This window comes from Primulina tabacum, chromosome 18 (genome assembly GCF_025594145.1).
Source record: "Primulina tabacum isolate GXHZ01 chromosome 18, ASM2559414v2, whole genome shotgun sequence".
Classification (NCBI taxonomy): Eukaryota; Viridiplantae; Streptophyta; class Magnoliopsida; order Lamiales; family Gesneriaceae; genus Primulina; species Primulina tabacum.
This window is the reverse complement of record NC_134567.1, coordinates 25,069,543-25,209,303: the sequence shown is the minus strand read 5'-3', so window position 1 is coordinate 25,209,303 and position 139,761 is coordinate 25,069,543. Positions and strand designations below refer to the sequence as shown.

The window sequence follows — 139,761 nt, the reverse complement described above, 5'->3', positions numbered from 1 at the left end:
CCTGTTAGCTATAGGCTTCCCGTTTTTAAATGCTGCACAAAATAATAAATATTCCAGAAATATTTTAGAATATGAAACAGAATAGATATCACTATATATTGCTAATAATTTGAGTAGGTAACAAAGATCATACGTAAAGAAGAGGAGCCGGAATCTGCGAGGGAGTCGTTGAGCAAGACACCGACGATGTTTGTATTGTTAACGTTTGCGTACCATGTGGTGTAGTGATTTATGCCTATGAAATCAAAGGAACCCTTCAATTGTTTGGACTCGGCCTCGGTGAATCTTGGCAACCGGCTCGCCACTCTTGTTCTCATCGAGCTTGGGTAGTCACCAGATATGAGAGGCTCCACAAACCTATAAAATAAATATTGTCGAGGCCTAATAAATATATATTGGTGAATCGAACCAGTTGGGATAAGATCAAGTGGTGCTTGGAATAGTGTACTTACCAACCCAAGCTGAAATCTAAGGTCCTTTGTGTTGCTTCGATGTCGGCAGAAGAGTTTGATGCCGGCTCGTACCAAAAGGAATCCAGGCTTATTCCGATTGAACCATGTTGATGTGGCTAAAAACACAGATAACATGGGATGACGTTATTATTCATCATATTTTTGTTGTTTGGTTGAAAAATGCTTTTCCTTCCATGTCAAGCCTCGGGGCCAGGCCCGCGCAAGCATGACTGCATATTAGACTCGTGTAGCAACTATTTTGATTTCGTCGTAAATAATTAACTCAATTTGTTATAAGAATCATGCGACTAATATTATAACATTAGGTGGAGGATATAGAAGTTAACATTAAAGCCATCCCAAGTAGAATCAAGTGCGACTATTTCATATCCGATCTTATCATCAAAGTATAATTTATCATTTGGAAGTCTCGTTGCCATCACTTTAACACTAAAAGTTCAAGCTAAGAACGAGACTTGGAAGTTGGATGACACTCGATCGATGTTCAATTACCTGATATTTTTGCTTGTAAACATGTACCACAGAAGCATGCGAAAGAAGCACATTGTGGGCAACGACATAAGGTTCAGTAGCCGAGTTCCCAGCCTTGCAAAAGGCATGAAGAATGATGGAACATCGGCTCGGGGCCTGAAGCCCGACGTCGTATCCTTGTACAGCAAAGGTGTGTGGCTCATTGAAAGTGATCCAGTTCTTCACCCTATCACCAAACTCCTTGAAACATGTCTCCGCATACATTGTAAAGTCTTTTCTGTCAAAAATTTAGTACCATTTCAGACAACTTTTGAGAGAAATTAAATATTAATGCATCATTTTCATTGGATCGGAGTAGTATTATTACATGCTTTGAGGATCCAACCAGCCAGCGTATTTGTCTTCGAGACTTTGGGGAAGATCCCAATGGTATAGTGTCACATATGGTTCGATTCCTACGTATAAAAATATGGTAAATAAATTTCATTTTTGAAGTGAGAAAAATACATTGGCCGAATATTTCATTAGAACAGAAATGCAGTATTCTAACATAAAATTTGTATATATTAAGGTTAATAAATAATTTAATAACCAAACCACAAAATTTAAAAAAAAAAAAGATTACCGTTGGCTAATAAAGCGTTGATGAATTTATTGTAATGATCGACTCCAGCTTGGTTGATTTTCCCAGTTCCATCTGAGACCACAAATACTCAAATTTAAGTACAAGTTCACAAGCTAATTCAATTTCATAAAATTTTATAATATTTGTCAAATATTTGAATCAACAATTCGGATGAAAAAGAATAAAAAATACTCAAACAAAAAAAAAAACCTGAAATTTAAGAACACAGATGACTAAAATCACGAGAAAACACACATGTAAAATCAAAATTATATAAAAGAATGAATTTTACTGGGGTAAATCCTGGACCAGGCAATGGAAAACCTGTAGGCATCCATGCCCATATCTTTCATAAGTTGTATGTCTCCCTGTATCAAATGAATCAATAAAATTAAATCTAGCTTTATATTACTATTATATTTTAATATGAAGCATTATTTTTCAACCGGAAAAGATTGCACAAGGGGACAAAAATAAATCGAAAAAAAAATGTAATAGAAAAATATTTTTTTCCCTGTTGAAAATTAAGATGTCATCCCTCGAAGATTGAAGATTTGATGTAGAGTAGTAAAACTGACAGAATAGAGGTGATATTGATTGGTGGCTACATCCGCATTGCTAAAATCAAGAACTTTTCCTGTGACATAGAATCAAAATTATAATTATGATAATATTAGATGTTTTAAAAACGTGATTATAAATTTTTTTATAATCTAAATTATATTAATCATGTAAAAATCGATGATATATTTTTTACCGTTACGAAGACAGTTTATGAATCGAATGAAAAAAAAAAAAGCGTTATTTTACCAAAAGTATGAGCAAATGTGTCCCATATAGTTGGACCTCTTCCATCCTCTTTCACAGCTCCTTCAAACTGATCGACAGCAGAATCAAAATAACATGATTAGCTTCATCCTTGTCGAAGAGAAGAAGGACGTCGTAAAAGGGCTAAAAATAAAATTAGGTCCAATATTTGAAAAATTGGTATAAAAATTTAAAAAAAACCCATCAATGAACAGATAGCTATAGGATAGGGCCGAAGTGATTGGATTCAAGTGAAATAACAATTTGCAAGGGATTGAGACAAAATAACAATTGTTCAAATTGAAAGATGAACAAAAAACAACTCAAACAAACTCTGCAACAACTACTCTGCAAAATTACAAGATTTTCTTCGTTCAAATTTCCTTAATGTTTATTAGTATGTCTTCTTTAGGTTTTTCAGCCATTTCTCACACTTTTCATCGAACTTTGTAATAATTTTTATGTTTATTAGAATTTCTCTTGATTTTGTATCTACATAAAACATGTTTAAAGATTTCCCAGAAATTTCCAGTGTCGTTTACATTTTTCTCTGTTGTTTTTGTATGCATATTAACTTAAGAGACCGTAATAAACGGTCAAATTTAGTATTCACTTCATTTTATTCGTGAGGAGTTATATTTTATACCATTGCATGCCTTCCAACTACTCATTATACTTATTTACAAACAACCCCACATCTTTCAATATTTTGCAGTTTCACCCGATAACTAAATAAACTTTCAACTTTGCTAAATTATTTTCCAGTGTTGAACAAGTTATTTTATTAACTGTTCCTCAGTTATTTTGTTGATCTTTTACTATGTAAATAGATAATTTGTAACTTGTTGTAAACTAGACTTCAAGAAACCTATATCAAGAAATGGAGCTCATATCAAAATTAAGCCCAAGGAATAAACATATCCAACGATTATTATTGACCTAAATATTTGGAGTTCGCTGACAACCCTGAATATTTTTTGGCAAAACAGTGGTCGTTAGATCAAGGTTGAACATCACCCTCGATTGCATTTGTTTCTTTTTACAAATCCAATGGCTATCGCATACGTGATTCTCCTACTTTTTCACATACCTCCCCCGACTATTTTTGGTTTTCCTCAACAACTTGAATCGTGAAAAAAAAAAAAAGAAACATTAATTAATTTCCAAAATTAGCCTACCAATAAATCCATTTGTCGCATTGTATATTGCTCATGGACAGCTCCCCGTTAATGAAAAGTCCTTATATGTGGCTAGAGTACATTTATTTGAAAAATTATGGTGCGGATACACACTGAGTCAGTCTATTTTACACCAGTTATATCACAACTAATATCCAAAAAAAAAAAAAAAACACGTTTTTGTGGACCCCACAATAGTTTTTGTTTGATTTCATAACTTCTGTATAAAAACATAATGGTAAAAACTTGAGTCGGTTTCACATATCATATTTTGTGAGATAGATCTCTTATTTGAGTCATCCATTAAAAAATATTACCTTTAATTGTAAATATCAGTGTGATTGACTCGTCTCGCAGATAAAAATTCGTGAGATCGTATCAAAAGAGGCCTACTCAAACATAATCGATATAACATAGAGTAAAGTACCATACACACTCGTCTCATATTCAATCTTGATTCAAAAAATTTAATGTAAAGGGATTTTGAATTTCAAATCGCAAGTTAAATATTTTCCCAAAAATTGAAAATTAAATTTGGATATTTTTTTTTTGCAATAAAAAATTTAATAAATAAATCCTTTTAGTTTACGTTTTGTTCCCTTTATAAAAGCATTAATTGCCGTAGCAATTCAAATGAAAGGCACTCTCTAATAGAGATGTGTTGGTCTTTTAGCAAAGTTTGATTAGTACTTAAGAGGTGTCTTCCAAGCAAAACAAATAAGGATTATACAAGATTAAATATTTTTCTTTGTCGAACAAGAATGCGACTTCAAATTTCTTCCAAGTGAAGACTGGACAAAATCGAACGGAGTCTCGTTCGAATTTTGTTTTTACTCTTGAGATCGCTCGATTATAAACTTTTATATGAACTATTTTCAAAACACCTAATGGAATCCATCAATTTAAACACTAAAGCTACGAAACTATCGAGCAAAATAAAATTTACTCAGGATTTTATTCAAAATAATTTTTCAACATATTCGAGCTCAACTACGGATAAAATTCTCTATGAAACAAATAAATGTATGATCAAGATTTTTTTTTTTTTAAAAAAAAACCTAAATTAAAAAAAGAAGAAGAAAAACCAACCTGATAAGCAGAAGACGCGGTCCCAAAAACAAAACCTTCGGGAAAGCTTCGTCTACTAATATTCTGGCCACAGCATTCTTGGATTTCAAGCGCCACGATAAATACAAATATTAAAAAAAAAACCTTTTTTGAGCCACATTGTGAAAATTATATATATTTCTTTATTTTTTTTTGCAGTATTTACTGTTGTATTAAATTTACGTATATTTATATATGAAAAATGGATTAATAGGAAGAAATATCATGTAGAAGAAAAATGGGATGGCTACAGAATCTGTACTATTCCGTAACAATGGTGGAGTGTGTGTTCTTGTGTGAGAAATTAAGGAAGAGAGAAAGAGAGAGGAAGGTGACTCTGTGTTATGTGTAGAGGATTAAGTATATATAACCACAAAAACTTTATATTATTTTTTATTTAAATTTTTTTTCAAATAAATAAATGTATTTATATTTATTAATTTTTTTATATGCATAAAATACAACATGGAATTATGGAGGGACATGCGCGCTCATATATATATATATATATATACTAGTAAAAGATGCATATACATTGCATGTGTTATTATTATTTTTAATTTGATTAAATAATACTAAATAATTAACTCGAAATTATTTTTGATTTAGAAAAGTTGTTCGATTTAAAAGGGAAGTTTTGTTTTGATTTTTTTATATTTAAAATATGGAGTGACTTGAAAAGGTTTTTAATAGAGTAAGAAGGGTAATTATGGAATTAAGTATTTTGGTGTCCTCAAAGGTAGTTATTCTAATGCCCTCACACTTAATATAATAGTATATATATATATATATATATATATATATATATATTATTGTCATCCGGACGAAAATTTTGATGAATTGAAGACTTAATTATTGATTAAAAATTATTTTGTAATTGGAATTTGGACAGATCATATTTTACTTGTAAAAATTCCCATTATACATGCATGAAATATAAAGATTTATTTATCATTTGTGGCTGCATTTACGTATATTGGTTGTATCCAAATTGTATATGATTTATGGGTTTTTTTTATTAAATGCTTACACGATTATTACTTGTCATTTTCCCAAAAAAAAATTAAAAAATTACGGTGGATATTCATATCTTTATCTTGAAAAGGTGTATTATTTATTGTGTTTAATTTAATTATATATAAATGCATAAGTATAGTACAAATTGGAGATCCCACTTAGCGCCTCTTTTATCTCCTGTGAGTTTCATCAATGGAGGGATAATTTGACTCGGTTATCTTTCGTGCCATTATATATATATATATATATATATATTAGGTTTTTTGTGAGAGCAGATCTCTTGTGAGACGGTCTCACGAATCTTTATCTGTGAGACGGGTTACATATTCAAAATAAAAAGTAATAATCTTATGATAAAAATTAATATTTTTCATTTATGACCCAAATAAAGATCTGTCTCACAAAATACGACCTGTGAGTCCGTCTTACACAAGTTTTTGTCTCTTTGTGATACGAGTCAATTATGCTCGTATTTACAATAATAAATAATATTTTTCGCATAAAAAGTAATAGTTTTTCATAGATGACAAAAATAAGAAATATGCATCACAAAGTAGATTCGTGAGACTGTCTTACAAAAGTTTTGTATATATATAATATCCATATGTATGTGTTGCATGTCTATACAAACTATTTTTATATACACATATATAATTACTCTTTTTGTAAGAATAAATTAGAAATTAAATTTGAAAATTTTAAAAATCAAAAAAAAAAATTTATTTTCATCACAAATATACCAAATGCTTGGTATTTAACATTATGATAATATGATTTTACGTGAATGAGTTGTAACTCATGTGATACTGTGGTCCCAATTTACTCAATTATAACAAAAACCTTTACCTGACTAAAAAAAATTTGTAAAGAGACAAAACGATTAATCCTACAATAAACTGTTACTTTCTGTTTATGTAGAAACCCAAATCATTTCTAACCTTCCGGATACATTCTAGTCTTCCCATCTTTTTATTAGAGTCAAATTAGTGGATTTACCAAGAAGAGTCCTGGTGTCCCCAAACCATTGAGGAGTTGACACATGTAGATAGGGTCGAACAAACCCGTATTTGTTTGTGTTTTACACTCAGTGTAGTATCACTAACAAGTAAAAAAAAATTTAATAATAATAATAATAGTAATAATAATGGAAACTTTAAACTTATTGCAATTTAAAATTAAGATAAATTCGGGGAATCTAATTGAAATTTTTGACTCCATCCTTCCACTATAGATAATATTGTCGCGTATTTCATAGTCAAATAATTTTTCAATTATTTTCTACTGCAGTCCAAATTAAATTTCCATGTCTATCAATTATTCCTTTTCCATAATTTGTTTTCACCTCTATGATTTGAACCAAGCCCATAATGATTAGAAATTAGAATATGTCTTCTGTGATACGGTCTCACGGATTTATTTATATGATACGGGTCAACTCGATCAATAATTATCATAAAAAGTAATTGTTTTGAAATAATAATAAATCTTTTTCATGAGATGGGTTGGTTTGAAGATCTGTATTATAAAATTGACTCGAAACGAATTATTGTGAGAAAAATAAATCAGATACAACAAAACTAAAAAAAAGAAAAAGAAATTTCAGCCTTTACACATACCGTCAGTATCAAAATTCTACGTGTATCAAACCTCATGCATGTGTTCCCATTCATATCATAAAAAGGGAAATACGGAGAAATACAATTACATAAGTTGATTTATTTTGGTTTCTAACTTCGTGAGTAATCGACATTTGATTTTAGTCAAATAAATTTTTTTCCCTACTTTTCATTCGTTTTTACTAGAGCGTTCACGTGACATCAGATACATTGACTATTCAAATTTCGAGCAAAGAATTTTTTTTTTTTGGATGTCACTTTATGAATCTGATCAAAAGGGTTAGAAAAGTTAGACTAAGACTAAATTTAGACTAATTACAGAATTAATTTAATACCAGAATAGGTCAAGTTGAAAACCTAATTTTTCCATTTTCGTTTGTAAATTTAAATTCATTTTTCAATAAGTTCTCTATTATACAGAATATCGGCATTCAGACATTATTCTTTCTGCATTAAATAGTTTGGCCAGTGATGTGAAGTAGATGCAGAAAAGCTGGACAAAATTATATTTGAAATTAAAAGAGCAGCGTGCTCACTGTCGGAGAATTCATACTGGTTTTCCTTCCATTATTCATCATTAATCGTTTGTCAACCACCAGTCCAAAGTAATGTTATCTTTTAAATTAATTGATTCATACTATTTATCGTGTGAATATGGTTTAACAAGAAAATACTTCGATAAATCCAAATAATAAAAAATCGGTTTTTATCTGTTTGATTCAAAGTTTTGCTTTTTCCTATGCTGAGGAAATTTTCCTTATGATGTTTTGCCAAAATTTTTTTTTTTTTAAAAAAACATCAGTTATTACAAGTGCAACTGCAAGAAGTCTTAGAAATCGAGAGCGGAAATAATTATTATTAATATATTTTTCTCAGATGAGAAAGTCATCTGAATTTGAGACTTTGATAGTTTCAAGACCAAAAGCCATCTAATAATTAGAGCATCTCCCATGGATGCTTTATCTTTGCTTTTTACTTTATTTTGGCGTTGATAGCAACTCCAATGCAGAGCATAATCTTGCGCCAACTTAGTGAGATACTACAGTGATGCGTCAATTTTGGCGCATCACTGTAGCTGCGTCATCTCTCTTTTTATTTTTTTTTTCCTTTTTTTTTTCTTTGTTAATTAAATTTTATTGTATGATTTAAGAACTTAAATAATAATTAAAGTTAACTACTTATTTATTTTAAAATAATCATATTAAGATTTTTTTAATAAATTAAATATATTTATCGTTTTGAAAAAAAATCTTATAAAAAGGCAAGGCTTGGTATGTAATTCAAACTTAATATTTAAGTATAATAAATAAGAAAATATTTGGTTTGTAAAATTAACTTAATTATTTAAATAAACTAAATTATTAATTACAAAATTTAATAAATATAATTTCACAATAACAAAAAAATAATTGAAAAAATGGTAGAATAAATTATTTAAATATATTAGTATATTTATTTTATATTTTATATTTAAATTAATTTAATTAATAGTCAAATAATTTAACATAATATTAAATATTGAATTATATTTTTATTTTTGTTAAAATTAAATATAATAGATAAATTAAAAAATTGAGAATATTATAGGAATATTATTTTTAAAGTAAAATTTGAAGTAGATGGATTGGAGATGTGTTTTGGATTTGATGCAAAAATTGTACTATTTTGAAGTAAAATCAGCGCTAAAATAGTGCAATGAGTTGGAGATGGCCTTAGGAGGTTAAAATATAACTCTTTTTTCCGATGTCGAACTTGTTACAACATGTTTTTGGTTTCTTTTTTTTTTTTCCTTTTTATAGTATATCTCCTTTAAGATGAGTAGACTCGATCCATACTTACAGTGAAATGTAACGTTTTTCCCATAAGATTAAAACTTTTGATGAGCCAGGTCGAAAATTCGTCTAACAAAATTTATCTGTGAAACAGTCTCATATGAGTTTTTTTAAGCTTCCTAGTTAATATATTGATTATGTTGGGATTAAAATGGAATTTAGAGATGGAGTGAATAAATTTTTTTTAAATATTTTGCAAAACTTAAGCTGACTTTAATATTTTTTATCTGTTAAAACCATTTCTTGAACGACTGGACTTGACTGGACCATTTAAAAGATTTTAAATACGGCAACAATCCGACTAGACTAGTGATATAATATATATTTAATGCAATCTAGGGGTGTCAATTTGGGTAAGTTCAGGTCGAGTTGACGCATGATTGTATTAAAATACTGTTCAACCCTGACCTGACCAGAACCCGAAAAATCCCAATCCGAACATATACCGACTAACTCGACTCAACCTGATTTTTATTTATTTATTTTAAAATAATTAAATAAGATTCAAAAAAATTAATTTAAACACATAATAGCAAAAATTCCATTATATATGATTTAAATTTGAAAGTCTAATCGTAAAAAATTAAAAATATATTTATTAAATCAAAAAACAATTGTTTTTAAAATTAAAAATATATAAAATAAATATTAAATTATGAAAAATTATTATATAAATATACAATAACTTTTATTAAAATATACATATATAAAAATGTAGAAAATATTTATTAATTATATCGGTTCCAACCCGATTTGACCCTAACCGAAAATTCTCAACTCAAACCTGATTTTTTTGGGTCGAACCAAGTCGGGTTGACGGGTTAGGTCCTATTTCGACACCCTTAATGCAATCAATCTATCAATCAACACAACAGATAGATAAATAAATATTGAAGTAAGTGCGTAATTTAAATGGACAAGATTTTATGGATGTTTGGAAATAACAACTCATATGTCATTACTTCTTCCAATTATGAAGAAATTCACTAAACGACTTTGATTGATACAATTCTTGTAAAAACTCTCTTCAAGTAGGACTTATCACTGTCTAAATCAAAACTCTTAGTGATAAATCAACACAAAAAATTCTGGTTGTTTAATAATTATCGATTCACGAGCAACAACAAACTTTCCAACAGGTAACTTGGAACAACTAGAATTGGTTAAGTAGCACAAATTGATGTTTGGTAATCTGATATGAACAAGTAGACGCGTGCATGGTGATCGGCTTGATATTTAAAAAGAATAAATATGCTCGAGATCTCATATATTACAGATTGTGAATTCTTGAATGCTGTATTCGTTTTTTTATTGTTATTGCTATGTGTTTAAAGGTTTGAATATGTATATTTATACCTTAAGTTTTCCAATGGTCGAAAAAAAATTCAACAATCATATATGTACTATTCCTCGACATATTGGTATCGTCAACTTCTCTTCATCGTACACTACATTAGATGTTGATTTTTGTTTGTTTTTTACGGGTTCGACTCTTTTATCTTCTGAAAAGTTGATAGACTTTTAACATTTTAAGAAACATTTATGTCAACCAAGAGTTAGTAGGATATTGTGCATGTTATTTTATCTGATAACATTGAATAGTTTAAGTTGTTGTATCTATTTTGATTTGTTAATATATGACCGGTTCGATTGTAGTTAGAGTTGAACGGTCAGACTCTGAACTATTCTTCGATAGAACTGTCTGGATAGAAAAGATTCAAGTGATGATCTTCAGATCATCTCTGCAACTTGAGCTTCTGATGGAACGATAAGTGCTTGACTTGTCCATAAATTAGAGTCCAGTAAATATATAAGAATAATAGTTGGACCTGAAACAATTTGATGTTGTTTTTGTCATTACCAAAACTTATGGTATCTATCAAACTAACAATTTTTCAATTTTTGGCGATGACAAAATCAAATATGCAAAATGAGGTATAATTGTTACATATAAACACAGTTAAGTATAAGAGATAATTAAATATATATATTTAATTGAATAAATGAAATGACATTGTTATAATTGTAAATATTAAAGAATAACCTGTTACACCTAAAAATAAACAAATTTATCCATGAAATCTTGAGACACGACTGCCACAAACACCACCTCTCTTCCTTTTGGCTTCTTCATATTACCTTTTCTTATGTTCAACTTTCTTGACCTCTTCATATCTAGCCCTTTCTGCCCTTTCCTTTTCTTCTTCCAGCTTTTTACAATCAGCTCCTCCATTTTTGGCATCAATGTGATTTTTCACCCGTGCTATTTGCACTGACATGTCAGCATTCATGTTGGCGGCTTGAATCTTCGTCTTAAGCTGGTCCGAACTAATATTGTGGCATTGTTTCCCATTAATGAAGCTGATGTATTTGAGAATCTGTGATTTGAAATTGTCAAATGTCACTGTATGAGCAAAATGCTTGATATCCAAGTTGCTGATGGACAAAGAAAACATCTTGCAATTAATTCAGTAATTGTTATGTCATTTGATCTTAATCACTGTCTTCATCATGAGGCGCAAACAGTTGATTGCCACGAGATGTTGAATGGCCGAATTTGAACATGTTGATAGGATTAGGATGAGGTTTATAGGATGCATGAATGATAATTTTTCCACCGCGGATTAGACTTGCCGAAAGAACATCATCATGGATTCCTTGTGTTGTATCGGCCTATGGGATTGTGGGGGTGAATTTTGAGATTGTGCAGCATGAAAAAGTTTGGAGTTTGACCTTTGCACCTCATAGTTCTTCCCATTGTTTAGAACCATGTCCAAGACTATCAATAAGGTTCACATAGACATAGGATATCGCTCTTCTACCCAAGGCTTTAATAAAAAAAAGTCTTATCAAATGTAGCCCGGCTGCTCAATGTTGGGTTAATGGCCCAAATGAGAGCTTGACCCAGAAATGATAACGTGCTAAATGATGATAATGAGTCGTGTCTAAACTAAGCCTATTATTAAACATAACCGGCAAGACAGATTTAGACCCGATAAAAGGCGTACCAAGCGGATCCAGATGGGTCTTGGGTTTAGCATATGCATGTCAAAACGGTCTGACGGGGCGGGCCAGCCCGCCAGCCCGCCATTAGGCGGGGTGAGGCTCTAAATGGCCAACCCAGCCCAACCCACCTTGGGCCGCGGGTTAGGTCGGCCAACCCGCTTATTATTTTTTAAAAAAAAATACTAAAAATTATTAAAATAAACATAGAAGAAAAATATATTTTAGTCAAATAGTTTCATAAAAAACTTAAAAACATTGAAATAAGACATTGAAAGCATACAACAATCAACATAATCCATAAAAAAATAAAGTGCTTATTCTAATTCACACAAGATTTCATCGTACACATGTACTAAAAATTAACTCATGTAATATCACCAACTGTAAATACAATGAAACCTTTAAATGTGAATTCCAAATCTTTTTTAGTATACACTTTCTCCAGTTTCTTAAGGGTTTGTCCTCACAAGAAAACAAAAATTAACGATCTTAAGGGTTTGTTCGCACAAGGCACCTAGCTCTTACCATCCACATTTTCTTAAAAAGTGAGAAACATTGGAAGATAACAGAAAGTCGAGGAAACAGCCGGTTGTAAATTTCAGAAAATATTATGTGTTCAACAATACACATAATTACTTTATTTATTATATTATTTCGATAATTTTGGATTAGTTCGAGTTAAACATTAAAAAAGGGAGGAGACTGGAGAGTATAACATCTTCAAAAAAATAGAAGCATAGAGATTTTACCAGAGTGATTGAAGTTAAGCACATGAGAAAAAATAAGGAAGAAATAAGAATTTTTATATAAAACTTAAAAATATAAAATTCTACCCTAATTTGGCGGGCCAGCCCGCAACCCAAACGGGCTCAACCCGTTTGGCCCGCCTCCAAACGGGCTGCTATTTTATCAACCCAACCCGCTCAATTTTTATGGCGGGACGGGCCGACCCGACGAACATGACCCAATTTGACAAGCCTAGTGTAGCCTCACCCATCCAAACCCGCCCGTAATTATAATTATATATATAACTTATCCATAATTTTGTTTTATAATATTATAATATTGTTATGATATATTTAATATGTGTATATATAGTAATACATATTTTTTTATTAATTACTAATCGAGTAAACTTTGTTGTTTTTTAATTTATAATATTTTTTAAAAATATTGTTAATATAAATTGAAAAATAATTTTAATAATTAATTAAATTTAAAATATTTTTATTTTGTATTTAAAAAAAAAAGAGCAAGTTGACATACCCTGAATCCGTAAATTCACGAGGTGAGGTGAGAGTAGTCCAATATGAAGTGGGATGGGTCTCGGGTTTGGCCAACCCGCATTGCTCTCCTATCTGTGGCCCAACCCAGAAACATTTTCCGCTGTCTTGTTTCCCAATTTTAGTGGAAATACCGAACATGGAACACGAGGCCGACGAGGAGCCGCCACCTCTCGCCGTTTCTATAAGCGATGCCGTTGATGAATATGTTCCATCGCAGGCTTCCGATCAGATCCTTCGGATGGATGTCCCCGAAGCTCCGGCGGTCGGCGTCACCGTCATCACAGGCTATCTCGGCGCCGGAAAATCTACGGTAGAGAATGAAAGTAGGAAGAGATTAGTGTTATTTAACCTAAGGTTGCTGATATGTCCGTATAAAACTTAGCATGAATGCATTAATGCGAGTTCAAGGAAATGATCAATTCTTGCTTGTTAATTGATTAAGTGCAGATGCTAACTAGATTTGAGCTAACCTTGAGTCTTCAATTTCTCTTGAATTGTCTATTTTGTTGCTGTTTCATAAGAATTTGTAGATGTTATATAATATGTGTAAGTTTAACTTGTACTATTTGAAGTTATTTTTGCCTGTTATGAGGAATTCTGAGAGTATATTGAATCGTGCAATTCATTTCTATACATTTATTAGTAAAAAAATTTCTGTTACGGTTTGTAAGAAAATCGCAAAATTATATGATGTCATTGCTCACTGTTATGTGCACTTTATATTTTAAACTTGTGTGTGATTGAACTGGCGCTCGTGTTTTCCTTTCCTTGTAGTTGGTGAACCATATATTGAATGGGAAGCATGGGAAGAGAATTGCAGTTATATTAAATGAGTTTGGGGAAGAGATTGGAGTGGAGAGAGCAATGATTAATGAAGGAGAAGGTGGGGCACTTGTGGAGGAGTGGGTTGAGCTTGCAAATGGGTGCATTTGCTGCACTGTAAAGCATAGCTTGGTTCAGGCTCTAGAGCAACTCGTGCAGAGAAAAGAAAGGTTTAATTTTCTTTACTATGTTTCGGTTTCTAATTGATTATTTGCAAACTAGTGGGTTTTTAGATGGTAATTGATGACAAAATGCATTATCATGTGTAATGTTTCTTTTTCGATGATATTCTTCTCAAAGAAAATTTTATTCTTCAATCTTCAGAGCAAATGTGGCATTTTTTTAATTACTAATATTATTCTTTCCCAATTGCATCTCTATATGTTTTTATATTTTATGTGACTTCTGAAGTGAAATCAAGAAATGAGTTGGTCATGTGTTCCATTGGCATGCTTTAATTTGTGGTTTTAACGGTAATTGCAACAATAACTAATATATACGTGCAGGCAGCATACCATAGACTACAGTTTGTTTAAGAAAGTTAATGTGAGGACATGCTTGTGCACATATATGCTTCAATGAAAATCTTTTTTCTTAGTTTCTCGCACCATGTGACTTATGCCTTTGATGTTTTATTACAACTTACAAGCTTGAGTAAAGGGAGCTCAATATCAATGCATCTGCCTCGTTGAGATGAATATTAGTAATTGATATGATGCGCGCATATAGTGACTGACCTTTGTTGCTACGAACCAAGTTCTTGGAAAAATTTCTCGAGGAAACATCTCTCAGAAAACGAAATAGAGTCTTAGTAGAAGATATCAGTGGCGGCAGATCACCCAGGAAAGTCCATAAGTTACTTTTGTTTTTTTGTTCTGTATAGGCTTGACCATATATTACTAGAGACCACTGGGTTGGCAAATCCTGCTCCTCTAGCATCTGTACTTTGGTTGGATGACCAATTGGAATCAGCTGTCAGGCTTGACTCTATTGTCACTGTGAGTCTCTTGTCATGGCCATCAAATAGAACTCTTGGTAACTCCTATCTCATTTTGATTCTAATGAAGCTTCTGTCATTGGATTTTTCTTTTCTTATAGGTAGTGGATGCCAAAAACCTACGTTATCAGCTCAAATTAAATAAGGAATCTTCTTCATTTCCAGAAGCATACCATCAAATAGCATTTGCGGTAATTCGTCATTCTTTGTGATTGTTTCCTCTTCCAAAGATCCACAGTCCTCATGGTTTTTGCTGGGTTATATTAAGGACAGTTCAGATGCTTCTTTATTTTTCTTTCAGGATGTAGTGATTCTTAATAAGGTCGATCTAGTGTCTTCAGATGATTCTAAAGCAGTTCTGAAAGATTTGGAAAAGGATATATTTAGTATCAATTCTCTTGCCAACATCATTCATTCAGTGCAGTGTCAAGTCGACTTGTCCATGATACTAAATCGTCAAGCATATGGTGCTACAGTTAGTCACCTTTTAGAATTATCTTTATGCACATGTTCTCTTGTTTTCTATTTAACAGTTGAGGAAGTGAGCAACATCAAAGTTTCCTTTCATTTCAGCGTACTGCTCATTTGGAAGCTCTGTTGGAAGAAAATAGAACTCTATCTACCACATATATTCATGATAGTGGTGTGAGAACCTTGTGCATTTGTGAGCCAAAGAAACTTGATCTTGAGAAGGTACTTGTTGAAACGGCTGCTAGATGAGGATGTTGTCAGGATATATGTAACATTCAAAGCATCTTTGTTTAGCTTTCCAGGGAACCTATTTTCGAAATTTGCTTTCCATGTGATGATAGTAAAATATCTATGATTTTTTTGGTATATGAGTATTCATAATATATTTATTTATTTGAATGTGCCTTTAATGGAGTAGTAGTGCAATCTTGCATCAGAGTCTGCTTATCAGAGGGCCTTTTATTTTGCCTAGTACCGATGTTGCAATTATACTCAGGAATGCTGTCTTTATCTAGGTTAGAATGTGGATTGAGGAGATTCTTTGGGATAAGAAGTATGGCATGGATGTTTATCGATGCAAAGGGGTTCTAAATGTCAGGAATTCAAATCAACTTCACACACTGCAGGTACTGTGATAAACTAAATTTTGTGAAAGTTAAACTTGAGGATACTTTTATAATGTTTATTGTTCGAGGACCAACTTGCAAATGATTGATCTCAAGTCCTGTTATATAATTGATCACGGTTTTCATTTTGTGCAATGAAAAGAACCTTTTAGTCTCTCGATTATTATAGCAGCACATGCTTTCATCTTATGTAACTTACATTTTCTATTGTTTCTCATTTCTTAATAGGTTTACACTGTTTTGCAGGCAGTGAGAGAAATATATGAGATTGTTCCAAGTCGCCAGTGGAGAGATGGGGAGAACAAAACCAACAAAATTGTTTTCATAGGTATATTTTTCATAAATTTCGAGATACATAACCGACTGGCAGATTTAAAACAACGATTACTCATGTGTAGGTCGTTCACTAAATGAGGAGATTCTTGTGAATACAATGGGAGCTTGCACCTTGTAAGACTGCCAAATGTTTTAAAGGTGCGTAGTTATAGTTTGATTTTTTACTTTATGTTTTACTCTTTTTTGGATTCTATCTTGTAAATTATATAATCCTTTTATCACTTTCCGAACTTTTTTTAATAATGAGTTTAATCCTATCATGCAATTATTATCTTAGTATATAATTTTACGTCCAAGCATGATCTCAAATCATCCCGATGCTTGTCATTGTCAAAATATAGATTCTTTAATCTAGTTTAATATAATATATAGTTTCTTTAATAGTTTAACATATCAAAATTTCGACAAATTACAGAAAAATAACACACAAAATATAATTTATTCTAATCTACTCCAAATTTAGTAGTGATGAAATTACAGAGTAATTAATTTTTCATTGCGATTCAGTAATTTTAATCTAGAACAGATACTCAACTAGGAATATGCTAGAGTTAAATTACCTTACATTTTGTTTTGGAGGCACACCTTTTTTGGCAATAGAAGGTCCCCTACCAGTGGTCCTGCATTAAACTCTTTAGTTGCCGACAGCCAACACCTCTAAGATTTCTTGCATGGAGAATTGAGAACTTACTTTTTGACCGATATTAGTTTTTTGGCTTGATTTTGAGAATTGAAGAAACCAAAGGGGTTTCTTTTAGTAACAGCCGAACTTCTACCATATATCAACTGCCAACCATATTTTGAGTAGTTTGTCCTCAGAACACAAAGTAGAAATGGGCTTTATATCATTTTCTAATCCAATAATCAACAGTTTTTAAAATCTTAAATTGGTTTTTTCACAATAATTTATCATATTTTCCCTTCTGCAGATAGAGGGACACGATGTCGTATTTTACTGGCAAACTCGAAATTGTGATGGTTCAACTATCGCGCACTATGTTAGATGTTGCAGAATTTTATAGGTGTTGGATGCATTTTTAAGTTATTTTTACATCACGGTATCTTTTGCCCTATCCTATGTCATTGGGACCACAGTTATCGCATCTCTCCTATTTTTCAACTCTTCTTCATACGAAGAATTGCATCATTATAGGTATTTTTAAGACTATTTCAAAAGATTTAATAGATCTGTGATATTCGCGAACATTTCTAAGTACATGGAGCAAAAGTTCGATGTCCGATATAAAATAGTTTAGTGTTCATCAACATTATAAGTTTCAAGACAAAAACTTGTGTGAGACGGTCTCACGGGTCGTATTTTATGAGACAGATCTCTTATTTGGGTCATCCATGAAAAAATATTACTTTTTATGTTAAGAGTATTACTTTTTATTGTGAATATCGGTAGAGTTGATCTGTCTCATAGATAAAGATTCGTGAGACTGTCTCACAAGAGACCTACTCAAGTTTCAGATAAAATCTCAGGTTCAAGACTCAATTATAATAAAAAAATTTTACCAATTTAAAAGTGTGCATGCATAAAACCTCACGAGAGATCTACTCAAGTTTCAAATAAAATCTCTGGTTCAAGACTCAATTATAATAATTTTTTTACCAATTCAAAAGTGTGCATGCATGAAACATCAGATCTATGTGTATAAAAAATTGTCAAACTTAGAACTTGTACGTCATGGCACACGCCAAGTCTTCACAACTCATTTTCCTGCGGCAATATTCTACATTTTTTTTTATTTTAACCAACTGAGAATTGGTCGTATTATCTCAAAATTCTACGGTTTTCAAATCGTATCTTATTATTTTATGACGACCTTGGAGACTTCGAGTTTTGGAGACTCGGTTGTTTATCTCTTCCCCTCGTATTTGACTGGGTCGCCCTAATCCGGCAGAAGTCGAATTAAGATCATTAATGGGAGATACGAGAATTAGAGCTTCCAATATAGGAAATTGTGGCGGGGTTAAAACTTGTTAGAATAGGTCTATTATGAAACGATCTTACGAATCTTTATCTGTGAGACGGGTTAATCCTACCGATATTCACAATAATACTTTTAGCATAAAAAGTAATATTTTTTCGTGGATGATCCAAATAAGAGATCTGTCTCACAAAATACGATCGCAAGGTTTTTGTCAACTTGTTATGGCTCGGATTAAAGAAGTTGATCGTCCTTGAACCATAAAAAATATGAATTTTCATAAATTTAAATTTATGAAAATTCATATTTTGCTTTCAAGATATATTTTAACGGATGAGGTTCATTCCAAATTTTATTTTCAATAATTTAAATAATTGTATGCATTTTATTTATATTGGGAAACGATATGTATAAAATTGAATTAATTTTTAGAAGTTGTTTATTTATATTATTTGAGAAGATTTAAACCGTCATCAAAGGCAATTTACGAGCCAAGTTACCTAGCCGACGCATATTAGATAATGTGACGAGCCTATTTTACACCAACTATGCACTAATTTTATATTCATGAAATAAAACATACACGACAATATGATTAAAGAGTGCAATTGTTATACTAACGTGCACTAGATGTTTCTTAATTATTTTATATATTTTCGTCGACTTCACGAAATAATTCTTAAATTATTGCACATACTTTTAAATTTAGCAAATTTGTATTGAATTGGAGTCCCCTTTTTGCAATTTACCCATCTAATTATTGTCTTTACTTATGGGGGAGAATTTCTATCTCATTTTTTTGTTTGAATCCCATGGTTTGGTTCTTGAGATGTCATTCACTATATCTATGTGCTCCAACTATCGCATTTTTTTTTCATTTTTTTTATCCAAATAAAAATAACCAGTCGCTTCAAATATCTGAACCTTAGATTTATTGTTAATTTTTGCACATACAACACGTATACTTCAGCCAGAAAATATAAATAAATGAAATTTTTTTAAGGCAAAAACTTGTGTGAGAAGGTCTTACATGTCGTATTTTGTGTGACAGATCTCTTATTTGGGTCATCCATGAAAAAATATTACTTTTTATGCTAAGAGTATTACTTTTTATTGTGAATATTGGTAGGATTGACCCGTCTCACAGATAAAGATTCGTGAGACCGTCTCACAAGAGATATATTCTTTTTTTTTAATGTGAACTACATATATATGAAGAATAAAAAAAATCGTAGTACACATTAAATGATCAAGAAGCTCCCCTTGATGATTGGTAGCTATACAACAATAGGAAAATCTAAATTATTTATAAAAACATTTGGGGTCACCTATACCTTAACGTCCTAGTCGTATTAGTGAAGATGGGGACATCATGAGCTTCATTCATAATCCCTTTGGTATCACTTATATTTTGCTAATATCCCTCATCATTCGTCTATAGGTGTAAACAAAAAGTCAAGCTTATCATTGAAGATTTGGCCTTTGGAAATTTTTTTATTTGAAAGATTTCAATTTGTGAAGTTAAGCTCACGAAAACTTAAAAAATTGAAGTTGTACGACGATTATATATCGTACATATATAATATTATAAATGTCTCGTTTTAACGACAATTATCTATGTTCATACTTAAAACGAACTTATATTTTAAAAAAAAATTATTTCGATTCGCAAGACATAAATAATAACCTAATTTACTATGAATTAACATTTGAATGATCTTGGTCAAAAGAAGTATTAAAATCAACACTCCCCGAGATTTTTACCGGAACAGTGCCCCAACTTTTAACAAAGATGGCAACTTTAGAAAAAGCAAATCAATCAAATTACTATAAATAGTTTAAAATTTCAAAAGGACTAAAAGTGTAAATACCAACAACTATGGGGTGGTCAAATAATTATTCCATTTTCATCAGTTATTAAGCATCGTCCCCCTCCTCATATCTCAATGTGCGAGCTTACCGGATTGGATCTTGAAATTTATATATAAATCCAACGCTCTCTGAAAGTAAATCTTCTTTCTCGAAGATAGAGAATTTACGCTGTAAAAATCTGCAACTCTCTCTCTACATGTCAATGGCGGATCGAACTGTGCTTAATCTATATGTACTCTCGTAAACTTCCCATGTTATAGATAATTCACGGGTCAGAAAGCTGCAACTTCCTCTCTTTCCTCTCTAAATGTCAATGAAGAATTGAGCTCTGCTTGATATTTGTGTACTCTCTTCAGTATCTGCGCACTTGAGCTACAGGTGAGCGAAACCCCGGATGATCGCTTTTTAAGGTTTATTTGGTTATTTTATCTTTTTATTGCTTTATGTTTTGTGATAATGCTGAATTATTGCGTTGTTGTAACGTGTGGTGGATCTGATCCGAGTGAAGGATCTACGTGAGTTTCTGGGGAAAGGTTTTTGGGATTAGATTGTGTCGTGTAGTGGTTCTGTTGATTTTTCTTTGCTCTGACGACGCAGTCATGCAGGTTTGATTTGATCTGGATTTTTGTTTGTTTTACTTTCAGAGTTGTTGATTGCAGAAAAAGAAAGGCTTTCTGATATCTTGGATTCAGCATTGTTTTCAGACGGAATTGCGGAGGTTATTTGATTTCGTGTGGCAGTTCATGTGTGCAAGTATAAGTTTGAGTGGGAGGTTTTTGTGTTCTGAGTTTGGTTGTCATAGCCAAGGAGTGAATCATTGTGCCGCCGTTTGTTGATATTTGGTGAATGCTTGACTACGGAAAGTGACCGAGAAATTGGCTATTTTAGGATTGTGGATGCTTGTTCGGGATTTTTGCCGATGCTGGCTGAGATAGTTTGGAGTCTTGATCATTTTATGCATGAAAGATTGTGTCGGATGATACTCGCGGTTTTTGGAATTCTTTGACATTGACGTTGGAGTACTGAGGGGGAATTTTGCATGTGTTTGAAGATTATTGCAGAGTTTGGACATGAGAAGCTCTTGGTACAATAAACTATCTTTGATTTTCGGCTCTAGACCACCGCTCAACTGGTTGATTTTGTGTCTAGTTAGTGTCTTTGTTTTGATTGCACTTTTTGGATCTTCTTCCACTACATTTGATGCTGTGACTGCTTCTGCAAGACCTGAAATTTATTTGAACTATAGAAGATTGAAAGAGAGAGCACTGAGTGATTATTTCGATTTAAAAAATCTAGGGTCTGTTAATGTAAAGGATTTCGATCTTTGTGGGAAGGAAAGAGAGAATCATGTGCCATGCTACAATGTGTCTGCTAGTTTACTAGCTGGTTTTAAAGATGGGGATGAGTTTGATCGTCACTGTGAAGTATTACACGACCATCAACGTTGCTTGATCCGACCCCCTAAAGATTATAAGATTCCTTTGAATTGGCCCAGTAGTAGGGATGTTGTATGGACTGGGAATGTTAAACTAAGTAAAGACCAATTCCTTTCATCTGGAAGCATGACAAAAAGGTAGTTATTCTTAACTTAGTTTGAAATTTTTGGATTCAACCTTTTCAGTTCCATGGGATTAATGGCCATATGCAACTTCTGTAATTTAAATCTTATATTTGTCATCTGTTCCATTATTGTTGTACCTTTGAATTTTTGCAGGTTAATGTTGCTGGAAGAGAATCAAATTTCCTTTCACTCGGATGATGGTACGATTGTTGATGGTGTCAAGGGTTATTCTCACCAGATTGCTGAGATGATAGGATTGGGAAGTGATGCTGAATTCCGTGAAGCTGGTGTAAGTTATCTCTACCAAGCCTATCATCTCTTCTTAATTCACAGTTTTGCCGACTGCGCCAGGTTTTCTTTTGCAAACGCAAGTTGTGTTGGTCAGGAAAATCCCGAAAAGTTTAAAAATTTGTTTTTTTATTTATTTTATGAATTTGTTATGCATTTTATCTTTCGTCATAGGCAGATAAATTTGGTAGTTGATGAATTTGCCTCTGCTAAATTACAGGTGCGCAATGTATTAGACATTGGCTGTGGATTTGGTAGCTTTGACGCTCACTTGCTCACGCTCAAGTTGATGGCCGTTTGTATAGCAGCTTATGAGTCAACTGGTAGCCAAGTTCAGCTAGCCCTTGAGAGAGGTCTACCAGCTATCATTGGAAGCTTCATTTCAAGACAGCTACCATTTCCATCGCTATCATATGACATGGTTCACTGCACTCAGTGTGGCATTTTCTGGGATGACAAAGGTATTTTCTTTGTTTGGCATTGGGGTGATGATCTTTCCTCTTCATGTCAAGCAATTTTAAGGCAATGCTTTTGCCCCTCTTGGGTTCGTAGAGAATTTTCTTATTTCTCTAAGAACGAGTCCTTAAACTAAGCAACTGTGGACAATGGACTTTATCGTAACTTTTTACATTGTAGGAAAATAAAATTGATATTTGGGTTCAGCACATATGTCAAGCTATCGTCATTCTGATTTCCTGTTGCAGCTACCATTATTTGATTTGATGTCGGCCTACTACAACACAGAAATTTTGTATGAAATATGTATGTTTTGGATTTCTCTCCGTGTTAATGAAAGTAAAATATTTTGCTGTGTAACTTTTTTATGCTTTCTTGAATATGTGACAATTTGGAAATGCATTAGATCTAAGTTCGTACTAAAAAAACTATGTTAAATAGAAAAGATAGGTAATCCATTTAATATCCGACGACTCTCTTTCTATTTGTAAAAAAAGAAGAAGTTGTATAATAGCGTTTCTCATACATTAGTTGATACTTCAAGGGGGGCTTTACCTGGAATGAAAGAACAAAATGAATTCATGAAGGCTTAATTACTCAAACACTTCAAGCTGATGAGCAGAAATTAAACTTTATAATCAAGATTTTGCCTATGTCTGGAATAAGCAGCTGAGAGGTGTATCATCAGAGAAAAATAATGACTTTGTCTGTACATGCATTTTAACACCTAATTGACATAAAGATACCCATTTAATTTATTTGATCTGGTGGATTTGTTTTTTATGCTTATGCTAAACTACAAGGCAAGTTAGTAATTAGTTATTTTATGCTTTCTAGGCACCGTGAAAGAGGATAATTGGGTTGGTGTTGCCGAAGTTTTTTGACATAATGTGATGGATTTAAATTTTTTTTATGATTTCTTGAACTTATTATGAGTTTGTCTATCAGATGGAATCTTTCTAATCGAAGTTGACAGAGTACTCAGGCCTGGAGGATACTTTGTTTTAACATCACCCACAAGCAGACATCAAGGAAGTTCTGTAGGCACAAAGAAAGGCAGCATCGCAACTCCTTTTGAAGAATTCACTCAAAAACTATGTTGGAATCTTTTGGCAGAGCAAGAGGAGACATTCATCTGGCAGAAAACTGCAGATACTCGATGCTATATTTCTAGGTGAGGCTAGTTTGTTACTCTTATCTTATGCCTGATGTTTCCTTTATTTCGTTCACTTCCCAACCACTGCTCACTTTTATTTTTTCAGCTTACTTTGCATCCTCTCTACCTCCCCACTTTCGCCATCATGCATCTTTCATTTATCCATGATTCCTTGTGGTTCAATTTTAGGAAGCAGGGCAGCACCCCGCTTTGTAATGCAGAGGATGTCCAGTCATATTATAGACCCCTTGCACGGTGTATAAGTGGGACGAGAACCAAGCATTGGGTCCCAATTCAGAAGAGACCATCTGGTTCATTAACCTCTGATCAGCTGGATGTCTATGGTAAGTAATGCTAGTTCGATGACATACAGGTCTTGAGCTGCTATATTGGTATTTCTTTTGTGCACTGTCAACATTCTAAACCCTGTTCTTTTTAGTTTGAAAACAAAGTCAATTTGTCATATCATTCAATTTTGACAGGAATTAATCCTGAAGATTTCTTTGAAGACTTTGAGTTCTGGAGATCATCATTAAGAAATTATTGGTCATTGCTTTCTCCCTTGATTTTCTCTGACCACCCAAAGAGACCGGGTGATGAAGACCCAATGCCTCCTTATAATATGGTTCGGAATGTGATGGACATGCATACACATTATGGAGGCTTTAATGCTGCTCTGTTGGAGGCTAGAAAGTCTGTGTGGGTAATGAATGTTGTGCCCGTAGGTGAACCTAATACGCTTCCTATTATTTTTGACCAAGGTTTTGCAGGTGTCTTGCATAACTGGTAAGATGTTTGTTCTAGAGGTGCCCTACACTAGTTCACCGCTGTGTTTCTTAAGTAAAAGTTAACTGATAAGCTGCTGCTTATTCTGGAATCCCTTTTCAGGCTTAAGTTTCTTTTGACATCATGTTTCTAAGTATAGGATAATATAAGTTATATTCGTACAGCAGTGTTTTACTAGTATTTTACTTGGGATGGCTTATTGTTGAACTCCCTCCCCAAGTTTGGTTGAGATATTGGGATATAAGAACATTAGCCATCAGTCATTAAGGTTCGTTTGGAGGTGGAGTGGGAATTTCATAGTAGCACATCAAGCTTCTTTGAAATAGTTCGAGACATATTCTGATTTGGATAACACCCTCTTAATTCCAATTTCACGATCAAGAAGTGTATCCTCTATAACCAATATGCAAACCATGACTAAAAGGAATTAAATATTTTCTCTACTCAGTTACTTTTCCATGTGATTTATCTTGTTGCACTATCTCTTGAATTTTCTAAACCTTTCCATGGAGTGTTGAGAAAACAGTTCTTTCAATGCAGGTGTGAACCTTTCCCTACCTACCCTCGGACATATGACTTGCTTCACGCCAAGGGACTACTTTCAAACCTTGCTACAGAACAGTGCAGTATGGTTGATTTAATTTTTGAGATGGATCGCATTCTCCGGCCTGAGGTAATAGTTAATGACCCATAGTTCAGATGCTCTAAAGTTCTTGATCATTCAATGATTTTCTTCATCTTATCCTGTTGAACGTACAGATCTTATGAGCATATTTTTGTATCTGCTCTTGATACTAGCATTCTCAAATGACAAGCATAACTGTATGCAGGGATGGGTTATCATATCTGATAAGGTTGGTCCTATTGAGAGTGCACGTACCATTGTTACACAGCTCCGCTGGGAAGCTCGGGTTATTGATGTTCAGAATGGAAGTGACCAGCGGCTGCTAGTATGCCAAAAACCATTTGTGAGAAAATGATCCCTTATGAAAGCTCTCACCATCCCTGAGACAATCCAATCCTCCCTAAATCTGGTACTTCTTACATGTCTTTGATTATGGAATAGATTGAATAATTCAAAAAAGCTGTGGTGGCCTGGCAGGGCTTATTGGGCAAGTATGGCTAGTTGTTTTTCTCGAAATGAAAAAAAAATTCTAATTCCATCCCAAGGTTTTCTAAAAGCATTAAATTTTTCCCGTGTCTATCTGCCCACTCCTCCCGGGGAAAAAAAACTAACATTCAGGTCCACCACTGGTTCTGTGTATAAGTTTTGATGCAATGCTATCACCCAAATGACATTCTATAAATACATCAATCAGGACAAACATGCCTGCTGGTTAAGGTTTCCACACAGCCATGATGATTTTCCACGAGCTAAATGTCCTCGCGGAGATGGTATCTAAAATTTTGAACGTTGTAGATTAGTGGTTTGGTGCAGAGGATATCCAGTTCGAAGAAAAGAGGATTTCTCCAATTAGTTCACAGCAATTCATCGATCCATTTCTAAGTCCTCTTTTGTTTTTTTAAAGTTCTATTTGATTATTTATGTGATCGAATCGTGTTTGCTGTTAAACAACTGAACCAATCTGCTGTAATTGCTACAAAAGCCACAAAATGTAAGAACTGAATATATGACAACTACTCACAAGTGTATGAACTCTGATCCCGAGTTTTGTTGCTCCGATGATTCTCTTCTGTTAATAGTGTTTCATCGCATAGGTAATACCATTATTACAAGTACACTGAGTGCTCTACCAACCGTTGCACTGCGTCTATCCGGCTTTGCCTCGTACATTTACAAATACACTTGATTTCTGAATTTCAATTCGTGAGACGGTCTCTCTGAGAATTTTTGTGTAGGATAACGAATTAATTTTATGATAGGTATCTCTAACTCAACCAAAATAATAAAAAATATTATTTTTTTATACCAAATTATTATTTTTTATTGTAAATATGGATCGGGTTACCCTTACGATGAATATAACTCTATATTCCAAATAACAATATCATTTCTTAAAATATCAATTTTCTTTTAAAAACTAAGCATGTGTGTCCCCTGCCAGTTTCCAATTTCACTCCCAATCTTTTAAAAACTAAGCATGTGTGTCCCCTGCCAGTTTCCAATTTCACTCCCAATCTTTTAAAAACTAAGCATGTGTGTCCCCTGCCAGTTTCCATAATTTCACTCCCCATCTTTCCTGAAATTACGCAAGCGCCCCAATCCAACCGTCTACAGCTCTTCACCTTCCATTTCCCCCCGTTTTTCGTTATTCTCCACAGAAATACAATATATTATCTAGAACTTGTGTAAAAAGAACAAAAGAAACTCTCACTTTTCTCTAAATCGTTGATTTTATTTGTCGGGGAAAATGTCGACGGAAAATGGGCGAGAGGCTCTGGTGTACATAGCTAAGCTCGCGGAGCAGGCCGAACGTTATGATGGTATAAATGTTTCTGTATAATGTACATTGCTATGTGTATTTACGTTGTTTTGTGACGTATGATTTCCATTTCCGTGTGCGTTTTTTGTGATCTCTGAGGATGTGGGATTGAATTGCCTCGTGTAGATCGTTGTTTCTGCACGTGTGTGTGGAGAGGACGTGATTTTCTGATGGATCCGCGTGTCTGTAAAAATTCACCGCATTTTTTTTAGATTTGATGTGTGCATGCATGCAATTGTTGCAAGCACGCGAGATGTGTGTTTGCTGGTCGGAATATATTGGACAGTCGGGCACACGAGAAAATTGGTGATGTTGGTCATTTTTTGCTGTAAAACTCCATGAAGATGTGCTTGAGGTAATATAGACTGAATTTTTTGTATAACAAATGACGAGGATGAAATTTAATGTTTTTTGAAGGTGCAAAAACTAGAGCTTCCAAAACAAACGTGTATAAATTTCATCTTTGAGCCTTTAGGCCCACGCCTATCTTTGAGTTATCATATTCATTCAAGGAGCATGGTGTTGTTTGTCTAATATTTAAATTAAGTTTTGATACCAGAATTATGTGTTCTTGATGTTTTTAGTTTGCTAGAAATTAAATCTCCCAAAAGGTTTACACTGTTTCTTTTTCGAATTTGGTTATTCATTCATTTGAAAATTGCTAGGATATTGAATTTCTTTGACATATTTTGCTTTGGTATCTTAAGCAGGCCTTTCTCCCCTCCCACTTTTTTGCCTCTTACAACTGAACTAGTATACAGGAGATGAAAAGTTGTAACTATGTTTCTATGTTAGTTTCGCAAAGTTAAGCCTTGTCGTTTACTTAATTGAGCTATGCAATTGGTAATGGTCAAACAAATTCATCCACTTTGCTGGTCATGCTGAATGCTACTGCTACATATTTTTCTTCTTCTCAGAAATGGTTGAAAGTATGAAAAAGGTTGCAAAACTTGATGTTGAGTTATCAGTCGATGAGAGGAACCTACTTTCCGTGGGATATAAGAATGTAATCGGTGCACGCAGAGCTTCATGGCGTATCATGTCATCGATTGAGCAGAAGGAAGAGGCCAAAGGAAATGAAAACAATGTGAAACTGATTAAAGATTACCGACAGAAGGTGGAGGATGAGCTATCCAAAATCTGCTATGATATTCTTTCAGTCATCGACAAGCATCTAATTCCCTCTTCTGGTTCAGCAGAAGCTACTGTATTCTTTTACAAGATGTAAGTCAAATGGTTCTATTGTTTAAATGAACGTATTCTTTCGGTATTCTTGGAATAACTTTTTATCTTCTTCTTGCTAAGAAAATCTATTCTCTAGGAGCCGTGAAAACCATATCTTTAGCAGTTCATTTTCTCTAGCTCGTGAGTTTGTAGGAAAAAAAATTGCTTCACTGTTCTTTCCTAATTTAGACAGGTCAAAGCCATACTTTTGGGTGCGCGTGTTAAGTTAGTTACTCCTCATTAGAGTTCAACAAAGCTAATATGTATTTTCATGAATTATTCACTATGTTGGATTTGCTGCCTTCTGGAACATCAGTCAATCAGCCGCGACTGACTCATTTCTGGCATATTCTAATTCAGGACAGGCGATTATTTCCGCTACCTTGCTGAGTTCAAGACCGATCAGGAAAGGAAAGAGGCAGCTGAACAGTCACTCAAGGGCTATGAGGTGTGTGCATTTCTCTGTGCATGAAAAACCAATATAGAGAAATAATCAACCAATCAAGTCAATATGGCTTAACTGTGTTCCTTAGCTATATCTTCTTTCCAATGATCTGTAGGCTGCTTCAGCCACGGCAAATACAGATCTCCCATCCACCCACCCTATTCGTCTTGGTCTAGCTTTGAATTTCTCGGTGTTCTACTACGAGATCATGAATTCTCCTGAGAGGTAATTTCATAGTAGTCTTTCATGTTCACTTGAGCTCGACTCTTTAAAGCGTTCTCGGAATCAGATTGTTTTAACTAAAATGTCAGGGCATGCCATTTGGCTAAACAAGCATTTGATGAGGCAATTGCTGAGTTGGATACATTGAGTGAAGAGTCTTACAAAGACAGTACCTTAATTATGCAGCTGTTGAGAGACAATCTCACTCTTTGGACCTCGGATTTGCCTGAAGATGGAGGTAAGTGGTGGTGTATCGTTAGTTATTTCATATCTTTAGTTCAGGTATTTTCATTCAAAAGTTTTGAAGATTTCTCGCCTGGTCCTTTTTCTAAAATCAAGTGGAAACTGTTGTTCATCATCTAAAATTCTCAAAATGTCTTTTAATTTTGCAATCCTAGGGAAAATACTTCAGCTTCAATAACTTCAGTTGAAGGTGTTTTAATGATGTTTGATTGTGCTTTTTTTTTTTTTTTAAAAAAAAAAGATGATTCCGCTTTATTTTACCTCATTTCAAAAAGTTTTAAAAGGTATCATTTTTTAGTATAATTTTTAATTTGTATACATGGATATAAATTTCTTCAAAACTCATTTGGAAAGAAATAAACATGTCAATTCATTTATCAGCTCGCATATCTGACTGTTAGTTTTTTTCTTTTAACTTTCAAAATCAATCTCAAAATCTTGAAATTAAACTAAGCCAAAGTCTTCCTAGAACTGATTAGCTAAGGCTATAAATCGCTCTTTGCCCTGGCAGGTTCTGGTGAGGAGAACAACAAAGGTGAGGAATCCAAGCCAGCAGCACAACCGCCTGAGGTAAGATATATCAAACTAAATGTCATCCAAACTTGCCAATCCTTTTTTCCTTCAAATCTCGCGTAATTATGTTTCGATCCATTTTTTTTTTAATGAGAAGTGTTTCTTGGATCATTTTCAAAATTATACTGATACACGTATGAGATGACAGATTAGAACTGTTCTTTCATCACTAAGATATTGTTATTGTGTCTATTTTGCAGAATTAAGGACTTGACTACACCTGAATGAATTAATATATATATATATATCAAGAACATGTTTTTGGTTCATCTGAGCACGAGGCGGCCACTTTTGAAATGCCAACAATCCCTTTTGTTAAGACTACCACAAGTTGCTACTGCAAAAACCTTTTGTTTTGGCTTCTGAGAAATTGTTTTTATCAACTGAATATTTAAGGTGATGATATGATTTATATGTAAGGACAGGCGTATCATATTTTTTTATGGTTTATGCATATTTTCGTGTTAATATTCAATTAAGAAGATGACACGTTTTCTTTGGTATAAACTTTAACAACCTCATACGATAACAGCTGGTCAACTTAATCGAAAATAAATAATATTTTAAAGTTGACATTTTTGGTTAGAAAGAACAAGAATCGGAGTAAAAACGCCCATTCTTTTTATGTTTGAAAAATGGGATGGAACCATTTAATTTGGGACAGTAGAAGCCATGGTTCGACTTCGGACCTATTTTGATTGAGGTAGTATACATCAATTATGATGACCAAAATTAATTCAAGCGCACGTAAATGCGAAACAAGTCTAATATCTAACTTCCATTACGAATCCTCTAAAGCATGTTATTCCTCAAACAAATGATAAAGTTCCGTACATATAAGCCAAGAAAAAGAAGCTGCTGCCTGGTAACATTCATCCTGCTAAGGCCAAAAAGTACTAGTCGGTCAGAGGTTCCGTAATTTACAAAAGGCGAAGGCCTAACAACGAACAACACGAATTGCCGACAAATGTAAAAAAACTCCAGAGCCTACATCTTCCGAATTTGCTGATAAATGAAAAAAAATCGAGAGCCTACATCTTCCGCATAGTGTACAGAGACCTGTGAACATAGTCGCAAAAAACATATAAAAGCAGGCATCACAAGGCTATCTTTTATCAAGATGTGAGCAACCATATCCGGAAAACTTACTCTCATGTGTAATCTGTACTGTACTTGAGATTAAACAGAAGGTCCCTGCGAACCTCTGTACCCATTCGAGTTTTAAACTGCCTACTTATTGATTCCACCTTGTCATCAGATTCGTAGTCCATCTCTCTAATGCATCGCCTACGCACCTTTTTGAGTATTCCCTTTGAGGGTTCAAATCCGGCTTTTATCTGCTTGAAGGGTTAAATTCCAGTTCAGGGCTAGGTTCAATAGAAAATTGGCAAAAGCTAAATGATGTGTATCAATTACAAGTGAAAATTACCATATCATCGATAACAGTGAGAGCAGCTTTAAGATCCCGCATAATAAGATGAGCATCAATAAGTAGAGTATATGTCGTCATATTTGGTTCCATGCCTAATCCAACAAAGTGCTCAAATACTTTTACAGCTTCATCCCTCTGTATTATCAAAAAGGCCTTAGTATTGATTCAATAGAAGCGTGTAACAGTATTTAGGGCTGGATCAAAGGAAGCATTTAATACACTTGTGTACCACATTCTGAGTACATATTGACCGACTTTACTTGCTTACACTTTTTTCAACTGGGACACGAATTTAGTATTTTGCTCAAGATTCCTTTACAATCCTGATTTAAATATGGATTCATACAGACTACAACTGGTATCAAGCCAACGTGATTTAGTTTGAAAGCTTCTGTGAGAGATTTAGGGAACAAACATGTAAAAAAAATGGCTGACACGAGACTTAGATACCAGAGTAAAGGAACTGTCCATGAAAGTGAACATGGCCGTCTACAATAACAGTTGAGATTGATGAAAAGCTAAGATGATATATGTTACATGCATCATCTCTCCGAGAATCAAAATGTATCTGGTTTGATCCACAGGTTACACAAGTAGTTTTGAGAGAACAAATCTTGTAGGATGTAAAATCAATAAAATAATAACAATAACAAGGAGTTAACAGTTAAAAATGGAAGACTGGAAAATACTTCAATTATCTACTTTATGTAGATTTCTTAATGTCAAATGATAGGCCAAACAGAGTATTATTCAGTTGTGAACAATGGGAAGCAAGAGATGCGCGTCTAGTTACCTTGCTGAGTTTTCCGAAGGCACATATCAGGGCATTGTATGAATGGATATTTGGCGTCAATCCAAAATTCGCATCGATTGCGTTAAAGGTCTGATAAGCACGATCAATATCCCATATATTTGCACATCCAAGAACAATACAATTGAGGGCGGCAATAGACTTGTACGGTGGATGGCCTCGACTTAAATTCTCCAACTGATAATAAACCTGAGCGAGCACTTCAAAAACAGTGTCAAAAAGGACGTGGGTATTTTAAGGGCACATTACACTCTAACCACGAGAAATCATGCAAATCCAATAGAGGTACAAGAAAATACATAGCAACGGATTCCATGTCAAGTTTAAGTTTGGTCCTCAACTCCGAAAACAATGCAGAATATTTTCAGGCCCGGGCAATTAGCTAGAACAAGAAATGATTCACATGATCACCTAGTTGGTTTGCTTCTTCAATATTTTTAATAAATCTAAAGCATATGTAGCAAGCTTGAAAAAAATGAAACCATAGCGTTGTTGGAGTATCGTTTTCCTCGTATCCAAGAACGCGACGAAATTCAACTTTTTTATAAATATTTTGTTATACAAAATACCTTGAATGTCGTTTGGATTATAAACATGCATAGGGTAATTGTAAGATTATTTTGAAGTGTCTAAACATTTTGGCTCCAACTATTCCGGGATTAGCGAAAATAACCTTTTAGGTGATTCTCTACGAACAATCAACATGAATCTCCTCTTTAATCAAGTCCAAAACCGAAATCTCTATTCTTTCTTTAGTTTGAGAACTAAAGAATTTTGCATTGAGACACAAAAAAAGACCGACGACGGCAGTTTAAGGCAGCGGCGTGGTAGTCTTCAAAGCAGGCAGCCGAAATCCCTTAAAAATAAAGTGGCCGAAAATCTACGAGAAAGTAAAGAGGATTCTATGGGTTTGATATCAAACAACTTTTTTGTACAAGTCAAAACTCTGGATTTAGATATTAACATGGGCTTACTAATCCATCTAGGATTTTAACTAGTTGCATAGTTCCTACTAGGACTTCTACTAGTTAGAGATTAGTTAAGATACTTCAAACCTATTAACCAGATCAGAAATCATCAATGTGACGAATGTAACTTTCTCTTTATTATGACGTAATGTCAAAATTATCAAACCACTGAGTCAAAGTCGATACTGATTCAAAATATAACTGCAAATTTTAGAACATTTTCACAAAAATCAAAATTTAGGCAGTTGAACTCTCCTCACTATTTTAACAGTCGTACGAACTCTCAAAACTTTCAAATATGAAATATGTTTATAAACTCTTTATAAGTCAAAACTTTTTATCTCCATCAAACTTCAATCACCAAATTCAACTAATTGAATTTACTATTTCAATGGGAACACAAAAATCATTCCTTGTGTAACCCTCATTGGTTCAAAGATAAAGCTAGTCATGGGTTCACAACTCATTGTGATTCATAACAAGTGAGAACATGTGTACCTCATACGAGCTAACCCTAATTTGCATCATTTTGTGCATCTACTCATTGATCATAAGAATATCAGAACTCATTTCTGATTGCACCTATCGAATCATGGTGAGAGCGCCTAGCTCATCAACCCATGATTTCTTAGGTATCAATGAAAGTGCCTACAAGAACCAATCGATTATGCTTAGCTATCAGTACATCTCTCTATCTCACATATCCCGATCAAATCTGCAATTATTGGCTAATCAAGGATTGCATAAGAATTTGGTAACGATATGATATTCATTGAGTATATACAGTGACATCGAATGTACAACTAGGGAACCTCTTTACCCTAATGTGCATCTCATACTCTGACCAGAAATTTCATGCACTATTGTCTCATCAGATCGCGTAGGATATACATGCTCATAGACAAGTGGCGAATCTCATACTACAATACACTGACTGCTACATGTGTCGTGACTACACTCAATCTCGCCATCTTATGACTCTCATAGAGCCGGTAAATAACTCAAAGTGCAGGCCTTTTGGAGTTTGATGGAAATCAAATGTTTTGGTTTATAAAAGAGTTTATAAGTGGATCCCATAATTGGAAGTTTAGAGAGTTGGTACGACTGCTAAAAGAGTGAAGAGAGCAACTACCTAAATTTTGTGAAAATGTTCCAAAATTGGAAGTTGTCATATTTGGAGTTAGTAGATAGTTGACTTTAACTAGTTGACCTTGACCAAGTTGACTTTGTGTAGTTGACTTCGACTCGGAGCTTTGAAAATTTTGACTTTACATCGTAATAACGAGAAAGATACACTTCTCACAACGATGATTTCTACTCTCTCATAGATTTCGCCCACCCTTTTTTCTTTAAAGGATTTTGGTCGTCCCTTTGAACACCCCCACGCCGCCTTAAACCGCCGCCGTGTATATTTTTGTGGCTCAACAAAAAATTCTTTAGTTTTCTCTAGGACAAACTAAAGAAAGAATATAGATTCCGATCATGGACTTGATTAAGGAAGATTTTAGAGAAACAGTTGGAGATGACTCAAGATGATTGTTCGTAGATAATTACAAGAAGAGTTATCCCCGTTAGTCCTAGAATAATTGGAGTCAAAGTGTTTACACACTTCAAGGTAATCCTACAAACATCCTATGCATGTTAATAAACCATAAGACATCCAAGGTATTTTGTAATATGTGCATGCATGTGAAGAATCTTGTTTGAATGCATGAGGGAAACAACATGTTGATGCTCATAAACTTGTAATGATTACATAAAAAAAATCTTATGGTCGAAAACATGCCCATCAAATTTAATCACCACTGATTTGCATCATCCGTCACAATATAACACAATAGGGCACAAATTTTCAATAAATGTCATTTTTATGTTTGACACCACTCCACCATCATCTCAAAAATTATAATGCTACGGCTAACTTTCTATCAGTTCACAAGTTATAAAAAAAATGAATTTGAAAATGTGATCGCTTTTCTTCGATCCTTCCGATATTGACTTTCTTAGTGAAATTACAAGGAACTAGTTGTGCCATATATGACATGCCATAAAGGGGGTTTAACTACATCAAATGTAGGCGAAATGCAAGTATGCAAGTGTTAATAATCTGACCTACGGCATCTGTCTAGACAAACAATCAAGAAGCAATTTTACAGAAATTGCGAAGATGAACTATTCCTACTTGACAAAGGCTCAAAAATATGCGTCCAGACTCTAGTCAAAAGAACTTACTGAATCCAAAGTCTCGAAACCTTTCTTGGAACACGATAGTACAAGAGGATTCAAAGATTGAAATGGGGAGAATAGGTCTTCTCCATCTTTGCTTTTAGAATTTCCATAAGCACTCTCAAATTCATGGAGAGTACTGAAAGCCTTCTGTAAATTCCCCAAATTAGCATGGGCATACATTTTTGCAAGATAAGCTTCAGGACCAGGAACCTGCTTGTTGCGCAGTGAGCGCTTCAGAACAGCCCATGAGGCATCAAGGAGTCTAGAATTGTATGTTCTACTAGCAGTTCCAAGAGCAGAGATAACTAATCCTTCATTGATAGAAAGATGCGTAGCAGGCCGTGATTTCTCCCCTCGAGCAATCCATTTAGCCATGAATTCAAGAGCATAATAAGTTAATTCGCTGTTATCTGATTGCATTGCTATATCAGCAATATAATTGCAGACAACCCAAGGAGGGCACAAAGACTTGTTCTGATCCATTTCCTAATAACAATCATGTAGTCAGAGTCAGTCATCGGTGTACTCGAACAAACTGCACATAGAAATTAAAAAACAAATCATGCAGCCAGTCAAAAAGATATGCACCTTGCATCTCTCTATAATTGATAACAAGGTGTCCAGTCTGGCATTTCTAGCACATCCTCGCACACAGTCCGTGAATGCATTCAACGACAGCATATATCCAGATTTCAAGGCCAGATCGATGTACTTCACAGCGGAATCGATCTGGTCAGTTGACAGGAGCATGCCAATGACTAAGTCGTAAGACTCATCATCAGGTAGAGATTCTTTGTATTCTATTCCTGTTTGGAGCATCCTGGAGTCAATTATATAAATCCCACCATAATATTATTTTTGTGTCAAGTAAAATGGTTTCGATTAATAAAGCACTGAGCAATAAAATTTCATACAAAACAACAGAAGAAAGAAGATCATGTGCAACAAAACCCCACGAGAACGCAATGCAGAAGTTTCATTCAGAGAAACAATAAAAGGAGCTGAACAAGAAAATAGAACAGGAAGGAGAAGCAATAAAAACAATGACACACAATTACTTTTATAAGACATAATAAATAATAAATAAATAAAGGAGTGTGGATGGAGCTAACAGAATCTTCATTTTTAGTTCATAGTTACTAAACAAGATTGACTTGAAGAGGAAATACAGAATAGGGAGGGGGTAAACAGAGTGAATGATAAAATTATGTCCACCAGATAAACGAAACAAGAGAGATTCAGAGAGAACCGAAAGCATCTGAAGCAATTTTCATTGTGTTCTTACCTAACCAAGTACAACAATTTTCACCATGCCTCTGTCCCTCATGACAACGAACATCGTATTTGATGCATGGGGCAACAGAAAGTTATAAAACCATAAAAACCATCAACAACGGATGCATGTTGAGGGTATAAATCATGTTGAACCATGTATTCTAAGATTAATCAATCAACGAAGACATGAGAGACATTCGACGCTGATTTTATATTTTCTATTACTTAATACATGCTCCAGCTCAACACTTCCACATAAAAAAAAAAAAAGAAACAATGGGAAACCAAGTTTATCCTCCAGCTCTTACACTCCTTGTTAGCAACTCAAGCCATCGTAATTGCTTTGACCTAACATTGAGAGTTTCTTTATCCTCTACCTCTAAAACTGCAACAGGTCTGATATAATTCATGACTTCTCAAATCCTGGTACAACGGAAGTAGGATATCAACCCTCACTAATCAACGAGACTGCTTATTCCCTCCGTGAAAGCATCAAATAAAGAACAACAGTAAAAAAAGAAGTGCAATGACAAATACAGGTAAAACTACAATGAGATCAATTGCCGCTCGAGAAGTCATAAATCTTCTCAGTTAATTTTTAATTAGGAAGATAACATCTTTTTCCAAAGAGAAATTGCGAAAAAAATTCAAACCTCTCAATCAATTTCTCAGCCGCAAGCGCTTCACCAGCCTGTTTCATAGCCTTGAATACAAGATTATACGACGCGGCATTGGGTACGATCCCGTAAGCTTCCATTTGCGCAACAAGGTCCAGCAGCTCTCCCGCAAATGCCCCGATCATCAAATTCGCCCGCAAGTAATGATTATAAAGGTTCACATCCGGCTTGTTGGGCTTACCATTCTTATCCAAAGACCTAATCCAAAACTCAAAAAGCTGCTTCATTTCATCCCATCTCTGAGAGGTCATCCAATCAGCGAAATGATTCATCAAACTCTGGCCGTCCAGCGACTGAGAAAGAGATTGCATACGCGACGTCGAGGTGTTGTGAAGAAACCCTAAACTGATCGGAATAACCGCCGCATTTGCAGCGGATACGGAGGGTAGAGGGCTCCTCCAGTTCTCATTGTAGAGCGGACTACCAGAGGCCGGGTTAGGTGGCAGAGGCGTTTGCGGTGGCGTATAAGGCGGAGGCTCGGCCAGCTGAGCATCTTGGTGGAGGTGGATGGAAGTAGAAATATATCTCAAGTTTTGCCGTCTAATCCGCGGCCATGATCTGGCGATGACTGCCATTGGCGCCATTTCCGGTGAAATGCGAAAACGTAGATATGTGGTATATATGTATGAATATGTATCTATCTATTTCATGGACTGTGAATCTAAAGTGAAGTGGAGCTGCGGCTTTGGGGAATTTGGGGGAGAACCTAGGGGAAAGGGAGTCTGTTGTGTTTTTTTAAAAAAAAAAAGATCCGTAATGAAAATTATTTTTATGCCCCTATGTTTTAAGTTTAAAATCTGTGAAACACACTATTAAACGCACTCTTTTGCCAAAAACCACCAAGACCCTATTCCGAACTCTAAACCCTCCGTTCCTGGAAAAACGTCTCCGTCGACTCTTCAAAATCTCAACCGAAGGAATGGCAGACGAAAATGTGGTAATTTTCGCGTTTATTTCGATATGTTTCTTCTGAATTTTAGTCGTATTTTTTAGTTATGTTTGCTGCGTGTGTGTGTGTAATCGACCATGGTTTTCACAAAGTATACGTTGTTTGTGGTCGACCATAAAAAGTAATGATTTTATGGTCGACCATGTTTTATTTGGTCGACTACGTTTTATGGTCAACCATAAAACATGGTCGACCTAAAAATTTTATGGTCGACCATGTTTTATTTGGTCGACTACGTTTTATGGTCGACCATAAGACGAAGTCGACCATAAAACATGGTCGACCTTATTTGTTTGTATGGTCGACCAAATGTGGTTTTATGGTCGACCACAAAATTTTTCCTAACCTTACTAATATTTTTTTTTTGTCACAGGTCTATTTGCCGAGAAAACTAGGCAGGGATGTCATTTTCCGATGTAAGTTGACAATTCAATCGAGATATAACGAGATTTCTGAGAAGATTCATTTTTATTTGAACAACGAGGAGAGAACCCATTTTTTCGAGCATTCGCCTTTTGGTAATTTAGTTAGGTATTATAGAGATTTTAAAATTTTCAGCCAAATTCTATGGTATTTAATGAGTAACCAGATACTTGATAGTAGTAGTGATGATTTGTGGATGGTGGTGCGCAAAAGGCCTGTTAGATTTTCTTTGTTAGAGTATTGTTTAATAACGGGTCTCGATTGCGTTATAGAGCCCGAAGATTTACCAGATAGAGGTGTATTTGGCACCACACACTTTCCCGGTAAGGCTGATATTGTTTTGGGTGATTTGGAGGGAAAGATTATTGTCCAAGAGCATAACGAGACTGGTCTAGATATGGAGAAGATAAAGATGGCTAGTCTATACTTTTGTTGTGCCGTATTCGGTGAGGCGACGAGGAAAAAGACGACGAAGATCGACCCTAAATACTTGAGGCTCGTAGATGATTTGGATAGGTTCAACCATTATCCCTGGGGTAGAGTAGCCTATCGGGATGCGGTCCGATGTCTGAAGAAGGATCTTTTAGGACGATATAATTACCTCGCCGAGGCACAGGGCCGGAAAGAAGTTGAGGGCAGCTTCCTTGTCGGTGGTTTTGTTCTCCCTCTGCAGGTATATTATTTTTTGAATGTTATTTGTTATCTCTATTTGTACCAGTAACACTGTTTGAAATTTATGTTACAGATCTTCGCTTATGAATGTTATCCGAGCGTGGCACAGAAGTTAGCAAGGAGAAGAGATGTGGACGGTTTGATGTTGCCCAGGATGTTTCAGTGGGTGACTAAGACGTGGGCGTCAAACCGTGCCCCAACTGGTGTTGAAATCGCTGCAGCCTTCGGTGATTGTCCTATAGATGTAAGTAATATGAATTGATTTGGTAAAATAACCGTGGACATTAATTTTAATTAATTTGATCTTTTATTAATTATATGCAGGATTGTCTGGGATTTTTGACTCCTACTCCTGAGGAGCTAGTTGCACCGTATTATACGACCGGGCATTTTGTTGATTCTGCGCCTGATGCGGTGATCACTCGGGTACTTGAGCTCTGGAGGCAGGATCAGACAGTCATATGTAGCGAGCACCCTGTGGAGTCTCCCTCAGTCCAGCCCACGCATTCTGCACATTCACCTCCCTCTGACCAGCCCATGCATTTTGGACATTCACCTCCCTCTGTCCAGCACACGCCTCCTGCACATGCATCTCCTGACGTTTCTGGCATCCGTCCTGGTGAGCTCGATAGATCCAGCTCTAGGACCAGTTCTCCTATGCGTACGGGTCCTAGAGTCCACTTTGGACTCAATCCCTCCCGCCGCCCATCACCCTTGGAGCATCGTTTCGAGCGGCGATTGACTGCGTTGGAGGATTCCGTTACGTCCATGCATGTGAAGATTGCAGCAGAATTTATTGAGACCAGAGCGTTTATGAGGAGTATAAATCAAGCTCTAGTTGACTTGAAATCGAGTTTGACTGAACAGATTAGAGCTGGTTTTGCTGAGATGAGGTCTAACATGCCAGTGCAGGAGGACAGAGATTATAGCATAGTCTATAGCAGAGGGCGGAAGAGGAAAACATCTGAGGCAGATTTTGGTGAGTTAATTTTATTTATTATATTTATGTTTATGTAGTATAATGATTTAGTACAATTCTCATAATTATTTTAATTTGTTTGATGTGCGCTTTTAGGTGTGGATGATAATCTGGCTAGGGAAATTGCGAGTACTAGCCAAACACTAAATATATTTGAGCCTAACCTTCCGGTGATTACAGAGGAGTCCTCAGAAGGTGAGTAATGCACTTTTTTGATTTGATATTTATGTATAGTATATTAAACAACAAAGTCTTTATTTTTAGATATTCAAGTGACTCCGGTTCAGCGTAAGTCAGGTGGTGAGGCGACCACGTCTAGAGGTTATTACAGTAAACCTTGTCTATTCATATTTGCATTAAAGTTGTTATTATTTTAATTTGTTGAATGTACGCTGTTAGGTGTGGCTAATATTTTGGGTAGGGAAATTGGCAGTGGTAGCCAATCCCAACAGATATTTGAGCCTAACCTTCAAGCCATTCCAGAGGAGTCCGCAGGAGGTGAGGTAATGCACATTTTTTATATTTATATTTATTTATAGTATATTAAACAATATATTTTATGTTTTTAGATATTCAAGTGACTCCACATGCGCGTATGTCAGGAGGCGGGGCGACCACGTCGAGAGGTTATTAAACTATACCTTGTTTATTGTTCATATTTGCATTAAAGTTGTTACAATTGATCATTTTATAGATGTCGGTGTGAGGCCACTTGCGGAGACCGTGACACTGAAGGTAAACAACTCGCTTGCGCGAGTTAGGGCCTCGATGCTCGACCGTTCGCCCAGTAGGATTCGAGGTTTTTATGCCGAATATGAGAAGTCGTTCTATGGGCCCATGGCTATCGCAAACTCGCGTGTCACTTTCCTTGTAAGCTTTTAAATAAATCTTTTATAAAGTTTAAATTTGTAGAGAACTTCTTTTAAAACTTTGAAAACCTTTTGTTATGTTGAATTCAGCACATCGGCGAAGCTCTCCGTGGATTGCTTGAGATGCAGATCCGACATCCTGAAGTGATGTCGACAGATGATTCGTTGATGGACAAAGATTTCTACTCTGCGATATCAGTTTTGGCCGAAGCTAAAGATATCGATTTCAACATAAATCTGGCACCGATTGTGAGCAAAGTCAAAGGTAGTGATCCAGAATGGCCGTGTCTCTCGTGGGAAAAGACGCGAAGAATTCTCATCCCTGTCTACACAGATGGGCGCTGGTTTTTGCTCAAACTCGTGACAGGGGTGAATAAGTACATTATATATGACTTGCAGCGAAGGCACGATCCCAAATTCAAAGATCTGAATGAAGACATAGAGCCTATACTTATAAACGCTACTCGTCTGCTATCCATTGTTGGGAACAACCCACACCCCGAGAGGCCATGGAATATAAAACTACATGATGAATTTCGTGCCAAGATTATACAGTACGTTGTCAACTTTCTATTTAAAATATAATAACTTCATTATTCTTTTTTTTAATGTTAACAATAAATATTAACTTCTCTTTTTTTTTTCACAGCGAAGATTCAGGAGCGTTTGTGTTAGCTGTTGCCGGATACTCTTTGTCCAGGAGTGCGCAAGTAGTACTAACTTTAGATGATAGATTAGTATCTGAGTTTAGATACTTTTTAGCTTGTAATATGTTCCTTAATGATTGGTGATTATTGTGATGTATCGGACAATTTTATGTCATTATTGGAACATGGTTTTCTTATGTAATTTTTGGTGTTATTTTGTTGGTCGACCACTCTCGTTTTTGGTTGACAAAAATTGTCTGGTCGACCACAAAATTCTGTTAGTCGACCATAAACGAGTTTGGTCGACCAACGAGTAATAGTCGACCTTTACCTTTTATGGTCGACCATTATATTGTGTTGGTCGACCACCACTATTCTTTTGGTCGACCATTGTTATTTAGTTTTAGGGTTTAGGGTTTCAAGGGTTTAGGGTTTTTTAGGGTTTAGGGTTTTTCATCCCAATCTCAGTATTTTGCCACGATCTAAAAAACAGGATTATGTTATATGTTTCAAGTTAAATTTGAATCATGGAATCGAACAAATTTATTTATATTTTTTAAAAAATATAAATCGTAATTTCAAGATTATGTTATATATTTTAATTTACATATGAATCAATTCATCACAATCTCAGTAATTTGGCACGGTCTAAAAAACAGGATTATGTTATATGTTTCAAGTTAAATTTGAATCATGGAATCGAAATTTTTATTTATATTTTTTAAAAAATATAAATCGTAATTTCAAGATTATGTTATATATTTTAATTTACATATGAATCAATTCATCATAATCTCAGTATTTGGCACGATCTAAAAAACAGGATTATGTTATATGTTTCAAGTTAAATTTGAATCATGGAATCGAACTATTTTTTTATATTTTCTAAAAATATAAATCGTAATTTCAAGATTATGTTATATATTTTAATTTACATATGAATCAATTCATCACAATCTCAGTAATTTGCCACGATCACAATTATGTTACATATTTTGGACAATTATTAATATATATTTAAAAAAAACAAAACTCACCAACAAGCTAATGGTCGACCAAAGAAAACTAATGGTCGACCATCAAGCTAATGGTCGACCATGAGATTGATGGTCGACCTAACAAAGCTAAGGATCGACCATCACCCTACCGATAGCTTGATGGTCGACCAAAGAAAAATAATGGTCGACCATCAAGCTAATGGTCGACCCTCAAGCTATCTCTTGCTGAATTCACCAATCGAAGGAAATCTGTTTTGTTTTCTTCTGCCAACTCTCTTCTCTAGCAAAGGAGGCAACACCAATGGAAAATTAATGTTTCGTGGCCATTCATTTTCTTCTGGAACGGGATAAACAGTCTCTGAGTAAGCCATGCACCATGACATTGTAGAATAGTACTGTGAACACATATCATATAAATCAATATTCGCTAACCAACTAGCTGCGATGGCATGAGCACATGGGATTCTATCAATATCAAAAACTCGACATGTGCATCTTTTTGATTCGAGGTCCACTATGGCCGAATGTCCACGACTCCTAACATCAAACTCCATACGTCCTAATTCAAAAACTTGCATTCCTTGGGCATCTGTGAACCTGCTACGAAGAATCCCCTCGATCGTAGGGGTCAGGTTAGTGTTACTTGCAATTGATGCGTGGCGATATCGGGCAAACCAAGATGAGGCCAGTTTCTGTAAAGAATCTAAGAGTGCAATGATTGGCAGCTTCCTTTCTTCAAGTAGTCTAGCATTGATCGACTCAACCCCGTTTGTCGTCATAATATTGTAACGGGTCTTTGGACAATACGCTCGAGTCCATCTATCAAGTGAGTCTCTCTCGTCCAAATATTGCGCTGCCTCAGGATATCTATTCCTAAAATCATTGTATGCAATATCAAACTCGAAAGTTTTATAAATTTTTGCAATGTGCAAAAACATTTCGGTTGCACCCTTCTTTTTGCATCTAGTCTTCATGTTTTGGGATAAATGCCACGTACAATGACCATGATGCGCATTTCTATAGACAGTAGAAACCGCATTAATGATCCCCTGATGCCTGTCAGAAATTATCACCAATTCATCCTCATCTGATACTACTTCTAACAACTTCGTTAAAAACCAACTCCACGAAGAAGTACACTCGACATCTACGATTCCCCACGCCAAAGGATATTGGTGATAATTTTCATCTTGTGCCGATGCCACTAGTAAAACACCATTATATTTGCCCTTCAACCACGTACCATCAATTGATACAACTTTTCGCATACTTCGATATCCTCTAATGCATGCACCAAAAGCAAGAAACATATACTTGAATCGATTTTCCTCGTCGACAAATATGTCTGTTATGCTTCCTCGATTCATCTGCTCAACCATGTGCAAATAACAACTCAATTTATTAAAACTCTGCGTAGGATCACCTTTCATCATATTGTCTGCTAGTTCTTTCCCTTTCCAAGCCTTGTAGTATGATATATCAGCATTCATACTATTGCGCATCATCGCCATCACTGCTTTTGGTACAATTGGCACTGGATGACCTTGGAAATTATCCACTAACATATCACGAACAACAGCAGAACTTGCTCCACGGATTCTCTTTCGTCTCCCAGTCAAACCACATGTATGTGTATTACAATATGTTCGAATGGAGAATGCACGTGAATCATTCTTAATCAAAGAGGTCCAGATTCTCCACTTGCAATCAGACACTACACATTTTACGGCGTACACCTTTTGGCTACTTTTAACCGTCTCAAATTCAAAGCAAGCTTCCAAACTTATTCTAATTAGCTCTTTTTTCACCGCTTCTCGGTTTGGAAACTCTTGACCAACAAACAAGTTTGAACCATCCGTGAATGAAAATGAGTCACTGTCAATATCCACATCCGGATCCAAATTTGCGTCATTGCTTTGAACCAAATTTGCCTCGACCTCAATTGCATCATTACATGCTTCATCATATAACTCGTCTGTGTTACTACGATCCACATGCATGACATCCACGTTATGCGCTTCGTCGAAAAAATCACTGCTATTATTACGATCCACAGAAACAATATTCAAGTGAAAATAATCATCAAAATGCCTCTGTTCGTTAATATTGCAATTGTTTTCATCAATACCATACCCGTGCACATTATCAAAAGAATCAACAGAAGCAACACATTCAATTTCTACTTGAAGCACCGGCCTACTTCTCGGACAACCAAGATACAAATATGCTTTCAAATCATGGTCATTCTCTATATAAATTGGTTTAATGTTGCACGGAAAATCTAGAAGATAACTCAACCTCAAGTTGGCAGTGTCTTCTACTTTTCCAGCTCTATATAGTTCACTTTTTAAATTTTCAAAATAACAAATATCATCATCCACTGGAATAGCAACAAACTTTGCATTGGCCCCTGGATTCCATTTATAAACCAGCCCCTCCGTCACTTCCCATTTCCCATCAAAATGAACAACAATAACTGTTGGCATATCTACAAAGTGCACAAACAAATATGATAATTAGAATGAGCAAAATTATTTAATAACAAAATAAAAACAAAACCGCACATGGTCGACCAAAAATATGTTGGTCGACCAAGAAATTAAGTCGGTCGACCATGATCATCACGGTCGACCATTAAGAGTGTGGTCGACCATGAAAAAATTTTCATTGGTCGACCAGGAAGAACTTAATTTCTCGGTCGACCATTAAGAGTGTGGTCGACCATGAAAAATTTTTCATTGGTCGACCAGGAAGAATTTTTCTTGATCGACCAACTTAATTTTGGTTGGAAAAAATTCTTCATTTTAATTTTGTTCGACGAAGAAAACAATGAACGACACAAATTATTGATCTTCAATTTGGTCGATAGCTGCATGAAATGAAGAAAACAATGAACTGGTTTTCAGGAGCAAACTTACTTTATTTTTCTTCGTCTTCAAATACAGAAGAATGGGACCAACATATGTGGGAGTAGATTTAGATCTGAATCTGAGGAATGAGCGCAACAACACCTGAGCAACAATAGTGTCAATTTCGATTTAATGTGACGCGGAAGTGGTAGATAAGGAAGATGAGTTCTTTAAATTTGGGAAGCTTACAATTGGGGAATTTTGTGGGGGGGTTTTGTGCGTCGAACGAGAAGAAAGAGAAGAGATTAATTAATTTAGAAAGTTACAAATTTAATTAAGGTTTAACATACTAATCAAGAGTCAACTCCTTCTTTTTTTTTAAAATAAGTCACACTCCTTGTTTTTTAAATCGTTCGTGAGGGGATCCCATTTTTTTAATTTTGATTTAATATTTTAAACTATTTAAAAATTAATTATCGTTTCTTTAATTTTAATTATTAATGAATATATAAAGATTTGACGTCATTATTTTACATTCACCCAGCCAACCAGATCAAGTGTTGCAACATCAACAACTTGACGCACGATCACTTCCCATGAGATCAACTCATCTCATTACTACTTTCACTTTACATGTTTAACCCAACAATTTCGTTAAAAGATTCAGTTCGATTTTATTTTTTAAAAAATCACTTCTGGTTATTTTTTAAAAGGAAAAAATAGTCAACCCAAAAATTGATATATCCATTTAAAAAAAAAAAACACTTTTATATTGTATTTTTAAAATTACGTTTTTAAATATTAATAGACAATTCAATTATTTTGGATACTAACTGAAATGATCCATTTGACTCAGTTTTGTTGATTTGATTTTTGATGAAAATTTGACCAATTGTGTTATTAACAATAGTATTAGAACATGTTTGATTGAGAGAATGAGGTGATAATGAAATGAACATGGCAAAAACTTATGTGATACGATCTCACGGGTCATATTTTGTGAGATTAATCTCTTATTTGGGTCATCCAAAAAAAGTATTACTTTTTATGTTAACAGTATTATTTTTTATTGTGAATATCGGTAGGGCTGAGCCGTCTCACATATAAAGATTCGTGAGACCGTCTCACAATAGACTCACTCAATGAACATTCTCATTTCAATCATACACATTATTGGTGTCATTTCCTATTCATAATGATAGCCATTTCATCTATTTTAGATGAGAATGGTCATCCTCACTCTTCATTTTCTATATTTATAAAATGTTTTTTTTATTTAACTTAACTAATATAAACATGTAAAACCTTTCATTTCATTGATATTCTTATTCTATTACAAAGTTGATTTCATTGATATATTATTTTTTACAGTATAAAAATCATGACTTTATAATTTTTTTGCTGTTGTTGACACTTGTAATTTATTTGTTATTTTTTTCTTATATTGTTATTCAATTTTTATTTAAAAAATAAAAATAGCAAAACGTATTTCAACCTATTAAAAACCAATATATGAAGTTTATGAATATTGAGGAGAAACCAATGAAAATTCACAAAGCCAATACTTATTAGGTAATTTTTGTTTTTAAAAGTAAATAACATAATAGAGCATATTATTTACGGAGATATATGTCAAATTTTTTTAGGACCGAAAATCTATTTGACATGTTACTTGAGAGTATATCTTTTTTGAGACGATCTCACGAATCTTTATCCGTAAGACGGATCAACTCTACCGATATTCACAATAAAAAATAATACTCTTAGCATAAAAAATAATATTTTTTCATGAATGACCCAAAATAAGATATTCGAACAACGAAATTGATCTGTGAGACCGTTTCACAAGAATTTTTGTGGTTACTTAAATGTAATTAAAGAGTTTTTCTAAATATATATATGTATATATATATATATGTATGTGTGTGTAACTTTTTTATAAATCAATAATGATAGAACATGAAATTTTATTAATTTAGAAAAATATTAAATAATTAGTAAACTAATAATTTACTATTTTATTTTTTTAATTGACAAACATAAATTGAATTACATAAAAATCAAATTAGCTTGAATTGATAGAAGTTTCGCAGTCACTTGATTTACGGACGGAACAGAAAAAAAGTATTTTGTTTTCACCATGCGAGCTCTGCTCCGTAGACCGTCGGTTTATTTTAGCAGCTCAGGCCGCCTTCTACACTCCGCTAGGGCTCCATGGATCAAAGAAACTGGTATATATGGATTTGACCACTTGAAGACCCCGCAGGGGTTCCAGCGCATGGTTGATGATGCAATCGATCGGTAAGGAAAAAAAGTCTTGTTACTTTTTCCTATTTTTTTCGATTTCGTTATGTGCAATGTTTACACTTATTGTGCTAGGTCGAACGAGCTCGTTAATTATATCGCCGGAATGCCTTCAGCTCCCGAAATTATTAAAGCAATGGATGAGATATCCGATACGGTGTGTTTTCTTTAGCTTCTCAGTTTTCCCTGTATGGTGGATAGTGAATCATTGTTGATGCATTGGTGCATCTCCTATGAAACACACACGCACACTAATGCCAAATTTTTTACTTTCAATGAGAGTAATGTGCTTGGGGTGCTCGTTGTTTGGTAGGTTTGTACTGTTGTTGACTCTGCGGAGCTTTGTCGGCATACACATCCAGATATGTGAGCTCTTATTACTTAAGTGTGTGTGAGCTTATCTACTTGATTTTTACATTTGGTGATTTTTTTTCTTTGTGGGTTTTGGTTTTGTATCTAGGGAATTTGTGGAGGAGGCGAGCAAGGCATCTCTGCGCATAAATGAATACCTACATGTGAGGTGACTGCTGATAGTGGTTTATGTTCATCGTATCAACTTGGTGCAAGTTGGTAAAGCTTATGGCTTTCTCAAAATGATGGTCTTCTTTAAATGATTGTTGGAATTTTTGCTATCTACATCATATAAATTTTTTGTTGGATTACCGAGTCGGAAAGATGGTAATGATTTTCTAAGAAATTCCAAAATGGGATTTTTGCTATTCTGAATTGTTGATGTAGGGAAGATATAACGGGACTTTGGCACAGCTGACAAGCGTAAAGCTATTGAAAAATGATTTATGAAAGTATCTTATAATATCGAGCTTCTTGCATTTGCTTGTTTAGTATTATAACAATAATATTGTTTTGCAGTGTCTTAACTCGAATCCTAGTTTGTACCTTGCTGTTTTAAAAGCTGAGACCAATCATCACATGCTTACTGTAGAAGCTGCGAGGGCTGCGAATTATCTGCGCATTGACTTGGAGAAAGGTGGAATTCATCTCAGCCCTGGTATTGATCCTTCTCAAGTAGCTCTCACGTTTTCTTCTTCATATGCTGCTTCCTTTTTTATAGTTGACTTTTCAAATTCTGTCACTTGACAGAAAAGTTGGACCGAGTTAATCAGCTAAATATAGACATTGTCCGCCTTTGCAGACAGTAAGCACACATCTCTTCTTGGAGAAGATCTTACATTTTTTCTCATTATTTTGTGCTACCATTTAACTGTTTGTAGAGTCCCAATTCTGGAACTTATTCTGTTTGTTTTTTTGTCTAATCAATTGCAAATTATTTTGTGAGTAATTAATTGTCTCTTGATCAGGTTTAATGAAAACATTATCACTGACCCAGGTCATGTGGATATATTCCCAGCATCACGTATTCCAATAAATTTGCATCATCTTGCCAAACCCATCAACCGCCCTTCTTTAGTGGTCTCAAGGAGATCAACAGGATCAGATTGTAATTGGAAAGAGAGAGGATTTCGTTTAGCGACGGAACCTGATGCTTTGTGCTCTATTTTGCAGTTGGCGTCTGATTCTGAGGTACTTTCTACATTTGTTTATACTTCATAGCTATCTTGAAATGGAGTTTCACCTTCTGAGTAAGCCTCTAGTTTTCCCTTCAGATTGAGGGGAAAAATTTGTTGGCTGATGATTTCTTCTTTAAAAAAAGGTAATTAGAGCTGCAAATGGTATTTTCATTTTTCACTAATTACATTTTTAGGGAAATGGAGTTCAATGATTAGGATTCTGTTGATAGTTCGTAATCTATGTTATTTCCTTGTTTCTTATACCAATTTAGATGGGTGCATGGGATTAATTTTCAAGATGGATTTTTTTACAGCAATTTCTGATAAAAGCATTTATTCTACTTGTTTTTGTTTTTCATGACGTTATATCATCTTATTTTAAAAAAATGGTGATAATCTCTTAGACTTGTCCAGGTTAGAAAGTTGGCTTACGTCCAAGGAAATTCTGCTCCACGTGCAAATCTGAAAGTTCTGGATAAGCTTCTTGCAGCACGTCATGAGTTCTCCGAGGTTAGCAAGCACATTATAATAAACTTCAATTTTTGACTTTATTGAAGATGGAAATTATGTTTTACGGGTTGAAGTTGTGATAAGGGTAGGTACAAAGGTGGGTTTGTAATGTACCTAGTGAATGAAATCTAAAGTTGTGTGGAAAGATTACTTTTGAATATCACCATTTAGATTTTGTGATTATTTCATGGCGAAATGCATTTTTTTTGCTCACTACTCGCTACTGTTTTGCACCTTTTTTTTACTTGCATGTCAATTACCTTGAGCATATCTTGCAGAGAACTGAAATCAATACCATTTTCATTGTCATGCAAAATAATCATATGCAGATAATGGGAAGTAAATCTTATGCTGAATTCACTCTTAAGGATAATATGGCTTCATCGCCTGAAGTTGTTCGGTCTTTTCTTAGTGACATGAGTAAAATGGTCAGACTAAAGGCTGAAGAGGTACACCACTAGATAGTCCTTATATACAATAGATTAAAATTGATAATTTGTCTATTATTGCTGCAGGCATTTTTTTTGGCTTGACAGATTATTGCATATTGTTACTGTAGGAGCTTAAGAATATTTCAAATTTTAAGAGCAGCAAAGGTTTTCTATTTGGTGAAGATGTTGAGCCATGGGATGAGCCATACTTCACTCGAATGATGAAATCATCGACCCACAATTTGGATTTCTCAGTTAATTTGCTCTTTATATCTCATGTTCGTGTGGATTGTGAATTGAATATGCTTTTTTTTTATGTATGTTTGTCTGCAAGAAGCTCGGGCATTTGAAATTTCTCTGCGAAAAGAGTATGAATTTTTTTATATGGGTGTTTTATGCAAATAAAAGGTTTGGATAATAAACAACAGCCTGACGAACTTTTTATAGCAGAAAATTATGAATGAGTCACTTTACACGTTGGTTGAAATCTAGTGCATGTCCAAAAACGCACAAGTAATGCATTGAAATTTGCAGATGGCAATGGCTGTCAAGATAGTGAATGGAAATGTTATAAATAAACGGCTTATGTTTTGTCTGCTTATGCCAGTCAAACTAATTAATAAACCTTTTGATGGCATGCTCATGATTTTTATGAGTTATAAAATCTGTCTATTTCCACTACCCTCTACCTAGAGAGATTTGTAAAGTAAGGAGACAAATGTATGATAGGCGTTCCCAGCATTTTCTTATCTTCTAGTTTTGAACCGATATCGACTCAATCATGGTTATATTAGATTTCAATGCTATTATTTGTGAAATAGTCTAAGTTTGGTTTAGTAATTGAATACTCCCGTTCTGATTTTGGTGGTTTTAGATTTTATTTGGCTATTATTCAAAGGCAATGAGCTGATGTTGCTGTATAATTTTGTAGGTTGTTGCGTCTTATTTTTCCTTGCCACAATGCATCGAGGGGCTAAAAGTTCTGGCCAAGTCATTATTTGGGGTAAAATTTCAGGAGATTCCACTTTGTCCTGGTGAATCATGGCATCCAGATGTGCTGAAATTATCTCTTCACCATCCTAATGAGGTGCATAAATGGAGCCATCTCTTTGATATATGTACTCTGTGCTCTTCCTTAACCAGTCATTCAGAAATTAAATAACTATTAGCAAAATATATGATCTTTATATATCAAACACAAACATCATATGTTCCCATTCATGTTGCATTGCTTGGAAGTTTTATAGCCTCAATCTTCCCCAGTTAGTTTCTTTCATTTCTTCTGACTTTTGAGAGTAATAACTAATAAGCGATAACCTGCCAGTTTCATGCACCCGGTTGAATTATTATTGCCCAAAGAAGTTACATTTGCTTCTGTAACTGCTTATCTGCTAGTCAAGCATTTGAAGTTAATCTGTTGAGTGTTCTAATCTGTATACATAGAGCCGTTGTAGATCCTGGTAATACTAATTTTATTATTTTGTCTTCGATTGTGTTGGTTGAATATATGGAATAAGTGTTATGTAGCTCCAGTGCTCCACATTTCTCAGAAAGAAACGGAGTTGGTTTAGTGAATATGGCATCTACATGAATACATCCGCTATCTTTGAGCATAATTTCATCCTTAAATTTTTTAATTGTACACAATGATGCAGGGTAACTTGGGGTATTTGTACCTTGATTTGAAATCGAGAAAGGGTAAGCATCCTATCTGTGCTCATTTTGCTATCAAAGGGGGGCGCCGGATTTCAGAAATAGAATACCAAGTACCGGTATGCAAACATTTCGTCTGCCTCCTTTCTTTCTTTTATTTATCTATTTATTTATTTTACACTTATGTGGCAATGCCAATAAATCTGATACAATTGCTATTAAAAATATACAATTCATGAAGTTGGCATGTTCCTTGATTTGTGCTCACTACTTGTTCTTGCGTGGAAGATAATTCAAGTCAGAATGAATTTTGAAACAACTACTGGTATTATAAAAAGGTGAACATGAAAGGCAGATGCATATTTGAAATTTGTTTGGTGGACATTTCTGAATTACCAGCTAGTACAGAAGATGATTATTTTAACATATAGCATATACAATTTGGCAGATAATTGATACCGATCTGTGCGTTCATTATTTTGTCCTTGTGCTTACAGATATATTATCTCGTCGTTATTTTTTTTGCAGATTGTAGCACTGGTTTGCAATTTTCCGGGGTCAAACTTTGCTTCTGTGAAGCTTCATCATTCTGATGTAGAAACACTTTTTCATGAGTTTGGGCATGCTCTTCATTCATTGCTTTCCAGAACGGTAAAGTTTATCCTTTTGCCTAAGTCGAATAGATTTCACTTAAATATTAAGTAACACAATCATAATTTTTCTGAATGGTTTCTCTTTCAGGATTACCAACATTTTTCCGGAACCAGGGTTGTTCTTGATTTTGCAGAAACACCTTCAAATCTCTTTGAGTGAGTCGATTGTTGTTTCTAGGCCCTGCAACTATAAATGTACAAACTAAGACAACAATTCCGAAATTTTTGCTTTGTATGACACATGATTACTCAAAATAGTAAGTAAAATAATAATATTGAGGGTGGGTGGTCTTTTAGATTGGGCTTCATTTCCTATTGCAGTTTGAAAACATCTCAGACTACATGTCAAACATTGGTCTAAGCTTCATGCTGTTATCTGGTGGAAGAATAAAATCCCTATCTTGTGCATGATTGGCCTTTCTTTCATTTTATTGTGAATGACAGGTACTATGCTTGGGATTATCGAGTCTTAAGGACATTTGCAAAACATCATTCAACAGGTGAACTGATACCTGAAAATTTGGTAAAATCACTAATAGGAGCAAAAAATATGTTTGCTGCAACCGAATTGCAACGCCAGGTTTGTTGTACAATGCTCAAATGGATTAATCATTTGCTATGTCCATTACAGATGACACACTGACACACTTATCTTTTACCTGCGTCTTTTCCAGATCTTCTATGCCTTGATCGATCAAACACTTCATACAATGCAGCCCTCTTCAATCCAAGATACAATTTCCGTTGTTTCGGATCTGAAAAGAGAGCACACCAGTTGGAGGCACGTGGAAGGAACTCATTGGCACACACGATTCAGTCATCTTGTTACTTATGGTGCAGGTACTATTGAGCGTTCTGGATATTCATCTGCCTAATACATTAGTTAGTTTTAGACATAACAGGTTCGAGAACAGAAATTATGCACATCTACCATCTAGTTTGCTTGTTCGTTTGTATTTAGAGCGCTATAGCTGCACTGAAATTGGTTTTCCTTTTCTTTAAAATTGCAGGTTACTACAGCTACCTGTATGCCAAATGCTTTGCTGCAACAATATGGAAAAAGATTTTTGAGGAAGACCCATTATCAGAAGCTGCAGGATCTGCTCTAAGATCGAAATTCTTGGAGCATGGTGGAGCCAAGGATCCAGCCATCATATTGAAAGACCTTGTAGGGAATTCTGTGATAAGAAATCTGGATGGAGGCATTATCCCTGACATTACGAGCCTCAGCGAGGAGATGAAGCTTGTGAACTAGAGATTAAGTGCAACGATATTCAAGAAGAAATAGAGGCCGTTTCTTGAACAATAAGACGGACGGGTGAACAGAAGGGCAAAGTTACATTGTTCGGAGAACATAATTTGACTGAAGCATCTTGGCAAGCGATGCAGTAAGGACAACTGAGTTAATTGGCTGGGATTGAATTGATTTTGATTTCTTGCGTTGTTTGGGTCGCTGATATTTGTATCATCATGTATAATCTATAAAAGGTAGAAAATTTTCTCGACTTCCATGATGAATTCGTGGGCCATTACAAACTCAGGTGAATAGGGGCATAAGGCATTCCACTTTTTGACTAGGAATCAATTTATTATATTTTTTTTTTTGCGGCTGTAATATTTATGTTTTTTTTAATATATATAACTCTTATGAAATTCAGAGATTGTTAAATTTTTTTATATAAAAAATCATCTATTACTTCTAGGGGTGGGTACGGTACGGTATAAAAAAATACACCTGTGTGGGGGCCCCAAAGTACACCCAGTTCGCATGAGTGGTCCGGGCACCGCTGCCGCCGCCCCCACCGCCGCCGCCCCCAAAAAAATTATTGTTAAAATCAAAATCAAAATTGTAGATATTCAAAAAATAATATATTTATATGGTACCTACAATTTTGGTTTTGATTTTAACAATAATTTTTTTGGGGGCGGCGGCAGCGGTGCCCGGACCACTCATGCGAACTGGGTGTACTGTGGGGCCCCCCACACAGGTGTATTTTTTTATACCATACCGAACTACGGTACCGTATACCGTACCGAAAATATCGGTATGAAATTTTTCCATACCGATACCGATATCGAAATTTCGGTATACCGCACATGCGGTATACCGAAATTTCGGTATGAAAAAAATTCATACCGGTACCGTACCGACACCGAAATTTTTTTCGGTATACCGAACTTAAATATAAAAAATAATAATAATAAAAAATTACCGAAAAAAAAAATATTTCATACCGATACCGAACATTTCGGTACGGTCATACCGTACCGAAATGTTCGGTATACCGATTTTTTCGGTAAGTTCGGTATTTTTTTCGGTACGGTATTTCGGTATTTCGGTATTTTTTCCCCCCCCTAATTACTTCTACATGGAAAAATTTCATACCGGTACCGTACCGACACCGAAAATTTTGCCGTTATACCGAAAAATGTCGGTATACCGAAACACATTTTTCGGTATACCGACATTTTTTCGGTATACCAGAGTTAAATTTTAAAAAAAATAATAATAAAAAATTATTTTCGGTATTTTAGTATATACCAAAATACCGAAAAAAAAATATTTTATACCGATACCGATACCGAAAATTTCGGTACGGTATGATACCGTACCGAAATGTTCGGTATACCGATTTTTTCGGTAAGTTCGGTATTTTTTCGGTACGATTTTTAGGTATTTCGGTATTTCGGTATTTTTTCTCACCCCTACTCATTACAAATCCATAAAAAAAATTTGTAAAAAAAAATCATACATAAATAATTATAAATAATATAACTCTTTCAAATTTCATTAGTCATGTGAGGGACGGCGAATCTAGACTAGGGCTGTCTTAGGCTCTAACCCAACCAAAGAAAAAAATTCTCTGTGAGTTTTTTAAAACTTCCTAAAGTCTAACCTTCCCACGTCCAAAGCCCAACCCACCAACTTTGTATCAATTTCGAGCCTTCCCCAAATTTAATTTCCTGATTAATCCCTGATTCATACATAAATAATTATAATTATAAATAATTTAATTATTATAATATATAAGTCATTATATCATTTCAAATAATATAAATATTTCAAAATTAAAATAATATAATAATATTTTTTGTAGACGCCTGGGTTTTGAAATTTATATGTTTTTGGAGTAAGGTATCTTGTGAGATGGTCTCACTTTTATCTGTGAGACGAGTCAACCCTACCGATATTCACACTAAAATATAATACTCTTAGGTCCCGTTTGGTTGGGGTGATTAGGTGGGTTTATTTTTTTAACCCACATAATCACATGTTTGGTACGTTTTTTATTTAACCAAGTCAATCCCTCCTATAAATGATTAGGTTATATTAGATGTGATAAAATAATCACTCCTTACCCCTTACGATTATTTATCTCACTCTTAATCCATTCTATTTTTTCAATTTTACCCTTCTCCTAAATCCAAATTCCAAACTCACCACCACTCCCCTCCACCGACCGCCGGACGACCACCCCCTCCGCTTGCCGACCGCCGCCGACAACTACCACCGCCGACCACCCCCTCCTCCTGTCGGCCGATAGCCGGACCGCCGCCGCCGCTTCCGGCCGGCCGACCACCATCGACCGCTGCCGCCACAAAATTGGAAGGGCAATTTTGACAATTCATCAAAAGATTATTATTTATCTCATTCTTAACAATCATACCAAATATAATATTATTTTATTATTATCTACTTCAATAATTCTTTTTATCATTTCTATCTTAATCATTTCATTATTTTATCCTCCAACCAAACGTAGTCTTAGCATAAAAAATAATATTTTTTCATAGATGACCCAAATAAGAGATCCGTCTCACAAAATACGACTCATGACATCGTCCGAAGTCTCCTTTTGAGATACTCAGGCGCGGTTGGGTAATGTAATGTTCAACCAAAAATATCTATACAAAGTAAACTGAGTATGGCGCTAATGTTCCACTACTCCTCATCTCTATTCACAAATAAACCGCATCTCCTCCACAAACCAGACCTTAATCCCACCAAATTTTCCGTCAAATCTCTGCAAGATTCTTCCACAGAAGAAGATACTTCGAACCCATCTTCCAAAAATCCCGGAAACTCGTCTTCCGGAAGGGGATTCGGCTCTTCGGCTTCTGCAGATGTTCCGGCCAAGAAGCAGCAGCTGAAGGGGAAAAGAGACGTTATCCGCCGAGATCCGGTGGAAAAACCGAGCTTCGCGTCGCCGCAGCAGGCGGGTAAAGTTGAGGGACTGACGAAGAACGAGAGTGCTTTTTTACTTGCTTGGTTGGGCCTCGGCGCGATAATTCTTATTGAAGGCATTGCTCTTGCTGCCTCAGGTGTGGTTTTGATTATAGCAATCAAAATACATTTTTTCATTGCTGCGATTAGGTTGAAGTTGAATCCAGTTCTTTGATACTTACAGTCCGTATATGTGTTGGCAGGATATTGTTTTTTCGCGGTGTTTTTTTTTTTTATTTTCTTGTTACTATGAATTGAGGCTGTGGAATTTTTTCTTTTATATGAGAAATTTATGTGAATGTATTAGATTCAAGGTGCTCACTCCTGTTTCAAGACTCAAAATGCTGTAGAATTAAGGTATTGTTTTGCATTAACTTAATGTCTCCGAACGTTTAGAACATATCCGGAAGACCGGAATTCGTCAAGCTAAATTTTTTTTAGCAAAACCAGGAGTTCATGTGTTTTGATAAAACTAATATATCTTATGAGAACTAGCCACCTGTTTAATTATATGTAGTTCATATATTTTGAGAACTAGCCCTCATCAGGTATACAGATCTATGCGAAGTGCAGAATCTGTATGTGTTGTTTGCATACACATGTAATGACCCGATGATGCATCATTTTGTCTTATGATGAATCAATGTCTCAAAACTTGCAGCTTGTGTTGTGACATCATTGTTGCTTGCAGGTTTTCTACCCGAAGCATGGGATGACTTCTTTGTCAAATATTTATATCCATCTTTCACCCCAACTGTCTTCTTGTTTGTTGCCGGAACAGTCTCATATGGAGTTTTAAAGTCTTTGCAAAACGAAAAATCTTCAACCGAAGACTGAACCTGCAGAATGATATCGTGCGTTAATGAATTACGACTCCTTTGTTCTATCCTGCATTTTCTTTTCATGCTTATCATGTTAATGAGTATCACTTGACATGATAAGATTTTTTGATGAGAAATCACGACTAAGTTTTTTCCTTTCATATCAATGCAGCGTTTCTCCATATGGTTCATCCATCGATTGTTCTTGCTGTCATTGTTTCTTCCGACCTTTTTATTTATCATCATGTATTTATATCGAAAGATTGACACTTACAATTATAATAGATTGACATTGGTTTCTGTTTTGTCTTATTTTTTGTTTTATAATGGTGAAATTGTTATCTCTAAGTAATAGGTTTTTACCATGTTACAAATCCTTTAATTATCTGTCTCTGTCACATGGTTCCTATGTCAAAATTTTCTTCGTTCATTTATTAAACATCCTGGGTTAGGTAAGAAATGTTGTTTGGCTCTGAATTTGGAAGTTGCTAATATGACAAATTGCAAATGTTTCATCTCGAGTCTTTTCTTTACTTCTTACCGAACTATTAACTACTAAAACCTTTAACATTTAAATCCCCCCTCATAGCACTATTTCAGCTTATTTCTCTAGCAGCAAAACTATGTATTGAAAGTGTTAATTATTTTAACATCCTCAGACCTTGTTGGATGCAAGGAAAACTTTGATGCCAACATCTTTAGCAGATTTAGTGCCACGTGTTGTACAAAACTTTAAAGAATCATGAAAACCTCATTTCATGGCTACTGGAGATTTTCATGGAGGGTTCGATGATGATTGATTTTTATCTGATAGTCGAAAGTATAAAAATATATTTTTTTAAAAATAAATTCTTCATAAAAAAAGAGATTTTCATTGAGTGGCTGTCCCTTAAGTATTATACTAATTCCACTTATTATTCAGCATGTGCTGCTTTAAGAGTGGACAACTCGAGATGAAACACTTGTAATCGGAAGTTCAGTAATTACCAGCATTCTTTTATCAAAGCACTAAACCATCTTATTCTTTCCGTTAGCCATTTGTATAAGCTTAGAGCAAAGGTAACCTTTTGCTGTTTTATCATGATTTTCTGTATGTCTAATCTCTCTTATGGCAGCTGCTGTTCTGTTTGATGGATTAACTATCTGTCACGCCTCGAGCCTACGAGGCACGAGCATCAGCAATACTCTTGAAAATTTAGCGACAGTACTTAGCCCTAACAATATAAAACTCAGAACTGAGTTTTATTCATTAAACCAACAGTTTTACAACTTTTAAACTGAAACAATAATAAGCATAAAAATATCTCAACTGAAATTGAATGAAACGTGTAGGAAATTTCAAAACAGCGTCAGTCCAGCAGATTCACCAGCCCAAAATGCCGCATATTGTTTTCTTCCATCTCACTTTCATCTTGGAGACGAAGTCAATGGTGAGTGATATAGTCGTCGTTTCGTAAAAAAAAACATGTTTTTCTATACTTAAAAAAATAATATACCAAAATTACGTAAAAATATATTTGAAACATGAACTGAAATAAGTTTAAAAATTATCAACCGATTTCTCTAGTTTCACCCTACTATAATAGTTCATAAGTTTCTAGTTTCAACTTAATAGAATGGTAAATATCTCAACCTTTGTTCAATCTCCAATTTAGCCAAACCAAGTCTCTCATTTATTTCATTCATAACAAAATTATTGTCAATTACTATCATCGATCGAAATAGCCGGTCCATTCTTTAGATTTGCATAACCATGTACAAGTGCCTTGTTAATCAATCTTCCACTCCCCATTTGAGTTAATAAATATTTGGATGATCATCGTCCCCATGCAAAAACGTAATAACGATGTCATAAAATTTGAACGACTTAACATATATATTTAGATGACGTAACATATCAGGTGGGAGACTGAACACTTTATTGGGTGAGTGAAATTTTAGTGTTGGAGGACTGAACAATTAAGGATGAAATTATATATATATATATAAAATCTTTTACATTATTTGATATTGAGAAAAATTGAGTCTTGTGCTAAGAGAAACAATGACTACAATGTTGTCGTCTTTAAAGCAATTGAGTTGAACGAAGATGATGAAAACTTTTGACACAAAGGAGAAACTTTTCTTAACAAAAAATCACAATCCGGGCTTCCCAAACTCTAACATTCTGATGCTCGACTCTCTCTCGCTCCTCTCAAGCATTCTCGAGCTCTCGCTCGCCTGCATCTCTCTCGCTCTTCTTACACTCTACGCTAGCATGCCTTGTAGAGCAATAATAAAGATTATGATGAATCATATCTATATTACAACACAACTGACTTTTTGCCAAACTAAACATTTATCTTCGAATCTTGCTAGGATTCTAAGGTTAGTTTTCGCTGTTATCCATGTTGCAGTATACTCCATCTTGATATGTTTGTGTGCTTGTGGGGACCCGGACGCTAATTCATTCCTTAATCGTCTTTAGGAATAATTCAAACAATTATAATAAACAGGGTCTAAATTTTTTATTTTTTTTAAATATAAAGCGGAAACGTAATATAATTCAATTCAGATTACATACTAAACATAAACATATAAATCTTGTATTATCTACAAGAATTCAACTAGGTTCAACTATATATCAGTGCTGAATCCTAAGTTGCTTCGAAGCCCGGATCTCCACGCTATCTAGTCCAGCCTCGTTCTCTTCTTGACCCTGATCCTATCCCACCTGTTGTCATGCACACACACAAACAAGACAACAGCCGGATAACTCCGGTGAGAATTACATTCTCAGTATAAATCATGTATACATGCAATCATAACAACAATATAAAAGCATATAACAGATATTTCTAACATGTATTCAAATCAGAATATAAATCCATATCAAGAATAAATCCTATTCTAAACATGTACCATCATCAGGAACATAACTCATCATGTACCATATTCAGGAACATAATCAACATAAATCAATATAACTGTCAATTAGACTCATGACTCCACATTTAAGACTAGACTCAATCCTAGTCTAGGGATCCCGGTTTCCAGAAGTTAGCATTCCCATATCGACCAACAGTAATAGAAAAGACTCCAGTTCTATCCATGTCGATAGCGTATCGATCACCAGTAGTAGAAGAAATACCAATTCTATCCACATCGATATGGTATCGATCACCAGTAATAGAAGAAGCTCGTATTCTATCCACATCGGTATAGTATCGATCACCAGTAATAGAAAGAACTCCGATTCTATCCACATCGATATGATATCGACCATGAGTAATAGAAGAAGTTATGATTCTATCCACATCGATACGGTACCGATCACCAGTAATAGAAGAAGCTCCAATTCTATCCACATCGATATAATATCAATCTTCAGTAATAGAAGAAGTTATAATTCTATCCACATCGATAGCCAAACATCCGGTGACAGACTTTGACACAATCGCCAATACACTATCTTGTGACATTGTGCAATGTGCCCGTGGCGATCCCACCACTATCAGGCACTTCTGTCACAAGATTACTCGTCTAATACCTGCTGTCTATCAATCAAGAGAACAAGTATATCAATCAAATCAATACAATAAGGTAAAGTATGTGATTTAGGGAAACTCGAGCCAAACCTCACTCGAGTTGTGCAATCCCAACTCAACATTAATTTATACATTTATCTTCTCTGTCCGACGAAGACGAAGTATCGAAGTCAACTCTGTCCATATCCAATCTGATAATAACAAATCTTATATCAAACCTCAATCAAATCAACTCCGAAATTCATAACAATTCCATAATCAGTCTGTTTCTTAATCTGACTTCGATTCTATGATGTCTAACCTATCAAGAACATCATATATGAATTCCATTCAATTCTGACAACATCATAATTTCAAAACATATCAAAACGTAGTAAAACTTACGTCCAGTTGTAGCCTACGTCGATAGGAACACAGTACTGAAGTCGGATTTAAAATCGGAAGGACGAATTTCTCACAAAAGGCGTAAGGATTTTCTATCACTTTCCCCTGACCCTTTTCTCGCTTTTCTTGCCAAATTCTGAAGGGAATTGCATTGTATATATATATATACACACACATTCACGCATGTAAAGCAAATGGCTCATCCTACATGCAACACGTCTCGCGCATATGCGCGACATCACTCGGCGCATATGCGCGAGACACCATTTCTCGGCGCGTGTGTCTCGGCATCTCTCGCGCTTATGCGCGCCTCACCTCGGCGCATATGCGCGAGGTTCTCTGGACAAAACATACTACAGCTCGCGCATATGCGCGCCATCACTCCGCGCATATGCGCGGGATCTTCTGCCCAACTCGCGCACAGCTCGCACATCACGTCGCGCATGTGCGCGAGTGCGCACATCCCTCGCACCTAATTCGTGTCTTTTCTCGTCTGTCTCGGTCTGATCTGTTCCGTCTTTAACCACCTCTCACTTACCCATAATTCGTATTAATTATTGCCAAATCATTTCAGATTAATCTCAGATTACTGTAAATAAAATCTCGGACCTTACAGTGCGGCTTTTTGTTCCAACAAAATCTAGTTCAATCCATGAAGGAAGAAAAAAGAAGAAGAGGAGACGATCGATGGTGAGAGGGAGGAAAAGGAAACTTATCTCACGTTTTTGCCTTTCTAATATAATTTTTTTTTTCTTGAAAAAATAGAAGGTCATTTGACCAAATTTTCAATTATAAAGGCAGATGATTTCAACTAAAAATTTGCTCAGGGCTACATGCATTTTTTATTCCCCCAAGATCACAACCGTTTGAATAGAAAGCCCACACACACGCAGACAGGCAAGTTCATAACATAGTATAAAACAGTTCCGAATTGATGACGAAAGACTTTTTGGCCTTGGATTCCTCAAACACGTTTCAATTAATTAACTGACCACAAAAAAAAATGTCAAAATTGGGACAGATAGAAAAGTCACCATTAGGGACACTTTTCCTTCTCAGCTTCCTCCTGTCAAGAATCTCCGTTTCCCCGCTACTCCACTCTTTATTTCAAACCTGTATCTTCTCTATCTTGGATCAAATTTATCCATCTTGGAGTGAAAATTAAGGTTTTTTTTAAGGGTCTTGGAGGATATGGCTGTTTATGTGGTGTGTTTATTGCTTCTTTTAGCCATGGTTGGTTTTTCAGGTGAAGCTCTTGGCTTTCGAATTCTTGAGTTCAATGTTTTCTTTGGGAGGTCCGATATGTATTTGATATTATATATCTATGGTACTGTTCTATTATGCTATATTAGAAGTTAGAATAAACTATTATATGAAAAGGTAAAAGAAAATAGAAAGTTCCGATTCTTCCCTTTCTTGATCAGGGGCAACTAATAAAGTGTTTGCGAAGATGTGATCTTTTTTCCATTTTCAAGCATTTTCTATGTCTTGGGCTTTAACTATAATTTCATAATCTAGAAAAGGGATACTATTGTTCTGACCTGATTTTTTTTGTCCATTTATCTTGATCTTTGATTTACAGATGCAACTTATTGCCTATGTAATACTGGATCCAGCAACACAGTTCTTCAGCAAAACATAGATTATGCTTGTGGAAATGGAGCTGATTGTTCAGCAATCCTCCCAAATGGAGCTTGTTTTCTCCCAAACACAATCAGAGATCACTGTAATTATGCAGTGAACAGTTATTATCAGAGAAAGGGGCAAATAAATGGGAGCTGTGATTTTAAGGGCAGTGCCACGGTCTCTCCAACTCCTCCTTCTAGTAAGACTCAAAACAATTAATCATAAAAAATATAGAAGCTTTTTATTGTTTCATCCTTTAAATAGGACTAAACATTGTTCGTTTGTTTTGCTCTATTTTTTGTTGATAATTTGCAGATTTAGCTTCAGGATGTGTGTATCAATCTAGTCCCAGGTCTCGTTTTCTCATTCTCTTCTAGAAACTTTGGATCATATTTTGAATATTAATATCTGATAAAAGTGTTAGGGAGTTTGGCAAATATATATATGAACTGCCTGTCGGGAGAACTCATTTCATTTATAACTTATGAACATGATACGGGGCAAACTCAGTGGACGGACGAACAGTGGATTGTCTCGCCTCTCCTCAAGCAAAAATGCAATTTTACCCAGGAAAAATAGAATAATACAGTCTTTTTCTTACTTATTTACCAAAATAAGTATATTAAATTAGGAAAAAAGGATAGATTTTAAGCTCTTTCAAAGTTCCCTTTAGGTAAAGTGAAAGAAGCTCAAAACTTAGTGTACTGATAGTGTGAAAACTCTTGGATACTTCTGATGGTTATTGCTAATAAAATAAGTTGCTATGATTTGTATATTGCATTAGGTGATGGCTTCTGCTAGTCTGTTAACTTGTTTAAAATCTTCTAAGATTCTTTCCTGGAATAAAAAAAAGGCCGGTAGATTGGTTTTCGGTGTAAGTTAATATTTCACCTTCATATGCTTCCAATACAACCCCTAATGCATCTGCTTGATTTCATATGAGCTGTCATGATGTTGATGCATGAACTTTTATTCATTTGTCTTCTTTTTTTTTTAATCACCATTATTGCTGCATCCGAAATTCTGATGCAGATTCTGATTCAGCTACCATATTAACTCGAAAACTAAACTTATGACCTGATCCATTGTTCATTTAGTATACTTATATCGATTTAGGTCTTTCTCATGGTAAGCAAATAAGAAAGTTATGCCACCATTTTAGCTTTCTTAGACATGCTATTTGGTTTTAGTCTTTTGGCTATAGCTCTTTTACAACAACAGGTTCTTGTTATTTACCTACAATAAATCTTGCTTTTTGTTCGATTATTATAATGTAGTAATGGAAACAGCACAGCTCCACCATTCAGCCCCGGAGGAACACCTCCAAACGCCCCACCGGGTTCTGGCTCATTCTCCCCACCAGGTTCTGGCTCATTCTCCCCACCAGGTTCTGGCTCATTCTCCCCACCAGGCTCGTTTGTACCTCCAAGCGGTTTTGACAATGGTTCTGATGTTACATTATTATCTCGAAGCGTTGCTACATCTATACTTGCCTGTTTCTCGGTAGATTTCTTGATTTATGGCTTGCTATGGCAAAGGATTTGAAGGGATCATGGCTTATAAGGAATTGTTTTTATTTTATTTATTTTGATCGATACACAATTCCACTTGCCTTCGTTGTTATATTCTTCCCCCCCTTTGGAGAAAAATGAGATGAGAAATTATACACCTTTTCATTGGTTATTATTATTATTATTATTATTATTATTTGAAATAATAATTTAATGAAAATTGCGACCACATGACAAAGATTCATGCTTTTGTGTCCAACTCTCATGTGCTGAAGTGGTCCATAGTGGCTCTGGCTAGTGCTATCAATTAAATAGCATATAGTGACATTTGGCCTAATTAGACTTGGTGCGGTATACCTAACCAGGGAGCCCTTTTCGTCATTATTTATTTTTGTTATTATTTAGGTAGTTCGTTGCTTCGGATTAAAGATGAAAACGAATCAAGTCGGTTCACGAGTTCTTTTGTGTCGACCTAAAAAATATTTGATATGTATTTGAAATTATCGAACTTTTTTCGAATCCCAACGCATTTTATTTGATAGTTCATGAATCGATCACGAGTTTTAATTATTTATTGATTTTATATAATTATACATTCATTTCGTCTCGCTCGGATAGATCATAGGTCACCTTTCATTTTTCATTTGTTTACAATATGTGCAAAATTTCTTCTATTATTTTCTTGTACATTCCTTATTTAATTTGAGGTTTTGTAATTAACTACCTATTGAAAATATAGCAAGCTATTTATATAGGCAAAAACTTGTGTGAGACAGTCTCACGGGTCGTATTTTGTGATATAGATCTCTTATTTGGGTCATCCATAAAAATTATTAATTTTTATGCTAAGAGTATTACTTTTTATTGTGAATATCGGTAGGGTTGATCCTGTCTCACAAATAAAGATTCGTAAGACCGTCTCACAAGAGACCTACTCATTTATATAAACACTCGTTAAATAAAGAAAAAATTAGAAAGTTGTTTGTATAATCGATGTTTTGAATTAGTTTCTTAGTTTGTTTGAAAAAGAAATCTAACGTACATATAAATATATCACTTTCAATTGTGAATTTTCTTATATGTCCTTGTTCATTTAAGTTGGCCAATTAAATTATTAGGTTATCATAAGGGTTTTTTTTTTTTGTAATTCATTGTCCATCTTAAATGAATATATACATTAATACACATTCATCTTTATTTCTTAAATTTTATGCCAAAAAATTATTTTTTTACATTTCCTTGTTCATTTAAGTTAGCAAATTAAATTAATATGTCTTTTTAAGGGTTTTTTTGTGATTCATTGTCCATCTTAAATAGATTTGGACATTAATTCACATTCTTTTTTATTTTCTAAATTTTATGTAAAAAATTTATTTATTTACATTTCTTAGTCAATTTTTGTGATTCATTGTCCATTGTCTATGTGTACTACTCTATTTAAGTTACACTTCAATTGTGAATTTCCTTATATGTCCTTGTTCATTTAAATTGACCAATTAAATTATTAGGTTATCTTAAGGGTTTTTTGTAATTCATTGTCCATCTTAAATAAATTTGGACATTAATACACATTCATCTTTATTTCTTAAATTTTATGCCAAAAAAATTAGTTTTTTACATTTCCTTGTTCATTTAAGTTAGCCAATTAAATTAATATGTCTTTTTAACGATTTTTTGTGATTCATTGTCCATCTTAGATAGATTTGGACATTAATTCACATTCTTCTTTATTTTCTGAACTTTATGTAAAAAATTTATTTATTTACATTTCTTAGTCAATTTTTGTGATTCATTGTCCATTGTCTATGTGTACTACTCTATTTAAGTTACACTTCAATTGTGAATTTCCTTATATGTCCTTGTTCATTTAAATTGACCAATTAAATTATTAGGTTATCTTAAGGGTTTTTTGTAATTCATTGTCCATCTTAAATAAATTTGGACATTAATACACATTCCTCTTTATTTCTTAAATTTTATGCCAAAAAAATTAGTTTTTTACATTTCCTTGTTCATTTAAGTTAGCCAATTAAATTAATATGTCTTTTTAACGATTTTTTGTGATTCATTGTCCATCTTAGATAGATTTGGACATTAATTCACATTCTTCTTTATTTTCTGAACTTTATGTAAAAAAATTATTTATTTACATTTCTTAGTTAATTTTTGTGATTCATTGTCATTATCTATGTGTACTCTATTTAAGTAAATTTTAGTTTTGATTTTGGTAAAATTCACTATTCTGTTAATTTTATTTTTATTGTTTTCTCCATTTTGAATGAAAAATATTTTTGTTGATTTATCATTTAAGAGAGCTGTATTATGTCGCGGATTGAAAAATGTCATATAAATAAGTAAATATATATGATTTATTGTCATGATTTATTTTTATGTATTGTGTTTTGATATATTTAAATTGATAAATACTTATAAACATGATGTTATTCAAACGACTTTAAACATTATCTAATTCTCGTGATTATATTTTTCATTATTAGTCACCTACGTGCATCACACGTGTACATTCCTAGTAAATCTATATAATTGGGACGAAGGTAATAGTTAATAAATATATTTTGATTATTTATTTTTAAGCAATAATTTGAATAATTCACTAACATATTTGAATATTTTGAGTCAAACTCATACTGTAGTTTTAATTTGAGTTGAAGTTGAGCAAAATTTTTTAAATAATTTGAGCTTTCAAACCAACTTGAGCTCGAATATATATAATTTAAACATTAAAATTTTTATCATATTCGATTCGATTCGTTTATACCTATAATATGAAGACCCGATATTTGTTTAATTAAAAAAATGGGGAAAACCCCTTTTTGCATAAGTTTACTATATATTATCTAACAACAAAATTATTACATGTGTCCATCTTCGCAACTTTTCCTCTATGGAAAGCTAAAAGCCTGACTTTTAGCGTTTTATTATTATTATTATTATTATTATTTTGCGGTAAATTGTTTAATTACACCTTATTTATTCGTCTCTACCATTGTTGCATACAAAATAAAATTTTACTTTTAAAATTTGTGTACGAGCCTAGTTAAAATAAAAAATTAAAATTTATCTTATTTTTCTTTTGGATTTTCATAATTACATTTTTATTTCATTTGATACAGCAAACAGTTTAAATTTAGACCATGACCGAGGATTTGTGCAAATCGACTGATTTAGTGTTTATAATAAATAAATAAATTCAAACAGTTATAAAATCAACTGGGCATTTGGTCTAGTGGTATGATTCTCGCTTAGGGTGCGAGAGGTCCCGAGTTCAATTCTCGGAATGCCCCTCCTTTTATTTTTCCAAATCATGGATACGACGATAAATCAATATATTTAGATAAGATAATGATATATGATATCAATTATTTGTAAAACTTGAATCAAATATTGGACGGCAACAGTGCTCGGGTTATTGCTGTAACTCTTAAAAGTAATATGGATTTTATGAGTACCTTTTTTAGATGTCCGTTCATAAAATTTGATGAGATTAAAATGTTTTATTTACCTTGTAGAAAAATTAATCCTTGTTTAAAATTGAAAGGCATGTGTTCCACGGAGACTTTCATAATAAATTTTAATTTTGAATTTATTTTTCAAATGAAAACTATAGGAAAATTTAAAGCAAAGAGGAAAAACAAAAAATGAAGAAAAGACCGCACCGCGCTAGAAGGAGGGCTTGAACCTCCGACCTTGTGGTTAACAGCCACACGCTCTAACCAACTGAGCTATTCCAGCAATTGGAATATGCCCACAATTTTTATTTTTTTAATCTACACAAAAGTGTAATATTCCATAATCTGCAATCAAGGCCATATTCGTGTCATTATAATATATATATATATATATATATATATAGATATATGTTATAATCATGGACAGCATAGTTATCGTACCAAATATTTTGGTCAATTTTAATATTAGCATCATTGTGAACATTATGATGGTTAAGAAAAAGAATTAAATCATTTCAAAAAAAAAAAAAAGAAAAAGAATTAAACAACTGTGAGTGATATACACTTGGTGGTGGTATCAAGGCTTCGATCAGGTTCTGCGGTATATATTAAATACATTTTAGGAAGTCATTTTTTTTAAAGATATCTGATCAGATTCATTTTCATAAAATATAGTCTATAAATTTTTTTTATAACAATTTATTGTGGTGTGAAACCCAAAGGCATCTTGGTAGAAATTTTGGGGACACAGTCAACTAAAGTTTAAAATCGGGAATATTCTAATATTCTGACGTTAGCGAGTCTTCTTCCCTGTTTTAATAATTTTTTTGTTTTCTTAGCTACATTCCCTTTTATCGATATATTTTATATATAAAGTAAAATAGAATATAATGATTTAAAATAAGATGTTATGTATTCAACTTCTTATACTTATCAAATATAAAAATTATAATATATAAGAAAAATAAATGTCAAATACATTCAACATAACAAAAATGAATAAAAATATATATTTTTATGGTCTCAAATATATATATTTAGAATATTATTGAAAAAGGCCAAAATATATTTTTTTAAATTTTTTTTTAATTTTTATTTAATAAATATTTAAGATGTCTTAATAAACTACAAGAATACAAAATTTAATAAACATATATTAATAAAAAAAATTAGAAAAAACGTTTGGCCTAGCACGGACTAATCAGTGCGCGTAAATTCGGTGCTTACAGCAAAAGGGTACCCATACTTGGGCTCAATCTATGCTATTTCCTTTTTTGGATATTATTTGATTCGTTTTTCTTGATTCTTGATTGTTACAATCGGCGTGTGCTCTTCGGAAGCTCCAAGGAAATTTTGTGGGCTTGTGAAATTGTTACAAAGTCTGCTATAATCTTGTAGAATAATTGACTCTGCCGATTACTTTTTTGGTGCATCGAGGTCCAAATTTTATGCTTTTTTTTTTTCCTGCATTTAGCAGTCAGTGACCCCGCATCTGTAGTGGCAGTGGAATGATTAGCTTGGAAGTTCCATTTTTTTAGAGTGATTATGTGTGAACTTTGAAGATTGCCACCGCCCTGGTGGGCTTAGCTCGCGTATCCCGCATTTTGCCACACATTTAAAAATATTATCGGTTGTTAATCCTTGATATGGCAACTTTATCAGATTCAAGATTATTTGTACTGCTCCCAAGTTTCGTTTAGGGCGTTGCATTGAATTTTTAAGCCTTTAGCTTCTGCCGTTATTTGCCAATGCTTTTTTGATCGGTAGGATAAAAAACTCACGGTGCTTAGAGTATGCAAATCAAGATTTCTGCTGATCCCTTTTTGTTTTTGATATGTTTATTTATTGTTTTTAAACAATATGTTTATTTTGTTGAAGGTGCCTTTTCGGTGTGTTCAAGATTGGGGATGACATTTTCACGAACTTATTCTGAATTCTTTCTTTGTTGCATTATTTTCAGACCGGAGGTCTTGTGCAATGCCACTTTTCAGGAATTTTGTGGTGGTTTTGTGGGTTCTGTCGAGTTTTGAAGGGGCTATGTCACACGGGGTTCAGCCTCTTTCACGAATTTCTATTGAAAATGCTGTTATTGCTTTAGAAGATTCGGCTTATATTAGATGCTCTCCATCAGTTCTTGGAGCCAACGTAAGTCTTGGCTACATAATACATTCTTTTAACAGTGTGCGTAAGAGATTTGATCCTGCCATGTGTTATGTTATTGTTAAATTGACATGAAACCTGTACCACTATAAACTTCTCTCCAAGTTTAATTATTTCCTCTCTGTTTTAGGGGCAAAATGATGAATTGGTTACTTTAAAATATAGCAGCCCAAACCCATCGATAGATGATTGGATCGGAGTGTTTTCTCCGGCTAATTTCAGGTACAATAAATGTATCAATGTACACGGATTAATTTCACGAATTCACCTTTTTCAATTTTCTTAAGCTCCACTCCTCCAAGGATCCAACTTTGTCATGTGAGAATTTTGTCCATTATGAGTATTTAACATAAAATGGTATATGGTAATCCTTATTTACAGAATTTTTATGTGTTCTTGTCAGCTCGTCAATCTGCATTGCAGAAAATACCAGAGTTGGCCCTCCATATTTATGTACAGCGCCCGTAAAGGTTTGTCCAGTCACCTGTTACCTGGAATTTGTCAGATAACTAGCATATATATAGGTTGTGTGCCTATTGATATAATCTTTATTCAATTCCTATGCAGTATCAATTTGCTAATTTCAGCAGTCCTAAGTACAAGGATACAGGTAGAGGATCTCTGAAGCTCCAGCTGATAAATCAGAGATCAGACTACTCGTTTGCTTTATTTTCTGGTGGCTTATCCAAAGTAGGTCTTCCAGAATCTATTAAGTTCTTTTGGTTTAGTCTTTGTATCTCAATAATGTAAGAAAATCTTTAGCAGATAAGTTAAATTAGTGATTAACATGACAATTCTGAGTTCTTTCATCTATTTACAGCTAAGACTATTGAGTTGAAAGCATTTACTGGAGTGGAAATAACAATGAATTATAATATATATCTATACTTGGTAATATATTTGTAGACGGCTTCACTAAATTTGCATGACATCGTGGATACGAAGGAGAAAATAAATTATATTCATTAGTTTGTTTTCCTCTAACTTTCAATTCCCTTGAAACCGCTAGATGTGGTTTTCTTAGGCACCGTTTGATGTGAATGATAAGACATTGATTGTTTCTACATTTTTGTTTCAAATAGCATTTGACTCGAGTTCTACAATAATGGAGTTTTATATCCTTTTGTCTTCCATATCTTAATATACCCATATCATACATCTTTTATCACTCCATCACATGAACCAAACGGTTATGGACATCAAACTTGAAACATTTAAGATAATGGTAGTTTGTTTTATTTTTATTCAAGGGCGTTGATAGCAAACTCTATTGTGTTTTGCACCCATAAATACTCTTGAAATGGAGGGTAGAATGAAAATTCGGAGTGCTGAGAAATGATTGGTCATATTTAATCTTGTTATTATGGCTCTGTGTTGACTTTATAACAGCCAAAGCTGGTGGCAGTATCAAATGTAGCGGCTTTCGCTAATCCAAATGTGCCCCTTTATCCACGTTTAGCCCAAGGAAAAACATGGAATGAAGTAAGTTTATATTTTTGTTGATTAACCTTCATTTGTAATATATACAATTCTAGTAAAATTAATAATTTTAAATTGGTATTTAGATGACTGTAACCTGGACTAGCGGGTATAGTACTGATGAAGCAGAGCCACTTGTTGAATGGGGTAAAAAAGGAGGAGAACAAATGCGTTCTTTAGCAGTTACACTGACTTTTGATCGCAACAGCATGTGCGGTGCGTTAACTCTACAGAAGTTAAATTTTGGAGGAATAGATTATAATCCATATAAATTTTTTATTCTAGTAGTTTGCTGCTAAAAAACAACCAGTGATTGTCTTGTAATATTAAGTATGATGATAAATATTTATCACTCGTGTACAAATTTGTAGGTGCACCAGCAAGAACTGTTGGATGGCGTGATCCTGGATTCATCCATACCAGTTTTCTGAAGGATTTATGGCCTAATTCATTGTGCGTTCTATTTAAAAACTTGATTCATGTCATGCTTTCAGTTTTTGCAATGTTCATAAGTACACAGTGCAGCTGAATCTTTATACCCAGTTTTTCCAAATTTTTTCTTGCCTTCGCTTAAACAAAAATAGTTAATAAATCATTTGGTTTATATACGATTAACTGTGGTTTACTATTAACATGAATACTTATATTCTGCAAAAGTTCATTAAAACCCTAACTTTATTTAAAAAAAATTAGCACCGCCTGTGCAAAGGGGTTTGGCGAGTATCCCTAACAGTAGAACAGAAAAAGTTCAAAGACTACAAATGTTTGGAGGATGAGGCTAAAACTTCTTATTCGAATACTAACAAGTTTCAGAAACATAACAACTCCAAACAAAAAAGTGTCAAATCCTATCTTATTTAATAAAGGACTGGATATTAGTGCGAGGAACTGTCCCGACTATTGTCCGGACCTAGGAGCAAAATATGTGTCCATATTTTCCAATTGGTTTTCTCAGAAGACGGAATTGTACTTTTATATTTTGCTTTGCGATTAACGACCATAACATTGATGATGCAGGTACACTTACAAATTGGGGCATAAATTGTTAAATGGTACTTATTTGTGGAGTGATATGCGTCAATTCAAAGCAGCTCCTTATCCTGGTCAAAACTCTTTACAACGTGTCATCATTTTTGGTGATTTGGGCAAGGTGCAACACCTTCCTAGAGTTTTCTTTTACCGTGTACCTTTATTTTTTTAGTTGATTGTACTAACAACATGGCTGCTGTTATTTTCGTTTTTTATTTCTCTACAGGATGAGGCTGATGGTTCCAATGAGTATAATAATTTTCAACGTGCCTCCCTTAACACCACCAAGCAACTGATTGATGACCTGAAGAATTTTGACATTGTGTTTCATATTGGAGATATCTGTTATGCCAATGGGTATCTTTCACAGTGGGATCAGTTCACCTCTCAAGTCGAGCCGATTGCTTCAAGAGTACCATACATGATTGCCAGGTGCACTATAACATTCAAAGAAATCTTTATGCATTATCATCATTTTCTTCTTTTCTTGTGTGTGTGATGATGGTTATCCTTGCAGTGGCAACCATGAACGAGACTGGCCTGGATCAGGTTCATTTTACGAGAACAATGATTCAGGTGGAGAATGCGGGGTCTTGGCTGAAACTATGTTTTATGTTCCTGCTGAAAATCGAGCTAAGTTCTGGTATGATGGTATTGTCTTTAAATAGATCAATAATGTATCAGGACAGACTTGCAAGACTATTCGAGTTATGTTGTAACTGAGCATAGATGGATATATAAAAATTTTCAGTTTATGCTTTGATATTGTTTTATTTCAGAGTGAAGAATGTAAGACTTGGAATTTTTCATTCCACTATGGCAGGTATTCCACAGATTATGGCATGTTTCGGTTCTGCATTGCTGATACAGAACATGATTGGAGAGAGGGTACCGAACAATATAAGTTCATTGAGCATTGTTTGGCGTCCGTAGATAGACAGAAGCAGCCTTGGCTGATTTTTCTTGCTCATCGAGTACTTGGTTATTCTTCCGCTGCGTTTTACGCAGAAGAAGGATCTTTTGCTGAACCAATGGGGAGAGACGACCTTCAAAAGCTTTGGCAGAAGTATAAAGTTGATATAGCCATATACGGGCATGCACACTGTTATGAAAGGACTTGTCCTGCGTATCAGGTATATCTTGAAACTCTTTGATTGACTGGTTAATACTACACAAATATCAAAACCGATGGTCGATACATGCATGGGAAAGTCATATTCTAGATTTTTGGAGTAAATAGTAATTGAAATTACGAATTAAGATTTGCAAAAGCTGAAATTTTGAAAAAACACTTGCCATACTTTGTGAAATAAAGCTCATCCAAACTACAAATAACTCATCTGTTAACTTATTTGAACACATGTATAGACTATATAGTATATAGAACTGAGTATTTTTCTATAGCTGATAGTAACTATGCAACTCAATATTTTTAGTATTTACAATAGTCCAGTTGTCATATTTCAAGCGATGCACTACATAGTCAGATGTATAGGAGAACAAGAAATTGTTGCTGTAATATGTACTATCTCATTATGCTATTCTCTTTGTTGCTGTAGAATCACTGTACAAGCAATGAAAAACGCTACTATCAAGGTAGCTTGAATGGAACGATACATGTTGTTGCCGGAGGAGGAGGAGCCAGTCTCACCGGCTTCTCTACTCTACAACCAAATTGGAGTATTTTCAGGGATTCTGATTATGGCTTTGTGAAACTAACGGCATTCGACCATTCAAACTTGTTGTTCGAGTACAAGAGAAGCAGCGATGGAAAGGTTCACGACTTTTTTAGAATATCCCGGGATTATAGAGATATCTTGGCTTGCAGTATCGATAGCTGCTCAAGTACAACCCTTGCATCTTGATTGACGTGTCTATAGAGATGCAAATTTTCCTCGGAGTTGTTTAGGTTAGAAAGTTGAATCCATTGAAGATATGTTGCATTTCTAATCTGAAAGAGCAACAGAGGGAAAAAAAAATTGGGAATACCATTTTTAAGTTGTGGATCTCAAAAGTTTCAATTAAGCACTGTTGGTTGCAATTTTATGAAGCCACGAATACCCCTTTTTCCAATGAGACATTTTCTTTTTCTTTTTTGAAGGTAAAATAATTGTTATTTTTAAATAAATAAATTTATTTGAATGGTATTTTTCAGTCATGGTAGAGACTGAGTCATGCCGCAGCCACAACCCACAGCTACCTGCATAAAAACATAAAATTTGATAACTGGTCATAAAGTCTTTTTATGTTTTTTAGTTAAATGTTTTGTTGGCTCATTCTGCAGCCAAAAATAACATAAAGTCTGCATGCTCCACTCAATTTTTTTAACAGTGTACCATGTACACAATCATCTGTTTTTGTTCTAGATTAACCGTGTCAGAGTCACGTTAGATTTACATTTAAATTGATACAAACATGACTTTTTTTTTATATCAAAGAATAAAAATATATAATTGAATTCAATTATATTTTTGTAATTTATCATGCAATATATAAATATGAATGTAACATTAACTATATCCCAAATATTTTCCAACGTATCATCGATGGAGACTATATTTCCAACTAATCAATTTCATTGGAGAAATAGATTCAATAATTTGTTCGATAGACAACAAAAAGAGTTTCAAATTAAAAATGTTAAATTGATTTCAACAGTTATTATTTTCAGGACGAACGATAACGTACAATCATATGAAGCTATCATATAAAGTTTGAAATGAAATATCAATCTCGAAATCTTTATATAACAAACATTTTAAGACATAAAGGGACATAGGGGGATCTTCCAAGGGAAAAATCAAATATTTTTATATAAGTTTTGGGGTCATATTTTCTTGAAAATACTAAAAAATAGTAATTGAAAATGTTTGAAAGCGAACAAAATTCGAGAGTCGCCATTAAATTCGGGTCTCAAATTCATTATCCACAATCAGGTGGCTCTTGCAAGCCATGGCCGGGTCAGTGGCCCCTCGAAATCAAAACAATTGCTTATTTTTCACTTGAAAATAAATACATTCGCGCTTCCAACCAAGACCATGAATTAAATAAATTTTACTGATAACCTTTCAAACTTCAGGGTTCATTCGTCGTTGAATTCACCGCCAAATCAGGGAAAACAGATTCTTCAGCAATTCAGTTAATATAATAAACTGTTTTTGACTTCACGAGTTTGTTGTCGGGTGTGATTTCTGCATAATTTTCATTGTTTTTGCGGGCTCTGCTATGAATTGAAGATCTCTAGTACTGTAATGGCCGTCAAGTTCGATGTATTTTTTCTGGGAAGTTGGAAAAAATCCATTTTGTGGGGGATATTTTTGTGTTGAGGAACAATGGATTTGTGGGTAGTTGCAGCCGCTGCTGGAGCTGGATACATAGCCAAGAACTTGCAAAATTTATCGGTGGATAAAAACGAAGGTTTATTGGAGCCGGCTTTTAAGTATCCAGGCAATGTTCAATCAGAATCCATGAATATCCTGCAGCAGATACGTTATAATACCTGCCCATTACGCAGATTAGAGCAAAACAGAGTGCAAGATGATGAAGATTTAGCTTCTAGTGGTACCGGCATTTCGGGACAAAGAATTCCGGAATTTGAAGATGCCGAGAGTAAAAATTCCTTTAGATTGAAAAGGGGGAAGTTCGTTAGAAGTAGGAGGAGTGGCTTGAATATTCCGAGGCCATTGATTTCTGTAGAAAATGACCTTGATTATGAGCTAAGTAAAGATGGTGAAGGATTTGAACAAAATGTGTTTGGCATATTTCCTTCTGTGTCTACAGTGAGGCCACTGCTGGTTACTGATGGAACTGGATTGACCAGCAGATCGAGTAGTGCTTCATCCTTGGCGCTTTTTGATGATGGAGTGGAGGAGGGGAGGAGAGAAAATATTGTTGGCTCAAAAGTAAGGAGTACAATGTTTAGGTCTCATTCAATGGGACATATTGATTCGGCTGTGCTTCCAAGGAAGGCCAAAAGGAGTTCTGGCCTTGCACGAATGAATTGTTCCGCTGATGAGGTGCCTAATAGACTCTTTGATTCATTAGGTTTGTCCGTCTGCTCTTATTTTGACAAATTTCGATGTGTGTACTCATTTGATTTGTATGCAGCGTGCACATATTGATTATCTGAACTGCGTTGTCCTGGTGACCTCTGAATATTTACTTAAAGGTTTTCTTTGTCAATGAAATGTTTTAAGGAGTTGTGAAGCTAACTTTGTAGTTTATGCCTGTCATTTGAAGTAACTGTTTGGACATGTAATGTAATCAAATCTAGACTCAGATGAATGTCTGTACAGGTTGTATCATGGCTTGCCGATATGATTGGTGCTGTCTTATTTTTGCCTGTTGACTTGCTTGTATTTTTTACTACCTCGGAAAGTAGTTCTGCTTAAGTATTTGTTTCAGGGGTCTGGTGAGAGATGAGCGTGGTGATATTGTTTTCTCACAAAAATTAATGGACTAATTGTATATCAAGAAACATGACTTCATTGCATGTTCAAGAAATCGATGGTCGATTCAGCTACTTTATTTGTCTAGCAATAAACTGCAGATATATAAAGTTTAGGGTGGTTGGGAGAAAGCTATAGATTTGAATTTTTGGGCCTAATTAATTTCTCATTTGAACTATTTTTTTTTTTCGCTGTTACCAGGATCTGACGGAATGCTTCTCCTTATCATGGGATTGAGTGTTGGAATATTGTCTGGTAAAACAGCCAGTAAAAGAGAAGTAGATGGTATGAAAATGCAATTAATGCAGAGACAGAATTTAGTTCAAGATTTGCATGATGAACTTAATATGAAAGAAATGATTACTGTGAAGGAGATTGTGAACGAAGGCTATCATCAACCCCCTCAAAAAAATGATACACCTTCGTCAGTTAGGGAGCCAATTGCATCTCCTAACAAGGAAGCAAAAGAATCGACCAAATTTGACAGTTTTATGGCAAGCAATGATATTGTTGAGAATCTCAAATTAAGGTGTAAAATTGAGGAAGAGCTTCAGGCTGAACTGGAGATGCTCGAACATAATATAAATGCATCTGCTCTTGAAAACATATCTAATATTGTGGAGGTAAGACAGTTTTACCTTTGGAATTTGAATACTTCAATAAACATCATGAAACTGGTAACATCATGAAACTGGTGTATAATTCAGTTAATCTTCAATCTTTTTTGCCTAAATGTTTTTCCATCTGTTAAGTCTGCATGTTCAATTTAATGTTCTCTCGACTGCCTGGCATTCACCTAAACATGTACTATTCACTTTGTTAACTGAATCCCTGATGGATGCTAATGATACTTTTGTTTTTTCTTTTTTTATGAGAATAATACTTTTGTTTCTTTGATCATTCAAATTTCAAAATATGTGAAATTCAATTATTCGGAACTAATATAATTCTGCAGTCTCTCAAATTCTGCAGAGAACACTGGTTAGATAGCTACTTTTTGCTTCATCCCAGTCGCTGTGGAGGTTTAGTTTCTGATTAAATTTTTATATACCTAAGATGCTTCAGCGTCATCTTTATTTTCCAGCTTGATCCGGATTACGAACCAGATATTGCTCAAGGAGATTTAAAGGCAATGATGGACATGGAAGCTCGAGATACTGCATTTGAGTCCGGTGATGAATCTACAGGTACAACCACCAATAACTCTCAGCCTCCAAATTACGCAGTTTCACCACGGGAGCTGAGTTTCCGCCTCCATAAGTTGATAGAGTCTAGGCTTGAAGCACGTATCAAGGAGCTAGAAATAGCTCTTAGTAACAGCGAAAGAAGAGTTCAACTTCTTGGCTCTCAAGGCATTGTATCCGGAAGAAGACTTTCTTTAAGTGAAACAGAATATTCATGCTCTCCCCAAAGCCCAATAAACAATTGTGGACACTACTCGACCGATGGATCATTGGTTAGGAATATCTCTAGCAATTCCCTGGATTCAATCAAGGAGGCAAATGGTACTTTAGTGAGGGCGACAGATAACAAGCAAGAACGAGGTGAGAAAAACTCCGCTAGTAGCTGTGGCAGCGATCATGAAATGCATTCGTCTGTACAAAAATTAATCTATGGTCTATTTAATGAAGAAAATAAAGTTTCACAACATGATGCTTCTGTGGAAAAAGATGGAGGACAAGAGGATTTCGTTCAAGATGTGGGTCGGACTTGGGATTGGCAGATGTCGAGAAGGTTGATGTTGGATGAGGATTCGGAGAGTGAAGACAAGGAGGAAGCTGATGAATCAGAAATTCTTTTGATAAAGAAGATAGTTGAGAGAAGGAGATCAGGTTCTGCTTTTGTCTTTAATTTTGATGAATTTAGGACTCAAGACATAAAAGAATGAGTACATATATTTCTTGTACAAGGAGAAAATATCTTTTAAACAAAGTACCTTTACACATCTGAAGATTAAAAACAAAAACTCCCCTTGAAGTCTGAATACTCGACCACTTGGTATCTTAAAGATTTATACAGTTTGTCACTTCACCATAGAAAATGTTTGTTGGGCAAAGAGTGAATTTAATTTTGGGTGTTCCGGCGAGCTCTAGTAGACTTCCGATGGAGGTACAGTATGTACATACATTTGTGACATTGAATCACGTTCCACGAAGCCAATGATGATGCAAGTCATGGAACTCGAAGTTTATTTATCCGTCTTGTACTAATCACGACTCAAATAAGTCCGGTAGATGCAAAAAATAAAATTTGTAATTCCGGAATACATACATACATATATATTTTAGAAAATTTGCTTCAAACTTTCATTAAAATCATTAATGCCATTTCAGGCATGAAAAGATTTGTGCAGAATGGTAATCTATCTTCTTCAACAATCTTGGACCGTAAATATATTCATTTGACAATGCTATACGGTTTACAATTATGAACAAAATAGAATACAATATATATAATATTATGTTCGACAGAAGACAAAAGGGTCCTTAGCTCAGTGGTAGAGCAATTGACTGCAGATCAATAGGTCACCGGTTCGAATCCGGTAGGGCCCTATATTTTCTCTCTGTCATATTTTTTTTGACTCCATTTTTTTTTATATTCTTTAAATTCTTTTTATGCATATTTTAGAAATTTTTTATTGGCAAGTCTAATTATTGTAAACATTTTTTGTGACTTGGTAGTATAATTAGTGACTTAAATTTAATAATGTAAACAATATATATTAGTTAAGTATGAGGAGGATATTATCATATTAGATTTAAAATTTAGTACCATTATGTGTTTTTTAAAGTGGGCAAAATTATCTATTTTCATAATTTTTGTACGACTAACTAATAACGACTAAACTTAGACAGGATATATGATTATTTATGTTATCAAATTTCAATTGTATTAATTTATTTTTCGATTTTGGTAATTTTATTTCTTTTTTCATAAGATGTACTGACATGGTACCAAATATATTAATATTGCATTCATGTCATATCAACGTAACATCAGAAAAATGACTAATGATTAAAATCATAAAAAAACAAAAACAACGAAATAAGACTGAAACTTAACAACGTAGATGACCAAAATTACAACGAGACAAATATATAGGACCAATATATAATTTTGTTATTAAAATTATTATTATAAAAGAACCCTCGAAAAATTCATTATTTTAATTTAATTATTAACAAAATCAGGCTAAATCTTCGCACTTATTATTATATATCTCAATGAGAAATTAATTTAATCTCATAACAATATATCTAAAATATATATGTAATCTAATTTTTTGAAATACATATCGACAGAGAGCATTTTAGGAACCTATTTTCACAATTTGACTTTTTTTGGTGTGAAAATTAGTAAGACTTTTTGGGTTTTAATTTTTCAAATAATACTTTGTAATAAATTCCCCTTCCATTTATTGTTTCAATTAAAAATGATTATATTTTAAAACTCATCAAATACTATTAACAAACACTTTGCATTTCCCCAGTACTCAAAAACTAGATTGCACTTGAATTAATGAACTTGATTCGGACGGAATAATTTGGGAGTAGAACCTATGTGAATTTTATCCATCCAAGTAAATCAAAAAATTTATCGTACAATCTTATATATATCTTCACAGAACGCGATATTAAAATTATATTGGAAACCGATAGATTTGTAGATTTAAACCCTCAATAAATATACTATCACAAACCAATATACCTGATTAATGACATATTCATGAATAATCATAATCATAAGTTTTAAAATATATACTATGTTGTTATATAAAGTATCTACTCGTCTCTTGGTATTGACCATTTTAAAATAACAATACTAACTAAAAAAATATTTTCCAAATGTTAATACTACCCTCACCCTCAAACAGATAAGTAGATCTCTTCTGAGACGATTTCACGAATCTTTATCTGTGAGACGGGTCAACACTACCAATATTCACAATAAAAAGTAACACTCTTAGCATAAAAATTAATACTTTTGCATGAGTGACCCAAATAAGATATCCGTCTCACAAAATACGACCCGTGAGACCGTCTCACTCAAGTTTTTGCACAAACAAATTACATCATAATTTAAAAATAAAAAAACAGCACAATATCCAAAATAATATTACAAAAGATAACAAAATAATTAAAACATTTTCAATACAAATTTTTGGCAATCTAAATATTAATATAACTCCAACAATAATTAATTATACAAAGCCAAGCACAAGTTTGCTAGTATGTATAATAAATATAAGGAGTAAAAACCCAGCACCAATCCGTTTGGTTTGAAAACTATTTGGGCCATATTGTTTCTCAATTTAGATTGACAGCCCCAACACATAAAGCCTATTAAATTGTTTTGTTTTTGGTTTCTTTTCTTTATCCTGAATGAAAAAACATGAAGTAAGGTAAAAGAATGTGGTGTTAAGGCCAAAAAATTGTAGTCTATTGCACAGGAAATGCAGGGAGATTAATGCATATCAATTCCAGCTATTTCAACAAATCTCCCCCTTCTAACTCGACCAACTATCTGTTCGGGTACTCCTTCGTGACATCCTTGGGTTTAGTTGAATTTCGAGTCCTCGCGTTTTCCATCTGAGCCATTATGCGTCGCTTGGCATTTATACCATTATTTCTTGGTGGAGAACTTCCTTTTCCTTTCTCGTTGTTACCTGAGAAAACATGAAATTTTTCCATTACTGCTATAATTTAGAGTGTTCAGGGATTCACAATTAATAAGCGATTGTTTAAGTCTTGCATGATAGTGGTGTAGGATCGAGCATGATCACGTTTAATATTTTAAATTATACAACTACACGAACTATAAAATGTCCTATGTGCATAGTAAGTGCAGTTATTGCTGTCGCGGTTGTCATACTCGAAAACTTAACCATACATTAATGCTGCTATCTTTTCAACAGCATTATATGGTACACTTTCATACCCTGTGCAAAGAATATGCAATATCTTGGGGTAAAATTTAAAGAAAAAATATAGGTTTTGGAGAAGATAAATGGCACCAATCCATTAAAAGTCGTGAAATCAATGGACATCAAGAAGAAGAGTAAACAAACAACTATTACATATTAAGGTGTAATTTATAAATTGTATAACAGGAAACATGTGGAAGTAAAAGAATTCTTCCACTTACCACGATCGGAGGACGATCTCCTGTATGCCATGTAGGATTCCTTTATGCCAAATTTAACACTACGAGCCTGAAAAAACATTAAATCAGTAACTGAAGAATTTAGAGTAAAAGAAACAAAACATCTTCAAGAGGGAAAAATGTTCACGTTACATCGTCTGAGTATATAATATATGACCACTGTAAGTCGAAAAAGATCTCAGATATCAACTCAGTTTGTAAGTTGGGATAAATATCATTTCGAAAAGGAATACGCACCTCAATTGCACGGCGTGCAGAATCCAAAGATTCAAATTCCACAAATCCACAACAAAAACCATCCTGGCAAAGAATGTTGAACCAAGTCAGAAAGATACTAAGAGATAAAACTGTAAAGATAAATGTTTGAATCAAATCCGATGCGGACCTCATGTCTTCTAATCTGAATACTGTCTGAATTTCTTCTAACTGGCCCGAACTGTTTTAGAACCTCCAGGACTCTTTGTTTGGTAATATTATATGGCAATCCTCCTATGTATATTCTCTTGGCTATGATGATAATCACACAATTTAAACAGTATGATACAATCAGATGCCTAAGACTTAAAGCTCTAAACGAATAGGACTAGAAATGGAGAAGAATGTATTCTGCATTAGAGACTACTATTAGTCTAACCATTTCTACCTGGTTGCATCTTAGGTTCAGCGGCGTTTGAAGGAGCCAAAGGTTTTGATTCGGTACTGCTAAGATTTGATACGTTTGATGCACCATTAAAAAGAGATGCTGATGCTTTGGATGTCGGAGGAGCTACTGCTTTCTTGTCAAAATTTGAATGAGCACTTGTATTTCTTGGAGAAGTCAGGGGACTCGCCTTTGCAACCTTTGGATAAATCCAAGTTTTACTTAGAATATGGTATCACGAAAGGAAATAAATCAAATATTATATAAATCTTCAAGATAGCATCACTTAACATACCACAGAAGCATATGTAATTTTCGGGGATGCTTCTTTCTTAACATCTGACACCGGCGAGAGAACTGGAAATGCTTTTTCACATGAAGCCGTCACTTCAGAAGAATTAGTAGCAGCAACTTTTGCACCAGTATCCTTAGAAACCGAAGAGTTGGATGTTTTCTTGGCTTTTCCATCTTTAACCACTTCTTTGGTATGAGACGATGGAACTTCAGAAGAATTACCAGCAGCAACTTTTGCATAAGTATCCTTAGAAACTGAAGAATCGGATGTTTTCTTGGCATTTCCATTGTCAACCGCTTCTTTGGTTCGAGACAATCCAACTTCAAAAGAATTAGAAGCAGCAACTTTTGCATTAGTGTCCTTAGAAACTGAAGAGTCCAACGCCCTTACGAGGTTGTGATGAGTTTCATGGGATGTTATCTTGGCGTTTCCATTTTCAACCACTTCTTTGGTATGAGATGATACAACTTCAGAAGAATTAGTAGCAGCAATGTTTGCATAAGAATCCATATAAACTGAAGAATCGGATGTTTTCTTGGCATTTTCTTTTTCAACTGCTTCTTTGGTTTGAGACAATGCAACTTCAGAAGAATTAGTAGCAACAACTTTTGCATCAGTATCCTTAGAAACTGAAGAGTCGGATGGTTTCTTAGCATTTCCATTTTCATCTGCTTCTTTGGTTTGAGACGATGCAGGGTGATTTGATTTACCACATGGAACTGAAAGCATGAGGCCTAACATTTTTAAGAAATTGACTAACATGAGAGTAAAAGATAAACGCAGAGAACAAATCAAGAGCACAAACTATGAGAAATATACAGCTACAGGGTAAGATTCTACCTGAATTTTGTGTTGGTGCAACTTGATCCTTCTTTTGATTATCTTGGATAGCAGTACTGGTGAAAAATCCAGATATATCAACAACCTGTAAAATATCATTCAAGATGAAGAAGCCGTCCTCTTGTTTTGCCAGAAAGAACGTCTGGCTAAAACCCTTTATAACATCATCCTTCAGAGTCAACAAACCAGTTACAGCGATAAGGATCCCTCCTTCCAAAGATTCTTGGAACTCCACCGTTTCTGTCTCAAATAAGCAATATTTATAATCCGAGGACATGATCTCACCATTAATGCCCTGCATCAAGTTTTGAAATCATTTCTTACATTCTGTCCTTTATAAATTTTATTAAGATTTGAGTAATAACTGAAACAAAAAGTTTGAAGATGAACTGAAATTTAGCTCTTGGTATTCGGCTAAATAATTAATGAAAGTAGCTCGTTGGAAAAGTAAAAGTAGGAATTTCAATCATATGTGTGATCAACCATGACAACTGGCACCATGGAAATCATATGCAAGAAATTAAATATGTTATATCCAGGTAACTTAAACTGATAAGATGATAATTTCGTGTAAAATTAACTGTTTGAAAGAGGAACAAATCAACTAATATCAAGTTGTGACTCAAACGGCTCAAGAGGATTACACTTAAGGTTGTCACACTCTTGATATCACCATCGAGCCTTGGCCAGCCTAGTAGGCTCGACTCCTGATAGAACTTGTGGGCAATTTCAGGAGATTTATTGAGAATCATGTAGTATTTCGTCACAAAGGCTTTCGCCACTTCCTGAGCAGAATATCTTGGCCTTGGGGTTGTCATATCTGCGGTAGTTTGAATGACAATTGTCATGCGCATACGTACTCAAGATTTAATAAAAGATTCATTTAAACTATACCAGATAAATACAACATTAAAATAAAAGATCGTTTTTTAAATATCATTCGAATCTAGATGCTAATAACCTGCATCCATCATAATTATCATATGAGGAAATGTTCCATATTATAATAAGGACCAGTTTGGGAGCAAAAACTATAAGCATCAGAAAGAGAGAGTTATGGAAACTAAAGCAGGAATGGAGTTTGAAAATAATACATTAAAAGACATGGAAATTATGAAGCCTGTATAAATGAATCTCTCATGGTCTTCAGAAGCTTGTAGAGCATATTTTATCATTTCATGATGAAACCGAATAACAATAACCAAAGACAAAAGGAGTAGATGACATATGCAATGTTGATTGACTGTTGATTTAAGGAATTTATTTAATTAACAAACATTCTGAAACACTTCAGTCTCTTTCGAAACGGTAAAAAACCGCTTCTGAATCTTTAGAAGCGGTTAAAGACCGCCTCCCGCTTCTAGAATCCCATAAAACAGTTGCGCAACTAGTTAACCAATTTTCAAACACTTGTTTCCAATAAGGGACATATAGATTAAAAGAAGTTTTAACTGAAAAATCATACCTAAAACAAACAAATATTGACCATTTAACCCACACATTCATCCAATACTTTCCAACATCGAATCCATATTTTTCCATAGATAGAAGTTAGTAACCTAAAGGGCTATCAGCCTATCAATACAATTTTGCTAAAATACCTATGTATTTAACTGAATGCATACGATATATCAGATAATTTATGACAAGCACTCACTTGACAAATTGGACAAGTATATCCGGGCAAAATCCAGAGCAATCTTGGTCAGCAAGACAATCCATGCATGATCACATAAAGCGAAAATACTCGAAAGGTGAATGACCATGTTAAATTAGTTTTAAACAAGTTCAAAGGCTCCCTAGAAGATAAAAGGCGAAGAACCTGATTTGATACCGTAACATAAGATAAAATCCAATCTACAGAGCACGGTGAATCCAATCTTCATAACAAATTCTAAAACAAATCTTCATCTAAAAGCTATAAATCCAATCTAACCCTCAATTTTTTTTGAAAGAGATCACACACAACACCAATGCAGAACCAAAAAAGCAGAGTCTTCCAGCAAATAAATCCAACTCATGCAAATTCAATCAAGAAACACAAAGAAACCCCAAAGAAAAATACAACCCAATCTTTATCAGGTGGTGGAAACAAATCCAAAGATAAAAAAAGCTCAACAAATAAACAAAAACCAAATTTTCAAACAAAGATAAATCCAATCGTGCATATAAATTCGACGAATGCATGCATATACATTGAAAACACCCCACGAAACACAGGTTTCCAGGCGCTACCTCTTGACTTCCGCAGACTTCGAAAGAAAGAAAGAAGCGTGAGAAATGAAATGGACAAGATTTTTGGTTTTTTTTTTTTAACGTAAAAAAGACAAGATTTTGTGAATTCCCTTTTGGAGAAAACCTTTTTCCAGTTAAGCAAAGACGCAGAACAAAAGAATTAAAGCAGTTAACGGCGCGTGATTTTTAGGAGTGGACAAGTATCACACCAGCATTTAAAGCTCTTTGACAGAAAACAATTAGTGAGAAACAGAAGTCGCTTCAATGCGATTTCTCTCTCCAAATCACTCGGGGATTTTGGTTTCCTAGTACGAGGAAACTATAAATTTTTGGAGTTTGGAGGGAAGTTTCTTGTTTTCCACCATTTTTTTTATATATATGAATATTATATGTCCTGCATATATGTTATATTTTTATTTTTGATGTGCTTGATTTATTTATAGTATTTTATAAAATCAATGATAAACTAGTTATTAATTTCAGTTAGCGGTTGTAAATTGCTAGTTAGGAGCATTTGCATTGTGCAATTTCTCGTTCATTATTTATAGTGGAAAATTCTCCTGTTGTTGGCTGTCGCGGATTAGATCACAAATCGATCCACGAAAAATCTTGAGAGTTCATTTCTTATTGTTCTCAAATAGTTAACACACGATCACTAGTCAATATCTATTATGTTAAAGTAGATGTTCTGCAAACCAACAGGTTGGTTAGAGAATTTATTGACTCAAGTGTAATAAAAAATCTGTATATTAATATAATTTAACTTTTTTTGGTTTCATTTATGTTTATCTGTATACTCATACAATCAGCACAGATAAAGTTCTTGATTATATTTTAATACAAATGAATCGTAATTCGATATTGAAACTCATTTGTAAACAGTGTATATTCTAAATTCGTTCCAGGTCGATTCAGCTGCCTAAAACAAGGATAAATGTCGTTTGAGATTGATACTAACATCTGTGATGTTGTGTACCGTGTTTCATGGTAAGGACATAGAGATGTCCAATCATACAGATGAGTAATCATACGATGATTGTACCGAACTACTCTCCCTCGAACTTTCCAAGTGATTATCATTCATCGAGAGGAAAAGTATGTGGTTGTGATTGTACATTATTAGTCCTTACGACCTGAGACAACACCGAGGCTCTACATACTAGGATTGTGCTTTGACTCATTTACCGACTCCGCGAGGGTCACAAGGTGACGAGGTTGGGTGCAATTGCGAAATGTGTAAGAGACAGTGCATTGTAGTCAGGAATTCACTGCTCACCTACGGATGTGGATATCCTATGTGATCTAACGAAATAATAGTGTATGAAATATCTGGCCAGAGTGTGAGATGTACATTAGGGAAGGAATTCTCTAGTTGTGCATACGATGACACTATGAATATTTCATAAATGTATCACATAGCTATCGAATTAATATGCAACCCTCGATGAACCAATGGTTGCATATTCGATCGGGATATATGATATGAAGGGACCATACTGTACATTAATCATAACCGACTAGTTCTTACAGGCACTATTAGTTATACCTAGGGAATCATGGGGCGATGCTACTAGACGCTCTTACCATGATTCGATGGGTTTAATCGAAAAATGGTTTCTGAAATTCTCATGATAAAATGTTGGTGCATGAGATGTGGGCAAATTAGGGTAAGCTCGAATAAAGAAAATTATCCTGAATCATAATGAGTTGTGAACCCGCGGCTAGCTGTATCCCTGAACTTTTGAGTGTCACAAAAACACTGATTTATTTATTTCCGTTGAGATAATAAAATCAATGAGTTAATTTATAAGAAATAAGTATGATATGATCAATCGATAAGCTTATAAATAAAATTTATAAAAGCTCATATAAATTTTGAGAGCATGACTGATAAAACAGCCAAAGGGAATGCACTCACCTTATTTAGATATTGATGATTTCGAAATTAGAATGCTCATCATAATAACAAACAAGTTGAAATTGTCACATTGATGATATTGGATCGTCGATCGGGATTATGATGAGTTTAATATAATGGGAGCATGAATCATGGACTTGTAAGAGTATAAGCTCATCATGTTAATTTATTAAAGTTTAACTGAGCTTTAATAATTAAATTATATTTTAATTAAGTTAAAATATAGCTCATTAAGTTTTTATAAAAAATGGTATTGATTTATGTAATATGAAAATATTCATGATACCATAATTTTAAAAACTTATTGATTTATGTAATATGAAAATATTCATGATACCATAATTTTAAAAAAAAATATTCATGATACCATAATTTTAAAAACTTACATACAAAGAAAAATAATATTGCATGATATTCTCAAAAAAATTATATATGCATCGAGATCGATCATGAATGGAATAAAATAAGAATCTTTCATTAACTTAATTAATTGGATTAATTAAGTAAAAGGAAGATTAATATTAAAATAAGGATTTCTTATCCTTATATACATTGCACACATTCGAAAGAAATAAAAGAGGAAGAAGAAAAGTTTCGGCTATTCCAATTTTTTTCAAAAAGGCTCTCGAAATCCCTTTTTTAAAGCAAGAAAAATTAAGCCACTCCAAGTTTGAGAGTTGTGTTGGTTTTTTAGTGTTCTATCTCCACGAAAAATATCTTCTATTTTTCTAGTGAAATTTAGAAGATTAATAAATATTCCAGTAGTGGAGCGGATTAGCAGATCGAAGAATGTTCGTAGGGATTTACAATAAGAGCTACGTCCGCTAATATCGGAGTAGTTGGAGCCAAATGAATTAATTAACTAAAGGTATAACTTCTAACAACCAATGAATGTTTATGTTTAATTTAAACCATACGAGTGTCCAAATATTTTGATAGTCAAAATAAATTTTTTTAAAATTTTGCTGCGATTTGGACACTAGAAAACCGATAACTCAACACATTACACAGCTCATACTTCATGCACTGAAATACACTGTGAAAGGGCCAAAGAATCTTTAAGCTAAATTAAAGTTCGTGATCTGTTTTTCACTACTAGTTGTACTAGAGTCCAGGTTCGGCTATCATGGCAATGTCAAACAAAATTGATCTTGAAAAGTTCACAGAGGTCAATGATTTCAGCATGTGGAGAATCGAGATGAAGAACTTCTTGGTGTACAATGAATTATCATATGCGATTAATCCATAAATCTTGGAAACTTTGACTGACAAAAAGAAAATCGCAGATCATACTTCCAAAGAACGTAGCGTGATCTTGCTGTCATTGGGTGATGAAGTGCTCTGAGCAGTTGCTGAAGAGACCTCTACTATTGATCTATGGAAGAAACACGAGTTCCTATAACTCAAGAAGTCTTTATATACGATTCTTATGGAGGAGGACAAAGACATAAGGAAACACATGGATTATTTCAACAAGATAATACTTGATATCAAGAACATCAATATAAATATCAATGAAGAAGATTATGCCATTCTATTGTTGAGTTCCTTGCCAAAGTCATATGAATACTTCGTTGATACAACACTATACGGAAAAGTGACCTTGACAATAGCTGAAGTGAAATATGCACTTAATTCTAAGGAGTTGCAAAGAAAGAATGAAGTTAAAGAAGAATTTCCAGGCGAGGGTTTGATGATCAGAGGGAGATCGATGAAAAAGGGAAAAATAATCTGAAATATCAGAGGAGCAGATTACGCTCCAAGACAAATGGAAGATTGAAATGTCGCATTTGTCACAAAGAAGGTTATTTCAAAAAAGATTGTCGGGACAAGACATGAAAAGAATAAAGAAAGTAGAGATGTCAGGTTAGCAAGCGATGGATATGATTTGGCAGACTTGTTACCAGCAGCAATCACGAAATCGAATGAAGATTGGGTATTCAATTTCTGGGTGCTCGTTTCACATTTGCCCCAACAAAGATTGGTTTCATAATTTGATTGAGGAAAAAGTCAGGCGTGATCTTTTGGGAAATAACAAGACGTGCAAGATGTTGACATTCAAGCATAGTTTTGTACCCAAACCAATTTTCAAAGTCAGACTACAAAACTTTGAAAATACATCGATCATTTCACAGTTCACCAAACCCAAATTTTTTCTATAAATAACCATACATTTGCATTCATCCAGTTAATCTCAAGACAAGTAATAAACAAGTAATTGAGTGTTGTAAAGCCTAATCATTTAGATAAATTTTAGTGTACTATGTGGTGTCGCTCAGTAATTCTGCTCCTGATGAAAAACTGACACAAACAGTCAAATTGTCTTCTCAATGAAGAGTCCAGAAAAAAAGAGCAAGAAGTCAACTTTGAAACTAGGCATTAGTTAGAGAAAATGTTGATAATCGAGGAAGAAATTACATCAGAGGGCCACATAAAGGAAGAGAAAAATCCAGAGGAAAGTTCAATACCAAAAAATAAAATTCAAGTGCATTATTGCGGAGGTCCAAACCACTATGAAAGAGAATACAGAAAAAAGAAGTAAGATCAAAGGAACGTGACAAAGTCAGAAGTGAAAGAGAAAACTGCAATGATATCTGATGGAGATATTATCATTCTTGGTGATGATGTGTGTGTCAATATATCATATCATGACTGGATTATTGACTCGGGAGCTTCATATCATATCATTCCACACAGAGATATGTTTGTGTCATACTCAAGTGGAAACTTTGGCAAAGTTAGAGGTCAATCAAGGTTTGATTGAGTTCGTTGGTATGAGGAGCATTGTTTTGGAGATGAATACAACGTGTCATCTCATTATCAGAGATATTCAACATGTTTCAGATATTCGACTTAACATAATCTCTACAAGCAAGCTTGATGATAATGGTTATTCCAGTCACTTTGGTGAAAGAAAATGAAAACTCACCAAAAGTTCTCTTATTATTGCTAGAGATATGAAACATTATTCTCTTTACCTCATGCAAGCAAAGATATCCAATGGAGAGGTTAATGCATCCAAAAAAACCACATCCATTGAGTTGTGGTAAAAGAGACCTGGACATATAAGCCAAAAAGAAATGAAAAATTTGGCTGGGAAGAAACTCTTCCATGAAGTAATAGGTATGCATATGGAGACTTGTGTCGATTGTTTGGCCGGAAAACAACACATAGTGTTGGAACTTTTCAAGTTTGCAATCTTGATTTTGATATTAACAAAAGTTATTATTGTGTTTCTAACATATTTACTCAAGTGTGAAGATTATTAAAACAAGAAGCAAGCCGAAACTAAATTCTGCACAAACTGAATTTTTGGCAAGCTTCGGTATTTTTGTGATATCTCTCAACTGAATAATCCAAATGACAATCCACTAACTAAATTGATTAGAAAACTCAATTTGGAACAAATCATATTTTACGTCAGTTGGGCAAAATCGGATGTTATCAAGGTCTAACGGATCGCTCAATTACCGAACTGATCACACGAAAACATCAATCAGTTGGGTTTGAGCAGATGCGGTAGTTTGGTCATATCTCTCAGCTCGGTTATCGAAATGAAGCGATTCTGTATGCGTTGAAAAGATAAGACAATGATCTACAAATCATCTTCAGAAGTCAAAGTCTGAATCGAAGCTTAAGATGCTGATAAATGACGATGAAGTTACTGGTTCTGCACAAACTGAAATCAGCTAGGCTGATTTCAGCACACCAGCTGAAACTGAACCAACTGCTGACCAACTGACCAACCAACTGAACTGAACTGAACCAGCTGCTGACCAACTGAAGACCAGTTGAACTGAACCAGACCAGCTTGAAACTGAATCGAACCAGTTGAACTGAACCAGACCAGTTGAATTGAACTAGCTGACCAACTGAACTGAACCGAACCAGCAGCTGACCAACTGAACTGAACTGAACCAGCTGCTGACCAGTTGAGCTGAATGACCAGTTGAGCTGAATGACCAGTTGAGTTGAATGACCAGTTGAGTTGACCAGAGTTGACCAGTCGGGGAAAAGGTCCAGCAAGGCGAATTTGACCGTTGCAACCTCAGAAACAGTACAGAAACTTTCCAAACAGTCATATTCTTGTGTCTAACGTATATATCATTGTTGGGACTTATAAATACAACATCTTGAAGATCAAACAAGAGCTTTTGAAGAGGATTAAAAGCATGGGCAATTAGCATGAAGAAATCAGCTAGTTGAGAGCACAAGCCCTTGTGTGAGGATACATTTGAGATGTACACTATAAAAGATAAATTCCTCACACACAATCACTCACACATATACAAGAGAGTTGAACTTCAAAGTTTAGTTGAGTGAATCTTCACACAAAGACGTAAAACAATGTGTTTGTAGTCTTTGCATACGAGACATTAAACAATATGCTGATTGTGAGGCGCTGCCTACAATCTTGAGTATTAGGAGTTCAGTTTAGGCAGTGGTGTAAGTCCTAGCTGAATGAGTTTGTACAATGTGTTGTATAAATCAAAGTCTTCTAGTGAATATCCTTCCCAAGGGGAAGAAGGGGTGACGTAGGAGTTATTCAATCTCCGAACATCCATAAACAAATTCGTGTCTATTTGTTTATTGCATTTACTTATCATTTTCATATTTTAAAGATGCATTGTTGAAGCATTTTATGTGTTCTTCAAATACCAAAATATTGCATACCAAGTGTTTGATAAAATGATTCAACCAAAATATTTTTACTCATTCAACTTGCATATATTTTAAATGCTTTACAAAATATTTAATTGGTTTTTACAAAGGATTATTTCGAGTATTTTCCGCTTGGTTTGAACTCCAAACTCGAGTTAATTCATCGGTTTTCAAAATTTCAAGAACCGAGCTATTGTAGTTCAACGATCATCCCCCTAATCGATCCTATCACATAGTTGTATTTCAAAGTTTTTTTCCATCCAGAAAAACTCAACGCTTGGAGTTGGTACACCTAGATTTGTGTTACATGGAAGACAAAGGTCTCGGTAGTGTGCTATATTTTATGACCTTTATTGATTATTTCTCATGACAGGTCTGGTTCTGTGTGTTGAAATCTAAAGATCATGTCCTTGAGGTCTTTAAGCATTTTCATGCAAAAGTTGAAAGAGAAACATGAAAGAAACCGAAGTGTATTCGTTCTGACAATGTTGGTGAATATAAGGGTCCGTTTGAGAAATACTGTATAACTCATGGTATCAGGTTTGAGAAAAGTGTTCTAAAAATTCCTTAGAACAATGGTTTAGCTAAGACAATGAACATGACAATTTGTGAAATGATAAAATGTATGTTATCACACTCCAAATTGCCCAATTCTTTTTGGGGCGAAGCTATGAGAACCGCAATTGATTTGATCAACCTTTCTCCATTAGCTTCGTTAGATGGTAATGTTCTTAACAGAGCTTGGACCGAAAAGATGTCTCATACAAACATGTTGCAATATTTTCTACCCGCAGGTGAACGATGTCAAGTTTTACTTGGTAGAGCATGGATATCGATCCCACTGAGAGTACAATTTAATTATAAATTAAGTGCCACAATTAAAATAATAAGACTTTATTTAAAAAATTCACTAGACTGTTTGTTGTTAATTACGAACTAAAGTTAATGAAAGCACGCAAATGTTCTAAAATCGGGAGAATAAGAATCTAGATGTATGATTTCAATTGGTCTTCAATATATTCAATTATCATTGATATCAATATTTATAATTTCGACGCATTTGCTACCCAAGAATTCTCAACTATTTCTACTCCATTTTCCCAAGTGATGCGTAGTAATCAATGATCTAAAGTCAATTTAAATATCCCTATCAAAAATCAAACAATAAATAATGTCAATTGCACAATAATTCTTTTAATGGATTCGTTGGAGTTATCGGCATTCTGAACCCTATAAACACCAACGATATATTTTCCTACGATCCTATTCAAAATCTCCTTTCCCGAGTGATAAATCTCAAATAAATATGACAATTCAATTATTGATCTAGTAATTGAATGCAATAAAATCCAAAAAATATAAATAAACAAGAAGAAATTATCATATATAAATCAATAATTCATAAATAAAGGTTCGAGAAAGCTACGTCGTCATCTAGATTGAAGAAATTAGTTCATAACAGGAAAACGATATAAAAATTCATGTTTTCCAACATCACTAATAGACTAAAATTAAGTAAAAAGAAGGGAAGAAGAATCAAATCGGAATTACGACTCCGTCTTCAGTAGATGCTCTCTTCGTCTTCGTTCTTCTGCTCTCTTTCTCGTTCTCTAGATTTCTGTGCGTGATTGCGGCCCTCTTTTTCGTGGCTATAGTTTTCGTTTTTGTAGGTGTGTGAATCGTTGCAAAAAACCCAAGAAAAGCCCGTCGAATTGTGTTTCTCACCCGTGCGTGCGGTCGCGCAGCCGTGCACGCTCTTTTGTTTTGGGCAGGCCCGTGTGCGCAGTGGCGCGGGTTCTCGTGTAGCCGCAAGCATTGTACTATTCACGGGAATTTTTTTTTAACGCTTTTGCTTCCTCTGCTTTCTTGTTCGGCCCTTCACTCTTCCATCTCAAAATTTAGTTTATTCCTCGTTGGTCACAAGTTATGCGCCAATACTTGATTCCTGCGATGGCATAAACAACAGAAAAAACACGTAAATCTGCTCGATAACCGCACACTTTCATACCAATTCTTTGGGTAATATAAGTGCAAAACTAGCACTTATCAAAACACTTGAGAGTGTTTGGTTGCAAAGCTTTTGTTCATTCACCAAAAGATGAAAGATCAAAGGTTGATGACAGATCCAAGATTGATGATAGATCCAAAAAGTGCATATTTTTGGGTTATGTCCATGAAGAGTTCAGATACAGACTATGGGTTCATTGAATCAAAAGATTGTTAGAAGCCACGATATTGTATTCATCAAAGATGAAATAGGTTCTGATGTAGAACACAACAAAAATCACAATCATCCAATACAGAAATTCATGTCAATTCATCCTCCCTCAGTTCAGGATCACATGGGAGATATACAAATTGAACATGATGAGTTAATTGAGCCAATTGTTGTTCAAGACAGCTCTTCAACTCCACCTTCAGAAACAGAGATCAAAAGGTCCATCAGACAAAGATTACCTTTTACGATATACAACCCATGTGAGTATGTGATAATCATTGATGATAGAGAACCAGAGGGTTTCAAAGACAAGTTGCTATATAGGACCAAAAAGCGTGTATTATTGGGCTACCAGGAGGGTTTTAAGGGTTATAGATTGTGGTGTGTTAAACCAGGAGATGAAAAATGCATAATAAGTAGTTATGTGACTTTCAATGAGATGGAATTCCCATTTAAGAAGCATTCAATCTCTGAAAGCCAAGTATTACAGCAAGCATATACGGTTCATGTAGTCATAGAAATGTGAGGAGATCATAATATGGAAAAATTCATAACAAACTGGAGATGTGGGTCAACACATGATTATCATTTCACAAGGGATCGAGAGAGGAGAGTTATAAAACCTCCGCAAAGACTAGGATATGCAGATTTGATGTTTTATGTATTTCTGGCATCAACTAATATTGATGAGGTGGGGCATATCAATTTTGATCAATTTGTAGGTTCTAAAGATAGTGCAAACCGGATCAAGGCTACAAAAGAGGAACTCCCTAAAGAAACATAACCTGGATTTTAGTGGATAGGCCATAAAATCAGACACTTGTGGGGTCTATTCCAGGGGTGGTGGAAGTAAGATACAAAGCGAGATTGGTCGCCAAAGAATTTAAAGGTCACTTTACGGGATGAAGCAATCTCCTAGATAGTGGTACCTACGGTTTGAAAGATTCATGGAATAAATTGGTTATATGTGAACTCTAAAGATGACATTTGTGTATATTTCAAGAGTAACATCACCCACATTCAAGTTTTATCGTTATTCTACATAGACGACATGTTGCTTGTTAGCAAGAATAGAGTGGAACTGGATAAACTCAAAGGAAAACTAAAGGTAAAACTCGAGATGAAAGATATGGGATCAACATGTAAAGTCCTAGGGATTGATATAAGGAGAAAAAGAAAAGCCGGGGAGTTGTTCATTTCTCAAGAAACCTATATAAATCAGGTGTTGATAGGTTTGAAATGAAGGATGCAAAACCAATGAGACAACACTTTAAATCTCAACAAAACAGCCTCCACAGGATATTGATGAGGTAGAGTACATGAGGAAAGTTCCATATGCAAATGCGGTAGGAAACATCATGTATTGTATGGTATGCACAAGGCCTGATTTGGTCTATGCCATAAGTGCTTTTAGCAGATTTATGTCAAATCTGGGGAAAGAACATTGTCATACTCTGAAATGAATAATAAGACACTTCAAGGGGACTAAAGATGTAGGTCTGCTTTATCTTAGAAAGGAAAATGCACCAAGAATGGTGGATGGATTCGTAAACTTGGATTATTCGGGTTTCTTAGATACAAGAAATTCTATTTCAGGTTATATCTTCACAGCCTATGTTGGAGCAGTGAGTTGGAAAGCTTCTCTGCAAAAGGTAATAGCTTTATCTACTACGGAAGGCGAGTATATGGTTGCTACTGAAGCCATAAAGGAAGGAATCTGGTTGCAGGGATTTATCAAGGATTTACGGGTGAATCAAGAAGATATGGTAGTTCATTGTGACAATAAAATTGCCATACATCTCATGAACAAACTAGTGTATCATGAGAGGTCAAAACATATTGATATAAAATTGCACTTCATTCGTGATGTAGTCGCAACAGGGGTGAAAAGAGTAGAGAAGATTGCAACTGAGCATAACCCTGCAGATATCTTGCCTAGAAGTCTACAAGTGGCCAAGTTCAAATACTGCCTGGATTTGGTCATGGTAACAAATCCATGAGCAACAGCTTTGGAGCAGTCAACGGTGAAGGAGGATGACTAAAGCATATACAAAACCAAGGTGGAGAATTTTTATATTTTGGCTCTGCATCTGGACAAAAAAACAAACTATATCGTAAGGGAATGAGGGCAACCGAAAACAAAGATTGGTTGGTTAAATTTCACTTGGCAGGGATATAAGTATATGGTGGCCAATTCAGTTAGAGGTTGTAAATTTCTAATTAGGAGTCAGTATATATATATATATATATATATGTATGTGTGTGTGTGTGTGTGTGTGTGTGAAAGACATTTGTATTGTACAATTTCTCATTCATTCTCCGTAGTGTAAAATTCTCCTGGTGCTGGCTGTAGTGGAGTAGGTTTCACTGACCGAACCACGTAAAATATTGAGCGTTCATTTCTTCTGATTGTTCTCAAACAGTTCACACCCGATCACTGGTCAATATCCAGTACACACCTCATACTTCATGCACTGAACGCACTATGAAAAGGGCCAAAGAATTTTCAAGCTAAAGTGAAGTTCTTGATCTGATTTTCACTACAAATTTATTTTAATCAATTAGTTGATTAGTTATCAATTGATAAATGAGGAAGTGAACATGAGAAGTAACCAATTAAATGGGAGTTGGATTTTTATTTTATGTTTCAACATACAACCAAATTTCATATATCATATCACAAGGCTAATTCATAGCATACAGCAAATCTCAAAAAGAAAGGGGTCACGTTATGAAAATCTAGACTGCAACTATACATCAAGCTCCATCGAGCAAGTTCATGTGCAACCCAGTCCACACTCCTAAAACAGTGTTGGATAGATCTTACTGATGCACTCGAGCTCATTCGCCTAATGTCTTTCACAAAAGGTTAATCTATAGAGCAAGGATAAGAGCATTTAATCGCATGAACTACTGATAGGGCATCTATTTCGAACATTCGATCATTCCATTGGTATATATTGCATTGCTTTGGAGACTTATTCCCTTACTGCCATCATTTATACTAAATGAGGAGATAAGCGACCCAAAATACGCCTTACATATGCGAAACAAACATGTAAGTCACTGTCTCTGCACACCACGCCCAACCCACGAACAAAACATGTGTGTAATTGTTGCTTCTACAACATCATCTACAAACAGAACTTTTAGCATACAACGACGTATAGATATACAAATAGAATTCTCTGTTCATCATCTTATTCAGTTTGATATCACAGTAAAGTGATTAAAATAATGTTTTAATTACACGTCTGTGCCTCTCCTCAGGTCCGACCATGGCCCCAGAGGATGCTACCACAAACATACGATGGGTCATATCTACTCGCCACAATAAATATGTCAGAAGATAAAAAGTATTTGGCTTTAAAGATGTAGAGAATCAGTAGAATTCAACATTCTCCAGCCCTGTCTTGCTAATAAAGCTTGGTTAAAAATTTTGGAAAGAAAGAAAATTATGACCGAAGTCTCAAAACCAGTATGTATGCCTCAGGTTTCTATTCCCAAAATTTAGGGTTTTCGAACTAATAGGAAATAAAGTTGATTTGTTGCTTCTGATTCAGTTTCCTCAATTCCTGCATGAACTAGCGCGGAATAACTTTGGTATGTCTATTTGTCTCTTTGTGTTTTTGGTACTTTATGTCGTTAAATTTCAGTTTTAATCCGTCATCGAGCTAATATCATTTGTAACATTCGACATCAACATATATATATATATATGTGATGAAAATTAAAGCTTTTTCTATGTAAGTGTCTCATGAAATTAACGTGGTCGTTCATAATTTCATAGACACTTACATCAAAACAATTTAAATGAACTTTAAGGAAAAAACAATTTAATTGAATTTTATAATATTGATGACATATATATATATATATATATATATATACATACAGTGGCGTAGCAAGAATTATTTTTTCCGATGGGCAGAATATTTTTAAATATTAATTTGAACTTCATATAATAAAAAAAAAATTAAAGAAACATACCGAATTCTTATTTAAGCCGAATTTTGCGATTTTTCAATACATCAAGCTTATTTATGATAAATTCTGTATCAATACCGAGAGCAATATCCCTCTCTATATAAACAACCATGGTATTGGTCAAAAGGTCATTTTCCATTTTATTACGAAGTGGCATCTTAATGAGTTTCATCCCTGAAAAAGCTCGTTCTGTAGTTGTTGTAGAAATTGGAAGAGTCAAAACCAATCGAACCAACCTATCAATCAAATGATAGATAACCGACTTCGTTGTTCTGGCCAATGTTTGGCACAAATGATGCAAAGAATCAAGATTCTGAAACTGCGCATGACGCGGTACATCAAACTTATAATGATCTAATTCTCTCATCAAATCTTCTCTTTCTTCTTGACTGAAATCATGATAGTAAAACTTATCAACAAGAGAACAAATGTCACATAGAGAAAATGATCTGAATCCATCAACGGGACTCAAAGCATTACTAAGAGTAAGAAGTTCCATTGTGCTCTCTGGAAATCTCTCGTTCAATTCCATCAACTGAAAATCTATTAATGTGTCGAATATTTCAAAATGATAGTGATCATGGACTGTTATATTATTTTTCAGCTGACAAGAACGCTTTGTACCTCGCGTGTAGCAATCATCAAAGTCTGGTACCTCAATATCATTACTTTCACAAAACTTAATCACACTCCAAAGAAATTCTTCCCATCTATCATCTCGGATCTGCTGAAGATTTATTCTAGTCGTAGAAACCAAATTCATAGCATTCAAAATATCTATGTCATTCTTCTGTAATGTCTGACACAACTTTTCTGATATTCCCAAAACTTCATGCATCAAAAACAACACAAATACAAAGTCAAATGATTTTATATCCAAGTACAAACCTTTAGCCTCTCCTCGAATGTTACTATTGAGACCTTTGTCAACAAGATCTTGAAGAAGTATACTCACTGAACCAAACAAACCAATGAATCTCCTAACAGAGTTGAAATGTGAACTCCAACGAGTAGCTCCAGATAGTATCAAAGAACAATCTTGATTAGCTCCAGTACCAGTGTCAATTTCTCCCGATTCTATCAAATCATTAATTTCATCTTTTCGGATAGATTTCAATTGAAAATGAGCAACTAAAGCAAGTTGTAGTCTATGAGCAAAACAATGAATATAATAAGCATGTGGAGAATCTTTAAGAAATAATGCTTGGACTCCATTCCATTCCCCACGCATGTTACTTGCGCCATCATAGCCTTGCCCTCTTAGATTTTCAATCAACAAATTGTACTGGTTGAATACATTGCATATCTCTTTTTTCAAAGTTAATGCACTTGTATTTTCAACGTGGACAACTTCAAAAAATCGTTCTCTAATGAACCCATCTCGATCAACTTATCTTAAAATGATAGCCATTTGATCTTTATTTGACTCATCAATTGCTTCATCAACCAGGATACAAAACTTGCTTTCTCCAATTTCTTCACGAATTTTATCTCTCACTATACCAGCAATAATTTTCAAAATCTCTCTTTGAATTTCCGCTGATGTGTACTTTGCATTTTTAGCTGCTTTTTCTAGAATACTACCAATTTCTGGATTCATTCTTCCCAACAAATTGATCAATTCTATCTAATTTCCACGGTTTTTAGAGTCAACTGATTCATCATGACCCCTAAAAGTACAACCTTGCATTGCAAGAAACTTCACACTTTCTATGGACACATTTAAGAGCAAACGATTTCGCTCAATTTACTCAGAAGATTGTTTTTCTAATCTTCTATCAATATGTTGATCAAGATTTTTCAAGTCTCCCCATTTTCTCATAGCAAAGCTGTGTCTTGAATTCTCATATCCTTCATGTCTCTTGAAAGGACAATTTTTACAATTAACTCTTTTCCAATTTTTAAATCCCTTGACAGTGAATGTGTCAAATTGTGTTGAATTAGTGTCAAAGACATAACAAGGGAAACAAAATGCACTTTGCTTCTCAATAGAAAATTCAAGCCATGGATATTTCTGAAACCAAGAAGATTGGAATCTACGCTTTTGACCTTCACATTCAGCAAAAGGATAATCATATATAGGCTGAATCGGCCCTTTATCAATATATGATCTTCTTACCTCATCTTGTAGTTCAATGGGATACTGCAATATTGGGATGCAAATTCCAGGATCAGAAACATATTGCAAAGTGATATTCGGAAGTGGTTCATTAAGACTCTCATTTTCAAGTCTTGGTTTTTTTGTTGACGCTGGTTCTGAAATAAAAGGAGATGCGTTATTTGGCCCATTTAAATCACTTGTTGAAGCTGATTCATCATTTTTCTTTTTGAAGAAATCAAAGATTTTATGATTCTTCATTGCAATATTTCACCTATAAATTGTAATCAAAATGAAATTTATAAGTTATAATTCGATTTAAATTTCAAATTCTGTATTAAAAAGTTTAATCTTAAAATTTCAGCATAATTCAAATATAAAAAAACAAATTAAATCATGTAGATTTTTAACATAAAGATAAAAAACTTCACAAATTTTTCTTCTTTGAACAAATAAAAAATAGATACTAATTTTAATTTTTACACATTTTCAACTGAACGTACAAAAGTTGAAGAATTCTCGTGCGAAGCTTTCTCGATATTGGAAATGTTGAAGCATTCTTGTACAAAAAGTTGAAGCATTCTCGTACTGTCTTACAAAAGTTGAAGCATTCTCAATGTTTACACATTTTCAGCAAAAGTTGATTTCAGCAAAAGTTGAAGCATCAAACATGAATCATCATATTAACATAATATTTACAAATCATAATCTATATCATTGATAAAAATAAATTAGAAATACAAACCTAGAAGAAATTTTGTTTATTCAATTTTGTCCGAAGCTTTCTAGTGCGTGCGGCAATTTTCTTCAACTGAACGACTGTTTTTTTTCTTCCCAATAATAGGTTTACAATCTATACCTAATAACCCTTTGAATTGGGCTTTAAATCAACACATGTAATTACCCATTTAAATTGAGCTTTAAACATTAATTGGACTTTAAAATTCAATACATTTTTTTTTTGTGAAGTAAGCTTTAAACATGTATACCTAGGCCTAAAATATAAATATACTTAGGCCTAAAATATAAAAAATATATGTGTCCATATTGTCCTACGCCCCTATATATATATATAGATATAGATGATGAAAATTAAAGCTTTTTCTATGTAAGTGTCTCATGAAATTAACGTGGTCGTTCATAATTTCATAGACCCTTACATCAAAACAATTTAAATGAACTTTAAGGGAAAAAAATTTTAATTGAATTTTATAATATTGATGATATAGTATCTATGCTATATAATAATACATGAACCCCTTAAAGTAAATTATCTTTGTCATTTTAGTAGACGGGCAAAAATGCACATTCTTTCGTACAATAAAAAAGATATAAAAATAATTAAATAATTTGTTGATCACATGAACTAATTACTTAAATATTTAAAAAATAATTAATTAGGCTAAAAATCCACCCACTCTAATCATCACGTGTTAAAAGACTCTTTAATACAAAAATTTTTGTGAGACTGTTTCACGAGTCAATTTTGTGAGAATGATATCTTATTTAGGTCATTCGTGAAAAAAATTATTTTTTATGTCAAAAATATTACTTATTATTGTAAATATGGGTAGTGTGACCCGTTTCACGGATAAAGATTTGTAAAACCGTCTCACAAAAAATCTTCTACTCAATTCAATTTGTTGGCATATTGATAAATCTGTAGTTCGGTAGTTTCGTTCATAAGAGAATGTTCCTACTTGAATGAAAAAAATAAAACAAATTTATAATATAGATTGTTAAAAATAAATAAATCAACGTCAATTCTCCCTTTCCTATTAAAATAAAAAAATTTTATTTTAATTTTGGCTTGAAAATTAACAAATTTGGTCTAGTAAATTAATGCTCTTTAAATGCGAATAGATTGAAGCCAAATTGAGCCTAATTTGCATTACTGATTGAAAAATTCCACCAAACTTTTGGCACGTTATGCATGTATATATACTAAAAAAAATTGGTGTTGAATAATTTTTTAAAATTCGAGAGATTATAATAAAAATTAAAATTTTAAAAATATTTTTTATAATTTTTTTATGTTGAGTGATATGATTATTTAATTTAAAAATTGAAAAGTATCGATAAATATAAATAAATATTTTTTTAGAATAAGATAGAAATAGAAAAGATGCAAATTTATTAAAATATTTTTAATGACATTTTTATTAAAGAAAAACAGAATATTTTGTAATTTGGATAAAAAATTATTTTTGATTTAAAAAAAAAAACAGACATTAACACCAAAGTTAATTATTACAAGTATCTCGAATTTAATAAGATAGTATAAATAAAATATAAATCAATTTTTAAAATCACAATCTAAAGCTTCCTACCAACTTTATTTGAAATTCAGAACTACAGCTCGAAACAAATCCTTGAGTGTTTGGATTGTACGATCTGTCTGACTATCTATTTGAGGATAATAAACGGTACTCATCGCAACTCTTGTACTAATTTCTTTTTGAAAACTAGTTCAAAACTTTGAAGCGAATCTTTGAGCCGAACTCGAATTTCTTTTCAAGCCGAACTTGAGAAATTTTTTTAAAAATCGAGCTTCAAATCAAGCTCAAACTCAAATATACTTAATTCAGACCTTAATTTTTTTGCTAATATTCGTCTCAATTCAGTTCGTTTACAACCCGATCAATATGACCACTTTATGAGAGATACTGTGGGAATTACATATGAACAACTTCGTGTACATCTCCATGATTGTGAAATGTTTAAAAATAAATGGGGTTTGGAGTAGATTTGTATTTGTATTTTCTATTTTCCATGTGTAATTTTTTAGTTTCATCATCTTATATAATGTTATTTTTATCAAATTTTAGTAATTTAGTTATCATTAAATCAAATTCACCTTCAAATTATCCGAAGAGTTTTTTAGTTTATTTTTATCAAAATATTATTTTTATAAAAATAAATCTAATAAAATAAAACACTAAATTAAAAATTAATTTAAATATATTGATTAAGATAATGTATAATATATTATATTATAAATGAAGATAAGTGAAAATATAATAAATAAAAATAAGTGAGAAGACGACATGGTTAATAAAAAAATCGTTTGAGAGGGTTTATGATAAGAATGAAGATAAGTGAAAAATTAAAATTAAAATAAGTGAAATACAGCATGGCTCACAAAAAATTGTTCGAGATGTTTATGTTGGAACATTAAAGTTTTGGTGATATCGTAAAAATTCAGAAGCATCAAAATTCACCAACATTAGCTTAAATCAGAAACAGGTAATTCAATATTCTGATCTGGATCGATATTAAGGATTACCGAATATTTGGAACACCGATTTTTTTTATAAGACTCCTGGTCATTTAAATGGTTATAAATGAGAAAACATTTACTCAGTAGACCAAACATAAAAGGCCATAAACATCTTTCGGTAGAATATACAACAATCTCACGCGATTTATTATCTCACACTCAGAGGCACTGCTAAAAGAAATATCAGAAGCACATCCTAAAACTATATCAGATCCTATAGATATCAATTTGTGCTGTTAACACACTCACTATGATTCATATACCTTTATCAAGTGTAAGTTATTGTAAACTGATTGAATTAATACTTTTAATCAGACTTATGCGAGAAATTTATTGTTGTTGCACTAAAAGTTTCAGTAGACAGTGTTAAGTCCTATTGAAATGGGTAGTTATAAAGGTACCGTTAATACCAAAAAAAATTTAATGAGTATTTTTTGAAAACAGAAGAAGATTAGACATAGAAGAATTCATCATCCGAACTTCTCGAAACAATTCCTTGTATTTTATTTTATATGCTACTTAATTGTGTTGCTCACAAAGTCTCGACAGTCTTCTTCCGCAATATATTTTTTGTGTGTGTGTGATTGCGATGTTATGGTTTAAAACTATGTTCCAAATTAATATTGCTTTGTGGTAATGTATGTTATATTGGCTTTATATTTTTGTGTGGCAGGAGTGGCTTTGTCTCATTTACGAGAGAATTCTACCGAAATTTTATTAACTTGGTTTTAAAAAGATAATATATACTGTTATACATATAAATGTCAAAGTATTTTCTATATATTTAAAATGTACATGTGACCCTATATAGTAAATGTGTTACAGTTTAGATGGCATCACCTCATACAGAGGCTTACAATTGCGAAGTCCTCACAATTTTTTATTGTTGTAGGATCGAGATGTCGTTTTATTCAAGAGTAGGTTTCTTGTGAGACAGTCTCACGGATCTTTATCTGTGAGACAGGTCAACCCTACCGATATTAACAATAAAAAATAATACTCTTAGGTAATAATTTTTTATGGATGACCCAAATAAGAGATCCGTCTCACAAAATACGATCCGTGAGACCGTCTCACACAAGTTTTTGTCTTTACTAAAAAAATTTAAAGCTTACAATGATGTAAATGTTACGCTCCTATTGATATCCAGCCAGTGTAATTATTTTAGTTCAACGTACGGGCTAAATTTTAATTTAATATCTATAAATAAAAAAACAAAGTTAAAGCTAAGAAAATTTTCTCGATCTGGACAAAAGAAAAATGCAGATTTTCACCAAAAAGTCGAATTTCTTGAAAGAACAATCCATCTGTTCAAGACGATCTAAGACTTTGATATATGTTGGCTGAGGTGTTGCTATCTTTGACTTGGTGTGTTATGATGTCATGTCCCTATTCGGATATGTTATAAATTTATAATATTTTATTATTTATCGATATTTTCATAATGTCGAAGTTTCCTTTTGTCAACATTTCCATGTCTTTTCAACATTGTCACCTGCTGTACAGTTGAGGGAATGGGCACAATTGTTATTATTGTTATTATTATTATTATTATTATTATTATTATTATTATTTACAATCTATAATTTTTAAAAAATATAAAGTTGTTATCTGGATTATAGTGTGACTAATTTCCCGTGGTTACCGAGTTAACTTTGACACACATACGGACGGAGGTAAACGGATCAAATCGTTTGTGAGCTATTCGAAAGCTCGATTCGATAAAAGCTCGTTTGAACTCGTTTAATGATGCTCGTTAAGATAAACAAACCAAACTCAAGCTTTACAGTATTCGGCTCGTTAGCTCGTGAACATGTTCGTTGGTAAATTCATGAGTAATCTTTTAGATGAAAAAATAATAGTTTTGATATTTGATTTATTGATTTTGCATATTATTTATGAAATATACAGAAAAATCTATTAAATTTAATTATTATAATAAATTTACAAATTTTAATAATAATAATATATTTTTCTTTAAATATATAATTTAATTTTTAATTAATTTAATAAAAATTTAAATGTATAATTCATATTTATTAAGCTTGTTTAGGCTCGATAAAGACTTGAATAAGCTCGTGAGCCATGCATATATTCGTTAAATAAGCTCGAGCTCGGCTCGATTATAAACGAACCAAGCTCAAACATTCAAGAGTTCGGCTCGGCTCGACTCGATTACATCCTAGACACACATAAAATGAAACAATCTATAGAACAGTTCTCTCTTTTTAAGTTCTACTAAAAGTTATTTAGCGTACGATTTGCGAAATATTATGTATATCCGGAAATGTACAAATTGAAAGATAACAGTTCAGAGTAAAGATTCCTGATTATAAACAAAGACAAAAACTTGTGTGAAACGGTCTCACGGATAGTATTTTGTGAGACATATCTCTTATTTGAGTCATTCATGAAAAAATATTACTTTTTATGCTAAGAGTATTACTTTTTATTGTGAATATCGGTAAAGTTGACATATCTCACAGATAAAGATTCGTGAGACCGTCTCACAAGAGACTTACTCATAAACAAAATAACTTAAATAAAAATACTTAATAACATTTACGTGAGGATACATTTATGATGAAATCAGAGAAAGTAAAGTGAAGCGAAAATAATTGATTTATTGAAAAGTTCATAATTTTTTTACTTAGAAAGTGAAATGACAGAAACACCCTTACATTGATAACAATAAAACCCCACAAGCGTCAAGCCTATCACAAAAAAACACACATTTACTCTTCATGCAATGGGAAACTCATTCAAATGTTTCTCTCAACCACCTCAGAGAAAACCAAAACCTTCATCTTCATCCTTCGATCTTCTTCCGCCATGGATGTCACCTTCCTCCTTCAAAGGTTCGAGGAGAAAAGATCCCTCCCCTCCGTCTTCCTCCTCGAAAACCGATCCTATTTTTGACGATTCTTACGTCAAACAACAAGCCCAGATCGCCTCCATGCTTTATCAGCATCACCTGCAGAACAATAGCGATATTCTTCTCAATTTGAACCGCTCCGTATCTACCAAAAACCCACCATCGTCCAAGAAACAGAAGAATTTGTCGATGAGATCGCGTTCGGTTTCGAGTTCGATTCATCAGCATCAGCAGCAGTCTTTGCAGCTGTACATTAATCAGGTACCATATACTTTCTGAATCATCACAATCCCTTTTTTTTATTAAAATTCTTTCAATAGTTGTATTTTCTGATCACGATTTTTTTTTTTTTTTTAAAGGTACAGTTCTATATTTTTGATTTTGTATATTACTTCAATGAACTGAAAATTTCTGTGGCCGCTGATTAATTAATTAATTTCTTTGTTGAAAAAATATAACGTATAAATGAAATTAAATATGCTGGATTCATTAATGAGGAAGGCAACGTGTACCAAAGAAGCAGACTCTGAATTCTTTGAATGAAATTAATATGTTTGACTTTTAAAAAAATTGTGTTTGTTTTCCCAAAAACTTTTAATTGAACATATTCAACTTTGGTAGGTACGTGTTGAATGTGTTCACATTGATCGACAACTCGTAGAACAATCTATTTCAAGTTAATTTTAATTTTAATTTTAATTTTAATTAACTTGCTCCTTATTTTTTTCACTTATTTAGAAGAAATTGCATTTTTTGTCTTTTGGTTATCTATACTGTCAAATTTCAATTTAGTTCGCTATGTTTTTTGTTGTTGTTGTTGTAATTTTAGTAATTTTTTTCGGTGTGAGACTTATACCGATACGTTGTTGACGTGTGTAGTGTTCATGTCAGTGTACCAATGAAAAATAACTAAAATTATCAAAATTTAAAAGATATATGACTAAGACTGAAATTTAGAACCATTTTGCAAATAAAAATTATGACCATAATATTTTTATTGTGTGGTAAATCGAGCATTGTGTAAAAAATTATAAGAGAACCAAATATAAATTGATTTTTAATTTTAGTTATAGAATAATTGGGGCTTAAAAAGTTGAACAATGCATATTTTTCATATAGAATATTTCTCTTATAAGATGGTCTCACATATCGGTCTCACTGAATCTTTATCTGTGAGACGGTCAACCTTACCGATATTCACAATAAAAAATAATACTCTTAGCATAAAAAATAATATTTTTTCATGGATGACCTAAATAAGATATCAGTCTCACAAAATATGATCAGTGAGACCGTCTCACACAAGTTTTTGCCTTTTCGTATTTGCGTTTGACTTCGAAAGTAACGGAATTAAATGTGTTAGATATCTTTCAAAGTTTATTAAATTTGCTTATTTTAGAGTTTCATTAGTTTAAATTAAATCGATCGAATTCTTCGAAATTTCCAAACTTTTACTCAAAATTATTTATTTAATTTTCAAAAGACATGATCAAGTGGTGCTTGCAAACTTGTCTAATAAAATACTTTTTTCTTGAATTTCATTTTATATATATATATATATATATATATATGAAATTGAAAAACCCGAAGATACATTTTGATTGATTTTGATTGATGGATTTGAAGTTAAAGATTTCAAATCCATAATAATAAACAATAATAAATTAATTTTACATTGGATTTTAAATATTTAACTAGTTATTTTTTGAATAATGGTATTTCTTTCCAAATACAACTTGACAGTGTTAGATATATCTTAAATTCTTCACATTCTTTACTTCCTTTTAACTACAACTCGTAGCGTCGATGTGATATACATACTAACATGACAAACATGAACTATTTATCGTGGATGCATGCAAATTATTAAATTTTACTCGTATAAGTCGTCAAATTTTGTTAATTTGACAAGTATTAGATAGAGTCATCCCAACTAACTTGTGTGCCCTATATGTTTATAGGAATCATTAGCAAGTGAAGGGAATGGCAAGAAGCATTTTGTGCTAGTCCATGGAGGGGGGTTCGGTGCATGGTGCTGGTACAAAATCATTGCACTTTTAAAAGAAGCCAATTGTGGGGTTGATGCCATAGACCTAACTGGTTCTGGTGCCAACTTTTGTGACATAAATTCAATCACAACTTTAGAAGAATACTCAAAGCCACTTGTTGATTTCCTTGTCGATCTCGAAGATGGCAAACAGGTTAGCTTTTTTCCCTCATCTCATTTCTTTGGAAATTCGTTGGTTATTTTTAGTTTTATTTTCGGGGGCGTTGAGTTTAGGGTTTGTATTATTTCGATTATATTGAAAAATCTAACGTTATGCTAGATTATTTAAGATTGTGTTGGTATAAAATTGCAGGTAATATTGGTGGGACATGATATTGGTGGAGCGTGCATCTCTCATGCAATGGAATTGCATCCAACCAAAGTTTCTAAAGCAATTTTTGTTGCCGCAACTATGTTGGCTAACTCCCAAAGTGCCCTCGATGTCTTCTCTCAACAGGTAATTGGAAAATTACAATTTTGGCTGTGTGTGTGCATATTTCTTTATGGTGTTGGTCTTGTTATGTTGTTGAATAATTTTAGTTACTTTTTTTTCGTTGAAGTGTGAATGTTGTACAAGTCAGAACAACACAGCCATGGCATCAGGAAAAAAAAAAAGAGACTGATTTTTCATATATATAAAAAAAAGAGCTGGCCAAAATAAACATTTGACGATATATAAGACTAAAATCGTAAAAAAATTAATATAAATGACCGAATTATAATTTTCTCTTCTATATATTCTCACATGAGATGTTTCCAATAATTTTCTTTTTATCTATTTTCTAGAAACATAGGAAACAAATCCAGACATATACACTCCTTAATCTTTAACAATATTTATTTATATATTGTGGGTTTTCTTTTTTTTCTTTTTTTGCAGAACTTATTGAGTGAATTAACCCAACGAGCTCAGAAGTTTTTGTATGCAAATGGGAAGAATCAGCCTCCCACCGCCATTGATTTCGACAAATCATTGCTAGAAGACTTCTTGTTCAACCGGACACCTTCTAAGGTACGTATGTATCTCAATGTTTATGTATATTATTTTCAAAATTAATTCTAAACCCCTCAAATATGGTAACTCGTGAATTGCACATGCTCATCAAAATTTTGGAGTCCAATCAAAATTATATATTGTGTTAAGTTTAGTACTTTGTCGTGTTTGGTCTTTAGATTCGGGTTAATTCAATTTATCCGATAATACCAAGGTGATAATGGATTTAACTCACTGTTTGGTATGGTTGATAAGATAATTATTGCTTAATAGACACTCGTATAATTAATTCACGATACAAATTACATATTTCTATAATATTTTATCAAACCTTTACAGTTCAAACTCAAGCTATTAAATCTTGTTATCTTCACACAGGATATTGCACTAGCATCAGTATCCATGAGGACTATACCCTTTGGGCCATTGACAAAGAAGCTCACTTTTTCTAAAGCGAACTATGGTTCCATCCCCAGATTCTATATCAAAACAGATGAAGATTTTGCCATTCCTCCCCCACTTCAAGAACACATGATACAATCTAACCCGCCAACACGTACTTTCCAACTTAAGGGTTCCGATCACTCGCCTTTTTTCTCGAAGCCTCAGGCATTGGAGAAGATTTTACTCGAAATATCAGACCTCGCATCGATGTAAAGTTCGTTAAGTGTTCATATTTGACATTAAAATGAAGAAAAAGAGAAACTTTCTCTTCCGCAGTGAATATCATGTGATCACTTTTATTCATGTTTTTCAAATATTTTTTTTTTTGGGGAGTTCCATGTGGTTAGATACGACTGATAAGAAAAAAAAATAAAGGACGAAAGTGAGATTTAACCAAACAAGAAGCATGAACCATCTTGTTTTATGTGATCAAAGTTGCAATAATGCAAACTTCATCGTTCAATTATCGAATGTAAGAACAGATCAAACAGAGAAATCACTTGGACAATCATAATTTAATATAATAGAGATTTAAATATGGTTATAAATCACTGAAAGGAAATTGGGTGAAACGACAAATAGACAAAAACAAATGCCTAGTAAAATAGCTCAACAGACACAAAAAAAAATTTAAAAAAAAATCAAATCTTTATCGTAATAACCAGCAATCACAGCCTTGACTCATCAATCAAACCCAGTTAGATTTTTTCATTTTAATCAATTATCAACACAAAAATACAACATTTAAAACAAAATGAAGCTGCAATCAATACATATGTGATACCGTCTCACGAATATAGATATGTGAGACCGATTTTGTGAAAAATTATTACTTTTTATGTCAAATATTACATTTTATTCCAAATATAGACTTGAATGACTAATCTCACAAATATAGATATGTGAGACCGTCTCGCATAAAACATACTCTTATTTTTATATACAAAGTCCAAAAATATTCCCATGGATCCTAAATCTGAACATAATAGTCTAATGTTAGCATCTCATTAAGCCTCGAGACCCAAGTAAAACTCGTCATCTCAAATATTAAGAATATTGTTATTATCATTATTATATAATATTTTATTAAAATTCAAATGTCCATCTACAAATAAGCTCCAATCTAATTAATTGTTCTTAAAACATTTTACTTAAAATTTTATCAATCTAATATTTGTATTAATTTAAAAGCATAGACAATGATAGAAAAAAATTATCAACAAAATGATAGCAAAAAATTTAATAATTCTAAGAATTTGAAAAAATATTAATACTGAGCATAATAATTATAGAAGGAAAATAATTTTACTGAAACGAATTCTTTTCATAATTTTCTTAAATAAAAAATCATGTGCGTGGACTAATTTTATAATTATATGTATATAGTGATGTTTATCGGATATTGGGTTACTTGAAAACGGATCGGGGACGAGGTCTTAGCCGACCGATTCATGAAAAAATATTACTTTTCAATCTAAATATGGATCGGATCGACTCGTATCCGAATATAAATCCATGATACCATCTCACAGTGTACTTATTAATAAAAATAATCCCCCCTTCATAAGAAAATAAAATATTGTTCATCGGCCAATTGATCTATTTCTCGAAGAAATATAGGATAACAAAGTTTATTTAAATTTTTTTAAAAATGGAAGAAAAAATCATCTCAAAATGCTCTACATAAATGAAAAATATCAGGATCAACATATTTAACTAGTCAAGGCATCAAATAATTTTGACTTATATCCATCATTGCAAATCCATAATTATTCTTGAAAATAATGCATAAAGAATATATCCCCTTTTCCATAGTGGAAAAAATCCCCGATATGTTTATATGTATAAAAAACAAAGTAAACCAATTATAAGATCCCTAGTTCAAAAAACATATAATAATTGTCATGTAAAGGAAAAATCACAACCATGAAGCTTGCATTGCAGAGTTCACTTCTTCCTGGGAATTTCAAGCCTGTTGCGAAAATCATCCTCCATCAAAGGAATGCCATTGCGTAGCTTGATCTTCGGTTCCCATCCTAACAGTTCCTTAGCTTTTGTTATATCAGGTTTTCTCTGTCGAGGATCGTCTGGAGTATTCTCCACAGTCACGATCTTCACGTCCGGATTGATCATCTGCAAATCATGCCAAACATCATTCATGTATTGGTGGTGCTTTAAACGTGAGACGGAGTAAAGCTATAGGGTTTATGGTTAAATATGTGACTAGAACATAGAAAATTTGAGAAAGTTACCTCTTTCACAGTCTCAGCAAGCTCCAACATCGTAAACTCGCCTGAGAGTGGTATCATCAGTGAATGATTAATACAAACTTGAATTTGTTTATAGGTCGATTAGTTAAGGGAGTTTATAAATATGAACCTGGATTGCCTATGTTTATTGGCCCGGTGTTATCTCCTTCCATCAGTCGAATTAGACCGTCAACCTTAACAAAAAGGAAATGGAGTAAGGATCGCAACAGATGATCATGAATATTACTTGAAAAGATGATTAGCATGATGTTTCTTCGTACCATGTCAGAAACATAACAGAAGCTCCTAGTCTGTGTTCCAGGTAACTGAACTGTCAAAGGTTCGTCACTGCATATACAAAAAACAAATATTGTTCAGAAATTTCTTGGGGACCATTGGGGGGACTATCAAGATCTGGGTATTTGAGGGAGATGATAGTTACCGTATAGCTTGAGCGATGAAATTACTCACAACACGGCCATCATCAATATTCATTCGTGGTCCATACGTGTTGAAGATCCTTGCAATCCGTATTTCTGTACAAAAATTATAACTTCATGTTAGTTAGGAGTGTATTCAATGGCTAGTGGTCAACAACTGATGGAAAGAAGGGGACGAGTACCAATTCCATGTTGCCTGTGATAATCAAACATCAAAGTTTCAGCTACTCTTTTTCCTTCATCGTAACAGCTTCTGACCCCTGTAACGCCATTTTAAGTGGTTAAACACTGTACATGCATGTTTTTACTCAGCTCTTTATCGAGCATGTCATCACCGTCAGATATTATCACTAGTCGAGAACAATTTAAGTGTTATTCGAATTGTACAGTTACACCAAGATATCGAGGACAAACTATCTGAGATGAATAAGATGTAGGTTACTTGACGGGATACCTATAGGGTTCACATTGCCCCAGTAACTCTCGTTTTGAGGATGCTCGAGTGGATCTCCGTAAACCTCTGAAGTTGACGTCAGTAAAATCCTAGTAAAACAAATGTGTTTGTGAATCAACATTCACAAGTAATGAAATAAAGGAGAATAAAACAAAATCGAACTAGATGCCAAACCTAGCTCCAACGCGCTTGGCAAGTCCCAACATGTTTAGTGTCCCAATGACGTTAGTCTTTATAGTCTGTCAAGTGTCATTGCATAGGAAATGGAAAGAAAACAGACTATTAACGTCACATTATGCTGTATTTGAGAAAAAATTTCACGGTTTAAGTGACTGACCTTGACAGGGTTGTATTTGTAGAAAATCGGGGAGGCGGGGCAAGCAAGATGATATATCTGATCAACTTCAACTAATAATGGCTCGGTGACATCTGCAAAATATAAAGATTAGCAAAAGGAGGGATCTGGAAAGAATACTGGACATAACTGGGATATCTGGAAAACAACCATGTCGAATAAGCTCAAATCGAGGATGACCAATCCATTGCCTTAAGTTTTCCTTTGATCCCGTAAAATAGTTATCTGTGACTATCACCTGAGTAGATCCAAAAAATAATTCAGCAAACAAATATCATCAAATTTGCAAACTTAGTCGTTCAGATAGGTAGTGTGCAAGAAAACTTATAGAATAGAAAGTTCGAACCTCATTCTTCTCGTTTTCCATCAGCTTATCAACTAAATGAGAGCCAATGAATCCAGCTCCACCAGTAACCAAAATTCTCATGTTTGCCTGTCATTAATGAGTCGTTAATAAAACAGAGTCTTGCATATCAGAATAGAACCAGATACTTTTGAGCTCTATGTTTTTCTTTATTTTATAAAAAGAGTACACAGACCAAGAAGATTGAAATGCTCTTAGATCAACTTCCAAGATCCAAATCATACTTACATTATCTTGAATTTTGTTAAAATCATCTACGAATACGACCAAGCCCATAAGATGAAGGTCGTTATTTCAAAATGAAATTAGCTTAAAAAAAAGCTGATCTGTCAAGTAGAATCAGTTTCATCGCACCTTAAAAAATTTTGCTCTCCTCAAAGGTGAAGGCTCGGGAGGTGGTTTGGTTGTGATATGGCTTCCTCCGTTTGATGCTTCCTTGGCCATTTTTATGATCCTGTTTTCGGTTTCTGAATTCAGTTTTAAACAAGATCAATTTCAAATCAAATACCACAAACAAATCCAACTGTCAGTGTCCTAAAAACAGCATGAGTTCTATTATTTAAACCAGTCTATTGCCCTGATTTACCCAGAACATTTAAACACATTCTTTTAGCAATGAAATATTGGAAAACTCATGGTTTCGAAAAACGTATACAGAAATTACAGCGAAAAAATAGCTGCTATCCAACATTTTTCAAATTCTCATTACACGTTTATCATACAAGTAGAAAACATTAAAAAGGGAACTAATCTATTTATTCACTCATCGAACTGCTTAAAGAAATAAAAACTTGGAAGGCATTTGGAATCAAGCCAAACTAACTCCAGTCTCATAATAAGATCAAGTCACAGAAAAGCCTATTAACATCAATGCACCATCATCATACCAAGCAAGGCACAGATTTCAACTGACAGACAAACGGGTGCGAATCCAGGATTTTAGTCAAGGGGGTAAGACAAAATTTAATCACTCTTCTATCAGCAAAACACCCGAAAATCAAATCCTTTCCGCAACTCGATTCAAATCAAGCTTAAAACAAAACAAAAAGAATACCCCCCAACAAATAATAATCTTTCACAATCCTAAACCAATTCATCACGTTTAAAACGATTCCAACGTACCAAAAGTCGTTCCCTCGCCCTGAACAAATCTCACAAACACGGATTCGAATACATGAATGAGGACAGATCTTTGCTATATACAGACAAAATTCCCATATCAAAAATCAAAAAAGAAATAAAAACAATATGCAATATTTACCTGTAAATTAACGGCCCAAACCCTTCTCTCAGTGAGATGGAAACAATTACAAAGACTTGACCTTTATATACTATACATAACCAATCAAAGCTTTAAACCCCCAACTATCGAAAAAAGTAAATAATCAACCAATTTAGGAAGAAAATAAATCTTTTTTTTTAAAAAAAAACACTATGGCATAACGAAACAAGACAACTGGAGAGAGATGGAGAATATATATATATAAATCTTAAAAATCACGCAGAGCCGTGACTATGGAGAGATTTTGATATTCCAGCGTACCTTAACCTTCACTCAATAAAATAAAAAACCCGCGAGAGAGGAAAACTTGAACAAACGCTTAAATATTTATACGATATATATATATTATAAGAGTTTTAATTAGATAAGAGTTGTGATATATGTGGATCTGACTCAATTTGTCAAATCTGTACTTTTATCTTGTGCTAGTGTTTGTGTTCGTTACGGACTCTTAATTATAGTTCTATGTGGTGTGGTCAATAAATTAATTAAATAATATAAAGATAATAATGATTATTACAAAAATTTACAATAAAAAGCTCATGAGTAAAATATATAAAGATAATAATGATTATTACAAAAATTGATAATAAAAAACTCATATGAGACATTTTACGGATGAATTTTGTGATACGGATCTCTGTCCCAAATTGACTCAAGGAAAAAAGTACTTAATCTAAAAATAATGAGTAGGTCTCTTGTGAGACGGCATCACGAATCTTTATCTGTGAGATGGATCAACTCTACTGATATTCACAAAAAAAATAATACTCTTAGCATAAAAAATAATATTTTTCATGGATGACCCAAATAAGAAACACGTATCACAAAATACGACCCGTGAGACCGTCTCACACAAGTTTTTGTCAAATATAATATGTGAAACTCATGTGTTCTCTTATCGAGCACTTGGATCTTTGACTAATATTTTTTATACAATAAAATATCTAACTATTATATAAGTTTTTATACTATATATATATATATATATATATATATATTTAAATCGAAAAACGAGATCTTGTTATTGTGATTATTTAATGATTAAGGTGTGGGAAAGGACAATTATTTAGTTAGTCATTAATTAGTTGAAATCCAACTTCTAAGCAATCCGCATGCATCATAGTTACTTGGGATCGGAGGAATCGTTGTAGAGAACATGTGGAGCCGGGAATTGGTTTGATTGGTGAGAGGAAGGGAAAACCCATTATTACCCTCGTAACAAATTATTTCTATATTTTTTATTTAATTTTTTTAAAAAAAATATGAAACTTTTATAGAGTAAAAAATTACATGTTGCTGACATTTAAAATTTTGTTATTGATAACTTTTACATATAAATATTTTTTAAAAACATTAGCATTTTCCTTATAATTTTAATTAAACTTGAGTTATTTTTTAAAAAAATTACATTTCGAATTTTGTTCTTGGTGAAGTAATTTTTTACCTATAGAAATTGAAATAAATGTGTTTAACATATTTAATTTCTGAATAAATTGATATTATTTAGTTTTGACTTTTGATGGTATAAATTGGGTGCTCAAAAATAAAGATGAGATTTTTTTTAAAGCTAATCTTCATGTAATTTTCTTGTAATTCGAGTTTGGTGTTTAGAGAGATGGTGGACCTACTCTAAGGGCCCCGCATATATTGTCAAAAAGTACATTGATATTGTATGCATAGTTTATATGTTGATTTTAAGGTTGTGTCATGTTAATTTGAATAAAATAAATTTATGAAAGTACACATTATATTCTTAATTAATAAAAATCAATGTATATTGCTCAATAAATAAATAAAAATGTATGAGGTGATGTATCATGTCAATGTGAGTAAATAAAATCAACTATAGGTTAAATAAAAATATGTTAATTTTTCTTTAAAATAAACTTTTTCATCATATAATATTTCGAAGTAAAGTAATATATATTATAAAATTTTAGCACAAAATTTTACTATTTTTTTTTACAGTTACATGGTTTAATTTTTTTTAAAATGTTTGTATTTTAAATTGATTGAGATCATCAAATTTGATATATGATAGGTGTCGTTTTTACGTGTTTTTATTATGTCATTTCGTCACATTTATGCATGTGTCGTGAGATTTCGTGTAAATTTAGTTATTTTTTGTTATATGTTAGGTATAAGCATTTTTTTCATGTGTTTGGGTTGATTTGCAGTTGATATGGGCAAGAAAGATCGATTAATTCGAGAATGGCATGCTAGGGCGGATGAAAATGTCTGCCCCAACGTGCACATGAAGAAAGATGGATAGGAAAGCCGAGACAGGTGCGCTGGGGTGGAGGTTTCTATCCGCCCTAGCGTACTGAAGGAATAAAATGCAAGGTAGACGCGCTAGGGCAAAGATTTTTTCCCACCCTAGCGCGCCTGAGAAAAATTTTCAATTTGACAAGCACGTTGGGGCAGGTAATTCTATCCGTCCCAGCGCGCCTAAGAAGGAAAAAATTCTGCAAATTTTTTTCCATTTTTCTGGATGTGGATTACTTGATAAAACCTTAGCAGATGTTTATATGAAGAAGGAGATCAGTTTTTATTAGAAGAGGAGCCGCTGCACACAAAGAGAAAACACATGGAGTCGAGGAAACTTGAAGAATCCGGCATTTTCGAGCAGCGTGTCTTCTGTTCTTCAACCACACTAATATTTTTAGTTTAAAAACATTCATTTAATTATTGTATTGTACATTTTGGTATGAATTCTAGCAGCTAAACTTTTTTTGTTGAGATTTAAGAAATCCTACCCTGAACCATTGATTGAATTAATTAAATACTCGAATTTTGCTTCATTTTTTATTATATTATAGTTTTTCTTTGAATTATTAAAATCTAGCTAATTTTGGTATTATTTTATATTGTGATAGGAACAAGTAATATACTCCATAGATTTAAAATTTGCATATGTATATAAAATTGAATACACGTTGATAGTTATAATCTAACAGCTCGAAAGTTAGGTAACTCCATAAATCGTGCATGCAATTCACCGTTGATAAATAATTAAAGATTTCATTGTGTCGAATTAGTTTAACATATTTGACAAAGATTATTAATTATTGAGGGAATCCTGTCAAAGGAAATGAAAAATGGTTGAGAATACACAAATGGAGACTCTAATCATGATGATGATACACTCTATCAAGTGATAAATAAATTTGTCGATCAATAAATTCAATCAATCTCAGAAAATTTAAATAAAGAGGAAATTATATTAGAAGGTCAAGTATGTCTCTTATGATACAGTCTCACGGATTTATTTTCGTAAAACGAGTTGACTCAATCTATATTTGTAATGAATAATATAATATTTGACATAGAAAATAATATTTTTCATGGTCAGACCAGTTAGGAGATTATTATCACAAAATTGACACGCGGAACAAATCTCACAAAAGTTTTTGTATAAAAGGTCACGAGAATTTTTGTGTAGAAGGTCATGGGTGTCCCAACTGAACTTCTACGCTGAACTAGTCAAAATTGGGAATGAAGAAAATATATACAAATATGATATCTCGCATAAAAAACGGTGTATCTTCGTAATCTTTTGATGCTTTTTAAGTCAATCATTTATAAAGTAGCGTTCGAGAGACTAACTCAAAACTTTTGGAAGCAAGAAATCTAAGACAATTCTTTTATAGTGTTATATAATTAATCGAACCATAATCTGCCGAATATAAAAGGGTTTTTTGAGTTGGGTTGATCGAGTGACCAAAGGAGCCGTTGATTAGCTACGAAAATTTCCAAGTTGTAACAAAGGTAAAGTCAAATATATGATTTATAAGTATTACGACTAATCAAAACTATTAATAATTTAATATATATTATCACAAAAACTCCTAATAGATCGTTTCATGAAATAATTTTGTAAGATGAATTTTTTATATGACCCGACCCAACCAACCGAGGGGTCTTCGGATATTTTTCTTAATTTAAGGGCTCAAATTATAAATTAGTTATGAACTTGACTTTAAGTGGGGTTGGTTCTCTGTGGAAATTCTTTCAGTGTGTCGGTGTGCCTCTACGTAAGAGAAAATTCTATCTCCAGTCCTATTTTGCTTACTCCCCCTCCTTTTGCTCTGCCTAAATAGAATTCAATTACAGAAGACATGTTCCATCCAACCTTCTAAATTCTAATCTTCAGTTATTATTTTTTAATCTTTGTTCAGATTTATTTCCATTCAAAAATTTTATTATTTGTATAAAGATTATAATTTTATGAATTTTTATCTCGATTCTAATTTAAAAGATGAACGACTTTAGTATTATTTGATAGACTTAATTTAAATTGTGGTGATGATAATCAAAACCAGTAGATCACGTTAGTAAAACCAGAAGATAGTATAAAAGTAGAAGTTCTCGTGTCGCCTTAACAAAGCAGTACTCTTCGAGTACTTAACAGCTTAGAAAAATAGAAACAGAACTTAACTTCTATTGAATCAAAACCTAACGATCTTGTATTAAATGTTACCGTTACTTTACCAAGTACAAAGTATTAAATGCATCATTAATGCTGAACAAAGTCATTTAATACGTTTTACCAAATATGGTATAAAACAAGACTGATTGTTCTGAAGCTTTTTGCAGGAACCTTTTTAGGTAATAAAGCTGATTTTATCAGAAGTCAAAGAAGCCGTTTTGTTTATAGACATTGGATTCAAGACTTCTATATATACACAAGATCAACGACGTTTATATGTTACCGATACCGAAACAACGTTTACATTCTTTCATACGAACGTCAATTTGAGCACTCAGAACTTCTTATTATCTTCCAGCTCAATATATATAGAAAAGCAGGACACGCTTCACTTAAGTTATCTGATCTTTTGAGATCATATTGTGCTGACTGTTTCTTACTCTCTCTACAATCATATTCAGTTATCATATCTTTGAGAAGGGTTTGTAATCTGGAAAGAAAAGAGTCTTTTCCAGAACTTTGCTGTATTTATTTTATCGTGTTGAGTAACTAAGAGTTTCAGTAGGCGAAGGATAAGTCCTGCTGAAGTGGGTGTGTACAAGTGTTGTACTGTAAAAACCAAAGTTTTTAGTGATATCTTCTGGAAACAGAAGAAGGGGAGACGTAGAAGATTTTATCTTCGAACTTCCATAAACAACCATTGTCTACTGTTTTATTGTATTTCACCTTGCTCCATTGGATCGTTTCCGCACTATTTATTGTGATCTGCTGGATTTACTTTCAAACAAGAATAGCTATAATCTCTAACAGGATTCTAGCACCTTTTGCAAAAAAGACCGTCAAAGGAAAGAGTTTATTCACCCCCCCCTCTAAACTCTATTTCGATCCCCAACAAGTGGTATCAGAGCAGATTTCTCTTGTTTTATATTTACAATAGATATGACACACTTCAGCAAGGTTACTATGTTCTCAAAAGAAGACTTTGATGACTGGAAGATCCGGATGCAAGCTCATCTTGCAGCCCAAGACGATGACATGTGGTATGTCATCATAGATGGTACTTTGAAGATCTTAAAACCTAACACTGTTGTTGCTGTTACTGAGGGAGCGCCTCAAATGGTTGAAAAGTACAGAAGTGAATGGAATGGCGAAGATAAGAAGAAATCCAATCTTGATAATGTTGCGAAGTACATTCTTTACAAAACCCTCGACAAAAATACCTTCAGCAAGATCAAGATGTGTTCTACTGCTAAAGAGATTTGGGAGAAGCTCATCCAAATCTGTGAAGAAAATGAGCAGACGAAGGAGAATAAACTGTCTGTAGCGATGCAGAAATTCGAGAATCTCAAAATGAAAGCTGGAGAAACTCTGAATGAGTTTAATGAACGGTTCAGCAGTCTAGTTATTGAACTAACAGCTCTTGGAAAAGAGTATGGCAACAGAGAAATAGCACTCAAAGTGATGAGAGCTTAACCCAGGGAATGAGACGTTAAAACAATGGCTATGAGAGTCTCTAAAGATCTAAACAAGTTGGAGCTACATGACTTGTTCGCTGACTTAAAAACCTATGAGTTAGAACTGGAAGTAAGAAGCGGAGAGGAGCCCTCAACAAATCTACCAACCAAGGCTCTTGCTGCTACTGCTGCTACTACTTCTACTGCTGCTATTGCTGTAGTTGTTCTGTAGGCATTACCTGCTACCATCATTGAGAGCACCTCTGAAAAGACCGCTGAAAAGATCAGCAATGATGCTATGTCTCTCTTTGTGAAGAAATTCTCCAGATTCATGAAGAAGAATCACCGAGCTTACCAAAGCCCTAACCGGAACTTCACGAAGGATTCACCACCTGGTGACATGGCGTGCTTTAACTGTGGAAAGATCGATCACTTTATTGCTGATTGTCCAAAGCCCAAGAAGAATGACCAGAAGAAAAAGTAATACAAGAGGAATGACAAGAAATTCAGAAGAGACCGCCAAACAATGATTGTTGAGGAAAGCAAATCTAAATGAGCGAACTCTAGCTCTGAGTCTTCTGACTCAGAAAGTCATTCCAGTGAAAGTGATGCAGAAGAGATCAAATGTCTCATGGCAGATATTGAACCAACCTCGACACCTGGAGAGGTACTTGACTTTGACTCTGACGAATTTACATGAACTGATTTAATTAAAGCACTGCATGACATGGTGGAAGATTACTTAAGACTTTCTCAATCATTCGAGGAAGTTAAGATTGAAAATCAAGACTTAAAAGATTAAGTCAGTAAGTTCACTTGCTTGCAAGAGAACATCTGCAATGATTTAAAAGTTAAGATGAGTAAGTTAAAAACTGAGAATGAAAGAGTGAATGCAGACTACCAAACAATGAGGTCTGAAAACCAGAAGCTATCTGTTTTGGTAAATGCATGGAACAAGTCTTCTATTTCCTTAGAGAAGATGCAAGAATTGCAGAAGCAATCCGGTGACAGGAGTGGTCTTGAATTCAACAATAATGAAAGCACTTCTGAAACAAGTACTAAGCCAGAGCTGGATAAAGGCAAAGGAAATGAACCTGAAGTACCAACTGTTAGAGTTGAAAGGACTGTAAATCAGACGAACAGAAGAAAGCATTATGGTCTGGGTTATGTTGAACCTAAAGGAAGAGTTCACCAGAGTATTGGATCCAGCAGAGGATTCAACTCAGGAGGACAACCCCCTATGAAGGTTAAAAACTACCAGCATTATAATTCTAGACCTGTTCAGAAGAGATACAGACCAGACAACAAAAACATAAGGAAAGAACAACATTCTAATATGCATTTTGTTAGAAATAGCAGATCTTCTGTTGCACACACCGCTTTGGATACCCGAAGTACAAGGTCAGCTAGAATTGTACAAATGTGGGTTCTTAAAGGACTGATAAGGATTGGACCCAAATAGATTGGGTACCAGATACTAAAATTTGTGTTTGCAGGAACATAAGAGGAAAGCCAAAATCAGCAGCTCCACATGGTATCTGGACAGTGGATGTTCCAGACACATGACTGGACAGAAAAATCTACTATCAGAAGTAATGAGTTGTACTGGACCAAAAATAACATTTGGGGATAACTCAGAAGGTAAAACAGTGGGTAAGGGTAAGATTATCCATGGTAACATTACTATCAATGATGTACTATTAGTTGAAAATCTTTGTTACAATTTAATTAGCATCAGTCAACTGTGTGATAATGGTTATTATGTGGCTTTTCAGAAGCACACATGCACAGTTAAAAATGCTGATGAGTCTACTGTATTAACTGGAAAAAGAAAAGGCAACACATACAAAGTTTAATGGAATATAGATCATGTCAATGTTTCTACGTGTTTAGTTGCCTCTCTTAGTGATAAACATTGGCTATGGCACAAGAGATTGAATCATCTGAATTTCAAGTCAATCAATAATCTCAAGAAGCAGAACATAGTTGATGGTTTGCCTGATATAAACTTCATTAAGAATCATGTTTGTTCTGCATGTCAACTTGGTAAGCAAGTCAGATCTAGCTTCAAGAATAAAGGTAGTAAACAACTTCAAGGTGTTTGGAATTATTGCATATGGACTTGTTTGGCCCAATCCCTATCATGAGCTTAGGGGGAATGAAATATACACTTGTTGTTGTTGATGGCTTTTCCAGATTTACTTGGGTAATATTTTTTGCTGGAAAAGATCAAACCAGTAGTCTCCTGATCAAGCTTCTGAAAAAGATTCAAAATGAAAAATCTATTTCTGTCATTAAAATCAGTAGTGATCGGGGAACTGAGTTTACTAACAAGATTCTTGAGTTATACTTGGATGAACAGGGCATTCATCATGAATATTTAGCTGCTAGAACGCCTCAACAGAATGGAGTAATTGAGAGGAGAAACAGAACTCTTAAAGAGGCTGCTAGAATAATACTAGCAGATGCAGACATCTCTCAGCGCTTCTGGGCAGAAGCAATCAACACAGCATGCTACACACAGAACAGAACAATGATCAACAAAAGACTCAATCAGACTCCAAATGAGATATGAAAAGGGAGTAAGCCTAATGTATCTTATTTTCATGTATTTGGTTGCATATGCTTTTTTTACAATAACGGTAAAAATTATTTGTCTGCATTTGATTCAAAATCAGATGCTGGACTATTTCTTGGTTATTCACTAGTAAGCAAAGCTTTTAGAATTTTCAACAATAGAACTCTTAATGTTGAAGAATCTATTCATGTTGTCTTTGATGAGGATAGCAGCGCTCCTGGAATTTCTAACATGTCAAATTTAAGTAACATGTTAGACATGATTCATCTGGAATTGGATAGTGAAGATGATGCAGAACCTAGCTTTAAAGATGCTCAAAATCTAGAACCAGACATTCCTCTGATAGAACCAATTGCTCAGACACAGGATATACCAGAACCAGAAGTTAAACTGCTCTAGCTGAGCCTGATTCCAATCTATCAAACGAGGAAGAAATTTCTTTAAATCCTTTTGTCTGGAGGAAATCCCATCCTCCATATTTGGTTATTGACAATCTTGCAGCTCCATTAAGAACCAGAAGGCAAATGATTAATGAATATATGCATGCAGCCTTTATCTCTCAGGATGAACCAAAGAAAATTGAAGAAGCTCTTCTGGATCCCAGTTGGATCGAAGCTATGCAAGAAGAGCTGAATCAATTTAAAAGAAATGAAGTTTGGTTTCTTGTACCCAGACCATTTCATCAAGCTGTCATTGGAACACGGTGGGTATTTAGAAACAAACTAAATGAAGAAGGCACTGTGGTCAGAAATAAAGCAAGACTGGTAGCTCAAGGTTTCAGACAAGAAGAAGAAATAGACTTTGATGAAACCTATGCACCAGTAGCAAGGCTTGAAACAATCAGAATATTTTTAGCCTTTGCTGCTTTAAAAAATATCAAAGTTTATCAGATGGACGTGAAAAGCGCCTTCCTAAATGGCCTATTACAAGAAGAAGTCTACGTTGAACAACCTCCAGGTTTTATCGATCATTTCTTACCAAATCATGTATTTAAATTACACAAAACTCTGTATGATTTAAAACAGGCGCCTCGAGCTTGGTATGACACACTTATACAATTTCTTGTTAATCATTATTTTACCTTTTACTATCGGCACAGTAGATAAAACTTTGTTGACTTTAGTTAAGAATAAGCACATTCTGTTAGTACAGATTTATATTGATGACATTATCTTTGGTCAACTAACCCCAAATTGTGTGCAAAGTTCTCCAAACTGATGCAGGAACAATTTGAAATGAGCATGATGGGAGAATTAACATTCTTCCTAGGACTACAGATCAAGCAACTTGATACTGGAATCTTCTTAAATCAAGCAAAGTATACTAAGGAACTACTGAAAAAGTTTAGCATGGAAACATGCTCTGCTGCTTCTACTCCTATGAGTTCATCTACTAAACTTGGCAAGGATGAAAGTGGAATTTCAGTAGAGGTAACTCAGTATCGTGGTCTTATCGGTTCACTGTTATATCTTACTGCCAGTAGACCTGATATTATGTTTGATGTCTGTATTTGTGCAAGATTTCAATCTAACCCTAAGCAGTCACATTACATTGCTGCTAAGCGCATACTGAAATATTTGAAGGGCACTCAAAATGTCGGCTTATGGTATCCCAATGATTCATCTTTCAATCTTATTGGATATTCAGATGCTGATTATGCAGGTTGCAAATTAGACAGAAAAATTACAAGTGGTTTTTATCAATTTCTTGGTGATAGGCTGATCTCCTGGTTTAGTAAAAAGCAGACTTTCATAGCTACGTCTACTGCAGAAGCAGATACCTTGCTGCTGGAAGTTGCTGCTCTCAAATTCTTTGGAAATAACAACAACTTAAAGACTACGGGTTCAAGCTTCTGAATCACCCATCTTCTGTGATAATACTAGTGCTATAGCAATCACGCAAAATCCAGTAATTCATTCCATAACAAAGCACATAGATATCAGACATCATTTCATTAGAGATCATGTGCAGAAAAAGGACATTCGTCTGGAATACGTTTCTACTGATCAACAAGCAGCAGATATCTTCACAAAGCCTCTGCCTGAGAATAAGTTTTCTTATTTTCGCAATGTTCTTGGCTTAATTGATTTAACTTGAGTTTATTGATGTTATCAGTTGCCCGATTATTCAACTCATATCAATTCGTTTATAAGTAAAATGAGACAATTTGTGGCAACTACTGATATTTTATTAAGAATAGAATCGACGTCTTACAACTTGATTCAAATTTCTTTCTACAGCATCTTTCCACATTCTAAACCAGTTATTCAAATCATGACTCCTAATATTCCGTAAGTTTTCAAAATTGGTGAAAATGTCAAGCCACTCCCACTCTTTTGACAGCAGCATGTGGTTCAGCACATCATCCTTGACCAGCTCGGATATGTGATCAACTCGAGCAAACCTTTTGAATCTTCTTGTAAGTGACCTCTGTTTAGCAGAAGCAGGAAACTCTCCAGTATTGATTGATTGGAGGTCATGAACAGTAGTCCAAATGGACATAACCTCGTAAAAAATGAAGTCTTCTGCACCTTGTTTTAATTCTTGCAGAAGTTGAGGTGTCTATGAAGGATGAGGAACATGAGTATTGCTTTCACAATCCATTGGAATACAAATGATACTACAAGCAGAAGTCATTTCCTTTTATAGATAAGATTTGAGGAAGACCAAGAGTCATTGAACAATAAATTATCTAGACTAAGTTTTTCTCTTCATTTCTTCTGTTTATTTCTTATTATTGTTGTTTATTTACTTATTCATTTGCATTTAATAAAAAGCAGTAGATAAACAGAAATATGACAAAATGGAATATTTCATTCATAAAATCAGATGCATTACATTGTTATATCTATTACATTGTGTTGATATCAGCAGCTTGAAGTACTGCAAAGTACTTCAGCAGGAACCTAACTAAGCTATGCTGGAATCCTCTCTCTTGGCATGATCATGGTTGTTGAACCGTATGATTCCGCAGCTTAACCCTAATAAAAAGGAACAATCTAACTGATTGTTCATATTACAGGCCAAGTAATTTCTTCCAAGACTTCATATTTTGAAAAATGATGTCTTCAGACATTATCTTACGAGAAGCTGGAAAGTGTCCTTGCATTTCCGCTGCTGAATCAGTCTCTGGAGAAGACTCCGAGAGCATACTTGCATCCATCCATTTGTGTTTTGCTATTATTTGAGTACTTATTAACTTGTGAGATTGCAGGTATTTTTATAGAGTCTTGGGGAAGTTAAAGAGACGCCCTACTGGTCACATCTTGCACGAATATCAAGAGTCATCTATCATTCCCTCGAATATCGTATCTTTTGCATTTATTACTTGCATTAATTGAGAGAGAATATTATTTTATTCCGTCTTTTTCTTTTCCGTACTTTATCAGAAGCAGAAGAATGTTTGTCTTTTCGATAAAACAATGTGTTTACTGATTTTTATTCAGATGTTGAAAACATTTTAGCACTCGATAACTTCCAGTAGATATTATCATAAGACGACAAACTCTCTTCTGATTTTTTTAGTAACGACTTTGGACAGCCCGTCATTTATTTTACTTTTTAAAATTTTGGCGTTTCTGACACTCTCTGCTCAACTTTTCAAATTCAACCGTAAACATATTGACATGTGTCCTTATGTTTCACTGACGGCTGTACATTCTAGACGTTAACCCACTCTTCTCAATCTTTTTACCTTTATGCTTTCAGATCTTTCGAATACTAACTACTGTTTTCTCTAGTATTCTCATTCTGCTGTAAAATCTACTTCGAACTTATTTCTACTTGCAGAAAAATGGCTGGAGCATACACACTCAATGCATATCAAGTTAACTTTGCTTCAGTGTTGACTATCAAGGACGATAATCTAGTCAACATGTTCAAAGCCATCGACAAATCTGGACTTAGACGGTTTCTGGAAGCACCAGCAGTTATCTACAAAGCTGCTCTACTAGAATTCTATGCGAAAGCTAAGGTTGTCGATTGGAAAATCGTTTATTCCCAAGGAGATGTATCTATCTCAATTGATGCTGCTCTTTTGAGATCGACCTTCTTCCTCCCATGCTCAGGGATCTCAGATTTTTCTGATACGTCTAAGGAGGAGATGTCAGTTGCCCTCGTTTTTTTCTCGGCTTCTCGAAAGGAACTCTCTCCTTCTTGCTTCAAGAAGCTACTCAGGATGGAATACCAGGTGCTTGCTGATATTGTTGCTAAAGCACTGTTGGTCAAAGCCGGTACTTTTTACAAATTGACCAAGGAGAAAGTTCAAGTGATGCTGTCTATCACCTCTGAATGTAAAGTGGATTGGAGTACTTTCCTGTTTCGAATCATGAAGGATATGGTTCTAAGGAAGATTTCTAGGTTTGCTGTTCAAATCAGCAAAATGCTTAAGGATGTTGGTTTTCTTTTAATTACTGATCAGGATGCTTCATTTGTGACAATGGCCGATGCTGATAATGTGCTCGCCCTGAGGCCAAAGCCAACTGTGGAAGAATTTGTTGGTCTAAAGAAAGAGATTGACGATGCTCAGACTGAGGTGCAAGGACCTCAGAAGAAGATCAAAATAAAAAGAATGGTTATCTCCACTGATTCTGATAAAACAGTTTCTGAGAAGTCTGATGCTCCTGCTCAAGCATCTGTCCCTACCACCCCCAACAAGAAGAAGGCTCGCACGGTGCTTCGCATAAAGAAAACTGCAGTCATTGCTGATTTTGACATTGTCCCGCTGAGACAGGTGTTTCCAGAAGCCACGTCTTCTTTGCCTGTTTCTGCCCCTATCACTAAACCAGCAGTTACTTCTGCTACCACCTCTTCTACTGCTCCAACTTTCAGACCCTTGTCTGGAGTTGTTATTCGTGAATCAACTGCAGGGTCTTCCGCTTTTCGACCCGTGTTGCCTACCGCATTTTCAGACAAAGGCAAAGGAAAACTCATTGCAGAACCACAACTTCATGGCGCCAAATCATCCGTTTTAACTGGTGTTGATCTTCATATGGAGGAGATTGAAAGATCTGCCAATGAAGGGATGACCTTTTTTGATGATTGGCATAAGGTTCGAGTTTTCCATCCTCTTACCTTCTTCAGAACATGAGGTGCATTCAGTAAGATGGTAGAGAATGAAGAAAAAGTGTTTGCACTTACCAAGACTAACAATGTGATTGAAGCCATGAAATGCCGAGGTTTCATTTTTGAGCAGATAAAACGACAAAAGCTGGAATCAGTTTTGAAGACTCTTCAGTCCAATTTTGATGCATTGATTCCAACTGCTGCTCAGGATCAGAATGTGATCCACATTCTATCAAACCATCTGAGAATAATGGATGAGCAAATTCTTGCTCAGGAACAGAATTTTGGAGAACCTGTACCATATTCAGTAGGCCTTGTTCCAGACTCTACTCAGACTAAGCCAGTTGAGGAAAGGACTACAGTTCCACCAGAAGCTAAAGTCTCGAGTACTCCTGCATCTCCGAAGCAGCCTACTCAGTCTTCTTCTCTTCTCTCTGTTCGTGAATTGGCTTCAGTTGATGAAATCATTCAGTCTATTGTTGTTACTATCTCTACTGCATCAGAAGCCGCTCAGGCTGTTGAATTAGTCCAACCAGTAGTTCTCCCAACAGAACACCATTTAGAAGAATCGGATGCTACTCCATCTCAATCATTGCCAAACTTAGAGATCTTCTCTAAAGAACATCAAGCAGAGATGGTAGCCATCCTGAATGAACAAATTCCAGCAGCTGAACAACTAGAGGCCATGGAAGCTGAGCAACCAGAAGAAAGAACACTTCCTAAACCCTCTGGTGCTGCTGAAGAATCTTCTGCTGGACAGACTACTGCTGTTTCTACTGCCCCTACAGATCCTGTTTCTACTACTGCCCTTGTTGTACTTCCTACTGATTCACCTTCTCACATTGCTCATATTGCACATATTGCTGAAATTTCGGAACGCTTCCTCGAAAGATCTCCATCCCCGGAAGAAGAGCACTTCGATCTTCAGTCTGAAATTGATACTCTGAGACAAAACATTGAAAAAGTTTCGGAGATCATCAAACGCTTGTCTTATGATCATGTTGGTGAAATCAGTGCCACCAAGTTTTTCCGTGACCGCATTTCAAAACAAGTTTTTAACACGGCTGAATCTTTGGCAAAACTTGAAGTTGACTCAAGCCTGTTCAGGAAAAACGTCTTGTCCAGTCATGCTAACATCATGCTCAGTCAATCAGATGTTATTCGCACTGTCGCTGATCATGAGTCATCTCTACGCTCCATTTCCACTAAAGTGGAGACTACTGATTTGAAGCTGGAATCTATTGATGCCAAGATTGAGTCCCAATCTCAATCTCTTCAAGCCATAAATGATCGTGTTTCCAATCAAGTTCCCTTCTTGGAGATGATTAATGATAGCATTATCAGTCTATCTGGACGTATGGATGAACTGCTTACTCGCTTAGATGCCAAAAAAAGGGGAAGCAGTAGAACATGTAGAACGGAGGACAGATGAAAGGACAGAGGAAGGAAGATCAGGAGGACATCATCAAGCAGAATCATCCTTCAGAAGCCAGGATCCTCAGGATGATGATGATGCACTATTCAAAGACATTGGGACTGATGATTAATCTTCTGATTAATACTTTCTTAAACTCTGCTTTACTGCTTATTGACCTTTCAAATATTTGGATATTATTGCTATCTGTTTTTGATCCATATGATTTCTTTTTCATACTAACTTTTAGGTTATGGCATCACTGCAAAGGGGGAAAATTGATAGACTTAATTTAAATTGTGGTGATGATAGTTAAAACCAATAGATCACGTTAGTAAAACCAGAAGATAGTATAAAAGCAGAAGTTCTCGTGTCGCCTTAACAAAGCAGTACTCTTTGAGTACTTATCAGCTTAGAAAAACAGAAACAGAACTTGACTTCTACTGAATCAGAACGTAACGATCTTGTATTAAATGTTACTGTTACTTTACCAAGTACAAAGTATTAAATGCATCATTAATGCTGAACAAAGTCATTTAATACGTTTTACCAAATGTGGTATGAAACAAGACTGATTGTTTTGAAGCTTTTTGCAGGAACCTTTTTAGGTAATAAAGCTGATTTTATCAGAAGTCAAAGAAACCGTTTTGTTTATAGACATTGGATTCAAGACTTCTATACATACACAAGATCAACGACGTTTATAGGTTACCGATACCGAAACAACGTTTACATTCTTTCATACGAACGTCGATTTGAGCACTCAGAACTTCTTATTATCTTCATGCTCAATATATATAGAAAAGCAACACACATTTCACTTAAGTTATCTGATCTTTTAAGATCATATTAGTGCTGACTGTTTCTTACTCTCTCTACAATCATATTCAGTTATCATATCTTTGAGAAGAGTTTGTAATCTGAAAAAGAGTCTTTTCCAGAACTTTGCTGTATTCGTTTTATCGTGTTGAGTAACTAAGAAGTGGGTGTGTACAAGTGTTGTACTGTAAAAACCAAAGTCTTTTAGTGATATCTTCTGGAAACAGAAGAAGGGGAGATGTAGAGGATTTTATATTCGAACTTCCATAAACAACTATTGCCTACTGCCTACTGTTTTATTGTATTTCACCGTACTCCATTGGATCGTTTCCGTACTATTTATTGTGATATGCTGGAGTTACTTTCAAACAAGAATAGCTATAATCTCTAATAGGATTCTAGCATCCTTTGCAAAAACGACCGTCAAAGGAAAGAGTTTATTCACCCCCTCTAAACTCTATTTCGATCCCCAACAGTATTTGTAAATTAATTATAAAAAAAGTGATTGCGAATTTTTCTTCGCAAATTTGCAAAATTTTATAAAGAAAAAGTTCACAATGACTTTTTTTTAAGCATTTGCAAACACTGCATTTATCATGCTAAACTTATTCAATGAGAAATTTTAAGATATAATCTTTGTTCGACCAAAATTCTGATATATAATTTTTTTATATTTTCAACGTTTGGTAGATTTTTTAAGGTTAATTTGAAAAAAAAAAAAAAGATATATAGATATATATCTAAAAATTAATTTGTTTCCTATAAATAACATAAAAATATGCTAAATTTTTTTGTAATTTAAAAATATTTTTCACATTAATAGTGCACACCGAAATAATAAAATACGCTATAAGGATATTATAGGAAATAAATAGATTGAGTAAATGCATGATTAAAATATTAAAATGGAATTTATTATCCACATAAAATGATTTCCTTATATGTTAAAACCAGTATTCTAAAAAGCCTGCTTAAGCTTGAAGCTCGACAAAAACGACCCGCTTCAGAGAAAAACGGAAAAAAACGGCTAAACTGTAGTTTGACCGAATTAAATGATACCACCTGTTGTAGGGATCCGGACGCTAATCATCTTCTTAATCATCTTTGGGATTTAATTATCAATTAAGATAAACATGGTCTAAAAATTTTTCTTTCAATAATAGAATAGTCTTTATTCTTAAATATCTTTCTTGTACGGATCTGTGATTCTAAATTGGAATAACAATTCAAGAGCATAATATCATAATACCCTTCGAAATAACTCTGACCGAATCAATCTCATAATACTGGCTATACAACATCCGTATATACCAATCAACGGCTCATACCAAATCAATATCATCAGCTGTTATCAAATCTGTTAATCCCAGTCAAGGATATATTAAATCTTCGACCCCAAATATTAAACATTTAATTAAGTGTGCTTAACACAATTAATGTCATCTATTTATTTTTACATTTTTTTATTTTGAAGTTATGTCTTTTTATTTTAAAATAATAAATTAGGTGATGTTTATTTTTAATTTTAATTAAGATTAAACATATCTGATAATGATTTGACAAATATTTAGCATTTTTTAATATGGTCTAGTTTCAAAAACAAATAAAAATAGCAATTTTGATATTTTTATGCTTTTATCAATATGAGAATTAATGCATCAGACTTAAATTTATCATATTTATGTATTATTTTATCTATTTATTGGAGATAATTACAATTATTCTAGAAATAAAAAACTTTTTTTCACGCTTAAACTTGTGCTAATCTCGCTTAAGTTTGAAAACTTGGAGCTTCATATCCGCGCTTCAGGGCGATTCACGCTTGGTTAAAACTATTTGATAATAAAAATATATTACTTCTAAGATATGATTTGCTGAGAATACATGACGTCATTTTCATCATATTACGCATTTTGCTTCCACTCCGGTCTCCATTCAGCGTCACTTTACCACCTACCTGGAGGAATAAAAGGAGGAGTGGAAGAATAAAAAAATCATGCTCAATGAATACTTACACAGCTCAGAAATGTAATTTGGTTTCTTTTCGCGGTAGATCTTATCTCAATCGAGCAAAAGGTAAAGACTTGACTTACAGATCATATCCTTCGCTAGCATATCGAATGTATCTATGTGTTGATTTAATTTGAGTTTTTTTAATGTTATACTTGGTTACTGATTTGATTTTTGAGCGACGATTATTTGCCAGTTTAAAATGCATTTTTGATTATTTTTTTGTGTTTATTGAAGGAATATCGAGCAATCGAGCTGATTTCTTGTCTTTGTCAGTTAGTGACTGTGATTTGGTGGTTAGTTCCATGTGTACAGGGAATATGTGGTGTTGTCCCCAACTTCTGATGTTGAAATGAGCAATTTTTTGGACATTTTACTGTAATTTTGCTTGAAAGAGATTGTATTTTTTAAGAATATTTGCTTAGTCTTTGAGTTGAGTGTATAGATGCAAAATGCCACAAATTCTCACTACTATGTTTAATGATGAGCCATTTGCATGAGAACTTTTACAACCTTTGAATTCATTCTTCTTTTTGGGGGGGTTTTATTTGACTGATGAACACAGATATATGCCTGCTTTTGATCGACTTCAGGCATCTTGCTAGTGTTACTTTTTGTGAATGTGATGAGCATAAAGTGACATTCTAGAATGGAATGGACATTCAGTGTTTATTTTTTTGGAGGTATATATATATCGCATAGTCTCTTCTCATAAAAAATTAATCACTAATACTGTAATTAAAATCGATCGTTTTCTAATTGTTGGCAAACTATGTTAGCATTTTATGGAAATTGATTTCTAAAAGTTAATATCTTGATTTTGATTTCCTTCTGTATTTTGATGACATTTGATTTTCTAATCTGGGAAGTAGGGAGAGAAGGAGTATGTGCCGCAGAGTAAGCAGTGGTGGAGGACAGAGCTCATTAGGCTACTTGTTTGGGAGTGGGGAGGCACCAAAACCAACAAAGGAGAATGCTCCAACTGCACCAATCAAAAAGTAATGTTCCGAGCAAAGAGTCTTCACGGAAGCCAAATGCTCCTCCCCAGCCTGTAGAAATTAGTATTAGACATTTAAGTTAGTTAGTTAGTTAGCAGTATGGTTAGTGTTCAAGTTGGAATACGGTTAAATAGATAGAAGTCAGTGTACAGAATTCATTCATTCAATTCTCCATTTTTGGTAATTCAATGAGAAAGGCTTAATGCCCAACTGTTTGTTCTTCTTCCGCAATATGGTATCAGAGCCAGGTTTTTGCGCGGAAACGGCGTCGATCGGAGCTGAGCCGTGAAAACACCGAGGTAACTCTTTGATCATTTCAGCAATCAATCTTAATTCCAACAGCTCATCCATGGTACCTGCAAATCCGTCTGGTTCTTCCATTGGTCAGTCCGCCATTGAAGATCCAATGAGTCCATACTATCTGCATCACGCAGACAATCCGGGACTCATGTTAGTCTCTCAAGCACTTACAAGAGAAAATTGTATCTCTTGTAGTCAAACGATGAAGATCGCCCTTTCGGTCAAGAACAAATTGGGGTTTATTGATGGATCAATTTCAAGCCCATCAGATAACAAGTTGATTCTTCTCAATTACTGGACTCGCAACAACAATATAGTTATCTCGTGGATTCTGAATTCGGTTTCAAAAGAAATTTCATCCAGTATTATCTTCGCTGAATCGGCAGCAGATACATGGCAAGACCTCAAAGAACGCTTTCAACAAAGCAATGGCCCGAGAGTTTTTCAATTAAGGCGTGAGCTGGTTAACTTACGTCAAGAACAAGATTCTGTCAGCGTCTACTTTACCAAACTCAAAGCTGTATGGGAAGAGTTGACAAATTTTCATCCCATGTGTCATTGTGGCCAGTGCAATTGCCAAGGAGTAAAGAAAATTGAAGCATACTTTCAGAGGGATTATACAATGGCCTTTCTTATGGGTCTCAATGATTTATTGGCCCAAATTCGGAGCCAAATTCTATTGATCGACCCACTCCCGTCTATCAATCGTGTTTTCTCTTTGATTGTGCAAGAGGAACGTCAAAGGGCCATTGGTTCCCAATATGCGGGGAACAACTCTGTAGGGAACTTGACATTTGCTGTCAAAGGTGAACAACAACAGCAGCGATTCATCAACAACAGAGGACACATGCCTCCACACAGAGAGAGACCTTTCTGTACCAAGTGCAATATCCATGGTCATACAACTGATACTTGCTACAAAATACACGGATCCGGGGTACAAACTCAAAGGGAAGTTCCCAACCAAACCTCCTCCTGCGATTGTCAATCAACTCTCTGGAACACACACATCCTCAAACCTTGATACTAACTCGTCCCAGAATATACTTCAGAAGTTTGACAAGGCCCAAGTTGAACAACTTATGGCAATGTTCACTCAACACCTATCAACATTCGACTCTCAAGAATGTCAAGTCAATGCTCACGCTACAGGTATTTGTTTGTCAATATCTGAACACAGCAACTTATGCTCACCTATCAGTTGGATTCTTGATTCTGGAGCTTCCAGACATATATGCTCGAATTCCTCTCTTTTTCAAACACATAGACCCGTGCATGATTCAATGGTCACACTGCCGAATCATGATTACATCAGAGTTAAATATTGTGGTGACATTAGGATTAATAGTTTCTTGACAATTAAAGACGTACTCTATGTGCTAGAATTCAAGTTCAATCTATTATAAGTGAGTTCTCAAGCAGATTCCTGCAGGCATTCATAGTAGCACGACAAACAACTACTTTAGAGGAGATGGGCAAAACACCTGCAATTTGATTACAGCATGCTTTAGTTGCTGTTCTATTCTCTTTTTCCTTTTTTGATTCTATCCAACAGTGTGTGTGTTTACTTTGGATGCACAAATATAATGTTATTGATGTGATAAACTCTAGTGAGAAAAAAAAAAACCCTTATGGATTGATCAAGCTGATCCAACCTCGACTTATTAAACTGGAGGTAAAGATCTTTGAGATGGTTTGAGGGGGATATCTAAGAAGCTGAACTCTCCTAGTCCTAGACTTGTATTGCTGTTCTAGAATGAGCTCAAGCATACAATTTGGCAAAATATCAGTTGCAACTCCAATCCTGGACCATGGTTCATTTTGTCAATTCTACTTGTAACACAGCGACAATTACATGTGTTCATTGAAATACCCACATGCCAGTTTGCTACATGCTCATTGTAATTTTTTTTTATCATTTAAGGACAAATTTGGATGACTACTGATTTGTCCTTATACGACACATTGTGGTACAAATGTTCTACACCGAATATTAAACTAATAAAAAGCAGCCTATAAACTCATGAGGTCATACTACTCAATATGCAAGCCTTTTGGGATGGACACCTCTTTGGTTTATAACCTAGCATTGATGATCTAGTTTTGAGTCGACGTAATGGGAGGAATGACCCAGAAAAAGACTACCATCGGATCAATGTCGATAATTGTGTAAAAAAAAAAAGACATTTTATATGCTAGATTAAGGTACATGATACATGTAATGAATAATGAAAGCACGGGCAGAGCCATGTGTTGCTCCGCCAGGTCGGTAGCCCGGGTGACTTGTTTTTTTCGATATTTTTTATACAGTAAAATTTTGTCTTATTTTCCGGTAGCCCGTGGGCTCTATTTGTCAATATTAGCTCCACCATGGTTTAGAAAATTATAGCCGAGGTAGAAATGAAAAACTGGCTCCGCCACGTGATGACAGGTTAGTGAAAGTAGTCTAGAGTGGGCCGCCGAGGACGTCGGCTTCTCAAGTGGTCGGTAATGTTTCAATTGTCCCACCTTGAATATTGAAACTAATAAATAGTAGCTTATAAACCATGAGGTTGTACCACAAACCTTTTGGGATGGAAACCTCTTGGGTTTATAACCTAACACATTGTTTCTTAGATCACGAACATCATGTGGGAGAGCAACTACATGCTTGTGTGTGTGTCCGTTTTTCTTTATCACTTCACTCTCCACCTCTTCGTATCCTTGACATTTATCACATCCTTAAATTTTGATTTTGATAAGAATAACTCATCTCTTACAGTACCCACCATCAACAAAGGTCCATGCTGCTCCGGGAGGAGATTCTTCTTTAGGTTATCTATTCTTCTTAGATCACGAACATCATGTGGAGATGCATCAGCAAAGTGAATCCATATTTATAGTGCATGACCAAACTTACATTTGTTGCATCTTATTTAATTTCTCTGGATTCTATGTAGTTGAACAAGCGTTATCATATATGAAAATAACTTGTATTTGCACCCTTGTTACATATGTATTGATCAGTTCTATTTCTTATAATCAATTCTAATGTTTTGTGTTTCTTTACTATTTTTCTACATTTTTCCTGTAGTGTTGTTCTCTTGTTTCCCTCCCAGCAATTTTAATGGCTGCAAAACGACAGCTGCTGCCTAACGTGAAGCTTGAGCACACAGAAAAATGGTGTGGAGAGGCAAGACAAAACATATTCTCTCAAAATTCTATACTATATCTATTACATACATCTATATACCTATAAAAGTGTGGATCACTCATTTGTTTTCCAATTGTGAAAAGACACAAATGTCTTGTTATTAATATGAATTCAAAAAATCATATAAGGATATATATGTAAAATTGTAACAAATGCTAATAAATTGTCATTACAACATACATTGATTGTAGTAATTTATATCATTTCAATAATAAAATGTAAATCCTATATTAATTTTATCAAATAATTGATCTTTATAAATAATTGATCTTTATACTACATTTAAATGTTTTATTCTTTTAATTTTATCTCTACATTTTTTTAATGATTTTATTATAATTTTGTAATTATGTTTTTAGTGCAATTCTATATCTATATACCTATAAAAGTGTGGATCACTCATTTGTTTTCCGATTGTGAAAAGACACAAATGTCTTGTTATTAATATGAATTCAAAAAATCATATAAGGATATATATGTAAAATTGTAACAAATGCTAATAAATTGTCATTACAACATACATTGATTGTAGTAATTTATATCATTTCAATAATAAAATGTAAATCCTATATTAATTTTATCAAATAATTGATCTTTATAAATAATTGATCTTTATACTACATTTAAATGTTTTATTCTTTTAATTTTATCTCTACATTTTTTTAATGATTTTATTATAATTTTGTAATTATGTTTTTAGTGCAATTTCTAATTAAGTAATAAATAAATTATAGTATTACAAGAAGATATATAAAAAAATTTAACTATATGTCCAATAGTAGAATAACATGATAAATATAAAATAATATGATAATGTGAAGTTTAATACTAACATATTTTATTGTTTTTTAAACAAAAAATTGAAAGTAAATAGTTTAATAAATTTACTAGAAGAATTTATATCAATAATTATGAATGTCAATATGTTAATAATCTCATAAAATATGAAGCTCTTAGAAAAATTTGGAGAGTTTGACTATAGTAAGAAAGTAAAGATTTTAATATCACTTTTAAAAAAGATTAAACATACGACAAATTTATAAATTTAGCACACACAAATTTGGTGATATTCGAAATATCTACTAAGATCGATTAAGATTTAGACATTAAATGTCTAAAGCTAAACCTGACAATGGTTCTCAAGAACAGTAGAACCAAAATCAGACTAAATTTTTTCTTAGTCTCAATTCCAAAATCAGTTATCATAATTTTTTAATTTAAAAATTCGTTAATAGAAAATTGTGAAA

At 34.0% G+C, this 139,761-nt stretch overlaps 17 protein-coding genes and 3 non-coding genes across 37 annotated transcripts in view; 13 read left to right on the top strand and 7 right to left on the bottom strand.

The window, feature by feature from the left end:
* LOC142533715 (beta-glucosidase 6-like) overlaps positions 1–4,998 on the bottom strand; it is a 6,184-nt gene extending 1,186 nt beyond the window's left edge. The window contains exons 1-10 of the mRNA XM_075640579.1: positions 4,644–4,998; positions 2,380–2,446; positions 2,148–2,206; positions 1,862–1,937; positions 1,570–1,641; positions 1,312–1,399; positions 966–1,221; positions 453–568; positions 134–357; positions 1–32 (exon numbers count right to left, since the gene is read on the bottom strand). Coding sequence (XP_075496694.1) covers positions 1–32; positions 134–357; positions 453–568; positions 966–1,221; positions 1,312–1,399; positions 1,570–1,641; positions 1,862–1,922 — 849 coding nt within the window. The 5' untranslated portion in view covers positions 1,923–1,937; positions 2,148–2,206; positions 2,380–2,446; positions 4,644–4,998. The remainder of the gene's footprint in view (positions 33–133; positions 358–452; positions 569–965; positions 1,222–1,311; positions 1,400–1,569; positions 1,642–1,861; positions 1,938–2,147; positions 2,207–2,379; positions 2,447–4,643) is intronic.
* An 8,437-nt stretch (positions 4,999–13,435) lies between these two features.
* LOC142533633 (uncharacterized) lies at positions 13,436–17,748 on the top strand. The gene is made up of 10 exons (XM_075640462.1): positions 13,436–13,728; positions 14,193–14,410; positions 15,124–15,238; positions 15,339–15,428; positions 15,539–15,712; positions 15,811–15,930; positions 16,224–16,334; positions 16,581–16,662; positions 16,733–16,808; positions 17,600–17,748. The coding sequence occupies exons 1-9, from the start codon at positions 13,555–13,557 to the stop codon at positions 16,786–16,788; spliced, it is 1,140 nt and encodes a 379-aa protein (XP_075496577.1). The 5' UTR covers positions 13,436–13,554; the 3' UTR covers positions 16,789–16,808; positions 17,600–17,748.
* A 2,798-nt stretch (positions 17,749–20,546) lies between these two features.
* On the top strand, positions 20,547–26,402 carry LOC142532224 (putative methyltransferase PMT5). 2 transcript variants are annotated; one of them, XM_075638527.1, is made up of 10 exons: positions 20,547–20,854; positions 21,121–22,049; positions 22,191–22,326; positions 22,546–22,786; positions 23,730–23,955; positions 24,127–24,281; positions 24,420–24,723; positions 25,264–25,396; positions 25,554–25,757; positions 26,043–26,402. In XM_075638527.1, the coding sequence occupies exons 2-9, from the start codon at positions 21,547–21,549 to the stop codon at positions 25,701–25,703; spliced, it is 1,848 nt and encodes a 615-aa protein (XP_075494642.1). In that variant the 5' UTR covers positions 20,547–20,854; positions 21,121–21,546; the 3' UTR covers positions 25,704–25,757; positions 26,043–26,402. The 2 variants fall into 2 exon arrangements, with proteins under 2 accessions (XP_075494642.1, XP_075494643.1); XM_075638528.1 differs by having other exon boundaries at positions 20,547–20,886.
* Positions 26,403–26,938: 536 nt separating this feature from the next.
* Positions 26,939–30,356, top strand: LOC142532228 (14-3-3-like protein GF14 iota). Its single transcript, XM_075638535.1, has 7 exons — positions 26,939–27,168; positions 28,085–28,391; positions 28,752–28,839; positions 28,952–29,061; positions 29,148–29,296; positions 29,813–29,871; positions 30,075–30,356. The coding sequence occupies exons 1-7, from the start codon at positions 27,096–27,098 to the stop codon at positions 30,078–30,080; spliced, it is 792 nt and encodes a 263-aa protein (XP_075494650.1). The 5' UTR covers positions 26,939–27,095; the 3' UTR covers positions 30,081–30,356.
* A 367-nt stretch (positions 30,357–30,723) lies between these two features.
* On the bottom strand, positions 30,724–37,953 carry LOC142532227 (pentatricopeptide repeat-containing protein At1g26460, mitochondrial). The gene is made up of 7 exons (XM_075638534.1): positions 37,243–37,953; positions 35,903–36,134; positions 35,318–35,800; positions 32,100–32,306; positions 31,304–31,441; positions 31,024–31,211; positions 30,724–30,933 (listed from the first exon to the last, which is right to left on the bottom strand). Exons 1-6 carry the CDS (start codon positions 37,848–37,850, stop codon positions 31,026–31,028), a joined length of 1,854 nt encoding a protein of 617 aa, XP_075494649.1. The 5' UTR covers positions 37,851–37,953; the 3' UTR covers positions 30,724–30,933; positions 31,024–31,025.
* Positions 37,954–38,121: 168 nt separating this feature from the next.
* LOC142532416 (uncharacterized) lies at positions 38,122–40,796 on the top strand. The gene is made up of 7 exons (XM_075638723.1): positions 38,122–38,203; positions 38,589–39,311; positions 39,384–39,554; positions 39,635–40,289; positions 40,386–40,484; positions 40,554–40,610; positions 40,711–40,796. The coding sequence occupies exons 1-7, from the start codon at positions 38,186–38,188 to the stop codon at positions 40,794–40,796; spliced, it is 1,809 nt and encodes a 602-aa protein (XP_075494838.1). The 5' UTR covers positions 38,122–38,185.
* Positions 40,593–41,985, top strand: LOC142533772 (uncharacterized). The gene is made up of 5 exons (XM_075640662.1): positions 40,593–40,792; positions 40,859–40,915; positions 40,984–41,159; positions 41,249–41,712; positions 41,813–41,985. The coding sequence occupies exons 2-5, from the start codon at positions 40,885–40,887 to the stop codon at positions 41,886–41,888; spliced, it is 747 nt and encodes a 248-aa protein (XP_075496777.1). The 5' UTR covers positions 40,593–40,792; positions 40,859–40,884; the 3' UTR covers positions 41,889–41,985.
* A 5,758-nt stretch (positions 41,986–47,743) lies between these two features.
* Positions 47,744–54,327, top strand: LOC142532796 (mitochondrial intermediate peptidase, mitochondrial). 3 transcript variants are annotated; one of them, XM_075639255.1, is made up of 17 exons: positions 47,744–47,953; positions 48,032–48,113; positions 48,270–48,322; positions 48,417–48,471; positions 48,827–48,965; positions 49,058–49,112; positions 49,276–49,498; positions 49,900–49,995; positions 50,325–50,444; positions 50,555–50,680; positions 51,358–51,513; positions 52,082–52,198; positions 52,608–52,730; positions 52,821–52,888; positions 53,177–53,312; positions 53,407–53,572; positions 53,743–54,327. In XM_075639255.1, exons 1-17 carry the CDS (start codon positions 47,793–47,795, stop codon positions 53,985–53,987), a joined length of 2,121 nt encoding a protein of 706 aa, XP_075495370.1. In that variant the 5' UTR covers positions 47,744–47,792; the 3' UTR covers positions 53,988–54,327. The 3 variants fall into 3 exon arrangements, with proteins under 3 accessions (XP_075495370.1, XP_075495372.1, XP_075495371.1); XM_075639257.1 differs by lacking the exon at positions 47,744–47,953 and having other exon boundaries at positions 48,054–48,113; positions 48,417–48,476; XM_075639256.1 differs by lacking the exon at positions 47,744–47,953 and having other exon boundaries at positions 48,069–48,113; positions 48,417–48,526.
* Positions 54,328–56,604: 2,277 nt separating this feature from the next.
* On the top strand, positions 56,605–58,078 carry LOC142533758 (protein LPA2). Of its 2 annotated transcripts, XM_075640645.1 has the most exons (3): positions 56,605–57,055; positions 57,649–57,811; positions 57,951–58,078. In XM_075640645.1, exons 1-2 carry the CDS (start codon positions 56,659–56,661, stop codon positions 57,792–57,794), a joined length of 543 nt encoding a protein of 180 aa, XP_075496760.1. In that variant the 5' UTR covers positions 56,605–56,658; the 3' UTR covers positions 57,795–57,811; positions 57,951–58,078. The 2 variants fall into 2 exon arrangements, with proteins under 2 accessions (XP_075496760.1, XP_075496759.1); XM_075640644.1 differs by having other exon boundaries at positions 57,649–58,078.
* A 4,593-nt stretch (positions 58,079–62,671) lies between these two features.
* LOC142533541 (PLASMODESMATA CALLOSE-BINDING PROTEIN 1-like) lies at positions 62,672–64,926 on the top strand. 2 transcript variants are annotated; one of them, XM_075640352.1, is made up of 5 exons: positions 62,672–62,935; positions 63,272–63,514; positions 63,631–63,667; positions 64,593–64,678; positions 64,727–64,926. In XM_075640352.1, the coding sequence occupies exons 1-5, from the start codon at positions 62,881–62,883 to the stop codon at positions 64,858–64,860; spliced, it is 555 nt and encodes a 184-aa protein (XP_075496467.1). In that variant the 5' UTR covers positions 62,672–62,880; the 3' UTR covers positions 64,861–64,926. The 2 variants fall into 2 exon arrangements, with proteins under 2 accessions (XP_075496467.1, XP_075496466.1); XM_075640351.1 differs by having other exon boundaries at positions 64,593–64,926.
* A 3,133-nt stretch (positions 64,927–68,059) lies between these two features.
* Positions 68,060–68,131, top strand: TRNAP-AGG (transfer RNA proline (anticodon AGG)). The gene has a single exon. It is a non-coding gene; the product is annotated as a tRNA-Pro (tRNA).
* A 374-nt stretch (positions 68,132–68,505) lies between these two features.
* TRNAN-GUU (transfer RNA asparagine (anticodon GUU)) lies at positions 68,506–68,579 on the bottom strand. Its single transcript has one exon. It is a non-coding gene; the product is annotated as a tRNA-Asn (tRNA).
* Positions 68,580–69,459: 880 nt separating this feature from the next.
* Positions 69,460–75,057, top strand: LOC142533197 (putative inactive purple acid phosphatase 1). 7 transcript variants are annotated; one of them, XM_075639876.1, is made up of 13 exons: positions 69,460–69,532; positions 70,257–70,441; positions 70,587–70,678; positions 70,860–70,926; positions 71,024–71,146; positions 71,846–71,938; positions 72,022–72,151; positions 72,307–72,388; positions 72,953–73,085; positions 73,191–73,396; positions 73,482–73,607; positions 73,788–74,097; positions 74,524–75,056. In XM_075639876.1, exons 2-13 carry the CDS (start codon positions 70,274–70,276, stop codon positions 74,827–74,829), a joined length of 1,836 nt encoding a protein of 611 aa, XP_075495991.1. In that variant the 5' UTR covers positions 69,460–69,532; positions 70,257–70,273; the 3' UTR covers positions 74,830–75,056. The 7 variants fall into 7 exon arrangements, with proteins under 7 accessions (XP_075495991.1, XP_075495995.1, XP_075495994.1 ...); XM_075639880.1 differs by lacking the exon at positions 69,460–69,532 and adding an exon at positions 69,542–69,675 and having other exon boundaries at positions 70,264–70,441; positions 74,524–75,057; XM_075639879.1 differs by lacking the exon at positions 69,460–69,532 and adding an exon at positions 69,547–69,667 and having other exon boundaries at positions 74,524–75,057.
* A 927-nt stretch (positions 75,058–75,984) lies between these two features.
* LOC142533254 (uncharacterized) lies at positions 75,985–79,594 on the top strand. 2 transcript variants are annotated; one of them, XM_075639945.1, is made up of 4 exons: positions 75,985–77,008; positions 77,614–78,035; positions 78,497–78,956; positions 79,044–79,594. In XM_075639945.1, exons 1-4 carry the CDS (start codon positions 76,297–76,299, stop codon positions 79,298–79,300), a joined length of 1,851 nt encoding a protein of 616 aa, XP_075496060.1. In that variant the 5' UTR covers positions 75,985–76,296; the 3' UTR covers positions 79,301–79,594. The 2 variants fall into 2 exon arrangements, with proteins under 2 accessions (XP_075496060.1, XP_075496059.1); XM_075639944.1 differs by having other exon boundaries at positions 78,497–79,592.
* Positions 79,595–79,892: 298 nt separating this feature from the next.
* Positions 79,893–79,964, top strand: TRNAC-GCA (transfer RNA cysteine (anticodon GCA)). The gene has a single exon. It is a non-coding gene; the product is annotated as a tRNA-Cys (tRNA).
* A 1,624-nt stretch (positions 79,965–81,588) lies between these two features.
* Positions 81,589–85,161, bottom strand: LOC142533457 (uncharacterized). Its single transcript, XM_075640223.1, has 8 exons — positions 84,995–85,161; positions 84,351–84,645; positions 83,511–84,244; positions 83,219–83,414; positions 82,961–83,082; positions 82,813–82,875; positions 82,558–82,624; positions 81,589–82,078 (listed from the first exon to the last, which is right to left on the bottom strand). Exons 1-8 carry the CDS (start codon positions 85,100–85,102, stop codon positions 81,933–81,935), a joined length of 1,731 nt encoding a protein of 576 aa, XP_075496338.1. The 5' UTR covers positions 85,103–85,161; the 3' UTR covers positions 81,589–81,932.
* A 14,219-nt stretch (positions 85,162–99,380) lies between these two features.
* On the bottom strand, positions 99,381–100,601 carry LOC142532415 (uncharacterized). The gene has a single exon (XM_075638722.1). The coding sequence runs from the start codon at positions 100,599–100,601 to the stop codon at positions 99,381–99,383; it is 1,221 nt and encodes a 406-aa protein (XP_075494837.1).
* A 516-nt stretch (positions 100,602–101,117) lies between these two features.
* Positions 101,118–101,729, bottom strand: LOC142532414 (uncharacterized). Its single transcript, XM_075638721.1, has one exon. The coding sequence runs from the start codon at positions 101,727–101,729 to the stop codon at positions 101,118–101,120; it is 612 nt and encodes a 203-aa protein (XP_075494836.1).
* A 5,746-nt stretch (positions 101,730–107,475) lies between these two features.
* Positions 107,476–111,422, top strand: LOC142533748 (putative methylesterase 11, chloroplastic). The gene is made up of 5 exons (XM_075640625.1): positions 107,476–107,884; positions 109,585–109,824; positions 109,984–110,127; positions 110,551–110,682; positions 111,043–111,422. Exons 1-5 carry the CDS (start codon positions 107,498–107,500, stop codon positions 111,319–111,321), a joined length of 1,182 nt encoding a protein of 393 aa, XP_075496740.1. The 5' UTR covers positions 107,476–107,497; the 3' UTR covers positions 111,322–111,422.
* Positions 111,423–112,836: 1,414 nt separating this feature from the next.
* LOC142533260 (UDP-glucuronic acid decarboxylase 6) lies at positions 112,837–116,621 on the bottom strand. Of its 6 annotated transcripts, none has more exons than XM_075639959.1 (13): positions 116,514–116,621; positions 115,325–115,437; positions 114,953–115,039; positions 114,757–114,844; positions 114,589–114,680; positions 114,426–114,490; positions 114,252–114,340; positions 113,980–114,057; positions 113,800–113,893; positions 113,639–113,705; positions 113,488–113,551; positions 113,361–113,401; positions 112,837–113,241 (listed from the first exon to the last, which is right to left on the bottom strand). In XM_075639959.1, exons 2-13 carry the CDS (start codon positions 115,412–115,414, stop codon positions 113,056–113,058), a joined length of 1,041 nt encoding a protein of 346 aa, XP_075496074.1. In that variant the 5' UTR covers positions 115,415–115,437; positions 116,514–116,621; the 3' UTR covers positions 112,837–113,055. The 6 variants fall into 6 exon arrangements, with proteins under 6 accessions (XP_075496074.1, XP_075496078.1, XP_075496077.1 ...); XM_075639963.1 differs by having other exon boundaries at positions 115,325–115,424; positions 116,514–116,555; XM_075639962.1 differs by lacking the exon at positions 116,514–116,621 and adding an exon at positions 116,232–116,451 and having other exon boundaries at positions 115,325–115,424.
* Positions 116,622–139,761: the final 23,140 nt, after the last annotated feature.

Excerpts from the sequence above, each read along its gene's own strand:
- LOC142533633 (XM_075640462.1), top strand. The coding sequence starts at position 13,555 with ATGGAACACGAGGCCGACGAGGAGCCGCCACCTCTCGCCGTTTCTATA. Across the intron at positions 15,713-15,810 it reads GTCAAGCATATGGTGCTACA|CGTACTGCTCATTTGGAAGC; the intron begins GTTAGTCACCTT and ends CTTTCATTTCAG. Across the intron at positions 16,663-16,732 it reads CAACAAAATTGTTTTCATAG|GTCGTTCACTAAATGAGGAG; the intron begins GTATATTTTTCA and ends ACTCATGTGTAG.
- LOC142532224 (XM_075638527.1), top strand. The coding sequence starts at position 21,547 with ATGAGAAGCTCTTGGTACAATAAACTATCTTTGATTTTCGGCTCTAGA. Across the intron at positions 22,327-22,545 it reads CTGAATTCCGTGAAGCTGGT|GTGCGCAATGTATTAGACAT; the intron begins GTAAGTTATCTC and ends GCTAAATTACAG. Across the intron at positions 25,397-25,553 it reads ATCGCATTCTCCGGCCTGAG|GGATGGGTTATCATATCTGA; the intron begins GTAATAGTTAAT and ends AACTGTATGCAG.
- LOC142532228 (XM_075638535.1), top strand. The coding sequence starts at position 27,096 with ATGTCGACGGAAAATGGGCGAGAGGCTCTGGTGTACATAGCTAAGCTC. Across the intron at positions 28,392-28,751 it reads ACTGTATTCTTTTACAAGAT|GACAGGCGATTATTTCCGCT; the intron begins GTAAGTCAAATG and ends ATTCTAATTCAG. Across the intron at positions 29,062-29,147 it reads ATCATGAATTCTCCTGAGAG|GGCATGCCATTTGGCTAAAC; the intron begins GTAATTTCATAG and ends CTAAAATGTCAG.
- LOC142532227 (XM_075638534.1), bottom strand. The coding sequence starts at position 37,850 with ATGGCGCCAATGGCAGTCATCGCCAGATCATGGCCGCGGATTAGACGG. Across the intron at positions 36,135-37,242 it reads GCTGAGAAATTGATTGAGAG|GATGCTCCAAACAGGAATAG; the intron begins GTTTGAATTTTT and ends AATTGACTCCAG. Across the intron at positions 31,442-32,099 it reads CCTTCGGAAAACTCAGCAAG|AGGGATGAAGCTGTAAAAGT; the intron begins GTAACTAGACGC and ends TTGATAATACAG.
- LOC142532416 (XM_075638723.1), top strand. Across the intron at positions 39,555-39,634 it reads TCGGTGATTGTCCTATAGAT|GATTGTCTGGGATTTTTGAC; the intron begins GTAAGTAATATG and ends AATTATATGCAG. Across the intron at positions 40,485-40,553 it reads TACAGAGGAGTCCTCAGAAG|ATATTCAAGTGACTCCGGTT; the intron begins GTGAGTAATGCA and ends CTTTATTTTTAG.
- LOC142533772 (XM_075640662.1), top strand. The coding sequence starts at position 40,885 with ATGTCAGGAGGCGGGGCGACCACGTCGAGAG. Across the intron at positions 41,160-41,248 it reads ACTCGCGTGTCACTTTCCTT|CACATCGGCGAAGCTCTCCG; the intron begins GTAAGCTTTTAA and ends TGTTGAATTCAG. Across the intron at positions 41,713-41,812 it reads TTTCGTGCCAAGATTATACA|ATTCAGGAGCGTTTGTGTTA; the intron begins GTACGTTGTCAA and ends TTCACAGCGAAG.
- LOC142532796 (XM_075639255.1), top strand. The coding sequence starts at position 47,793 with ATGCGAGCTCTGCTCCGTAGACCGTCGGTTTATTTTAGCAGCTCAGGC. Across the intron at positions 48,114-48,269 it reads TGGATGAGATATCCGATACG|GTTTGTACTGTTGTTGACTC; the intron begins GTGTGTTTTCTT and ends GTTGTTTGGTAG. Across the intron at positions 48,966-49,057 it reads TGGAATTCATCTCAGCCCTG|AAAAGTTGGACCGAGTTAAT; the intron begins GTATTGATCCTT and ends GTCACTTGACAG.
- LOC142533758 (XM_075640645.1), top strand. The coding sequence starts at position 56,659 with ATGGCGCTAATGTTCCACTACTCCTCATCTCTATTCACAAATAAACCG. Across the intron at positions 57,056-57,648 it reads CATTGCTCTTGCTGCCTCAG|GTTTTCTACCCGAAGCATGG; the intron begins GTGTGGTTTTGA and ends TGTTGCTTGCAG.
- LOC142533541 (XM_075640351.1), top strand. The coding sequence starts at position 62,881 with ATGGCTGTTTATGTGGTGTGTTTATTGCTTCTTTTAGCCATGGTTGGT. Across the intron at positions 62,936-63,271 it reads AGCCATGGTTGGTTTTTCAG|ATGCAACTTATTGCCTATGT; the intron begins GTGAAGCTCTTG and ends TTTGATTTACAG. Across the intron at positions 63,668-64,592 it reads GTGTATCAATCTAGTCCCAG|TAATGGAAACAGCACAGCTC; the intron begins GTCTCGTTTTCT and ends ATTATAATGTAG.
- LOC142533197 (XM_075639880.1), top strand. The coding sequence starts at position 70,274 with ATGCCACTTTTCAGGAATTTTGTGGTGGTTTTGTGGGTTCTGTCGAGT. Across the intron at positions 72,389-72,952 it reads GATTTATGGCCTAATTCATT|GTACACTTACAAATTGGGGC; the intron begins GTGCGTTCTATT and ends TTGATGATGCAG. Across the intron at positions 73,608-73,787 it reads GAAAATCGAGCTAAGTTCTG|GTATTCCACAGATTATGGCA; the intron begins GTATGATGGTAT and ends CCACTATGGCAG.
- LOC142533254 (XM_075639944.1), top strand. The coding sequence starts at position 76,297 with ATGGATTTGTGGGTAGTTGCAGCCGCTGCTGGAGCTGGATACATAGCC. Across the intron at positions 77,009-77,613 it reads TAGACTCTTTGATTCATTAG|GATCTGACGGAATGCTTCTC; the intron begins GTTTGTCCGTCT and ends CGCTGTTACCAG. Across the intron at positions 78,036-78,496 it reads ACATATCTAATATTGTGGAG|CTTGATCCGGATTACGAACC; the intron begins GTAAGACAGTTT and ends TTTATTTTCCAG.
- LOC142533457 (XM_075640223.1), bottom strand. The coding sequence starts at position 85,102 with ATGATTCTCAATAAATCTCCTGAAATTGCCCACAAGTTCTATCAGGAG. Across the intron at positions 83,415-83,510 it reads AAATTACATATGCTTCTGTG|GTTGCAAAGGCGAGTCCCCT; the intron begins GTATGTTAAGTG and ends ATTTATCCAAAG. Across the intron at positions 82,079-82,557 it reads GAGATCGTCCTCCGATCGTG|GTAACAACGAGAAAGGAAAA; the intron begins GTAAGTGGAAGA and ends ATGTTTTCTCAG.
- LOC142532415 (XM_075638722.1), bottom strand. The coding sequence starts at position 100,601 with ATGCGTGGGGAATGGAATGGAGTCCAAGCATTATTTCTTAAAGATTCT.
- LOC142532414 (XM_075638721.1), bottom strand. The coding sequence starts at position 101,729 with ATGAAGAATCATAAAATCTTTGATTTCTTCAAAAAGAAAAATGATGAA.
- LOC142533748 (XM_075640625.1), top strand. The coding sequence starts at position 107,498 with ATGGGAAACTCATTCAAATGTTTCTCTCAACCACCTCAGAGAAAACCA. Across the intron at positions 107,885-109,584 it reads TGCAGCTGTACATTAATCAG|GAATCATTAGCAAGTGAAGG; the intron begins GTACCATATACT and ends ATATGTTTATAG. Across the intron at positions 110,683-111,042 it reads TCAACCGGACACCTTCTAAG|GATATTGCACTAGCATCAGT; the intron begins GTACGTATGTAT and ends ATCTTCACACAG.
- LOC142533260 (XM_075639959.1), bottom strand. The coding sequence starts at position 115,414 with ATGGCCAAGGAAGCATCAAACGGAGGAAGCCATATCACAACCAAACCA. Across the intron at positions 115,040-115,324 it reads GGAGAGCAAAATTTTTTAAG|GCAAACATGAGAATTTTGGT; the intron begins GTGCGATGAAAC and ends CATTAATGACAG. Across the intron at positions 113,706-113,799 it reads TTCATCGCTCAAGCTATACG|TGACGAACCTTTGACAGTTC; the intron begins GTAACTATCATC and ends TTGTATATGCAG.